Source organism: Coffea arabica, chromosome 9e, assembly GCF_036785885.1.
Source record: "Coffea arabica cultivar ET-39 chromosome 9e, Coffea Arabica ET-39 HiFi, whole genome shotgun sequence".
In the NCBI taxonomy this organism is placed as follows: Eukaryota; Viridiplantae; Streptophyta; class Magnoliopsida; order Gentianales; family Rubiaceae; genus Coffea; species Coffea arabica.
The window spans coordinates 29,001,644-29,145,822 of record NC_092327.1 but is presented as its reverse complement, the minus strand read 5'-3'; the positions used below and the strand labels follow the sequence as shown (position 1 = coordinate 29,145,822).

At 35.9% G+C, this 144,179-nt stretch overlaps 5 protein-coding genes, 1 long non-coding RNA gene, 1 other non-coding gene and 1 pseudogene across 9 annotated transcripts; 3 read left to right on the top strand and 5 right to left on the bottom strand.

The window, feature by feature from the left end:
- Window positions 1-12,413: 12,413 nt before the first annotated feature.
- LOC113709550 (7-deoxyloganetic acid glucosyltransferase-like) lies at window positions 12,414-14,424 on the bottom strand (annotated as a pseudogene).
- A 3,360-nt stretch (window positions 14,425-17,784) lies between these two features.
- LOC113709606 (7-deoxyloganetic acid glucosyltransferase) lies at window positions 17,785-20,302 on the bottom strand. The gene is made up of 2 exons (XM_027232405.2): window positions 19,655-20,302; window positions 17,785-18,956 (listed from the first exon to the last, which is right to left on the bottom strand). Exons 1-2 carry the CDS (start codon window positions 20,172-20,174, stop codon window positions 18,004-18,006), a joined length of 1,473 nt encoding a protein of 490 aa, XP_027088206.1. The 5' UTR covers window positions 20,175-20,302; the 3' UTR covers window positions 17,785-18,003.
- Window positions 20,303-49,460: 29,158 nt separating this feature from the next.
- On the bottom strand, window positions 49,461-51,149 carry LOC113709906 (protein FAR1-RELATED SEQUENCE 5-like). Its single transcript, XM_027232751.2, has 3 exons — window positions 50,769-51,149; window positions 50,616-50,705; window positions 49,461-50,522 (listed from the first exon to the last, which is right to left on the bottom strand). The coding sequence occupies exons 1-3, from the start codon at window positions 51,147-51,149 to the stop codon at window positions 49,461-49,463; spliced, it is 1,533 nt and encodes a 510-aa protein (XP_027088552.2).
- Window positions 51,150-72,979: 21,830 nt separating this feature from the next.
- LOC113710806 (small nucleolar RNA R71) lies at window positions 72,980-73,086 on the top strand. Its single transcript, XR_003452986.1, has one exon. It is a non-coding gene; the product is annotated as a small nucleolar RNA R71 (small nucleolar RNA).
- A 10,859-nt stretch (window positions 73,087-83,945) lies between these two features.
- LOC140014652 (uncharacterized) lies at window positions 83,946-84,515 on the top strand. The gene has a single exon (XM_072065733.1). The coding sequence runs from the start codon at window positions 83,946-83,948 to the stop codon at window positions 84,513-84,515; it is 570 nt and encodes a 189-aa protein (XP_071921834.1).
- Window positions 84,516-86,387: 1,872 nt separating this feature from the next.
- Window positions 86,388-89,032, bottom strand: LOC113710542 (uncharacterized). Of its 3 annotated transcripts, none has more exons than XR_011821305.1 (7): window positions 89,018-89,032; window positions 88,572-88,805; window positions 88,367-88,418; window positions 88,003-88,076; window positions 87,849-87,911; window positions 87,115-87,192; window positions 86,388-86,643 (listed from the first exon to the last, which is right to left on the bottom strand). It is a non-coding gene; the product is annotated as an uncharacterized lncRNA (long non-coding RNA). The 3 variants fall into 3 exon arrangements; XR_011821306.1 differs by having other exon boundaries at window positions 88,572-88,718; XR_003452908.2 differs by lacking the exons at window positions 88,367-88,418; window positions 88,572-88,805; window positions 89,018-89,032 and having other exon boundaries at window positions 88,003-88,085.
- Window positions 89,033-102,976: 13,944 nt separating this feature from the next.
- Window positions 102,977-111,246, bottom strand: LOC113709245 (U3 snoRNP-associated protein-like EMB2271). Its single transcript, XM_027231964.2, has 7 exons — window positions 110,471-111,246; window positions 109,572-109,914; window positions 108,773-108,997; window positions 106,200-106,422; window positions 105,811-105,986; window positions 104,477-104,542; window positions 102,977-103,427 (listed from the first exon to the last, which is right to left on the bottom strand). Exons 1-7 carry the CDS (start codon window positions 110,953-110,955, stop codon window positions 103,350-103,352), a joined length of 1,596 nt encoding a protein of 531 aa, XP_027087765.1. The 5' UTR covers window positions 110,956-111,246; the 3' UTR covers window positions 102,977-103,349.
- A 244-nt stretch (window positions 111,247-111,490) lies between these two features.
- On the top strand, window positions 111,491-114,789 carry LOC140014897 (uncharacterized). The gene is made up of 3 exons (XM_072066559.1): window positions 111,491-111,965; window positions 113,420-113,755; window positions 114,023-114,789. The coding sequence occupies exons 2-3, from the start codon at window positions 113,420-113,422 to the stop codon at window positions 114,632-114,634; spliced, it is 948 nt and encodes a 315-aa protein (XP_071922660.1). The 5' UTR covers window positions 111,491-111,965; the 3' UTR covers window positions 114,635-114,789.
- The last annotated feature ends 29,390 nt before the right edge of the window (window positions 114,790-144,179 follow it).

Genomic DNA, 144,179 nt, shown 5'->3' with positions numbered 1-144,179 from the left:
GAAGTTAGAGAGGTCTTAGTCCCACAGTCTGGAGGAAAGGAGGGTAGACATTTGAAAGTGTTAGCTTTGGTCGATCTATCTAAACCTCTTCTCAGAGGTACCGTGGTCAGGATTGCAGGAGCTGGAAAATGGATAGCTTTCAAATACGAAAGATGTCCGGATTTCTGCTATAATTGTGGGATTGTAGGACACAGTGAGAGGTCCTGCAAAGAAAAGCGATGTTTATGAGATAACAATGCTGAGAACCAGTACGGTCCTTGGTTGAGAGCAGGGAACACTAGGACTTCACCTCAGGAAAAAATTGGGAGGTCGACCGAGGGTAGTGACAAACGCTACTGGACCTTTAGGAATGGGGAGTTGGTCGAACAGGAAAAAAATAGGTTACAAAATCAGAAGAATCTTGTAGATGGTTTTAAGCTCTCTGGTAAACGAAGTGGTAGTAACCAGGAGCGGGAAATAGAAGGGGCTGATACTAGATCAGAGCTGGATGTAGGAACCTCAACTAGAGAGGAGGTAGATAAGACAGGGCCACATGTTAGGATGGAGAGACAAATGAATGTTGATAAAGAGGACCTTGTTATCACCACCTCTATCCAAATAGGGGAAGGAATCCAGACTTGTAGTGCAGCGGAAGAGATGGAGGAGGATGTAGAGGTGGCAGTGCACAACCAAAACCTGGAAGCTGAGCTTAGGGAGAAAGAGTCAGGGGTTTTAGTTCTTCATCAGGAATCCCTAGGAGATGAAAAGGCGGGAGGGGTGATAGACAGGCAATCCAGGAGATCTTTCAGAAAATTAAAGCCTCCGGCCAAAACTAGAAGACCATTACAAGTGTTAAATGGTAATGACTTTTCTCAGGTTAGAGCTGGAAAAAGGAAGATGTTGATTAGAGATGAACTGATGGAGGAAGCACAACAGGATGCAACTCAAAGGAAAAAAACAAAACCTATGTTGGAGCTATATTCTGAAGAGGCTAGGGGAGAGGAGGAGGGGTCCTTCCTTAATGGGACCTCCAGTTGCAAATGAGAGTTGTGGTGTGGAATTGTCAAGGGGTGGGGAGTCCCTAGACAGTTCCCAGTCTGAGGGAGGTTAACAACCTCTCCTCCCCAAGTCTGATTTTCTTAAGCGAGACTAAGAACAGGAAGAATGTGATAGATAGAATAGCTAGAAATCTAAGGTTGGATCATAATGTGACGGTGGAAGCTATGAATAGGGCAGGTGGAATGGCTTTGTTCTGGACTAAGGAAACACAAATTGTTGAGGTAAACACTGCAGCTTTCACGATAGAAGCCAAATTGGAAGATAATGACTCTCGGGCTACTTGGTGGTTTATTGGAGTTTATGCCAGTTGTGACCAGAGAATTATGAAGGAACAATGGAGAGTGTTAACTGATAGGAGCAGATTGTGGGGATCCAGATTCTTAATCACAGGTGACTTTAATGATATTTTGTCCAATGATGAAAAATGGGGGGGAGCATATAGGGAGGAGAGAAGTTTTAGGGACTTTAGAGAATTCATAGATTGTAATAGATTAGTGGATATAGGGTTTGATGGTCACCCTTGGACGTGGAGTAACCACTGGGATAACGAAGGTGAAGTCCGACAAAGGCTTGATAGATGTCTTGGTAGTGTGGAGTGGTTTCAAGAGTTTGAGAGGGCAAGGTGTCAACACATTGATACCCTAGCTTCTGATCACTCTATACTTTTACTTGATACTAATCCAGGGATTGGAAGGAAGAAGAAGAGGTTTTATTTTGATAAGAGATGTCTCCACAAAGAGGGAATTCAAAAAGTGGTGGAGCAGGCTTGGAACAAGGAGGAACAGGGTTCAAAAATGTTCAAAGTAACTAGGAAGATTAGAAATTGCAGAATCGAACTTTTGAAGTGGAAAAATAAAGTCCAATCTAACTCTAGGAGCAAAATTAATGATCTTAAGCAAGAACTGGAAAGAGTTAGGAACTCCGATTCAGATAAGAGAAACGGGGAGTTAAGGGAAATTAAGAAGCAGCTGGCCGAAGTTTATAAGGAGGAAGAAATTTTTTGGAGTCAAAAGGCTAGAATCAGTTGGCTGCGGGAAGGGGATAAAAATACTAAGTATTTTCACTCTTACGTCAAGGGGAGGAGAGTGAGTAATAATTTGAGCAAAATACAAAGAGAGTATGGGTCTTGGACTAACAATGAGGATGAGGTAGTGACTGAAATTGCTGACTATTTTAAGGAGTTGTTCACGAGTGGAGGGAGAGGTGAAATGACAGAAATTTTATCTGGTATCCCACACTCAATCACTCAGGAGATGAATGATAATCTGATCAAGGAAGTCCTCGAGGATGAAATCCATGAGGCACTGTTCTCTATGAATCCAGAAAAAGCACCAGGTCATGATGGAATGACTCCAATGTTTTTTCAGAAATTCTGGAGCTCCATTAAGAAAGATATCATACCAGCAGTCAAAGCTTTTTTTCACTCAGGTCACATGCTTAAATCTGTGAACCATACTGTCATATCTCTCATTCCCAAAACTCTGCATCCAATCAATTTGAAAAATTACAGTCCTATCAGTCTATGCAGTGTGATCTACAAAATCATATCCAAAATCTTGGCCAATAGATTGAAGACTGTTCTGGATACCTGCATAAGCAAAACTCAATCTGCTTTTATTCCTGATAGACAGATTTTGGATAATGTGATTATTGCTCATGAGTATATGCATTACCTAAAAAACAAAAGACAGGGAAAAGAAGGCTACATGGCAATCAAATTGGACATGGCAAAGGCCTACGATAGGGTGGAGTGGCACTTTCTGCTTGCTATGATGGAACAAATGAGATTCTGTGCTACGTGGATTAACTGGATCCATAGCTGCCTGAAGACAGTGAGTTACTCATTCAATTGTAACGGTGAAGTCAAAGGTTTCATGTCCCCCGAGAGGGGTATCAGGCAGGGGGACCCTTTGTCCCCTTACCTGTTTTTAATCTGTTCAGAAGGCTTTTCTAACCTGTTGAGAAGAGCAGAGGAAAGCAAAAGAATTGAAGGTCTAAAGATCAGCAGGCAAGGTCCAGTTCTTACTCACCACTTTTTTGCTGATGATTCTATCATCTTTTGTAAAGCAAATAAGGAAGTGGCCGGGGAGATTATGAAAGTCTTGAAAGTATATGAAAACTTCTCAGGGCAGTTGGTCAATTTGGACAAATCTGCAGTGTTCTTTAGCAAAAACATGATCAGCGAGAAGAAGGGAGAAATCTGTCAAGCTCTTGGAGGCATGATAGAGGCAACACAAGGCAAATATTTGGGGCTCCCAATGGTTGTCTCAAGAACTAAAGAACAGATTTTTGGCTTCGTGAGGGACAATATAAGGAAAAGATTCCAGAACTGGAAAAACAGATTTTTGAGCCCAGCAGGTAAAGAAGTATTGTTGAAGGCAGTCGCAATGCCTATGCCTACGTACGTTATGTCATGCTTTAAGCTGCCAAGAAGAGTGTGTAAAGATGTCTGTGCACTAATGGCCAAATTTTGGTGGGGAGAATCTAATGGCAAGAACAAAATACACTGGATTTCTTGGGGAAGAATGGCTTTGGAAAAAAAGGCAGGAGGTCTAGGATTCAAGGATCTTGAATCTTTCAATCAAGCTCTGCTAGGGAAGCAAGTATGGAGGTTAATTACTAGACCAAATCTGTTGGTGACCAAAGTGTTAAAAGCTAAATATTTTCCAAAGGAGTTCATCTTACATTGCAGTCCCACCAAAAATGCATCCTGGATTTGGCAAGGCTTAATGGGAGCAAGAAGCCTGCTCAATGAAGGACTGATTAGGAGGATAGGGAATGGGCGTAGTACAAGCATCTGGGAACATAAGTGGATTCCAGATACAACTACAGGTAGGCCGACTACAAGTCGAAGGAACATTTGTGGGCTGGAAAAGGTGGAAGAGCTCATAAGTCATCAAAGATGGAATAGGAATATCATCTTCAGAAATTTTAACAGACATGATGCGCACAAAATTCTAGCTATTCCCTTGAGTCTTTCAGAGAGAGAGGATAGCTTTTATTGGCAACCAAAGGCGGGAGGGCAATACACTGTCAACTCGGGCTACAATCTCCTGATGAAGCAAAACAGAAAAAGAAAAACGGGCAACCCTGATGGAGCTAGTTCCAGTTATGCAAAAGGTAGTCCTCAAGTTATTCAAATGTGGAACACTCTGTGGAGTTTAAATATTAAGCACAAGATCAAGTTCTTCATTTGGAAATGCATTCAAGGAGCTCTGCCAGTGAAGGAAGCTGTGAGGAGGAGAACGGGCCAGGGTGATCCTACTTGTACAATTTGTGGAACTTCACAGGAAACAGTAGAACACCTCCTGTTGACCAGTCCTCATTCGATGAACATTTGGAAGGCAGCTCCTATTCAGTGGGATGGGGCAAAGGATCAACAAGGGAATTTCAAGCGATGGTGGCTAAGGATTTCAGAAGCAAGGCATAGACCAGAGGGGTTGGAACATATTGGTTTAACTGCTAACATCCTGTGCCAGGTGTGGAAAGAAAGAAATAAGAGGGAATTCGAGAAGTCAGATATAGTTACACCTTTCAAAACAATAGCAAGAGCACACAAGGATTGGATGGAACAGCTGCAGGAAGAGGGCACGAAAGTTGGAAAGAGCACAGAAGAAACAGTCCCTGGACAAGATTTGCAAGATCAGAACTATACAAACGAGGGAGCTGTGATAATGGAGATAGAAACAACAAAGAAAAAAGGACAGCATAATGTTGGTATAGGAGTCACAGTTAAGGAATATGCAAGGAATAGAATGACAGGGTGGATAATGAATGAGATCAGTCTGGGAAACAAAGTCCTAGATGATGCACTAGCTCTGAAACTGGCCTTGTGCAAAGCTGTGCATCGAAACTGGAGCAAGGTTAAGCTGAAGTTTTGTAACAAGGAGCTGTGGCGACAAATCAAACAGTAAAGCCCTGCGAACATCAAGATGGCAACAGTACTGGAAGATATCTCTAAATTACAGAGGTTGTTTTGCATGTGCTCTTTTGACTTGTGTAGACAAGAACATATGTTAGTTAGCAAAAAACTAAGTGATGATGCTTTAGGCGTTATTGTTGATGAGGAAAGACTGTTTCCTCAGTGTTCTTAGAACACTTCTTGTATAGCTTCTCTCGAGCCGTTGCTCGTATATGTACTCTTTCTCATTAAAGCAATGAAAATATCCTATCGTTTCGGAAAAAAAAAAAAGAATAAGCATTTTAACTTAATAAAAAGTTTAATGGCTGAAATAAAAAAAAAACTCTAACTAGTATAGTGACAATATGTGACATTTGCCCTATTTATTAACATGGAGATCTCTTGGTGTCATGATTGATCGGACCTGGACAAGACATACAACTAGCTACGTTCCAAGATCCGGAAGTTTGCTGACGGATATTTGTCACAGTATTTGGTTATCTATTACTTCTTACATCATCCAAATCTGGCTTTTAAATCATCAATGAGAATAGATATACGACTCATTCGTGGAAAGGCATTAGGAGGAATCAGGACTGTCTATTTTGGCATATTGGCTATATACAATAGTATAGTATAGTTCTAGTGTAGCGACAATCAGAGGCAAATTTCTTGAAATAATTGGGATGTTTTCTTCTTTTAGGGAACAATTTTTAGTTTGTTTTTTTGGTGGTCGGCGGCCAATTTGATAATGTTTTTTTTTTGCACTCTAGTACCTGGACTAGAGTGCAAAAGATGACAACTTTTTTCTTTTATTTAGAGGGAATTGGACCGCCGCACATGGGATGATGAGCATCGAAGCAAACCATGCATCAAACTGCTGTTAATTGCTTAATCATGATTATTATCAAAATAGACAGTCGTTTGACAGGGATTTCGTTTGGTGTTTTTAATGATTTGACTAACATTTACCTAATTGTTGTAAAACTAATAAAATAAACTACTATTATAAGTATTGAAATATTGAAAAAAGAAGTAGATGAATAGAGAATAATATTCTTATTGTATTCAACTCATCCAAAGTACCTTCAAGAGGTGCCAAGATACCTCTATATATAGGTATTACAAAATTAAAGATACATCAATCCTATTAAACACTCATAACTACAAGAATATGAAGAACATTATGAAACGGTTCATCCATTACATGAATAGATTAATGAATTGTAACTTCTTTACATAATGTAGCAATGAATTAAGAATTAATCCTCTTGGGAATACAAAGGGACATCCACACTATTAGTTGTTTCATAACACTCTCCCTTGGATGTCCATTACACAAAGAATATGCCTCGTTAAAATCTTACTAGGAAAAAACCCATCGGGACAAGAACCCTAGTGAAGGAAAAAGAGTACACTATTCCTGTGTATTAATTTCTTCCCCTGATGCAAATATCATTTGAGATATTATAATCGTCGCATTTCAATATTCTTCACCAATTTCTCAAATGTTGCAGTTGGCAATGCCTTGGTAAATAAATCTGTCAAATTATTATCTGATCGGATTTGTTGCACATCAATTTCACCATTTTTTTGGCAACTCATGAGTAAAAAAAAAAATTTGGTGAAATATGTTTCGTCCTACCTCCTTTAATATATTCTCCTTTCAATTGGGCTATACAAGCTGCATTATTTTCATACAATATAGTTGGAGGATTTTCGTTTTCGGAGGATAGCCCAAAATTCTTCCGGATGTAATGGGTTATTGATCTTAACCAAACACATTCTCGACTAGCCTCATGAATTGCCATTATTTCAGCATAATTCGATGAAGTGGCGGCTAATGATTGTTTTGTAGATCGCCAAGATATGGCTGTACCTCCATATGTAAATAGATAACTAGTCTGAGATCTTGCTTTGTGCGGATCAGATAAATACCCAGCATCAGCATAACCAACCAATTCAGGTTTTGATTTATTTGTATAAAATAAACCAAGATCAATTATTCCTTGGAGATAGCGAACAATATGTTTAATACCATTCCAATGTCGTCTTGTGGGCGAGGAACTAAACCTTGTTAATAAATTTACTGCAAATGATATATCAAGTTTTGTACAATTAGCAAGATACATTAGTGCATCAATTGCACTGAGATATGGTACTTCAGGACCAAGTGTTTTTTCATTTTTCTCTCGTGGTCTAAAAGGATCCTTATTAGGATCTAGTGATTTGACGACCATTGGGGTATTTAATGTATGTGCTTTATTCATATAAAATCGCTTTAATACCTTCAGGGTATAAGCAGTTGGTGGATAAAAATTTCACCTTTTAAATGCTCAATTTGTAAACCAAGGCAGAATTTTGTCTTTCCAAAATTTTTGATCTCAAATTCTTTCAAATATTCAACACTATTTTGAATCTCTTCAGGAGTTCCAATCAAATTTAAATCATCAACACAAATTCTTTCAAATATTCAACACTATTTTGAATCTCTTCAGGAGTTCCAATCAAATTTAAATCATCAACATATACAACAATTATCACAAAATTTGACCCATTTTTCTTGATAAAAACACATGGACATATTGGATTATTGGTATAACCTTCTTTAGTTAGACATTCATTGGGGGGGTTATACCACATACGTCCAAATTGTTTGAACCCATACAAAGACCTTTGTAATTTAATAGAATAAATATCTTTAGAATTTGATTTGCATGCTTCAGGCATGTTGAATCCTTCGGGGATTCTCATATAAATATCATTTTCAAGATTTTCATATAAATATGCAGTAACGATGTCTATTAGACGCATATCTAGTTTTTCATGTACTACAAAACTCACAAGATATCTAAATGTGATAGCATCCATTACAGGTGAATACATTTCATTATAATCAAATCCAAGCCTTTGTGAAAATTCTTGGACTACAAGTCTTGCTTTATACCTTACAATTTCATTTTTCTCATTTCTTTTTCTTACAAATACCCATATAACCTATTGGCTTTACACCTTCAGGTGTTTGGACTATAGGTCCAAAAACTTTTCTTTTAGCAAGTGAGTCCAACTCAGATTGGATCGCATCTTTCCACTTTGACCAATCATTTCTATACCGACATTCATCAACAGATCTAGCTTCATGATCCTCATCTACGTCTATAATATCGAGTGCTACATTTCATTAGGCTCCAATTAAATTTTCTATGATTTCATTCTCTTCAGAAATTGGCTCTTCAGGAGCGACCTCTTCAAGAGATTGAATTTTGTCATAACATTTATTTAATCTCCGGAGATATTTGAAATCAATTTATACCTTATTTAGGTAGGCCGGTCTTAAATTTATTTGTAGCACTTGTGCATGTCCTTCAGGGATATCAATTTTAACCAGAGTATTTCCTGTAGAAATAGTTGATTTAATGACTCTTCTGGAGTCTATGAATATATCTGACAATTGATTTGCAACTTTCTACAAGTGAAGAGTTTCTTAAACTTCTAGTTCACATTATTTTGTATAAGGATCGAGGAAATCCAATTTTTCAAATGATATCCTTTCGATTGATCTTTTCCTCCCCCTAATGTCGGGAATCGTAGCTCATCAGAATAAATAAATCATTCAATAGATCACTCATTAATATTTTACGATATTTAATCGTAAAAGGTGATTCATACCCGACATAAATTTTAAATTTCTTTTGGAGCCATATATAATATAAAGGGAATATGTATAAATACTTATCGGCTCTCAAATATTCTCACTTTTGCCAAATTATATATCCATTGGGATCAGTAAACTTTTGGTTTATTACAGGTGATGATTATAAATCAAATGAGGATGAAGACAACTATATCGATAACCATTTCTTTCGAATGATTATTATGATATAATTAACCTTTATCTCACTTGATTTCTAAATATGATCTTTATTATTATCTCATTTAGTGTCTCAATTTGATATCCATTTCGATGGATATTCAAATTCAATAAATTCTTCGAGACATGGTAAAAGGTAGTGCTTTATTTATCATAAACTTTTCTCCTATAGGGAGAAATATAGTAGTGGCTCTTCTGGAGCTTTTAATCACTTAAGCACCACCACTGATTGTGTTTGTCTCTTTTGTTGGAAAATAGTATATATAGTAGCATTTATTAATGAGACACATATCATTGTCACCATAATTCTTATGGGACAAATATCATCACCATAATCCTTTGATCCCAAATATTTAACTTCCATTTCTTCTTCAGGAAGAAAAATCAATTACTATCATAAATTAATCAATCATCATACACTTTCAGGGCGTTTAAAGAAATTTGCCATATGAAAATGCTATTATAATTTTGATTTGTCAAATGTATTTCGGGACATTTATTTTTAGGATCCTTACTTTCTTGTCCTTATCATTATTATCCCACTTCAAGTGGTAACTTTTTCTCTTGTCATGGTAAAATACATATTTACCAAAATCATAGTCATGGAAGCAACCATAACTAGTAAATTGAAATTGAGTCGCATTCACTTCTGGGAATGGACTAGAACTAGCATGCAATAAGTACAAAATACTTCTTAAAATTTTTCTCAATATTGCTACTACAAGAGCATATTCAAGAAATATGTAGAGAATATTATTTTCAACTAAGAAATAATTCTAAGCATAGTAGAATTGTGTACTTGCAGCCATAAGTAAATTTATCATACCAGATTTTGAAATAAAGACCATCTTCTGGTGGCCAAATCTTTTCGTTAAAGAATGACCATCTTCAGGTGGTCAAATCTTTTTCTTTAAATATTTCAAAGGACAAGTGGATCCTCAAATATAATTGATTTTCTATAAAAACTCAATGCATCGGAATATAAGATTTATAACAAATAATTCTATAGATAAATAAGTAGAATTACAAGATGAAATATTACCTCAAAGATGTCAAAGAGTATATGTTTGTGTTTAGTAGTTACTCAACAGTAGGCACTTGTATTTTACGATCATTCAAATGTTAGCCATAAGAAATTGAAATAAGTTTATGAGTTAGAGATTTACCTCAATAGGTAGTCAAGAGTTGTTCGAGAAAATATCCAACAGTGATTTGACACTAGCAGAATTTTGACAAAGTCTCGTATTTCACATTTGTTAGAGATAACGTTTTCACTTTTTGCTTAAAAGTAGAGACTCGTACTGATAACGTGTTGTAAAACTAATAAAATAAACTACTATTATAAGTATTGAAATATTGGAAAAAAGAAGTAGATGAATAGAGAATAATATTCTTATTGTATTCAACTCATTCAAAGTACCCTTAAGAGGTGTCAAGATACCTCTATATATAGGTATTACAAAATTAAAGATACATCAATCCTATTAAATACTCATTACTACAAGAATATGAAAAACCTTATGAAACGGTTCATCCACTACATGAATAGATTTATGGATTGTAACTTCTTTACATAATGTAGCAATGAATCAAGAATTAATCCTCTTGGGAATACAAAGGAACATCCACACTTTTAGTTGTTTCATAACACTAATGAACACTAGTTAAGAGTGGAGTTAGGTATTAATTTTTTAAAAAAGTGTAATTAATTCAAAAGAGTATCACAATTCAGAGGATGCAATAAATATGAGTGTGTGTATTTAAATGATAACTTAAATGCACATTTAAGTATCCTAACGAATATCTCATGAACTTGAGTACGCTTTAGAAAAAAAATTGTATTTTTTGGAATAAAAGATTAGATGAAACAAGTCATCACGACAATAATATGGGTAACTAATTACAAAATTGAATAGATGACAACTCACGATTTTAGTATTCCAAAGCTATTCGTGCCTTAAAAAGCAAATAGTTTGACGTTCTTAGTAAGTTTAACAGTAAGCTCAATTATGCCAGAAAAGTGGATTCTTGCCAAAAAGAACTTGTGTATGAATTATGATGGTTTAATTCTGGGATTCATCCACTTAATTGAGGGTGGTTAATATTGTCAGTTTACTAACTTTTAAAAGTACTATCATTGACTTTTTTAATCATGTGAAAGTAATAAAGTACCTATATGAAGCAAATAGTGTGACGTTCTTAGTAAGTTTAACAGTAAGCTCAATTATGCCAGAAAAGTGGATTCTTGCCAAAAAGAACTTGTGTATGAATTATGATGGTTTAATATTGTCAGTTTACTAACTTTTAAAAGTACTATCATTGACTTTTTTAATCATGTGAAAGTAATAAAGTACCTATATGAAGCAAATAGTGTGACGTTCTTAGTAAGTTTAACAGTAAGCTCAATTATGCCAGAAAAGTGGATTCTTGCCAAAAAGAACTTGTGTATGAATTATGATGGTTTAATATTGTCAGTTTACTAACTTTTAAAAGTACTATCATTGACTTTTTTAATCATGTGAAAGTAATAAAGTACCTATATGAAGCAAATAGTGTGACGTTCTTAGTAAGTTTAACAGTAAGCTCAATTATGCCAGAAAAGTGGATTCTTGCCAAAAAGAACTTGTGTATGAATTATGATGGTTTAATTCTGGGATTCATCCACTTAATTGAGGGTGGTTAATATTGTCAGTTTACTAACTTTTAAAAGTACTATCATTGACTTTTTTAATCATGTGAAAGTAATAAAGTACCTATATGTTTCTAATTTTAAATAGGGTTAAAAACAAAAGTCTCCTATGGTATGCCTAATATACTAAAAAGCTCCCCGTGATTTCAAAACATACAAAACGACACCTTATGTTTTGAACTAAATTGTAAACTAACAGAATTCGTTAAATTTAACGAAATCCGGTAAACTTAACGCAAAATTTAATAGAATCCGATAAATTTAACGGTAAACTTAACGAAATCCGGTAAGTTTAACAGTCGAAACCATCATTTTCGTTAAATTCAATGAATTCTGTTAGCTTATAATTTAGTTCAAAACATGAGGTATCGTTTTGTATGTTTTGAAACCATGAAGGGCTTTTTTGTGTATTAGTTATATCACATGGGACTTTTTTGTTTTTAACCCTTTTAAATATAATAGCTCTATTGTCTATTAACGTGGGTGGGAAAGGACGCATAGGCTCATTTTATTATTTTTTTAACATGATTAAGAAAATAAAAAAAAAGTACGTATCATTTGAAAGCGCAAGAGTCGGAGTGCTAATATATACAAAAGATTAAATTTCTTTACTTGAAGTCTTAAACAGCCTAAAAAGTTGCATTATGGTATGTCTCCATCCATAGTTTGACTAAAGCAGTTCCTATGTTGAATTATCCTCAGGAAAGACGTTCTTCTAACAAAAACAGAAAAATCAAATTTAAAGAAAAAAAGAAAGAAAGAAAAGGCATCTGTCAAATAAAACAGGAAAAACAAGCAAACAAACAATTATGTATTGCTAATTATAAATTTTTTTATTGCATGCCCTTTGCTCCAATAATCAAATTAAAAAGCATCGGTACATGAATCACATAAATTTCATGCGAATAATTTGTTCATGTTAACCCTTAACCATGTCATCAATCAAACGAAGGAAGTTGCAAAAGGAGGAAGCCCCTTCTTCAATACTCTTTCTTGCCAATTTGGCCATTTCATCAGCTCTTTGCAAGAATTCATCCTTTCTTTTCACCATCAGATCCCTGATCATTTTCTCCACAATTTTTCTTTCACAAGTGTCCTTCACGTCCAACCCTAATTTCCATAACTCACCGACGAACCTACTACTTGGTTCTTGGTCTCCTAAATATGGCCAACAAATGGCTTTCCTTCCACTATACTTTCCAAAGTTGAATTCCATCCACTATGAGTCAAAAATCCACCAAAGTGGGTCAACACATCTTCTTGTGGGGCCTGTCCTACCATACAGCCTCTTTCCTTAGTGGCTTCCTCTAGGTCCATTTCAGCAGTTGAATGTGACTTAGAAGTCTCCTCTCCATCATCCCCTAGCCCCACCACGATTGAAGCCAAAATTCTACGAGTTTTTCTTTTGTGATTATAGTAATGCTCCCAAAGCTCACATAAAGCACTGATATTGGTGGCTGATTGTCAAACCACTTTATGCAGCTTCTGTCTTCTTCCCATAAGCTATTCGAGTTCGAGTTGTTTAAATTTGCTTCTTGAAGTCGGAGTCTAGTCTTTAAATGAGCATGAAACGGTCCAATTTGTGTACAAAGAGAGTATAGGCCCTTCTACATCTTCAAATGCATGTGTTGAGTATGAGTCATTTGGTTTGGGGTGTCTGTAGGGTTTCATTCAGCATAAAACTGAAACTGACCAACTTGAGCTGGTCAGGTCATTCACACGGAAGAAACTTGGTAGATCACGACTTCTAAGAAGTCCTTCCACGCCCTTAACATTTGCTATGGGTAAATCCATGTCATTTCCTGCAACAAAATTTAGCAGTTGACTAGAATAGAAATAAAAGACGAAACAAATGGAAAGCAAATTTTTACACGCCACCTAATTAATTATTTAGTACGAAATTGTAACATGTGCTTGTTGACAATATTAAACCAAGATAATTAAAATTTTATATTGATTAGGGTTTTAAGTATAATACATGTTGATGTCAAGTTTGTGTTGGGTTTAATTGTGAAAGTTGTGGGATTTAATTGCATAGATACTTAGAAAGTTGTCTACATGGAAGTGTAACTCACAGTAGAGTCCATCTAGGAATTAATTAGTCTAGTGCCCTATTTAATGGCCTTGTTCTTCTTCTCAATTGTGGATTGTAAGTTTGTTTCTTGGTTTATCAAAATTCAATATGATAGTTTTAGTTCCGTTGCGTGATCTTTTGTGTTAACCGTGCTTATGTGTTGGAATAGACACGCTCATGTAATCAATCTTTCAGAGTCGTGTAAATTAAGATCAGTCATTGGAATAGAGTAAGTTAAATACCTGAAAAGGGAAATTCACCTGCTTCAATCAATCGAGGGATGCAAAAGTAAGGCCAAAAAAGAGCCTGCACTAGCGTTCGAAAATAAATTAAGGGCAAGCCAATCTCTTCTGCAACATCAAGGGCCAAACTCAAGATACCATCTGCAATGATACCAGTGAACAAGGACCTGTTCTTCCCACTACCATCTACCGGATCTTTGGACAAGAATTCTTTCAAGAGTGTTTTTTCGCTATCGACTGAAGACCAGTATACATATCCATGATTTCCTGGGGTGTATGTACTTTGTTTTCATCATATGCTTCAGGATGATGATCCAAATGAAATACGTGATACTTTTAAAGCGTTGTACAACATTGGTGTGACGAAGGAGACGGTTGTGGATGTTAGACGAGACCAGGAAGGTGGCACTGATGCCAGCAAGGCGCAGAAGCTCGGCTAGCTTGAGCATGGAATTAATTCACATGAACTTGTGCGGGGAAAGGGAAGATGAGTACGTGAGGATGGAGCTGCTGCACCTGATCCATATAGGTAGTTTGATGAACCGCTTTTTGCAGCTAGCCTAGCACAAAACAATAGCTCTGAGAAGGGTGTTTGCTAGTTTTTTCCACTGGTAGTGATAGTTGCTAATCACCTGAAAGAGGAAATCATTGTATTAATTGTTGTGCTGTTGCCATATAAGTATGATATACTACTATACATTCATGGTACAAAAATTTGATTTATCTACCTTTTTTAAAACGAAAAAAACTTTGGCTTTAGGATGAGTCATTGTTTGAGAGCATCATATCCTATGTCCTGTTTTTAAATAGAGGTTTCGTTTGAATTGCATTTTCCAGAAGGGTTGTTAGAAAAATAATACTGTAGCAATTTTCAGAATATAATCTATGTGCCGTAAAGAACTAAGAAAGTGCTTTAAAAATATATCACACCTAAATTTCAAAAAGTTTTTCCAAAATTTTAGCAATCCAAACAGCATCTATAACTTTACCTTAGGCTTATCAAATCAATGTCCTCCTCTATTTTTACTTCCGAGGTATGCATATCTCTTTTACATAATTTATGCTATGGCTGAATATTGTTACGCCACGAGTTTTTATTTTCTCTGTAAACAAATTAAGATTAAATTAAACTTTAGCCCTCCTGGTTTGATTTATCATCACCTAATATCCTACGGTCTGAAAATGCCACTTAACTCCTATACAATTTTATGTAGTGTAGAAATTGACTGACATCATGAGTAGTAATACCTTTAGCTTTTGCTGCGTATTAAATCCAAACACTTTGCTCTTTTCATGAGATATATTGTTATTTGGTATTTATACTTTGTTTATATATTTGCAAATCTTGTTCTTCTTGTCGTTATCTGTGCAGTTTGTTACTCTGAATGTAGATCTCCTGATTTACTACTACTCACATTTTGTTCATATATCTATAATATCTTTTGGTTTTGATAATTCCATTTTTCATTTGTTGTACAAATTGTCAATTTATGCTTACACTTCTAATTAGTTCATTTTTCTGTATAAGGCAGCCATCATTGGTGGGTTTCTTCCAAGTTTTACTTTTCAAAAAACCACAAAGAGAGTTATGTTGCAATTTTTGAAACGATAGAAGGGTTAGGTAGCAATAACTGAAAGCAAAGGAAACTATTTGTAGTTTACCCATTAACGAATTAATCAAGACACCATATTTTTCACCCTTCTGTATTTTTTTTTTCATATGTTTGTGCCCCAACGAAGACATATTTACTAACATCGAGATAATTTTCTTCGACGGACAAGAATTGAAAAACAATCTTCTTGCATTAACTAAACAAGCATTTAAATCATCAATGACGTACAATTATAGATACATGAATCATTCATGGAGAAGGACTATGAGGAATCAGGCAAACTGGCTGCTAGCAATGGATTGGATGGGAACGGTCGATTTTGGCATATTGACTATAATAATATCATTATAGAGCATGACAAATTTTTTTTAAAAAAAATTAAAGAGCATGACAATTACACCTTTTTTTTTTTTTTTGTAAAATATCATAATTTTATTAAAATCTGCACTAATGGCAGAAATTACATCATCAAACATATACAAATATCAAAGAACAGATCTGAAAAAAGGATACTCCAGATCTGAAGAACAATAACAGTTATATTATAAAGTTCCTAATTTAAAAAATGAGATAAAATAATTGTAACTCCACAGACATCTCTGTATATGCTTCCAATCGTCAGATCTGCTGATTAACTTCTTCAAGTCTAGATATTATGATGAGATCTAACGAATAGATCCAAGAAATTCTAGATCTGGCAATTGAAATCTGAAGAAACTCAGATTTAATAAAAAAAAGTTAAAAAATTATCAAAGTGAAAAATGGTGACAGTTACACCTAGTCATATTATATTTCTTCGTTTGGTTGTGGTATTGGGCTTTATTCCCTATACCCTATGTCATGGATTTCAAACTCAGACTAGATTGGGCGGTTGAAATGATTGAATTGTCAACCAGTCATCTGTTTGGTCCGGTTAGGCACCCTAGCCGGGAGGATGGAACCAAAAAGAATCATTGACCCATTAGTTCAAGCGCTAAACTACAATGAATCGGGACAATTTGAGATCATCAGTTGTCTCTTTACTCTTGCTGTATTTGATGTCACAACTTTCAAATTTAGTCAAATTTCCACCATTAAATGATAATCTATATTAAATGGCAGCCAATTACCACTGCATATTATCTTCAATCGTCTCACAAAAAATATTTATACATTTATTACTCGTATACTTTCTTTTTATACTCTTTTTAACCCTTCAAGAAACAAAAGTTATTTATATAGTACATTTTACCAATGTCTCTAATTTTTGTTAAAAAAAATAGAGGTAGTCTTATATATACTGATAATGTATGTACTATCATGATTGAATGCATGATACATATGTAAAATTTGAATTTCAAAATTCAAATTCAAATTTTGTGGTCCATGTTCTTTTTGAATTGTTAGTATTTTCTTCTTTTTTGCTATTTTTTATTTTCATTTAATCATTTTTCATAGTTTAAATATTTAATTTATATTATTAGTATTTTTTTGAATAATTGTGACATCACAAGTCAATAACGACTGGTTTAACGATCGAATCACTAACCATTAACCTTTTTGAGTCAATGAACAGGTATGGATTTCAAAACGTTGCTATACGTGTAGAATACAATCTTTCATCATCAATAGAAATCCAATCTCTTGCCTAAAAACAATACAACAAAACACACTACCAAGAAGGCTCGTATTCAAATTTTCCTTTCCCATCTTCACTTTTTAAATCCCTCCCCTCACTTCTTAAATCCCTAAAAAATGGTGAAAAAAATCAATCACAAAAGTACACTAGTAAACTAAGATTGCGAAAGAAGGATTGGCCATTTTTTCAAAAACAAGTTTTTCAAATACAATCCTACAATAATACACAAATAAAATTAACTCAAAAAACATCTCATCCATACAATATACCAAATGTTTCAAAAAAATTTTATAGTAAAAATTTTTCATATACACTACTACAGTAAAATTTTTCAAAAACAGCTCCATAAAATTTTTCAAAAACAACTCCATAAACAGTTAATCCAAACGAAACAAATATAACCAGCAACATGTATACTTTTGTCTAGAGAAAAGACACTGTTTCGTCAAAGTTTCAACTACCATGCAAGAGAGAACAGTCGTTTCAGTGGAAGTAGCAATATTTGGTTTGCCTACTTTATTCAAAATGAACTATTTCTGAACTTTTTTATGGTGATAATTTCATAATTTGAGTTGCATAACGAATTATCAAAGGACTCCTTGCACCTTTTCCTCTCCCAGTTGTACCATGGTTCTGGTTTTATACACCAGTTGTTGTTCAACATAGAAATTATGAACCTAAACTTTCTTTACTTAAACAGCCTAAAGAGTTGCATTATGAAATGTCTCCATCCAAAGGTTCACAAAAAGTGGTTCCTATGTTGAATTATTCTCAGGAAAGATCATCTTCTAGCACATACATAAAAAAAAGGGCATCTGTCAAATAAAACAGGAAAAAGAAGTAAACAACAACTATGGATTGCTAGCCCTCAAATTTTCTATTGCATGCCCATCGCACAAATTTAAGAATGATGACAAAACCCCGATAGACAAATCTGATGGCAATGATTTGTTAATATTAGCCCTTAACTATGTAATCAATCAAACGAACCAAGTTGCAAAAGGAGGATCCACCTTCCTCAACACTCTTTCTTGCCATTTTGGCCATCTCATCAGCTCTATGCAAGAATTCATCCTTTCTTTCCACCATCAGATCCTTGATCGCCTTCTCCACAATTACTCTGTCACAAGTGTCCTTTATGTCCAACCCTATTTTCCAAACCTCTCCCACAAACCTACTATTTGGTTGTTGGTCAGCAAAATATGGCCAACAAATCATTGGCACTCCTTCCGCTATACTTTCCAAAGTTGAATTCCATCCACTATGTGTCAAAAATCCACCAATTGCAGGGTGGGCCAGCACCTCTTCTTGTGGGGCCCATCCTACCATACAGCCTCTTTCCTTAGTAGCTTCCTCCAGTTCCATTTCAGGAGTTGACTTAGTAGTCTTGAGTACATCATCTCCAGCCTCTGCTTTGATTGAGTCTGGACGGATGACCCACAAGAATTTTACCCCGCTATTCACTATACCATGCCAAAACTCAAGGAGTTTTTCTCTTGTGATTACAGTAATGCTCCCAAAGCTCACATAAAGCACCGATTTTGGTGGCTGATTGTCAAGCCATTTTATGCAGCTTTTATCTTCTTGCCACAAGCTATTCGAGTTTGAATTTGAGTTGTTTGAATTTGCTACCTGGAGTTGGAGCCTAGTCTTTAAATGTGCGTGGAGAGGTCCAATGGTGTATAAGTTCGGACAATAAGTTCGAACATGAGACAGTATAGACCCTTCTAAATCTTCAAATGTATTGAGGATGAGCCCTTTGGCTCGAGGTGTTTGTAGGGTCTCTCTCAACAAGAAACTAAAATCTGGGCTAGTTAGGTCACTAACACGGCAGAAACTGGGTAGATCACAACGCCTTAAAAATCCTTCCATGCCCTTTACATTTTCTATTCGTATATTCATGTCATCTCCTGCAAAAACATTTTCAATATTAACTAGATTTATAGTTGAAAAACGAATCAAACTATTTGATACTTAAATCGAGATCGACTTTATAAGAACTTATTCGAATTTGGTTCACTAGCTAATCAAATCAAGTTTGAACAGAAATTTATTGTTGATAAACTTTGAAACTCAGCTTGAGCTCAACCCGATTAGCATATAAGTAAAATTTATATGTAAAAAATTCAAACTACTCGAATTCGACTCAAGTTCGACTCACAAAAAGCTTGTTCAAGTTCAGCTCAAGAAATAAACAAATCAAACTTGAACAAAATTTCAAATTCATCAAAATAATTAAATAAGTTTGAATACTAAAGTGTTCAACTTGTTTAGGTTGGTTTACACCTCTAACTAGACTAGAAATAAAAGACAAAGTAATACAACTAAAAAGAAATCTTCAATTTTCTTATTTTTGCACCACCTAATTAATTGAGTACAAAATCTAGCATGTGCTTCTGTGTTAAATACGTGGACATGGCGTGCACCCAATAGTTTTAGGTGACGTCCATATAACTATTTATCTATACATTTTTATTTTCATAACATTTCCAAAAGTGTAAAACCATTCTCTATGAAAAAATATGACTTTAATTGTCTACACACACATAGAGAGTGTTCCTTGATTACTAGTTAAAGACTAATCTTTTGTGTAGACTAAGTTACATACCTGAAAAGGGTAATTCGCCTGCTTCAACCAATTGAGGGATGCAAAAGTAAGTCCAAAAGGCACCAGCACTAATCGTTCGAAAATAAATCAAGGGCAAGCCAATCTCTTCAGCAACATCAAGGGCCAAACTCAAGATCCCATCTGCTATGATACTTGAGAACCGGGGCCTATTCTTCCCGGTACCATGTGCTGGATCTTTGGACACGAATTCTCTCAAAAATGGCTTTACTACTGACTGCAGAGAACTAGACAATTCCATGATCTGCTGGGCTGTATGTATCTTGCTTTCATCATATGCATCGGGATAGTGATCCAAATTAAATCCGGGATACTTGCTAAACCGTGATACAACATCGGTGTGACGAAGGAGACGGTTGTGGATGTTGTAGGAGACTAGGAAGGTGATATTGATGCCGGCAAGGCATAGAAGCTCGGCTAGCTTGAGCATGGAATTCACATGCCCCTGCGCTTGGAAAGGGAAGATGAGTACATGAGGACGGAGCTGCTCCACTTGATCCATAGGTTGTTTGATGAACCTGCAGCTTTCTAGTTTCCTTCCACCAGTACTGGAAATGGCTAATCAACTGAATACGGAATTATTTATTGTGTTATCGTACTTTTGCCATATGCGGATAACAGATATAAAATAGTTGTTTTTAGAGTATCAACTTTGATTTGTCTACCTTATTTTAAGCCAATAATTTGGACATTGGGGTGAGTCATTCCTTGACTACGTCAGATTTTGTCTGTTTTTTTACTCTCAGATTGAGGTTTTGTGTGAATTGCAATTGATTTTTTAGAAAATATATGACATATATGAGATAAAAGAGAGTGATGTGCTGAAAGGAAAAGTTTTTACCACAAATAAGCAATGAAATCAGCATCTATAACTTCACCTTAGGCATATCAAATCAATGTCCTTTTCTATTCTAACTTGTGACACATCCATTTAATTTAAAGATTAATTATATATATATATATATATATATATATATATATATATATATATATATAGACAGTGATAGTGTATATGTAATTTGTTCCTTTGATTGTAGATCCGGTTATCTAGTACTCACACTTGGTTCATATACATGCAACATCTTATTATTTTAATACTTGCATTTTTCATTTAGTTATGGAGCTTGTCATTCCATATTTACAATTTGTTCACTTTGTTGTATAAAATGTAATTTGACAATTACAATTACTTCATTTCGTTGAACAATGTAACCATCATTCGAGGTGTGATTTACGTCCTTTTTTTAATTTGCATAAAATCATAAGAAGGTTATATTACAGTATTTGAATCAGGGAGATTATGTATAAGAAGTTTATTTATAATTTACACATTAATTGAATCAGTCAAGACAACCTATTTGTCACCCTTTCATATTTTTTTCAAATGGTCGTGCACAGTGGAGACATATTTAATAAAAAAAAATTTGCTGAAAAAATCACTAAACTATTTGAAATTCCTTATTTTGATCACTAAACTTTTTCTTTAGCTAATATAGTCATTCAACTAATAAAAATATATACTTTTATTTACGCAGCTAGTGTATAGCTTCACTTTTAATCAATCAACTAATAAAAACATATACTTTTCCTTCACAAAATGTATGTTCTATTTAGTTGAATGACGCTTTTGGTTAAACAAAAAGCTTAGTAGCCAAAAAAAAAAAAAAAAAACCTAAATCATTTAGTGACCACATATGACATTCGCTCTATTTACTAAGATTGAGACCTCTTGGTGTCATGCTTGTGCGGACCTGGACAAGAAATACAACTAGCTATCTTCCAAGATCTGAAAGTTTGCTGACGGATATTTGTTACGGTATTTGTCATCTAGAACTTCTTACATCCACAAATCAGGCTTTTAAATCATCAATGAGAATAGAAACACGACTCATTTGTGGAAAGCCATTTGGAGGAATCAGGACTGTCCATTTTGGCATATTCGGTATATAAAATAGTATAGTTCTTGAGTAGCGACAATTAGGCCTAGTCACATTTCTTTTCTTCTTTCAGTTGAATTATTGGGGTTATCCCCTTTACTATACGTGTCATCAATAGGAGTCTAAATTCTTGCCTAAAAGCGACACAATAAAACACAGAAGTACAATAATAAAACAAGATTCCCAAAAAAAAAAACTAAGATTGTTGAAAAAAAAATGCACTTTCTTTACACTAATAGATTAAGATTGTAAAAAAAGAAGTTAGCGACATATGTATATTTGTCTAGAGAAAAGGCACCGTTTCATTAAAGTTTCAACAGCCACGCAAGAGTGAACAATTGCGTCAAAGGAAGTAGCAGTTTTTGGTTTGCCTACTTTATTCAAAATCAAGCATTTTTGAACGCTGGAGTACGAGATTTGAGTCGTGGCCTGAAAATGACTTCCAAATTCTATTGTGCCGGCTTAAGAAAATAGGTTGAAAGATTCTTTATGAATTCATTTGAATAGTCAATGAATACTATGTAATTGTTGTGCTAAAAAAGAAAAAAAAAAGCCAAAATGCAATAGAATGATTTCATAAATTGGTTTGTGTAACCAAATGTCAAGGACTCTTTGCAAGATGCGTATACCTGCAAAAGACCTATTCCTCGTTCAGTTGTACCATCTGGTTTTAAACACGAATTCTTGTCCAATATCGAACGTTCAAAGTTCAGGTTTTAACTCATTTGGAGATTTTCTATCAGGTACGCTTTCATATGTGTCCTCACCCAAAACTAGCCATACCATAATTAGCTTAAAGAAAGAAGAAAATAAATGGTAACTTGATGTTGTGCTCCATTTAATTTGTTAAAAAGAAAATTTCCATAATGAGGGGAAACTAGGGTGAATTCTTAGTTTATGATGGAAAAAAAAAAAGAATTCTACAACGGGGGTGATTTTTGGAGCTTGTTCTACAAAAGGGGTTTTCGCATTCGTGGAATGCGAGCTCACTGACCTCGCATTTCGTGAATGCGAGCTCAGCTCAAGTGAGCTCAGCGACACCGAACTCCCACTAAGGAGCGCCATCGAATTAGTTATCGCAGCAGTCAATTTTGAAACGTAATTAATATTGCCACCTACTTTCTAGAATTCTGCGGGACGCTGCAGATGAACAGGCTGTTGTTTGAGATGTGAGTATTCCTTTTTCCAAGAATTGTAAGTAGACTAGAATGAGGAAAAGATCACGAACTCCCCAGTACAAATGGGCAATTTTCCATCTTCTGCTTTTGGAAAAATGCTAACAAAATGTTTAGGCAGATTTCTTGACTTTGTAGTTTCACGTGGGACAAAGACAAAAATTTTGTTGCACAGTAGTATTTATTAGCTTAGCATAATTTGCGTTATTGTGATTTATTTTGCAGTTTATTTGTAGGATTGTTTAGCTTCTCTGAGGTATAGAGAACTAGTTTTTTTTTTTTTAATAAGGTGTAGAGTCCTAGAGTTGTTGTAGGATTTTGTTTTCCGTTTGTAAATGCTTACTGCCTATTTCATTTCTTATTAATTAAATTTGAATTTTACAAAAAAAAAATTCATAATTGTGTTAATTTTCTAATATATATTACTTCATAATTGTTATAATTTATGGTTAAACCCCCTATTATTAACAATATACCCTTAAGCAATCCAAAGAAATTAATGTGCATACTATATATTTAGTATACCATATATTTGTAATACAAACATCTGCAGGCAACTTAAGGCAAGGAAGTAAAATACCAAAAAAAAAAAAAAAAAAATAGACGTGCATACATGATACAACTATGCCAAGTGTATATTAGAGCTCGCATTTGCGGAATGCGAGCTCAATAAGCAGAGCTCGCATTCCGCGAATGCGAGCTCTATTCTAACCTCGCATTCCGCGAATGCGAGTTCTATTCTAACCTCGCATTCGTAAAATGCGAGCTCAGTAGAGCTCGCATTCACGAATGCGAAGACTCCCGGACGGAATCCATTGCCAAAATCACCCCTTTTGTAGAATTTTTTTAAAATTTATCACAAAATTAGAAATTTCTCGGGGAAACTATGTCCCCCATTTAATTACTTGCTAAGTTTTAATTATCATACATTCATTACAAAAACTTCAAAAACTCAAATCTCCAAATGAATGTTAGTTTCATTACGAGCAACAGATATATGTTCTAACTCAACCTTCTTTAATCTTTTCTTTTTTCCCCTATTTCTACAGATCTTTGTATATACATTTACTATTTGTTTCACCTATTTGGAGGGGCCCAAGCTTGGCATCTACGAACAAAGGATTAACAGTGGTCCACTTCGTAGCTAATTGCTCTTTGGACTAGAGCAATAATGATTTCAAAGGCAAAGGTACCACTTCTACATGCTTTGGACTTGATTGCCAAGGATAACGAGTCACAAATTGGTTACATATATAATATTATTAATCAAGGCAAAAATACCATTAAGGAGTCTAAAATGCAGGTTCCTTCTCTACTGATTGGAAAGTTGCTAACTGTCGGACATCAAAATGTTGTAGTTGTCGCGGTAGTAATAACAATAACAATAACAGCAGTAACTATAGTATCAATTATATTTTACGTGCATGTTATGTGAATATTTTTTCCCAATAATATAAATTTCCAAGTAATGCGGAATAGGGGTGGAGACAGTTGAACACCCATTCTTTAAGTGTTCCTATTCATCATATAAAGTTTGCAGGCAAGTTCAAGCTTTGTGCTTCTAATTATATGGGAGATCTTATGTTTGGAGTGATGAATTAGTATGGTGGTAATATAATTCTAGCTCTTTTTATTATGGATTGTGTTTATTGGCATTATCCACTACTGTATATTATGTGTGGAAGGTCACAAATCATTTTACATTTTCGGTGGAGCTTATGGCTAGTGAAGGTGGTTCTTCAGAAGATCATGAATGATGTTAGATTTGCAGTTTTCTCATGGCACAAAGTGAAGAGGACGAAAAGAAGCTGGGAACTGAGCATTAGTTGGAACCAATGTTTTAAAACCCGGACCGTCAATTGAACCGGTGAAGTGAAAGGGTCGAGATTCAACCGGTCAGACGGCCGGTTCAACCTCGGTTCAATGAATTTTTTAAAAAATAATTTATATAAATATATATATATGCAAAAAATAAGACATGCAATAGACTAATTTAAAACTTTATGTGATGAAAAGTTTACTATTTTTGAATAACTTGGAATTTCAAAAATAAATTTTTTAAATTATAAGTTAAGACAAATAAATTTCATTTCAATTTCAATTATATCTACCAAAATAATCTTAAATCTAACCCAAAAATATCACAATATTTTGAAATTATACAAAATTCACATCTATGAGAATTTGACATTGTGAACTTAAATTTTAATTTACGTCTTTGGGATTTAGAGATTGCAATTTAAAAAAGAAAGTTTGGAGTTCGAAGGAAATCAAGAGAATCGAAAATAGAAATGCAAACTTGGTAAGAAACAAAAAATGAGATAAAAGTGAGTGGTTGTAGCATTAAATAATTTGGGTTAAAGAAAAATAATTCTTTTTTAACTTTTTTCAATTTAATGGATAAAAACAAAATTAAAAAGATGGAAGAAAACATCAATGAATTAAAACTAAAGAGGTTTGATTAAAAATGGAGTAACAAAAAAAAGAGGAGAGATAGAGAGAGAGTGTGTGTTGAAGATTAAAAAGAAAGAGTCATGAGAGAATGAGATTTTGTAAGAAAAATGGAAAAAAGAAATATGAATGTTTGTTTTATATATATAAGTCATCAAAAAAAAAACAAATAAGATATGATGGTGCAATGGTTACTATATTGGTCTTCTGTTACAAAGGTCTTGAGATCCGGTTTTCAAAACACTGGTTGGAACTTGGACCAGAATCCATTTAGCTTGATGTATTTTCTTGTTCCTTTCGATGGCAGTCGTTGGTTGATTACCTTGTGCTGTATTATGGGGTTTTAGCCTCTAGACTACGCTTTGATTGATCAATAGAGCTTTCATTTAAAAAGAAAAAACAATATGAATTTCCCTAAGTTGTATTTTCCTCCTTGAAAATTTGGTAGCGAGATACGTGCCTGCCAAGATATATTTATTTTGGTGTAAATCTAAAAAAAATAGTTACTTCTGTTATTCCTAGTTTGGACTTTGGAGTTTAACCTCATTCACACAAGCTTATCTTGATGCAATTAATGGATTTCCATACAATGTTATTATATTATGTTAGGTCTGGCCCCAAAAAATTAACGAAAGAAATTTTTATAACCCCAAATGACAAATAATAAAGCAAAAATAAATAAAACGGGAATACAGGAATTTACTTGGTTCAGTCAAATTGACCTACGTCCATTAGCGGAGGAGAAGTAATATTTTACTATAAAGAAGAGAGTATAAAAATGCCTTACGAAAGTGTTTATAAACCCAAAACACCTAATACTTAAAACACAAGAGAGCCCAAAATATTTTACCAAACAAAAGGTTTAATGACCGAAAAACCCAAATAACCCACTAAAACTCTCTTAGTTTGGTGCATTTATTCCCATCACAGGCCCACTATATTTATAGGCAACTAATGGAAAGGCTCTCTGACGGGTATTTTACATACGTGCAAGCTAAAAAATACCGAATTACACCCGTTCACTGCAAGTATACAGATCAACTAGTAGGTTAGGGTATATATCGGGTCGATCCCACAGGGAAGAGTGAACAATTACCGGTATTACTAAAGCTTCTCTATTATTTAGACTATCAATGAATTATAACAAATTTATCCTACTGAAATTATACAAAATAACAAATAAAAGCTCCTTAGGTTGTGGTATCCCTAACTACTCATGCAAGTGTTATATTTGGATCATTGAATACTATATCTAGGCTAATTATGGTGTAATTTCCTAATACATTTGAATCCTACTTTCGTAGTGAATCAATTATACTTATAACTAATCCATACCTATTCTCATGGTTATGAAATTAGCTACAAGTTCATTTCTTCAGTGAAATTACATGAAATGAATCACTAAAAACCACATAGGTGCACCTCTACTTTCGTGAGTGTACTCCCTATGTTTAGCACTTCTTGAACTAATGTTAAATCTCAATTTTCATTGTAGAAATAACACCTTAGATAATCACAATTAATGGTACCAGATTAATCATGATTTAAAGAGTCAAAGTGCTAAATAACTTGCTCAAATCATAGCAATCAATTAACCAAATAATAAATACTAACAATCATAGAAAGTTCAACCGAACCCAAGGTATAAACTTTAAAGACACATAAATTCCAGAACTTGTATATTAACTAAACTTAGAATCAAGTACAAAAAATAAAGATTTGGAAGGAATACAACCCTTGTCACATGAGCTTTCTTCCTTGCCTTCTTCATCCTCCATCTTCTTCTTTATCTAGCTAATAACAAGAATGGATGAACTATCTTACTCTATACTAAACTAAACTAATACTAAGAGAATGGAAAAGCTACATTTTTGCAGACTCCAAGCTTCTCCCGTATGTTCCTCAATGTCCTGCATATAAGCTGATGAAAAGTCCTTCCCTTACCAGTCAAAAATTTCTGCTATGATTCTCCAAATCTGAATTTGTTAAGGGAGTCAAAAATAATGGCTTTTGACTTGGAACCTTGGCTATATCTCTTCCTTATGTCTTCTGAAGCATGTGCAGCCTACGTTTTCTCTCCAACTCTAGCTGGAAAGTAGTGTGAAGATGAGAAAAATGGCTGAGCAAATTACAGAAATTCGGCTGCCAGACACGTTTTTACTTTTGACCTCACTTCAACTGCATTTGTCTCCATGATGAAGGCCGAACTGGCTTTTGTGCAAAACACAAAAGTTGTAGCCCTTTGAATTAGAGTTCCAATGCTTCAAGAATCATCTAATTTGGAGATCGGTGGACGGAGATATGGTCAAAATACCATAGACTGGTCAATTCTGGGCTTCAGCTTTCGACCAACCAGATAAGTTTCTGTGTTTCGACCTTTTGACCAAGAAAACGGCTGAATTGGACTTTGATGTCTTCATACCAAATGTAGATATATCTCTTAGCTTCAAAATGGTACCAAGATCACCTTGATCCGATTATTGTAGCTCCTGATATAGTCAAAATACGAAAATATGTCTGAGTTGTCAAAGCTGACTTTTCTTGATTTTTGTCCTCAAATTGCATTTCTTCCTTTTACACTTCATATTTTATTTTCCCCACTTTAATCCATCTTCAATCATCCAAATATCTTCTCAATGCACTTCATTTGATGATTGAATCATTAAACCTACAAAATATGAAGTTTTTCCCATAAAAATCCATCAAATGCAATATTTAGCCAATTTAACATAAAATGTAGATTTTTACCAAAACCTTAGTTATTTTAGTTATAAAACTAAATAATCAAACCAAAATTAACTAATAAAACACACTAAAAATACGTAAAATAAACCCTTGTCACTCTCTTATACAAAAGGCGATGTGGGACAAAGTCACTTTAACAAATCTCCACCTTGGCGTATCCCCAACATCGACAATGGCAAATCTGCTCTACCTTCTCCACATAAGCCCCAATGGGTCTAAATCACCAACAACGAACACCAATAAAGTCCAAACATTGCTTGAATTTATAAATTGGAAGAGGTTTCGTGAACATGTCAACAGAATACTCCTTGGTACTGGTTTTTTGAACAAGAACTTTTCCTTCACCAATAGTATCTCGAATGAAATGAAATTTCATATCATTGTGTTTCATCCTCTCATGATACATCTGGTCTTTAGTCAAATAAATGGTATTTTGACTATCACAGTAAATAGTAGTAAGATTGAACTCGTCAAACAAACCCTTCAACCACAAAAACTTCTTTAATTGCATCGGTCATGGCCATATATTCTGCTTTCGTAGTAGATAAAGTTACAACAGGTTATAAAGTAACTTTTCAACTAACTGCACAACCGCCAATACAGGATACGTAACCTGAAAGTGATCTTCTCCTGTCAAGATCTTCGGCATAGTCAGACTCTACAAAATCAACCAAAGTGTCATTATTTCTCCCAAACTCCAAACAACAGTTAGAAATCTCTCGCAAGTATCTGAGAATCCATTTCACAGCCTGCCTGACAGGTTATTGGGCCTATGCAATAACAATAATGATAATCCTAATTGCCAACAAAAGCAGTTTCGAGTCAATTCTAGTACTGGATGTGCAATGAGTTACTAGATTCACCCTGACTCTAAAGAGTTTGCTAAATCTGATATATCAGAATTTATTTACGAGAACTTGTTAATTTGTATATAGGGCAAGTAGGATCGAATCCACAGGGAGTAGGAGTAATTCTTTTCTACTAAAGTTCAAGTTATGGGAGGATTTTAGGGAAATTAACAATAAGCTATGCTAATCGAATATTGCAATTAACTAAAAATTAAATGGTAGACTGTAAAAACTCAAATAATATTGGATAGCTCTAGTCAAGAAGCGACTTCGGAAATGGTTCTCCTAATTGATCATCGATGCAAGAATAATTCCACATATAAACTGATAAACAAGTTATAATTGTCAAACGAGCGATGATAATCAATTTCTCCATAATTATCGATAGCTAAGGTACGACCATTAGCTATTGGCCTAATTGCGAAATAATCTTAGGTACGACCGCAGAATTAAATTTCACAATTGCTTTAAAATTTAGAGAAACCCTGTTCTAACCAAACAACACGCTATGAGGGTTACTTACAAATTAGCCCATATATTTTCCTGACATAACCCATTGATGACGGAGCACAAAGGATCAAGGGTGATCAAGTTGTACAAGTTCCAAGCGGTCCAATCACAAGAGCTCGTATAAGAAAACTAAGAGAGTCACTTCAAACTCTTGTGTGCACGATTCAAGCTCGAGTTGGAGATGATTTGAGGATCATAGAAGGCTTGGATAATGAAGATCCTACACTTTACACCTTGCTCCAAGTTGAAAAGTCGAATGACGATTAGTTGATTAGAGATTTAGTCATTTGGATAGTTTTGCTTAGTGTTGTTTAAGCAAGGTCATTTGTCCTTGCTAAATGGAGTCGTTTCTTTTAGTCTTTAATTCGGTCAGATTAGTCTTTAATTAAGCCAACTTTTATTTAGTAAGTTTGAGTCATAATCCGGCTAGAACTACACCAAGTGATAGCCGAATTGCTGGTCCTTAGTTAAGGGGTATTTTAGTCCAAATTGAATTAGGTTTTGGAGTCCATGTAAGGCTATAAATCGCCAAGTCTAGTTTGTTCATGAAGGTCAAATTTTTAATACAATTTTGCGTGAGTTATTTCACTTTCTCTTCTCCAAGAGAGCTCCTTTGAATACTTCAGAGTTTTTCTTAAGTTATTCAACTGAACTTGTCAATCAAGTACCTCCTTGATTATGGCGTTCCTCTACCTATAAATTTCGTTCATTAATTCGATTAGTTACGGGTTGAGATCGTATCAATTTGTTCGTAACTTGTAGGATTATTAGGATCAAATTTTTCGCTGCCAAACCTTCGGTGTTAGTTGTCTAGATCGCGCAAGTGAGTCACGGGTTTCGTCTTCCAAGGAGTTCATCTCACATCAGTTGGTAATCAGAGCCAATTGACAACCACCAGGTTATATCCTTTTTTTTTTCTTTTTGTTCGAGTCGTATCTTCTTATTCCCAAATCAGATTCGTGTATCCAAAACAAAAACAAAAAAAAAATGGAGTCGCTAGTTTATTATCTATTGTTCTTGGTTGTCCGCAAATTACTCTTGTTGTATGAAGTCTACTTTTGTTGTTGCGGTGTTTCTTGGTCTTTATTTGTGTCTTATTGTCATGTGTTTGAGTCTTGAAATTGTTGGAGTCAAAAAAAAAAAAAAGAAAGAATTTGGTCGCTATATTTATCCAAAGTTCCAACTAGGGTTTCTTGACAAAGGGTATTGGGAAATTTTTGTGTCTTGCACTAGAATAAGGCTGTTTACCTTTGTTCTTAGAAGTCTTGATAATATCTTGAATTTCTGAAAATTCCTGGGCGAAATCTTGAAGTAGTGGCTCGGTTCTTGAAGTTCTTGAATCCAAGATTGACCATATCTTGAACTTGATCAAAACCTAATTCTTGTTTCTTGAAGATTGGGGTTGATCTTACATAAAACCATAACCCAAAAACCTTGTTTCTTGAAGTGAGATCCGAATTAAAAAAAAAGAAAGAAATCCGGTTGCGTTACAAAAAAAAAAAGGAAGAAAGAATGCAAAAGAAAAAAAGAAAAGCAAGAAACCAGAAACAGACTCACAAGAAAAAGAAACCAACTTGAATTGGGAAACCAAATTGACTTGGGTTTGCCAAAACAAATCCTAGTTGCACTCAAACTGCCCAATTCGGATTGCTAACCTTTGTACCCGTGAGGAACCAAAAAATCAGCCACTAACTACCCCAAAACCACCCAAGAAACTTTGTTACAACTTCCCAAAATTACAGCCTAATGCAATCGGGTAGAGTTCCATCTAGGATTTCAAAATTTCCGCCATCCATTATTCTTGTTAGTTGCATTCTATAATCTGTCTAGCCATATAAATTTGTGTCTTTGGGTATTTTCCAAGTTATTTTCGTTTCTACAAGTCCCAAAAGGAGTCCAAATCAGTTTGGCTTCCATTAGTTGTTAGTTTCCTAATTTGAGTCACTAGTCAAAATCCAAAGTTTCCAAATTCTTGAGTCATCTTGTGTGAACTGAATCTGGTATTTTTCCAGCATACTTAGTGTCTTATTTTGAGTTATTATTCAGTTCATTTCCCCCTAAAATTCCAGCAACTGATACACACCATCTTGTGTGAACTTGGTAAAAGTTTGATTGAATTTCTTGGAGAAAATTCTGATTTCTTCAAAGGAAACAATCAAGTGATTTGAGAGGTGATTGGTGAGAGCATTAGAGTGTTTCTAAACACTTGAGTGATACACGAGGGCGAGAGGAAAACACGTAAGGAAGCGGGTGAGGCATTTTACTACTAACGTTTGTTGAGTTTTGCAGGTTTAAACCATGACTAATGAGAATGACCTTACCATAGCTCAATTGGCCCTTAAAATGGATGCTATGTGGAACAAAATACAAAGGAGGTTCAATCAAAAAGTTGAGTCCATTCATGAGAGGATTGATCACTTGGATTCATCTAAAGGTTCCTCTAAGAAATCAAGAAGACAACAATCCGTAAATGAATCTAGTGATTCGAATGCAGATACGGACATGGAGGAAATTGAAACAAGGAGGCCGAGTAGAAACACCAAGGCTATTGGTGACACAATCCAAGGAATCAAAATGAAAATTCCACCCTTTCAAGGGAGATCAGACCCGGACACTTATCTTGAATGGGAGAAACGGGTGGAGCTAGTGTTCGACTGCAACAACTACATGGATGAGCAAAAATTGAGGCTAGCTGTGGTAGAATTCACGGACTATGCCACAGTTTGGTGGGATCAAATGGTTACGAGCTCAAATGCCTCATGAAGAAGCGATTCGTACTAAGTCACTACCATAAAGACTTGTACCAAAAGGTTCAGACTTTATCACAAGGCAACCATTCAGTTGAGGACTACTACAAGGACATGAAAATCTCCATGCTTAGAGCTAACATTCGAGAAGATAGAGAAGCCACAATGGCCCGCTTTCTCAATAGTTTGAGGTCAGAGATTGCCGACCAACTTGAGTTGCAGTATTATGTTGAGTTGGACGACATGGTGGAGAAAACAATCAAGATTGAGCGAAGGCTCAAGAGGAGGGGTACAACCAGAAATTACACTTTAAATTTCCCTCCAAATCAACGAAATTTCCAGCCAAGAAGGGAGGAAAAAGCCGTGAACTCCACAGCCCTTCCAAAAGCCGAAGCATGAAGTGCCTTCAAGCTCTCGGCCAAGTGCTTCTAAATCTGATTCTAGGGGAGCTTCGAAACCAGCAATGGAAGCTCCAAAGCCTAGAAATCGAGACACTAAGTGTTGCCAATGTCAAGGAGTTGGACACATTGCAAGTCAATGTCCAAATCAAAGAGCTATGCTCTTATTGCCAAATGGAGAAATTATCACCGACGATGAGGAGGAAGAGTACAACGACATGCCTTCGTTGGTTCGAGGGACAGGACAAAATTGAAGAGATACCAATCAATGATAAAGTTGGTCTAGTAGCAAGACGAGCACTAGCTACTCAAGCTAGTTGAGATGAGTTTCAACAAGAAAATATCTTTTATTCAAGGTGCCATCTAAACAATAAAGTTTGCAGTTTGGTGATTGATTCGAGGAGTTGCACTAATGTTGCGAGTGCATTGATGGTGGAACGACTAAACTTGCCAACTAGTGAGCACACTCGACCCTACAAGTTTCAATGGTTAAATAACAGCGGTGAGGTAAGTATTTCTAAGCAAGTCTTAGTTACTTTTCGCATTGGTCGCTATGAGGACGATGTTGTATGTGTTGTAGTACCAATGCAAGCTGCACATATTCTTTTGGACCGTCCTTGACAATTTGATAAAAAAGTTACCTTTGATGGGTATTTAAATAAATACTCCTTCTTGCATAATGGTAAAAAGATCACACTTGCACCTCTTACACCACAACAAGTGCATGAGGATCAAGTTAACTTACAAAGAGAGTATGACATGCATGCTACTAATAAAAGACCAAACTCAAAGGGGCAACTTGGGGAAGTGTCCAAAACTAAATTAAAAGAAACTAAGGGGTCTAGTTCGTCCATTGAGTTAAGGAAAGAAAGGAAAAATAGCATGCTTGATAAGGCTAAAGATGTGAGAAAAGCTTTACATTCTAACCGGATTTTGCTTATATTGATTTGTAAAGAAACTTTACTTCACTAATGAACTTGATGCTTTCTTATCTAGTGTTGTCACTAACCTCTTGCAGGAGTATCAAGACGTGTTTCCTGATGATATACCTAATGGTTTGCCACCTTTAAGAGGGATTGACTATCAAATTGATTTCATCCCTGGGAATTTTTTGCCAAATAAGACGCCATATAGGACTAATCCTGAGGAAATCAAGGAACAACAAAGGCAAGTAAAGGAGCTACATGATAAAGGATGGATTCGAGAGAGCCTAAATCCTTGTGTCGTACCCGTCCTACTAGTGCCTAAGAAAGATGGAGAATGGAGAATGTGCACCGATTGTCGAGCAATTAATGCCATAACGGTAAAGTATCGCCATCCCATACCTCGTTTAGATGACATGTTTGATGAGTTGCATGGTGCTATTATTTTCACTAAGATTGATATGAAAAGTGGTTACCACCAAATTCGCATGAAAGATGGGAATGAATGGAAAACTGCTATGAAAACTAAACATGGACTATATGAGTGGTTGGTCATGCCTTTTGATTTGAATAATGCACCTAGAACTTTTATGAGGTTAATGAACCATGTTTTGAGCCCCATCGTTGGTAATTTTGTGGAAGTTTACTTTGATGATATCTTAATTTATAGCAAGAGTCTGGAAGAGCATGTGATGCATTTACAATCTGTCTTAGATGTGCTTCGAAGGGAAAGGCTCTACGCCAACCTTAAGAAGTGCACATTTTGCAGTAATCAACTTGTATTTTTAGGATATATTGTGAGTGAACAGGGTATACAAGTTAACCAAGTAAAAGTGAAGGCCATAAGTGAATGGCCAACACCTACTAATGTAAGTGAGGTGCAATGTTTTCATGGTTTGGCAAGCTTCTACAGACGCTTTGTCAAGGACTTTAGTACAATTGCAGTATTACTTATATCGATAGTTAAGAAAAATGCGCCTTTTCACTGGGGAGATGACTAAGCTAAGTCCTTCAAATTACTTAAACACAAGCTCACACATGCACATGTTCTAAATTTACCTAACTTCGATAAAACTTTTGAAGTAGAGTGTGATGCTTCTGGTGTAGGTATTGGGGTCGTTCTACTCCAAGAAGGTCGACCAGTTGCCTATTTTAGTGAAAAGTTGAATGGAGTTTCAATGAACTACTCAACTTATGACAAAGAGTTGATGGCTTTAGTTCGAGCTCTCCAAACATGGCAACACTACTTTCGATCTCGAGAGTTCATTTTATATACTGATCATGAGTCGTTCAAACACATCAAGTCCTAAACTAAGTTGAGCAAGCGGCATGTGAGGTGGATAGCTTTCGTTGATAGCTTTGCATTTGTGATCAAGTATAAATCAGATAAGACCACTGTAGTAGCTGATGCACTTTCTAGACGATATACACTTATCACTACACTAGATGCTAAGTTGTTAGGTTTTGAATTCCTTAAAGATCTTTATGCAACTGACCCCGATTTTGGGGAGATTTTTGCCTCTTTGCCACGACACACTCGTGAGTATTACTTCATATCACAGGGGTTCTTGTATTACAAGGATAAGTTGTGCATTCTGATGAGTTCCATGCGTAGGTTGTTGGTTCGTGAGGCACATGAATGAGGACTTATGGGTCACTTCGGCATTTCTAAGACATTAGCCGTCCTCCAAGAACACTTCTTTTGGTCACGGATCAAAAGGGATGTCGAACGAAATATAACAAGGTGCATCACTTGTCACCATGCAAAATCTAAGGTAAATTCTTATGGTCTTTACATTTTCTTACCCATCCCACATGAACCTTGGGTTGACTTGTCTATGGATTTCGTGCTTGGACTGCCTAGAACTAGAAAGAGTCATGATTAAATTTATGTTGTAGTTGACCATTTCTCTAAAATGGCACATTTTATTCCTTGTCATAAAACTGATGATGCTAAACATGTTGCTAACTTGTTTTTTAAAGAAGTAGTTCGTTTGCATGGAATGTCTCGTACTATTGTCTTTGATAGGGATGTAAAGTTCCTTAACTACTTTTGAAAAACCTTGTGGTGTAAACTAGGGACTAAATTGTTTTTCTCTACTTTTAGTCACCCACAAACGGACGGATAAACTGAAGTAATTAATATAACTTTATCTACTTTGTTGCGAGCAATAATGAAAATGAACATTAAAACTTGGGAAAATTGCTTGCCTCATGTTGAGTTCGCTTATAATTGCACTGTGCACACTACTACACAATATTCCGCTTTTGAAATTATTTATGGCTTTAACCCTCTTACTCCATTAGACTTATCTCTTTTACCTGATCATGAGAGAGTTGACTTAGACGGTAAGAAAAAGACGGACTTTGTGCGAAATTTATATGCTAATGTTCAAGTTAATATTGAAAAGCGAACTCTCCAATATATTCAGAGTGCAAACAAAGGACGTCACAAGTTGGTATTCGAACCGGATGATTGGGTTTGGATACACATGAGGAAGGAGCGTTTTCCAATCCAAATGCACAATAAACTCCTTCCAATAGGTAATGGTCCATTTCAAGTGGTGGAGCGAATTAACGACAATGCATACAAACTCGACCTCCCAGGTGAGTATGGAGTACATGCTACATTTAATATCGCTGATTTGAGCCCTTTTTATGCAGATGATGACCTTGATTTGGGGACAAATCGCCTTCAAGAGGAGGGGATTGATGACGGAGCACAAAGGATCAAGGGTGATCAGCTACGAGTGATCAAGTTGTACAAGTTTCAAGCGGTCCAATCACAAGAGCTCGTGCAAGAAAACTAAGAGAGTCACTTCAAACTCTTGTGTGCACGATTCAAGCTAGAGTTGGAGATGATTTGAGGATCATAGAAGGCTTGGATAATGAAGATCCTACACTTTACACCTTGCTCCAAGTTGAAGAGTCGAATGACGATTAGTTGATTAGAGAGTTAGTCATTTGGATAGTTTTGCTTAGTGTTGTTTAAGCAAGGGTTTTATTGTCATTTGTCCTTGCTAAATGGAGTCGTTTCTTTTAGTCTTTAATTCGGCCAGATTAGTCTTTAATTAAGCCAACTTTTATTTAGTAAGTTTGAGTCATAATCCGGCTAGAACTACACCAAGTGATAGCCGAATTGCTGGTCCTTAATTAAGGGGTATTTTAGTCCAAATTACATTAGGTTTTGGAGTCCATGTAAGGCTATAAATAGCCAAGTCTAGTTTGTTCATGATGGTCAGATTTTTAATACAATTTTGCGCGAGTTATTTCACCTTCTCTTCTCCAAGAGAGCTCCTTTGAATACTTGAGAGTTTTTCTTAAGTTATTCAACCGAACTTATCAATCAAGTACCTCCTCAATTGTGACGTTCCTCTACCTATAAATTTGGTTCATTAATTCGATTAGTTACGGGTTGAGATCGTATCAATATTATTCGTAACTCGTACGATTATTAGGGTCAAATTTTTCGCTGTCAAACCTTCGATGTTAGTTGTCTAGATCGCGCAAGTGAGTCACGGGTTTCGTCTTCCACGGAGTTCGTCTCACGTCAGTTGATATCAGAGTTTCGGCTCTTGATTCAGGTTAATATCCTTTTTCTTTTCTTATTTTTCCTGTTTGTTTTTCTACCAAAACCCTAGCCGCCTTTTTATTTTTTAAAAAAATTTATTCTTATTTTCTTGATTTTATCAGTTGAGTCTAACATACCCCGTTGATTGATCGAAACTGAAATTTCTTGGTGTGATTACGTTCTTGAAAACAAGTTTTTCAAGGGTTTAACTCCCAATTAAATTTCTTTTAAGTGAAGTCGTAACCTTGTATCGAGTCGTCAAAAGCAAAAAAAAAAAAAAAAATCGAAACTATTCACGTGGGGGTACTGTAGTGTACTATTCATGCTACTATAGCATTACTGTTCATCCGAGTTACTATTCATCCAAATTTTTTTAAAAAAAAATTCTGATTGTATTTTTTGTGTTTGTTTTTTAATTTTTGGTATCCATCTGTGGTTTAGTGATAGAAGAGTTCTTAGGGTTTCCAATTTCTAATTTATTTAGGATTGGTAAGTTCGTGACTTTCCTTTTCTCATTGTGCACAACTTTCCTTTGCTGTCCAATTCCTTGTATGTTTGGGAGTCCATCAAAACTATTATTTCCAATCCTTAATTGTGTAGGAAAAAAAATTTTAGTTTATTTCTATTACCAATTCCATCTCCTTTTACAATACGAAAAGTCCTCTATTATTGCTACACGTGTGTGTTTCTTTTGGGCAAATCTCGATTCGAAAACGAATCGCTTTCAAGAGGAGGGGAATGATACGAGCAGTGGGACTATCACTAGCTCGTGCCAAGATGCTTGAGAGCTTTTTCAATCCAATCCATGATGTTCAAAACTCTACTAGAATACATGAAGTCGTAGAAGGGATGGAGCGCTAGCTATTTGATTTTCATGTTTTTAGTTTCTTTTGTTTTGTTTGATTTTTTTGTTTAGTTGGTTAGTTAGTCATTATTATGAATAAATATGGCCAGTTATGTGAGCTATTTGAACCATTTAAAAGTAGTTAGGGAAATAAGTGACTAAATCCTGATCCAAATTGAATTAGTTTTAGTGACTAAATAAGTGACTAAATCCTTATCCAAATTGGATTAGTTTTAGTGGTTTAGTTTTTAGTTATAAATAGGTCTTTTCTATTTCATTGTAAGACAGTTGTGAGATGAATAAAAATTGAAAATTTTTCTCTTTCTTGTTCCATTGGGAACGTTCCTTAATACAAAGTGAGTCATGTCTCCTTTGTTCAGGTTTTGGCTTATCAATTCCAGATCACGTTGAATTGTGGCGCCATTCTACCAATACCTTTGGTTCGCTAATCCATTAGTTTGTGGGTTGAGATAATATCAAGATTATTCGCAATCTCGGGAATTAGAGGGGTCGTAAGGTTTTTCCATCTTTGTATCAATAACCTGGTCAAGATAGATCCTTCCGCTGCCTGATCGATCCGATTTCTTTTCGCATCAACCCCGATTATACCAGTTGCCATTAATTTAGAACAATCAAAGAATTGCGGATTAAATTATTCCAATTGGCTCTAAGTTATTGAATTAATCTAACATCTGGGTCCGAAACAATTGCATAATACAACAACCATAAGAAAATACAGTAGGAAATATACGAATACCAGAAAATAATAGGAAAACTAAAATTAGATAGATCTCACAATTTAAGTCGAACCAAATCCTCCGTTGTTCCTTGACTAGAAGTATAGACTTAGTTCATCTCCGTTGAGAAAAATTCACGGAAAATTGTAGAAACAATTGCCGCGTACATCGTCTCTCAATTGAGATGAATCAATTCGATGGAATAAGAATGATAATAATGAACAGAACTACAAAGTCAAAAAGATGACTAATGGTCTCTATTTGCTTCCCACATACGATGGAACCAATAACTCCTAAAAAACGAAAATGTCATTAGCCAAAAAGGAGTCAAGAATGACTCCTCTATTTCCTCCCTCCTTTTCTTTCCTATACGGCTACCAAGAGAAAATGAAAGGAAAGTGCCCTACTGCTACTAATCCGCCGTACTTTCATTATCAGATAATGAAACAATCTTCAATTTTATCTTCGATTGGTCTTGTGTCTCCTGTTACCACTCAAACTCTTCTGCTAATTACCGTCAAATTGGCTCCTTTTATGGTATTTTGTTCCACTCCTTGTAATAAATGTAAATTTTCAAAAGTGAGTAGAATCTGTCAATTAATGCATATTTGATAGAATAATGCGAGGGAATTAATTACAAAATATATAACAAAAATGCGTCATATCACTGCCAATGTACTTTTTCAAGACAAGACATATATTTACTAATCACATTGATTGCTTGTACAAATCTGGACGAGTACAAATCATTGCATACATAATATTGCCGACTACAGTGGACTAAGAAACCCGTGTCATATACTCTTCCTCTTCAACTGATTATAGTGACTGGGCAGCAGATAGTCGAAAATAACTAGTAAGAGGGATAGTCACAGGTTTAGCATCTTTCATGCCAAACTTTTCCAAGACTTTTTTAAGGTAATTTTCTTGAGTCAAGGATAACTTTTCAACTTCTCGGTCTCTCTTGATCTTCATGCTGAGAATTTTCTTAGCTGCTCCCAATTGTTTCATTTCAAATTCACTATTTAACTGCAATTTTAAAGTGTAAATTTTTGACAAATTCTTGACAGCAATGAGCATGTCATCAACGTAAAGTATCAAATAAATGAAACAACCATCATCTAACTTCTGAAAATAATCACAACTATCATACATATTTCTTGAATAACCATGACCCAATATAAATACTCCTTGAATAACCATAACCATGACCCAACTATCATACATACTCCTTAACAAATTCTTGACGGCAATGAGTATGTCATCAACATAAAGTATCAAATAAATGAAACAACCATCATTAACTTTCGAAAATAAACACAACTATCATACATATTTTTTGAATAACCATGACCTAATATAAAAGTATCAAATCTCTTATGCCACTATCTTGAAGACAGTTTCAATCCATATAAAGATCTCTTTAGAAAACAAACATGGTCTTCCTTGCCTTCAACTTCAAATTTCTGAGATTGTTCATATAAATTTTCTTTTCAAGTTCACCGTGCAAGAAAGATGTCTTAACATCAAGTTGCTCTAACTCCAAATTATTCATGGCAACTAAAGCAAGCAAAACACGAATAGAGTTATACTTAACAACGGATGAAAATATATCATTAAAATTAACATCTTGTACATGATTATAACCCTTTACAACCAACCGTGTTTTGTACCTTGTATTTTCGACCTTTGGAATAGCTTCTCTCTTCTTGAAGACCTATTTGCATTCAATAATTTTCTTATCTGAATGTGGCTTAACAAGAACCCAAGTTCTATTTTGATGGAGAGATTCAATTTCTTCATTCATTGCAATCAACCACTTAGCAGAGTCATCACAAGAAATTGTCTCTGAATAGATAGTAGGCTCACTAATTATATCAGTTTCTTCTGTAATAGACAAAGCATATGCAACCAAATTTACATATTTTTGTGGTAGTCGAATATTCCTCCTTTGTCTATCTTTGGCAATGAAACATTCTTACTCTTCTAAATTATTTCATCAGCAGATTCATATGGAACTACTAGCACTTATTGAATAGAAGGATCAAAACTACCAATCTCAAGCTCCACCTCCTTCTGCATACTATCATCTGCTTGACAAGAACTAGAAGACTCCTTCTTGAAAGATACATAGAGAATTCATCAAAAGTAACATTTCTACTAATTATAAATTTTAAAAATTTAGAATCAGAATACCATAATCTGTATCCTTTCACCCCAAAAGTACACCAAAAAAAATACACTTTTTAACTTGAGATTCTAATTTTTTATCATTTACATGCATATATGCTGAATACTCAAAAATTTTTAAATTAAAATAATTAACAAGAGTACCTGACCAAATTTTCTCAAAAGTTTTAAATCAAGAGTTGCAGAAGGAGTACGATTGATAATATAACAAGCCATAGAAATTGCCTCTACTCAAAAGTCCTTTGTCAACCCTGCATTAGAGATCATGTACCTTACTCTCTCCAAAAGTGTTTTGTTCATACGTTCGACCACATCATTTTGTTGAGGCGTCATTTTGACAGTGCGATGCCGAACAATTCCTTCATTCTTGCAAAATTCATCAAATTTTTTTCACAAAATTTTATGCCATTATCTGTTCTAAGCCGTTTGATCTATTTACCTGTCTGTTTCTCAATCAAAACATTTCATTCCTTGAAAGTGAGGTAAACATCATTCTTATGTTTAAAAAATAAACTCAAACTTTTCTTGAATAATCATCAATGAAAGTCAACATATACCTGACACCACCCTTAAATAGAACACGAGATGAACTCCATAAATCCAAATGAATATAATTAAAAGTACCTTTAATCTTATGGATTGCTGGAGGACTGAAGTTGACTCTTTTTTACTTTCCAAAAAAATAGTGTTCATAGAATACTCTGATCACAAAGAAGTCCCCTTTTGCTAGTATACCCAAGTCTTTCTCGCTCATATGTCCTCAACGCATATGCCACAATTTGATGATGTCAGAATCAGATAAAGATGATGATAACGAAACTATAGCTGAGTCTATGACAGTAGACCTCTGCAAAATATATAAACCTGCAAACTTTTATTACAACGAGAGCACCTTTAGAAACTTTCATAATGCCATTTTCAGCAGTGTATTTGCACCCAAGATCCTTCAAAATGTCCAAAGAGATAAGATTCTTGTTCAAATCAGGAACATATCTAACATTAATGAGCGTCCTCACAATACCATCATGTATTTTAATTCAAATTGTGTCGTTACCACCAACATCACAAATAATATTATTGTCCATCAAAACAATTTCACTATTACAAGATTCATAAGTGAAAAATAAATCTCTATTGGGACACGTGTGATAAGAGTAGCTCAAATCTAAAATTCATTCATTTTTAGATTATGTTCTGTCATCAGTCACAAGAAAATATTTCCTTCATTCTCATCAACTGCAACATCAGGTTTGGCAGTTTCAATATTTTTCTCACTAGATTTCTCCTTTTGCTCAATCTATTTTTTAATTTAAAATAATTTGCCCTAATATGCCCCATTTTGTGACAATAATTGCACTCCAAATTTTTATGTCTGGATTTAAATCTAGTTTTAGATTTACTACTGTCAAATTCTCTTTTTTCGGTTCTGTTCCTAACAACCAGACCTTCCGCCTAACTTCCACTAAATTCTCCAGTAATATCTCTGTCTATCTGCTCCTTCGATTTTAATGCAGATTTAATTTCTCGATATGAAATTATTTTTTTTCCATAAATTATAGTATCTATTCTCATCATCAATTTTTCAATCTATATTCTCCAAATTCATAACAATGGAATCAAATTTGTCCAGGTGTGAGAGTATAGATATATCTTCAGTCATGTGAAACATATACAGACTTTACTTTAAATAAAGTCAATTTTCAATTGTTTTCTTCATGTACTAGGTCTTAAACTTGTCCTACATGGCCTTTGCCAAAATTTCAGTGGCTACCTCCCGCAAAACCTTGTCAGAGAGATTTAAGATAATATTGGATCTTATCTTCTTATCCATCTCAGTAAAATTTGCATCTGTCACACCCTCTGACTTTTTCTCAATTTCCTGTATTGTTAAATCAACTCTGTCTTGAATCAAAATGACCTCCATCTTGAGCTGTCACATCCCGAAATTAACATTTCTGTCAAATTTCTTGACAACAATCTTTGTTATTGTCATTGTTACCACAAAATTCAAAGCCTCCGAAGAAGGTCTAATGCTAGTTTGTTAGGGCTGGCCCCCCGAAAATTGACAAAAGAATTTTTGACAACTCCAAATGACAAATAACAAAACAAAAATAAATAAAATAGGAACACAATAATTTACATGGTTCGATCAAATTGACCTACGTCCACGGGTAGAGGAGGAACAATATTTTACTATAAAGAAGAGAATACAAAAATACCTTAGAAAAGTAATTTTAGATCCAAAATACCTAATACTTAAAATACAAGAGAGCCCAAAATGTTTTACTAAACAAAAGGTTTAATGACCCAAATAACCCACTAAAACTCTCTTAATTTGGTACATTTATTCATATCACAGACCTACTATATTTATAGACAATTAAGGGAAAGTATCCCTTATATAAAAAGCGATGTAGGACAAAGCCACTTTAACATACTATGATGAAAAAAAATTAAGACCATGATATATTAACACTAAAGTACACAAGGTTGAGGATTCAGAAATTAAAGGTCCTGATTTTAAAACAAGAAGGTGATCTCAAGCCATTGAAATAATGGTAGGAGATTTGAAATAAATTGCCTTTTGTAATATTTGGATGGTGTATTATTATAAAAATATATTAATTGAAATTTTTTTCAATTACCTCACGTGAATACATGTAGATAATGTTTGTCAATATGCTTTCGTTGAAATAGTTAGATGCTCTTGATGGTATTAAAATTAAGGTTAATTACATTTATATCCCCTGAAGTTTGATCAAATTACTGTTTATTCCCTAAAGTTTGGCCAAACTCCAAGAAGGTCCCCCAAACTAAAAATTGTATAACAGATGCATCCCTCTCACTAATCAGTTGTCATTGACTGTTAATCTTTTAATGATGTCAACATGAATCTTAATGAAAACCCTAGATTGCCACCAAAAGAATAAACACCTTCTCATCTTTTCCTGCTCCTTCAAAAACCCAGCCTACATTTACCTCTATTCATATTTCATACTGAAAAAAAAAAAAAGAAAAAACCTCAATTGACATAGCTATGGCTGATCAACAACCGGCACTAAAATATCAATGCTCCCTACTAGATCAACCCACTCAACATCATTTTTTGAAGGAAAGAAACATGTCTTTAATGTAAAATTCACTATAAGTTTGATGAAAATTAGTTGCCTTCAGGTCGCCTCTTGCATCTGCATCATTTGCCAAATTTAACAGTTGCATCCTAATTTAACTCTGTTAAAGTAGGGAAAAAGCCCATTGAGAATATTATACACCAATGGTCAATTACAAATTTAACCCAAACCACTAAAAAAAATTGTTAAATGAAGCTCCAGATACCTACTGGTTCAATACAGATCATGTTAGCTTCTTTCTAAACGAAGTTAATCCATACTTCCCGTTGATCCCTTGTGTCAAGACCTTATAGATCTCTTGAACTTTATCAAAGCATAATACTATTGGTCAAGAATTTGGTTTATTGTGGGATTGTGCTTGTCTCTGACTTGGTCCATGTGGTTATGATGATTGAGGAGAAAGGATTGAGGGAAAGTACTGGTAGTGGAGAAGGAACAATTAACTCAAATATGGGGAAAACAGGTGGTTATGATGACTTGGTGGTGGATTTAGTGAAGCCTTTTACTTTTCCTCTGTTATTTTTCCTTTCTCGCTTGATTATTAGTTTCCGCCTTTCCTTTTGATTTCTTCCATTCTTCATTTATCATTTTTTGGCGTTCCTCCTTTCTTCAATTTCTTTCATTGTCCTTTTCTGCTTATATTTTATCAAATCTATATTACTTGTTTTTTTTCTCATATTTCTTTTCTAGGAGAAAACTAATATTTGTTTACTGTAACAAACTTTTTGCTTTATGCCTTATTATATTAAAAACCTAGGGGCCAGTGCCCGTGCATCGCGCGGATATTTGTTGCCTATAGCTAAAGAAAATTTTTCATTGGACAAATAATAGTATATTCTGGAAAGAAATAGTCATCAAATATAACAAAACTAATAATAATACATTCTAATTGCAGCACACACTTGTACACTTTATTTTATCAATACTTTTATATTTTTACCATTTTCATATGGCCCCTACAGATGTCAGTTGAAAATCGCCCAAGAGGAGACATAAGTTGTTTCAAACAAAAGAATACCCTCCAATGGCTAGTTGTTAATATGTCTTTGTGTTAATTGCACAATAAAAGCTATACTTCACTTAAATGTGTCTATAACACCATTTCAACAATTACACCAACACATAAATTTATATAAGTTGTACTTGATGCAAAAATAGTTATAAAATAATTTCATATTTTAGAAATACCTAGATGTGTTCATAAATCAAAACTTTAAATGTATAAAAAATGAGAGCATTTCGATAAATATACCTAAACACATGCTACTCTCAGTTGTACCAAAAGTTTTTAAAAAACTACATAATAGTCCACATTCCCAAAAATCCTATCCATGTGGTTGAAATTCAAATCCCCTTTAACCATAACTCATTTTTATATAGTATAAGGAAATCTTTTATTTTTAACTGTAAGTTTTCTATAACTATAAGTTTTCCCAAAGAGACATAAATCTATCATTATACTACTTTTGTTTTTAGGGCTTTGATGCCATGAGTGAGAAAGGAAGTGCTTGTAATATTACCGAACCACAGGGATTAGATGGTAGTTTAGTCAAACCTTAGCAACTTATCGGTAAGTCCTGTTCTAAGAGGTCTATCTATTGCCTCTTCCAAGTCCCCCACATATGGTATTTATCATTGAGCCAAATGCTAAGCCAAGGTAAGGGAATCGGTTTCAGAGTGACATATTATTTCTCCCATCTCGTTAAGGCCTATCATAACTTTGCCAATCTCATCAGTCATCTCAATGACTTTTTCAATGCTCAACCTGACGATCTTCTTGACGATCTTCACTAGAATCTCCACTCCTGTCATTCTTAACAAACTATCAGAGATATCCTTGCTTTAGCAAATTCTTGATCTTCTTTTAAGATAGTTACAATTTTCAGTCTTATGGCTAATATCGTGATGGTATGCACAGTAAAGTTTGGGGTTTTTCTTCTCTCTTTTCTCTTTATCCTCGGCATAGGACATCCTAAATTCTATTGATCCGTTATGTCCAAGATGTGAGAGTGGATAGTATTAAGGGGAGTCAAGTCCTTGCTAAATTGGGAGGTTTGGCTCTAGAAATTTGGTCAAAAATGCTTCAGTTGCACTGCCCAGGCCCGATTGAGGTGCCTGCCCCACTTCTTCCTTGGCGTACCCTGATTCTTCTATCCGTTGTAACTTGGTAGGTATGAACCTCTCTTTTGAGCCTATTGGAGTTTTCGGCTTGGATGAACTTATCTATTCACTTTTAAAACTCGTTTAATGACAAGAATTAGTTCTAATGGAATTTCATGTTAAAAGTTCCAGACCTGAGCCCATGAATGAAAGCTACCATGGTGACCTACTCATCTGGGTCAAAATTTTGGATGCTTTCTTTGAAAAAATGAGCTAGGCAAAATCTAAGCGATTCATTGGGCTACTACTTGATTTTCATAGAATATGTCACGGTCTTAGTGATCGATCAAAAAGAGACGAATTGATAGATGAACTTATTCACAAATTTGTAATTTCTGGTTCCAATTTCCAGAACCATTTTCAAGTGTTTCCTTGCAGAAATATAGGAAAGCTTGGTACATTATAAAAACGAAAACTCCATATAGCTGAAATGCTGAGAGAAAAGCATGGATATCATTCTTAGGATCTCTTTATCATCATAGTGGGGGAACTCAGTAGTTTGAAATTCAGCTCCTCATTGATATCAGGGGTAAAAGGGGAAGCCCTCATATAATCCCCATAGAGGAAAAATTCTCACCTAGAGGCTTCACTAGCTTCCTTCTTTTTGAATGGGTTTCTCATAAGGACCATTGAAACTGACGCCAATTTTGAGTACATTTTTTCCTTTTATTTGGTGGGTTATCCCTCTTCTTCTTTGGGTAACTATCATTCGACTTACCTTTAGAAGAGGACTATGTTAGAGAAGCCTTAGGCTTTTGTCAAAAGGGCTTGGCCTTTTCTTCCCCTTCATATATGCGATCTCTTCAAAAAGACTAAGGTTCCAGGCCACAAATTCGGCCACCTAGGCAATAGCATCTACACTGAGGCACTGAGGCTTCTCAAGGAGATAACTTGATGACCTTCTTAGAGGTTCATTGCTTGGTCTTTAAGGACTTGGGAGAGCTGATTACCTCAATATAATCAGGTTTTGGTCATCGAAGCAAGAGGCACTTAAACTTATCGATTTTCACAGACGACACTAATTGTGCGAGCAAGGAATGATTCTCCCAAGGACGTCATAAAAAATTCAAGATTGTGAAGGTATCCTTAGATGATTCTACAACATAACAATATCAAATAGTAGGAAGACACAGAGTAGGGCTTTCCCCTATTGTAAGTCCAGTACCTAAGCTAAAAGAGTATAGGAATGTATGATCTCAAGTAAAGTAGTCGAGGTTAGATTCGTTACCTATTATGTATGAGACTTGAATGTATTAATAGTGAAAAAATTATGGTGTGTCTTGATATTAGAATCATCCTGACAAGTAAGACCAGATATATAAGTTGGCGGATACGAGGCAGGAGCGGTCGTCAGGCCGACCGCTCCTGAACGGTCTCCTCACAATCAAAAACGTGAGGAGACAAATGAGCCAAGTCAGCAAGTCTTCAACAGGGCAAAGAACCACGCCGTTTGATTTAGTTCAAATTGAAAAAAATAGAAGAAGCGAGGAGACCGTAACGGACCGTCAGCACCGATCGTTAGCAAAGTCCCGCTCAAAATAAAAGGTTGAAAATTAAAAGACGCAATTACACTCCCTCGAAAATGGAGCAGTTGCCGAAATTCACATCTGCCAAAAAATAGGGCAAGATTTGAGAGGAGAAAATAACAGAGGAAATAAAGAGAATTGGTACAGTGCGTTGAACATTGCAAAAATCTGTGGAACTTCAGTCACCCCAAATGCATCGTCAAACACAAAAGTCTTTTGCTTTCCCTCCATACTAACTATAGCCAAATTTCAGTCACCCCAGAACACCAAAAAACGGAAGCAGAAAGAGAAAATAAGAAAGTGGCTGGAGGCAAAACAAGCAAGTGGCTACAGGCAAGAAAGTGGCTGGGGCAAACTAGGGAAAGGGGAAAGTAGGGAAAAATACATTTGTAACGAAGGAGCGATCCAACATGCAGAGTTGTCGCGGTTTGAAATCTAGAAGGGCTTGGCAAAAGTGAATCAAAATTGTGAAGTGGAACGTTGGGCATCTGGAGAAGAGAAAAAGTAGGAAACACCCAGGTAACAAAACAACAATGTTATGACATAACTTTCGAAACTTAACAATGTGGTGGAGTGATGTGAGTAGTTGTTATTTTTGAACAATGTCGTAAATGAATAGGTTAATTGATCTTTAATGATTTTGTTGGAACAGAATGTTTATTGGTACTGAGGGGTAAAAGGTATGTAATTTGGTGGCCAACATTGGGGAGGACAGGTGCAAAAAATTTAGTGCGCCAAGTATTTGCAAAATCGTGTGAATGGGGTATGGAATTGGTTGGGTAATAATATAATAGGGGTACTAGTTATTGCTTTGAACTTATTGTAGATTCTGTTGGCTAGCAATGGTTGGGGGCGGATTATAGTTTATTTGTTTGTGGTTTGTACATCCTATTGATTGTGACATACAAAGCGAAAAAAAGTGTTACAAAGATAGTTCCCTTAAGTATGTATCAGAGTATTGTATAAGAGACATTTGATATGAATAAATAGTGATGCAGGGTAAAATTGTTAAGCGGCGTGAATGTATATAACACTGAGATTGATAGATGCATTGTGGCCAAAAATGTTACAAGTTGTTTTAACTAGGCATGTTGGACAGCAGGTTGGATAACTGTTACATGCAGTGATTCAGAAGTTACAGTAACAAAACTGATGTGTAAAATTGCATGAACATATTGTGAACTTTCTAGTTATTGTTTGTTAGTTAACTCATATTTGTATAATCACAGGATAAAGAGAAGAAGAAGTCGATTGTTTGGAACTTGATAGGTAGGGCAGCAGACGACAAGCTGAACAAGGTATGAAAAATGATTTACTTGCGTTAAGTTTGACATACTGAATGTGAAAAAAGGGTTACAAGCTTTGCTCCGCTAGTGTGATTGGACATGAAGTTGGATAAGTGTAACACGCAGTGACTTAGCAATTATAATATAATAATTGCTCTATAAAATACTATATTACATAATTGTTCAATTGGTACCTCACAATTGATACATAACTCATATGTGTACAGTAGGACAAGAAATAGAAGAAGAGGTCAATTGCGTAAAAAATGATAAATGAGTGAGAGTAGATTGTAAGTGGAAGATGCCCAGCAGAATAATTAACTCACTATTAATTTTGGCAAACATAGTGTGGAACAAAAGTTACAAGTTTTTGAAAGTATTGTTACTGAGATTTGAAAGTGATGTATTATAGATGTTATTACTTTGTAATGCATTCAGAATAACTTGGGAAAGCATAATAGAACTGAAGTGCAGTTGTATAACTCTTAGTTCAGATGGCAGGAAAAAGATCGAGAACTTCAAGTGGCCAAGGTGGTAGAGATAAACCAACAGGAAAGTTTGGTGGCAAAGAACCCGAGGCTTCATCTAAATCACTTAATATGTAAGTGGCTAGTGTTTGTGTCTCGCAATTTGTATAGTACCCACGGTATCAAACACCTTCAACGCGTGCCCACATAAAATGCCTTCATTCTCGTATTTTTTGCAACTATAACGTACACTTAGATCATTCCGATTGAATACCACTATTCTTTCAGGTCCTCCATCATACCTCATGACCGCAAACTCCACAAACATCGTTGCATCTTGTTGTCTCAATATAACCATAGCTGTTGACTCGCCATATTCATTTTGAAATGTAACAAATATGGTTGGTGAATACGTCTCTGATGCATGCACAAGCATAGGTGTTTGCCTTAACCCTACCATGGGCAGCTTTTGCCTCATTTCATATTCTGCGATCAGTTCATTATATCTCTTTTCATCAACCACTCGATTGAAATGTCTAAAGAACTGCACAAGGTCATGATCCAGTTTCAAATGATTTTTAATTGCTGCATTTAGGCTTTCGCTAAGTTGGGGGCTTCGCATTCCTGCGGTCCATCTTTCTTTTATCATGCACCTTGCCCATTTATCACGAATTCTATATAACCCGGAGAGCCATTCATTATTTTCAAGATTGTGTTTCTTCACCATCGCCTCCCACACCCTATTGAATTGTTCCACTTCTTCAAACTCATACATGCAGGCACCAAACATGTATGGAAGATCACTATTTTTCTTGTAGTGATTGCCAAAATGTTTCATAAAATTACGTCTTATGTGAAACGTACATAGACCGTGAAATGTTTCAGGCATGACAACAGAAAGAACGGCTGTCATGGCGTGATCTTGGTCGGTTAGTATGGTACTTGGACGCTTTCCGCACATTGCTTCTAGAAATGTACCAAACACCCATTTGAAAGAATCTATCGTTTCATCATACATAAGGGCAGCACCGAATATCACAATTTGCCTATGCTGATTAAAACCCACAAATACTCCAAATGACCGGTATTCTTTATTTGTTTTGTAGGTTGTGTCAAATGTGACTACGTCTCCAAAAATGTTGTAGTCAATTAACATTCCTGCATCAGCCCAAAAGATATTCATTATCTGTTCTTCACAGTCCAGCTGTACGGCATGAAAAAAGAATGGATTCTCGAGTGTTTACTTTTGAAAATAATTCAACATGCTATCTGCTTCTCCATATTTCAAGCTCCTTACCCGTCTCGTTCGAAAATATCGTTTAAGATCATCTCGAGTATATCCCACATTACCCATCCCACCTACCTTCTTTCCCATAAGCTCATGGCTCTGTTTCAATGAAAGCCCAGCATCCTAGCTTATTTCAGCTTGGAATCCTTGAGCCACACTCACTTTTCTTTGTGATGGCATCATGTGCGCACATTGAGCAATGTGCAACTCATGATTATGCTCTAAGACAAGGTCATGCACACGGTATTTCATTGCCCATCTAAACAACACGATAACCATTTTAGCTCCACACCCTGTTTTCGTCGACGCTCGTGTCCTCTTTGGCATCACATCACCTTCATACTTGCGCTTCACACCTTCCTTGCAGCAACTATATCTCCTAGACGTGGTCACGCCGTCTTTGTTTTTATTCAAATAGTCTTTACGTACATTAAAACCCATTTTAAAGGCATACTTGTTGTAAAACTTGTACGCATCCTCTTCACTGTTGAACTCCATTCCTAACTCAGGGGTCCCATCTTCTGCCAATTTGCTGCAATTCATTACCTGTCAATTATGTATCAAACACCCTAATTTGCAACACTTCATGAATAATATATACATAAACGACAACATAAATGTATATTACTATTCATAATGTATTATGAATCACACATTACTCGTATACCAAATCCTATTATTACGCTTATCAATATGATTAATGATTCACATCACCTTGTTTTTACTCTAAGACAACGGCATTATTTATGTACAAATACAACTCCATGTACACTAACTTATATGGACTGTAATGTATTGGTCACACGATGTAAGTCTATTTTAATTGTACGTACATCCACGCTGGTGATTATATTTTGATTCTAGATTCTTTAGCTCACTGGGCCTTATGTCATTCATTAATGACAACCGCATAAGCCAACTCCACATTTTTTACTATTTCTACATTTTGAGGGCCAAACAAGTACTTTCTACTCATTGTAATATATTTCTTACATCATGTAATTTACTTACAACACAAGATTTATCCATTTATTATTCACATATATGTCTTTTCCTCTAGTTCACCTCATTCTGATATACGCCTCCATTTTATACACACTGCATGGTCAGGAGAGGGACAAACTAATATTGCTCCATGAGCATGGACCAACTACTACATGCACAATGATTCATATCAATTGTAATACGGTGGCTATAATATGTAACTAATTTACAACTTTGCTTCTAGAACCCATTTTAAATAGTCTTTGCGTACACTAAAACCCATTTTAAAGACATATTTATTGTAAAACTTGTACGCATCTTTTTCACTATTGAACTCCATTCCTAATTCAGGAGTCCCATTTTCTGTTAATTTGCTACAATCCATTACTTCTGCTCCTACCAATTATGTATCAAACACCATAATTTACAACAGTTCATGAATAATATGTACATAAACAACAATATAAGTGTATATTACCATTCATAATGTGTTATGTTACACACATTACTTGTATATCAAATCCTATTATTACTCCCAATCGATATGATTAATGTTGTACAAATACTCATATACCAATCCTATTATACTCTAAGACAACGGCATTATGTATGTACAATACAACTCCATGTACATTAGGTTATACGTACTGTATTGTGTTGGTCACATAATGTAAGTATATTTTAACTGTATGTTCATCCACTCGGGTGATTATATTTAGGTTCTAGGTAATTTGTTTCACTAGACCTTATGTCATTCGTCAATGACAACTGCCGAAGCCAACTCCGCATTTTTTACTATTTCTATATTTTGAGGGTCAAACAAGTATTTTCTACTCATTGTAATATATTTATTACATCATGTAATTTACTTACAATACCAAGTACACCCATTTATTATTCACATAGGTCGGTCTTTTCTTCTGCTTCACCTCATTCAACTCTGTACCTCTATTTTACACACACCACATGGTCAGGAGAGAGGGGCAAACTAAGATTGTGTCATGAGCATAGACCAACTGCTGGATGCACAATGATTCATATCAATTATAATACAGTGCCTATAACTTGTAACTAATTTACAACAGGATGTACATTCATTCACTTGTTAAATGTGACTTTATTTTTCTCATCTTTCCCTAATTTCGCTTTACTTGAATACATACTCCTGGGTCTTCCGATAACTACTATTTCATTATAATCCATCACTAAAAAGCTGAATGCTCACATACACACAGACACGGTACAACTTTACTATTCTTCTATCATCTTCATATGATGTCTTTAGTAAATCTAATTTCATCCTTCATTTAACAGATGTGCATTTGGATGACAAATGATTGGCCACAGTTAGTTACATGGTTCAGTCACGTTACCTTGGTATTGTAAATACGCTCTACGTTTTACCAAACTCAGAGAGCGCAGCTACTTCTGCTATTAAGTTGAAGGACAAAATCTGGTGTTTTATGAGATGCTGAATTTCCTCTGTTTGCTTCTACCTTGCCGCCTGCCTTGTAAGCATTTAAATGGATACAACATTTGCTGACCCAGTCTCCGAAGTCTCTTCTCAGTTTCTTGGTAACACTCTCGAACAGAAACTGAGAAAAGAGTTTTCTAAGAAAAGAAAACTGAGATAAGAGTTTTCTGTCAACTCCCTACCTTCAGACGGAGCATGCCAAGACTCTTCCCTCAATTTTGTTTTCTGCGGCTAATTCAAAATTTCAACTTGCTTTTCAAAATTTCAATTCTACCGTTTGCTCCGTCTGATTCTGTTTGGAAGTCAAAATTTTTTAATTTCGAACGGCGTCATTTTTACCCTTTCTTAAGCCTTCCTGACGTGGATCATTTTTCTCCTCATGTTTTTGCCTGTGAAAGGACCGTTCAGGAGCGGTCGGCCTGATGACCACTCCTGCCCCTAATCCATAAGTTGGCTATAAGGCTATCAGAAAGACCTACTTTGATGACGTTAGGTAGCACAGGTCATGACGGGGTTTTTACTATCAATGCAAGTTTAATTCCGATTTTACACCCGTTGGACTGCAAGTATACAGGTCGCAATTGTAGTACAAGATGTGTATCGGGTCGATCCCACGAGGAGCAATTTAAACAATTACTAAGCCCTTGTTCTCTCTATTATTTAGACTTACAATTAATTTGAGCAGAGAAAGTCTAATGCTGTAATCTACAACTCTGATATACAAATCTAGTTTAACAAATGCTGAATGCAAATAGAGAAATTTCACTTAAGGAAGATTCTAGGGATGTAGATTCCACTTATGGCATAAACTACACAAATGAATGGATTTACTTCTTGCTATTATTCTTGCTTAACCAGAGATTTATTTCCAAGATTACCAAGTCTCATTTTCATGATGAAATGGCTTAGAGCAATATAGATTTTCCTATTTTCATGGTGAAATACTACTACTACTCCGTTTTATTTCATGAAATGCTCAATAATCCACCTAAGTGTATCTCTATTTTCATGAACATACAACTCAAGCTCTACTCATGTGTTTCAATTGTTATTACCAATTCTCATTGAATAATAACACTATAAACATGCTATTGGTGATCAATGAATAACAAGTAAGAACAGCTACACAAGTAGACAAGTTAATACAAGATATAACAAGTGTAAATCACATTCAATTAGTATTATTTAGCCATAAGTTTCATCTACTCCCTAGATGAAGGAGTTTAGCTACTCATGAATGATTTAACAATCAAACTCACAAGTTTATTAATGCAAAATATCATAAAATACAAGTATAAGAAAGATAAAAGAAAGCTTAGCCAATTGAAGGTGAAACTCTCCAATTCCTGCTATGTTCTTGCACAATATGATTACAAGTGAAATTCCAAATGCTTCTCTAAGAACTCTTAACTAGAGAGAAAACTTGTTGCAAGAAAGAAAACTAGCTACGTATGGTAATGCCAGGCTTCTCCCCTGTGTTTCTGCATAAAAGGTGGTAGAAATTCCATTCCTCTCACTTCATAATTTCCTCCACTCAGATTTTGTAAAAAGAAGTCAAAGATATGATGTTTCCTTTTGTCCACACTCATTTGGTCTTCTCTTTTATTGCAGAAGCATGTGCCACCGATTTGTGTCCCTCAAAATAGCTGAAAAAGTTTAAAGAAAAACGGCTGTGCCACTTGCTGAGGAGAGAGACAGATCCGAGCCACGGATCCGAGGGCTGAAAAATGGATCCGAGCTCTGATTAGAGGATCCGAGGACTTCCCATGATGGATCCGAGGTCGGATCGTCCTGACCTCGGATACACTCCGCCAGAAGTACAGACGAGGGGTCGGATCCCTCTTGTACACACGGATCCGAGCTCGGATCCGTGTTGAGCAATTTTCCAGTTTTTCACTTCTTCCCTTTTTTCTACATTTTTGCTCCCAATTTCTTGTGTACTTTGTCCTCTGGATGACCCTGACATTTCTTTCAACTTGTGCATGAATTTCATACATCAATTACCTTCACAATTTCACAAAATTAACGCATTAATCCACTCATTTATCAATTTCTTAACCCTTAAACAATATTTAAGCAATTATCACCAAAAGAGTTCAAATATGGCTTTAATCTTCTCAAAACATACCAAAAATTCATGCCAAATTCGTACAAAATGAACGTTAAATATTCACTTATCAAATTCCCCCACACTTGAATCATTGCTTGTCCTCAAGCACTTTTACACAAAACTTACTTCAATGATTCAATAGATAAAGCAATATACGTACTTTTGTCAAATTTAATTCCTAGAAAATCTAGAAACCAATCATTATGCCATTTCTCAAATTACACTAAATACTCATAATATTCAATTAAAGAAAAATAATTATGCCCTAATTTTAACAAATTCAACTCAATCTCTCATTCTATCCTAATTCTACAAATAAGTAAATCACATAGTCAATTCTATGGCCTTCCTCATTCCAACACTCCACAATTTAGAGGGATTTATTCTCATTTCATTTTATTTAAATAGTGAAAACGTCTTTTTACGCGAAAATCAACACTTTTAGGTGAAAATTCCCGGTTACTCGACATTTCACTTATTTAAATTGCTAAGCCTACTCTTAATTCCAATACCTTTTTACGCGAATGTCGACATTTGTAAATGCCAACCCCCGGTTACTCAGTATGTGAATCATTGGAGTAAAATAATAATATTTTTCTTCATTCATTTTTTTTTAAATAATCCGTTTCTTTTTCCCTCTAAATATAAATAAAGGAAGAATTTGGCCTTTTCTTTGACTATATCAATCACTTACTTATAAAATTAAGTAAAAATGATAAATATCATTAATCTTGCAAAAATCTAAGCATAATTTTTCTTATTTAACCAAATATACTTTCTAAAATGTAAAAATCTTACTTGCATAATAATTCATTCCAAGCCAAATAAGAATTAAACTTTTCCAAAATACACATAGCATTTTATCCAATGGAAGAATTAAACACTTAAAATTTTAACATTTTGGCCATTTAATTGGAAGAATTGCAATGAAATATTGGAAATTATTTTAGAAAAATTTTGACAGAGTTTCCCCATAAAAATAGATGAAACTCCCTGCCAACAACCTCAATTTCACAAAAATTATCCTCATGACAATATCTCCAAATATAATTCCAACATTTTTAAGCTATAAACAACTAAAATCATGCATTTCAAGACACAATCGCCCATAAGATAAAGTAATCCCTCCCCCACACTTAAAATCTACAATGTCCTCATTGTAGAGGAAGGTAAAAGAACTGAAACTTCCCTCAAATAGGTGGTGATGCCATTTTGAAGCCCTTAATCATCACGATCATCCATTTTCTGTCCAAAATGAGACAACAAGGGTACCAAATACCATAAGTAGCACAAGATGATTCAACTAAAAGAAAAATCTACAAGTGTGTCTTAACAAAAGAAAAGAAAAATAAATAAAGACATAAAAGATCAAATCCGCTAAGTAGCGTCATGGCTGCTCGGAACGAGGGTCTACTGCCTCCTCGGCTCCATGAGGACCCTGTGAGGTACCAATATGGCCCTCCTCCTGATGAGGTGTCGGAGTAGGGGACCGTCGGATATGGAAATGATCCTCGATCGCTCGAAGGCGGCGATCATGTCAGTCGAGGCGCTCAGTCATCATCTGCTCCGTCTGGTCAATGCGCTCGACGACTCGCGTCTCCATACAGCAAATAGCATTGAGAAGCTCTTGCCACTTGGAGCGCGGTTGAGGAGGTGGTCGCGGAATCGGAGGAGGAAGAGTCTGCTGTGCCTCCGTCTCTTGAGTTTCCGCTTGTGGTTCAGTGTGAGGCAGAGGCTGAGTGGAAATCGATGCTTCTCCTGTGTCCCGGACCAAAGCAGCTCCAAAATCCGTAGAAATATCCAAGGATTTGAGTATAGAAGTGTTTACCTCCTCGGCCGACCTAGTTACCACCGATCTCTCGGTTCCAAGAGGAACCTTGAGCTTCTCAAAAACGAGGGATAGCAGTCGGGGAAATCCGAAGCAAGTCTCGCCGGCCCTCATGCGAGCTGTGGTCCGCATATAACTGATGATAATGCTGGGTAGAGGAATACCAGTCAACTGCCTACCCAATCCATGTATCATCTTATCCAAAAAATAGAGATCGCTATTTCGGATCTCCCGTTTACCACTCTTTTTCGGCACCACATTGAAGGCAAAAAGATAGAAGATCAGGTGGTAACGATGCTCAAAGGAGTCGGCATATACTGTGAGTTTTTTCGAAGTTCCTCGCTCACGATACTGACCCTTTAGACGCTCCACGGCTTCTCCCACTTGCCAAGGGTCTCGAGCTTTGAATTCCTTGGTCAGTTTGACATCTTCGCCTTCGTCAATTAGTTGAACGAAGCGTCGCAGTGCCTCTCGATTGAGAACCACTTTCCTGCCTCGAACCCACGAGACGATGAGGTTGCCACTGTGGCTCTGCTTGTTCTCCACATTGGCGTAGAACTCCCGGACCAAGTTGGGGTAATAGTACTTGGGCAACTGAAGGATGTTCTCCCATCCAAGTCGCTTGAATGCTGTCGAAATGTGGTAGTGCGCATCCACCTCCGGTGCCAAGTGTTTCTCAATGATGATCTCCTTGGCCAGGCCAGCTTCATACCACTGTTAGTTTTCGAGCGATGTAAATCGTGTGGTATCGTAGTCTGGCGGTGGCTCATCACGGCTAGTGGATGCGGTTTTCCGCCGAGACCGAGGTGGTGGCTCAGGCGAAGGAGATTCTTCCTCAGGCGACTCTTCATGCAAAGAAGGTGTATGTTCTTCACTTGACGATGGTGTAGGAGTACGAATACGAGCCCTCCTTGTACGAGCCATAGCACCTATAAACAAGATGAGTATTTATTAGAAACGATAGAAACTCTCTCATACATGTTCAATAGGAATTTAAGAAAATTTCGGCAGAGTTTCCCCTTGAAAAAGGGCTAAACTCCCTGCCAAAATGTACCCAAAATTAAACAAATAAACTTCCTAACAATTCTCAAATCCAATTCCCACACTTAGAAAGGATATTAGCAGTGAAGAAATCATTTCATGCATATTAAGTGCAAACAATTTTAAATTATATCCATTTGCAAGAATGAACACTCAAACACTTGAGAATATCTCCAATCCAATTCATAACACTCGTTAACACTTAAGTTAACTACACATGAGTCCCAATTCATCCAAATACAAATTATTTCAAGTAAAAGTGGTTCAATGTGCTTAACTTGATCGGGAACACACACTTTTACCCAATGGCTATTTCTCTAGTGATAGCATATCATTTTCAATTGGTATAACAGTGATTTATACCTCTCGGAACAAGTTCATATATTCAATGAAAGCAAAATTCAAGAGTATAAATCACTAAAATGCTCAAGCCCAAAAATTGAGAAAAATTCTTAAAAATATCACCAAATCCACAGTTTTCTCAAAAATAAGCATGAAGATAGTTGTAACAATCTATTTAAGCACAATGTAGCACAATTGTATCAAGAAATTCCAACAAATATGCATTTATCATAATATTCCCAAAAACTAGAAATATGTAGAATAAGAAATTATGAAATGTCAAAGAAATTCGTAAATTGTTACCTCAAATGTGTAGGTTGATGGTGGAGGATGAAAATGATGCAAAAATGATGAAGAAACAAGCCCACAATCACTCCGAAATGGAAGAAATACAGTGCTGCCCTATTTCTAGTTTTGAAGATCAAAACCCCTCAAATTGATGTTTTTTCAATGAAATAGTTTAGGGTTTATGATCACCAGAGGTTAGGGAAGGTTCTTATTGTGAAAAATTGGAAATTTTATGGATGAAATGGAAGATTGGAGGAAAGGGGATAGGGTTTCGGAGAGAGAGAGAAAAGAAATCTGGAAAATGAGGAACCGAGGCCTCGTTTCCCTTCTTATCGCGAAAGGATCCGAGGTCGGATCAGTTCTGGAAGGCCTCGGATCCGACAGGGCCCGGATCAGTCTCAACAGAAACACAGACGAGCCCTCGGATCTATTGATCCGAGGTCGGATCTGTCTGGGTTTTTTCGGATCCGGCCTCGGATCCATATTTCTCTGCACTTACTGCAGAACCTGCAATTTTTTTAACTTTTTCTCCCTTTTCCGGCCAATTCCAAAACACACATTGGACAAACTTTTTATCAATTCTAACCTCCCACGCACATGCAATCTACCTTAAACACAATATCCATCCTCTCAAAACACAACAAACACATATACATTGAAAATCGAGGGGTGAGGTTCTTCGATCATTTTTGCATTTTTACATCAAAATGGCATTTTTTTGAGCATTAAATACACATCAAATGAATTCATGAACCTTTATAACCATGATATCACCAAAACTCACTTGAAATGCACAATGTATGTATAGGCATAGAAATTTTAAGCACTTCAAACACAATTTGGTAAGAAAAACTCCCTGCCAACATGTTCTTCAAGTGCATCTCCAAGATGGATGATAAAACTCCCGTATCTCCTACAAACAAGTGAAATACATCTAATTAGTCAATTAAATTACACCAAAATGTAAAGTCTACGATGCTTTGGATGTGGCAAACAAGATTGAAATAATATAAACGAATTTAGTCATTGTTTTGTTCCGATCAAAGATACTGTCTTTTAAGTATGTCTAGTTTGTCATTCTTGGTACTTTGAAATGTTTATCTAACCTCCTTCAAATACAAGTGTTTTTGTCTATCCAAGAATCAGGTTCAAATATGTCATGAAATGCAAGACAACCAAAATGAGAAGCAAAAACAGGACAATCAGGTCGGACGGCCGAAAGGAAACTGTCGGACGTCCGGAAGGATCGGACGCACACCTCGGACGCATATCAACCAGATCGGACGTCCGAAAAATTCCAAGATAACTTGCTAACTCTCGGCCTACGATCGGACGCTGTGCTGTCGGACGACAAAAATCTCATCGGACGTCCGAACTTCAACTTGGCGGTTTTCGGACGTTTGGTTCGGACGATGATTTGATCGTCGGACGTCCGAAAGCCCCAACGGCTAGCTGACCCTTCATCTGCCTTCTATCCGTTGGAAGCTTTAATGAAGCCCATTTTTGTTCCCCTTTAAAAGCAAACTGTTCTGAACGAAGGAAGGACTTTTGCACACTTTGTTTACAAGATCTCAAGAGATATTTTAGCTAGAAAATAGTCTCCAAAGCAAGATTTGTTTTAAAGTGGTGTGAATTTCTGGTGAGCATTTCTTTTGTGACTGAAAGGATCTTTAGTGTAGCTTTGTTGAGGGTTTTTCTGAGTGATTGTAAAACTTCTTAGCTTGACTAAGTGAGGCTTAGGGCAAGGAAGAAGTGCTCCCTCCATTGTACATCTAGTTGATCTTCTTTCATCTAAGAGAAGTTGCTCTTCCTAGTGTGTGGTCTTCAAGTTTGAGGATAGCTTGGTAGACACTTGGTTTGATTCCCTAATTTACTTTTCTGTTTAATAAAATTCTCATTGCTTGTCTATACTTGTGTTTCTGATCAATATTGCTCTTGTCTTCTAATCTACTTGGTTGATCATTACTAGAAAAGAAGGTAAATTTTTATTAAAGAAAAAGTGCATAAATTTGGTTAAGATTTTAATCAACCCAATTCACCCCCCCTCTTGGTTGTCTTTGGGACTTACAATTGGTATCAGAGCTTGGTCTCCTTGAGATTAAGCTCTAACGGCTTGGAGTAAAGATGACAACCAGTCATGCTATGTTTGTTGAGGGGCAATCTGTTACTAGGCCTCCCATGTTCAGTGGCTCCAACTATGTTAGCTGGAAAGAACGGATGATTATCTTTTTGCAATCTATTGATATTGAACTGTGGTTTATTGTGAGTGAAGGACCGCATGAAGCTAACTTTCTTGATGCAGATACAGGGCTGCTTCGGCCAAAAATGAGAGCTGAAATGAATGCTCAAGATAGGACTAACCTCACATTGAATGCCAAGGCCATGAATGTTCTTTATAGTGCCTTAGATTCAAATGAATCAATTAGAGTGAAAGGCTGTAAATCAGCCAAAGAAATGTGGGATAAGTTAAGAGAAATCCATGAGGGTGGTGACAATGTGAGAGAACAGAGAAAGGCCATCTTGGTCACAAAGTATGAATCATTTAAGATTGAACCTCTTGAGGATATTGACAAAATGTTTTGCAGGTTCACTGACTTGATCAAAGATCTCGAGGTGTTGGGCAAAGAGTACACCTTGGGAGAGAAGAACAGAAAAATTCTCAATGCATTGGGCAAAGAATGGGAAAATAAAGTGACTGCAATAGAGGAGGCTAAGGATTTAAGTTCTGTGCCTATTGAATCTATCATTAACTCACTAACCTCTTATGAGTTAAAACTGAAATCTAAAGTGCAGGAGGAAGAGGATGCTAGAGCAAAAAGAAATATTGCTCTAAAGACTACTCAAAGTGAAGATGATCCAGCTCACTTGGATGATGAAGATTCGGATGGTGATGATAATGATCTTGCTCTCATCACAAGAGGTTTCAAAAGAATCTTGAATAAAAGGAAGTTCAGAAAGGGAGGACCTAGCAATCAATTCCAAAATTATTCATCAAATGCAAGGAACAAAGGAAAACAAGAATTCAACAAGAAGCAAGTGGACAAATGCTATGAATGTGGACAGCCTGGACACTATGCAAACGAATGCCCCATGAAGAAAATGAAAGATGGAAAAGCTGATCGAAAGCCAAGATTCAACAACTTCCAGATTACTTGGAATGAATGCAACTCTGAAGGGGAAGTTGAAGAAGAGGAAGAATCAGCTCAAATGGCCTTCATGGCTATTGGAGATAATGAGGTAACTTCCATACACTCTCAATCTGAAAGTGATGATGAAGAAGATGATGATCTTGAATCCTTTGTTGAAAAACTGCATAATGCTTTGAAGGAATCTTATGATAAGAACAAGCAGCTAAAACAGAAAATTGCTTTTCTCATTCATGAAAATGCATGTCTCCTTCAACAAAATAAACAACTAAAGACTGACAATGAATGTCTTGTAAGAGCCGGATTTGATGTTCAGAATGAGCTTGATAGAAAGACAAATATTTGTAAAATGCTGAAGGAAAGACATGGTGATTTAAAAAAGAGAATGGACAACTTGGATGAGACTTTGAAAGCAAGAAAGCAGGAGTTTATCAAAAGGAACATGTCACCTACACATCCTACTATTTTTCAAAGAACATTTGCACACAACAAAAATGCACATGGTTTCACAACATATAGAAAAGGTGGATTGAGATATGTCAAACCAGTACATGTTAAGGACTCTTCCATTATGTGTGGTTTTTGTTGTCAAAGAGGGCATTTGAAAGGTGATTGCTATGTGAAAAGAAATCTGAACAAAGGGATGAAATGCATGTGGTTAGTTAGATACAATGCTAACTATTGCGGACCCAAAAATTAAAAAGGGTACCAAACACTTTCTATTTTCAGGAAAAAGGATCAAACAAGTCCAAATGGTTTATTGATAGCGGCTGCTCAAGGCATATGACCGGTGATCCCTCCTTGTTCATAAAGCTAAAATCAAAATCAAGTGGAAAGGTGACATTCGGTGATGATGTGAAAGCTAAGACAATTGGTATAGGAGATGTTGGTAAGGATGGTGAAACTTTTGTCCATAATGTGCTCTTAGTTGATAACTTAAGTTATAACTTGCTTAGTGTTAGTCAATTATGTGATAAAGACTTGAATGTGTTATTCAAAAAACATGAATGCATTGTGCTTGATTCCAAATATAATATTGTGTTCAAAGGTAAGAGGTTCAACGACATATATATTGTGGTTCTTGATAAAATTGATTCATCTAGCTTGAAATGTCTTAAAGCTTCAAATGAAGATCCTTGGTTGTGGCATAGAAGACTTTGTCATTTTAACATGGATTTACTAAAGGAAATTTCGAAAAAGGAGTTGGTTAGAGGCTTGCCAAAAATCAGTTTTGATAAGGACAAAATATGTGATGCATGTCAATTTGGGAAGCAAACAAAAAATTCCTTTAAACCTAAGATGTGTGTATCTACTTCTAAACCTTTGGAACTCTTGCATCTTGATTTATTTGGTCCCACTCAAATTACTAGCTTGGGTGGTAAAAGATATTGTTTTGTAATTGTTGATGATTATTCTAGATACACTTGGGTGCTATTTCTTGCTCATAAAGATGATGCCTTCAAGAATTTTACTTCATTGTTTGCTAAAGTGCAAAATCTGCTTGGCTTAAAAATTGTTAGGATTAGAAGTGATAATGGAACGGAATTCAAATATTGTGGTTTTCCAGATTTCTGTGATCATAATGGCATTACACATGAGTTTTCAATTGCAAGAACTCCACAACAAAATGGTGTTGTAGAAAGGAAAAACAGGACACTACAAGAGGCTGCTAGAACTATGTTAAGTGAATGTAGTTTGCCTAAATACCTTTGGGCTGAAGCGGTAAACACTGCATGTTATGTGATGAATAGAATACTTTTGAGACCTATTTTAAAGAAAACTCCTTATGAGCTGATTTTTGATAAGAAACCTACGGTTGGTTATTTCAAAGTATTTGGTTGTAAATGCTTTATTTTGAATCTAAAGGAACATCTTGGTAAGTTTGATAAAAAATCTGATGAAGGAATATTTTTGGGGTATTGTGAGAATAAAAGAGGATATAGAGTTTTTAATAGAAGGACTCTTGTGATTGAAGAAGCTATACATATAACATTTGATGAAACAAATGATGATAATTCCAAAAGTTCGTGTGAGGATGATGATGTAGGTGTTCGAGAAGGAATGGAAAAGCTATCAATTGGAAATGAAGGAAGCTCTAAACCAGCAGCAACTGAAATGGAAAATGAAGTTCATAATGATCAAGAAGAAGAAGATGAAGACAAAAATGATGATCCACTCAAAGATCTTCCCAAGGCTTGGAAATTCAGCCAAAATCATCCAAAAGAGCTTATAATTGGTGATCCATCCGAGAAGGTAAACACTCGTTCCTCATCTAGAAAATTGATTGACAATTTTGCTTTAGTTTCTCTCTTTGAACCCAAAAATATCAATGATGCTTTAAAGGATGAAAACTGGATTTTGGCAATGCAAGAAGAACTTAATCAATTTGAGAGAAATGAAGTTTGGACACTTGTTAATAGACCTCAAAATCAACCTATCATTGGTACAAAGTGGATTTTTAGAAATAAGTTGGATGATAAAGGTGTTGTTGTAAGAAATAAAGCCAGATTAGTTGCCAAAGGATATGCACAAGAAGAAGGAATTGATTTTGATGAAACATTTGCTCCCGTAGCAAGATTAGAATCTATTAGAATGCTTCTTGCTTTTGCATGCTTTAAAGGCTTCAAATTGTTTCAAATGGATGTTAAAAGTGCCTTTTTAAATGGTTTTATTGATCAAGAAGTATATGTGGATCAACCCCCCGGTTTTGAAAATACAAAATTTCCAAGTCATGTGTTTAAACTATCTAAAGCTTTATATGGTCTAAAACAGGCTCCAAGAGCTTGGTATGAAAGACTAAGTGGTTTTTTGATTGAAAATGGTTTCAAAAGGGGTGTTGTGGACACCACACTTTTTACTAAGCAAGTGTTGAATGACCTTCTTATTGTGCAAATATATGTTGATGATATTATTTTTGGTGCTACTAATGAGTATCTATGCAAGGAGTTTTCCACCACTATGCAAAATGAATTTGAAATGAGTATGATGGGAGAATTAAATTTCTTCCTTGGACTTCAAATACATCAAGCGCTTGAGGGAATTTTTATAAATCAAGCAAAATATACCAAGGAATTGCTGAAAAGGTTTGGCATGGAGGACTCAAAGCAAGTTGGAACTCCAATGTGCACTTCTACAAAGCTTGACAAAGATGAAGAAGGTAATCATGTGGATGAAAAGCATTATAGAGGTATGATCGGAAGCCTACTCTATTTAACCGCAAGTAGACCTGATATTATGTTTGCTGTTTGCTTGTGTGCTAGATTTCAATCTTGTCCAAAAGAATCACATTTGAATGCTGTAAAAAGGATTTTTAGGTATTTGAAAGGTACATTAGACTATGGTCTTTGGTATGCTAGATCTAATGAGTTTGCACTATATGGTTATTCGGATGCTGATTTTGGAGGTTGTCGTGTGGATAGAAAGAGTACTAGTGGAACTTGTCATTTTCTTGGAAATTGTTTAGTCTCTTGGTTTAGCAAAAAGCAAAATGCAATATCTTTGTCTACAACCGAAGCGGAATATATTGCCGCTAGTGCATGTTGTGCTCAACTTTTATGGATGAAGCACACTTTGAATGATTTTGGATTGTTGTATGACTGCATGCCTGTATTCTGTGATAATACTAGTGCTATAAATTTGACCAAAAATCCTATTCATCATTCTAGGACAAAGCACATAGATATAAAGCATCACTTTATTCGTGATCTTGTTCAAAAAGGTGAAATATGTGTAAATTATGTTTGTTCTAAAGATCAATTTGCTGATATTTTTACCAAAGCTCTGCCATTAGATCAGTTCATTCATCTAAGATCAAAATTAGGAATAATCGAAAAATCATCCTAAAATTTCTCAAAGTCTTCGGACGTCCGAAAGAAGATGAACGGACGTCCGATGATGTTCTTCAGCCATTTTCCAGAATTGCGCCTGTTCGGACGCAACTGTCGGACGCACAACTTCGTTCGGCCGTCCGACAGTGCAACGGCTCATTTTTTAAAACAACTTTCTTCCTCATTTGCTTCAGACTCTTCCCATTTTATTTCCTCTCGGACGAAAACCCTCTTGTCTCTCACTCTCAAATTCATATCGTTCTGAAGCCCCCATTCCCAAATTGACTCAACCAAAACAGTTCCTGATCAATTGCGAGTCATTATTCCTGATCATTTCACAGAATCATCTATCACTTCGCACATTCCCAAATTTTCTTCAAAACCCTATCTTTTCATAACCGCTCTGTCAAATCTTCTACAAGGCTTTTTTGTTCCAAAATTTTTGTGCGATTCACTTTCCTACTACTGTGTGTATCATTTGCATCTATCATTCCATACATTTCGCACAATGGTGAATCTAAGGGGAGGAAAAGTTACTGCCGGACGCAAGCATCCACTCAGGGATGAGGATGAGAGTCTTCCCACTGTCAAACGGACATCCAAACGCTTCAAAAGAGGAGCTATCAAGGGTCAAATGTCACGGCCTACACCACAACCCTCCTCTCAGCCTGAATCTGGACAGGGGACATCTTCTCAACCGCCTCCAAAATCAGCCCCTCCTCCTACATTCTTTGATGATGCTGCGAAAGACAAATACTCCTGGATATCCCAGAAGGGTGTCATCCCTCAAAGAACTGTAAACCCCTCTGAATTTCGCTCCATAGGTTTAGAATCCATTCTGAGTCTATTTGCTTTCCAGAAATGGTCACATCTTATTTCTATGCCAAATGTCTACTATCATGATATGTTGCATCAATTTTTTGCCAATCTAAGGAAAGGTTCTGACCAAACTGAAATATTTTCCAGGGTTAATGGGGTAGACTTAATCTTTGACTCTGAAATTGTGAACTCCATTTTAAATACTACCATTGAACGTTTATGCAAAGATAAGATTGCTAATTTCTTTTCCTATGAAGAGCTCCCGACTGCGGCAAATCATTTTGATGGGACAAAAATGTTAACCTATTTCAAAAGAAGTTTTTCCTCACCTGCTGATGCTAAATTGAATGATCTGGCCCCTGTGAATTTAATTGCTTTTTCTATCATTTCAAACCTGCTTGTGCCTACTGATGGCCATAGAACTGATGCAAACAAAATGGAGTTGTACCTTTTTTATTATTTTCAAAAAAAAAAAATTCGTATTGATTTTGGTTTTGTCATGTGCAAGTTTTTACTTCGCTATGCCACTGATTCTCGCAGAAAATTATCTTATGAAAAGTTTCTTCAAAAGATTTTTGAGTTTTACAAAGTCCCTATTCTAGGTGTTTGTCCTAAAGAAGCATCTTCTTATGCCTTTACAAAAGGGTATTTTGAAAGGAAAAATCTTGTTTTTAAAGATAATCTGTGGGCTTATAAGGGTGCATCATCTAGTGAACTTAGGTCTAAGGCTGCACATGATCCTTCATCTATTCCACTCACTCCCATTCATCCTAGGAAATCTGCCTCTAAGGCATCTTCCTCTTCCAGTGATGAAGTAATTGAGCTCATTCGTGAACTCAAACAGCATGTTCTTCTTCTAGAACATGGTCTAATGCTCACTATGTCCTCTGAGCAACAAACTGCCTTCCTAGACAAAAAGAACCTCCTGTTTCCCCCCCTGTTGTTGAGGAAGTTTCCCATGACAAAGAGTCACACCCCACTGATCCAAGTTCATCAATTCCGGATCCTGGTTCTTCAACCCCTGTGACTCCTCATAGCACCTCTACATCAGATAAAGGCAAGGCACCAGTTGAAGAGGCTGCTGAAGATGATGAAGAAACTGAAGAGGAGGATCTTGATCAATATCAGCTCTCTCGGAGGACACCTGGATCCACTTAGTTCATCATTTAGGACATTTGCATTTTGTTTGTCTCTTTTATGTTTTTGTGGTATTCAACAATGAATATGTAATGTAATGGATATTTTAAGTTTCGTTTTGGATGTTTAAGTACTGTTTTGATGGATGTCTGAATATTTTGATGAATGATTGTCTATTCTGCTTATGTGAATGTAATGAATTTGTGGATTGTCTATTCTGATTGATGGTCTAAGTTTTGATGTGTGAACTTGTCTAAATTTGTGAATTTGTGGATGTGTTGATGTGATTGGTTGCCCGTTTGTGATGACAAAAAGGGGGAGATGGTATCAAATGATTGGATTGAGTGATGATTGATAATTGGTGATGTTGGCATGATTGATGATTGGTGATGTTAGGATATGTTGGATTGATTGTTTAAATTTGGATTGGCTGATATGCTTAATTGTTTAACTCGGATGGGCAGCCTTGTGAGGGGGAGTTTTTCAAAATTTTCAAATTTTGTGATTCACTAAGACAGGGGGAGTTCTTGTCTATTTTGAAAGGGGGAGTTTTCATTGCAATCATAAAATTTCATTTCAAACTTTTGTTTTGTCATCATCAAAAAGGGGGAGAATGTTATTCTTGGTTTTTATGATCACAAAAGTTCGTTTATACTGACCAAGATTGATCAGGCCTGATGGAACAAGGAAAGCATATGTTTGATTGACTCCAGTCTACGATGCTTTGGATGTGGCAAACAAGATTGAAATAATATAAACGAATTTAGTCATTATTTTGTTCCGATCAAAGATACTGTCTTTTAAGTATGTCTAGTTTGTCATTCTTGGTACTTTGAAATGTTTATCTAACCTCCTTCAAATACAAGCGTTTTTGTCTATCCAAGAATCAGGTTCAAATATGTCATGAAATGCAAGACAACCAAAATGAGAAGCAAAAACAGGACAATCAGGTCGGACGGCCGAAAGGAAACTGTCGGACGTCCGGAAGGATCGGACGCACACCTCGGACGCATATCAACCAGATCGGACGTCCGAAAAATTCCAAGATAACTTGCTAACTCTCGGCCTACGATCGGACGCTGTGCTGTCGGACGACAAAAATCTTATCGGACGTCCGAACTTCAACTTGGCGGTTTTCGGACGTTTGGTTCGGACGATGATTTGATCGTCGGACGTCCGAAAGCCCCAACGGCTAGCTAACCCTTCATCTGCCTTCTATCCGTTAGAAGCTTTAATGAAGCCCATTTTTGTTCCCCTTTAAAAGCAAACTGTTCTGAACGAAGGAAGGACTTTTGCACACTTTGTTTACAAGATCTCAAGAGATATTTTAGCTAGAAAATAGTCTCCAAAGCAAGATTTGTTTTAAAGTGGTGTGAATTTCTGGTGAGCATTTCTTTTGTGACTGAAAGGATCTTTAGTGTAGCTTTGTTGAGGGTTTTTTCTGAGTGATTGTAAAACTTCTTAGCTTGACTAAGTGAGGCTTAGGGCAAGGAAGAAGTGCTCCCTCCATTGTACATCTAGTTGATCTTCTTTCATCTAAGAGAAGTTGCTCTTCCTAGTGTGTGGTCTTCAAGTTTGAGGATAGCTTGGTAGACACTTGGTTTGATTCCCTAATTTACTTTTCTGTTTAATAAAATTCTCATTGCTTGTCTATACTTGTGTTTCTGATCAATATTGCTCTTGTCTTCTAATCTACTTGGTTGATCATTACTAGAAAAGAAGGTAAATTTTTATTAAAGAAAAAGTGCATAAATTTGGTTAAGATTTTAATCAACCCAATTCACCCCCCCCTCTTGGTTGTCTTTGGGACTTACACATACCATCGGCACAATGTCTGTATAGCAATGGTTCCTCCCAAAAGTAACTTTTGGCGTCATGTAAGAATTTCTTCTTTTGATGATAATTAAACCCCTTTTGAATCTCTCCACTGACCAAGTAGTTAGCAAAATCTGCATACCATGGAGAATTTCTAAGTGCTAGGACAAACTCATCCGGAAAATTCTCTTGAATTGGAACCTGATCTTTGATTGGGATATATTCCAAACGTGATAAATGATCTGCAACTAAATTCTCCAATCCCTTTTTGTCTTTTATCTCCACATCAAATTCCTGCAATAAAAGAATCCACCGAATTAGTCTAGGTTTTGCATCCTTCTTATGCAGCAAATATTTAAGAGCTGAATGGTCCGTATATATAATAACTTTAGATCCTACTAAATAGGATCTAAATTTGTCCAAAGCAAATATCACTGCCAATAGCTCTTTTTCTGTCGTTGCATAATTGAGTTGTGCCTCATTTAGCAACTTGCTAGCATAGTAAATGACGTGCAATCATCCTTCTTTCTTTTGTCCCAAAACTGCTCCAACCGCATAATCACTTGCATCACACATCAATTCAAATGGTAGTGACCAATCGGGTGAAGTTATAATTGGGGCCGAAATCAATTCCTTTTTCAACCTTTCAAATGCAATCAAACAATTGTCATTAAATTGAAAATGAGTATCTTTACATAATAAATCACATAATGGCTTTACTATTTTAGAAAAATCTTTAATAAAACGTCTATAAAAGCCAGCATGTCCTAAAAAACTCCTTATCCCCTTGACATTGCTTGGGGGTGGCAATTTTTCGATAACTTCTATTTTGGCTTTATCCACCTCAATTCCCTTGGAGGAAATCTTGTGCCCTAAGACAATTCCTTCTTTTACCATAAAATGGCATTTCTCCCAATTCAATACAAGATTTGTTTCCTCGCATCTCTGCAAAATCAATTCCAAATTATGAAGACAATGGTCAAAAGATGAACCATACACAGAAAAATCATCCATAAATATCTCCATAATTTTCTCAATATAATCAGAAAAAATAGCCATCATGCATCGTTGAAAAGTTGCAGGAGCATTGCATAAACCAAATGGCATTCTTCTAAAAGCAAAAGTGCCATAAGGACATGTAAATGTGGTCTTCTCTTGATCCTCTGGAGCTATAGTTATTTGATTATATCCTGAAAAACCATCAAGAAAACAGTAAAATTCATATCCAGCTATTCGCTCCAATAATTGATCAAGAAATGGTAGGGAAAAATGATCTTTTCTTGTTACCGTATTTAACTTACGATAATCAATACACACTCTCCACCCTACCACAAGTCTAGATGGAATCAATTCATCATTTTTACCCACGATTGTAGTTATTCCACCTTTCTTTGGTACCACATGAATTGGACTAATCCAAACACTATCAGAGATAGGAAAGACTATACCTGCATCAAGCCACTTAAGAATTTCATTTCTTACCACCTCTTTCATGTTTGGATTGAGTCTTCTTTGTGTTTCCACCACTGGTTTGCAATTGTCCTCCAATAAAATGCGATGCATGCATATAGAAGGACTTATACCTTTAATGTCTGAAATTGTCCATCCAATTGCCTTCTTACGCTTCCTTAGAACTCTTAGCAACTTTGTACACTGCTCATCATCAAGATCAGCACTAACAATTACAGGTAAAGTACTATTTTCTCCAAGAAATTCATACCTTAGATGAGTTGGAAGTGGCTTAAGTTCTAACCTTGGAGGTTCAATTTCTGAAGGTTGTGAAAACCCTTTTCCTTGGCCAAGACTTTCATACAAATTACCCCTTTTATAAGGTGCTTGAAAATCCAAGTACTTGGTCAATTCTTCAATTTCTTCACAAACATCTTCTTGCTTACCTAAACTCATTAAACAATGCTCAAGAGGATCTAAGTCAAGGTTGACTTGACTCATCTCTTGGGTTAGTTTATCAATTGTGCCAATAGAATAAGCATGATCGGTAAAAGAAGGGTATTTTTCCATTTCATTCAAATTAAATTCTACTTCTTCTTCACCTACTTGAAACTTAAGCTTGCCATTTTTTACATCAATAATAGTACCTGCAGTAGTTAAAAATGGTCTACCTAGAATAATTGGCATAGATATATCTTCTTCCATATCTAATACCACAAAATCCACTGGAATGATAAATTTTTGAACTTTTATCAATACATTCTCCAACACTCCCAATGGATATCTAATAGACCGATCCGCTAATTGCAAAGTAATATTTGTGCGTTTAAACTCATGCAAACCCAATTGTCTAGCCACCGTTAAAGGTATTAATGATACACTAGCACCAAGATCACACAATGCTTTAGAAAAATCAACGTTACCTATGGTGCAAGGTATAGAAAAACTCCCTGGATCCTTCAACTTCGGTGGTAGCTTATTTTGAATAATTGCACTACATTCCTCCGTTAATGCTATTGTTTCGCAGTCTTCCAACTTTCTTTTTCTAGTCATGATTTCCTTGAGAAATTTCGCATAAGACGGAATCTGTAAAATAGCATCGGCAAAAGGAATGTTAATGTGCAATTTTTTGAAAAGTTTAACAAATTTTTCAAAATCTTTATCAAACTTATTTTGCTTTAATCTTTGTGGAAATGGAACCGCATGGGGTATTGGAATGGTAGCGGAAGATGATTGTTGATTTTCTCTTGATTCCTCCCGGCTATTTTCTTCCACTATCGCCTCTTGGTTCCTCTGCTTTTCTTCTTGTTTTTCATTCTCATCTTTCTCAACTTCCATCACTGGAGGATCTTCTAATTGCTTACCACTACGAAGAGTAATGGCTTTCACATGCTCCTTAGGATTGACCTCTGTTTTGCTAGGTAATTCGCCTTGATTTCGATTATTCAACGAACTAGCAATTTGACCAATTTGGACCTCTACATTCCTGTACATTGTAGTGAGTTGGTCCAACCTTCCTTCTACTCGCTCAAATCTGTCTGAAGTAGCTTTTGCGAGCTTTTCCACTGCCATCTCCGAACCAGGTTTAATTTCAGCTTGTTGTTGCCTTGATTGAAATCCCGGTGGATTGGTTGGCCTTGGTTGATTTCCTTGATCCTTCCATCCAAAGTTTGGATGATTTCTCCACCCCGGATTGTAAGTATTCGAGTAGGGGTTATTTTGAGCATTACGATTGTAATTATTGACGAATTGTACCTGCTCAGAATCAACACACTCATTAGTATCATGTTCACCTCCACATATAGAACAACATGTTACATGTGCATTAGATGAACTTGTACCAACTCCACCTTGTCTACTTAGCAACTTCATCACATTATTCATTTGAGCACTCAGCATATTGAGAGTGTCCATTTCTATCATACCTGCGTGACGTCTTGTATTACCTCTCTCATTGGCCCATTGGTAGTTATTTGCTGCCATTTCTTCTATCAAATTATGAGCCTCTTGGGGTGATTTACCCATTAAAGCTCCACCTGCAGCTGCATCGATCATAGTTTTAGTAGAAAAAGCTAAACCATTATAGAAGGTTTGTATGATTAACCATTCCGGCAGTCCATGATGTGGACATTTCCGAAGCAAATCTCTAAACCTTTCCCATGCCTCATATAATGATTCTCCCTCCAATTGACTAAAACTAGTGATATCCATTCTAAGCTTAGCAGTCTTTCCTGGTGGAAAATACTTATTTAAGAATGCTCTTGATAAATCATCCCATCCGGTGAAAGTATTAGGAGCATGAGAGTATAGCCAAAGTTTGGCCTTATCTCTCAATGAAAATGGGAACAATCTTAGCCTTATAGCATCATCACTAACTCCATTCATTTTAATTGTATCACAAATTTCCAAGAATGTAGCTAAGTGTGTATTAGGATCTTCTACTGCATTACCTCCAAATTGAGATTGTTGAACCATTTGGATAAGTGATGGTTTAATCTCAAAGTTGTTAGCATTTACCGCAGGCCTTGCTATGCTCGTTTGAGATCCTTGTGTTCCCGGTAGAGCATAATCTCGTAGAACTCGCCTATTTGCTTCATTTTCAGCCATTTCTTCTTCAAATGGTAGTTCTATCAAAATTTCCTCTATCGGTTGCCAAATTTCTTGTTCCTCTTGCTGTTGTGTGTGCCTCCTTTGTCTACGTAGTGTCCTCTCAATTTCTGGATCGAAAGGTGCAACTTCTCGAGACGCCCGGTGCATACACTACAAACAAAAATAAAAGAAATTTTGCAGTTTTAATTCAACAACTTGAATAAAAACAATGAAAATATCTAAATTAATAGAGATGATTAGGCTCTAATATTGCCGCTCCCCGGCAACGGCGCCAAAAACTTGACGGGGTTTTTACTATCAATGCAAGTTTAATTCCGATTTTACACCTGTTGGACTGCAAGTATACAGGTCGCAATTGTAGTACAAGATGTGTATCGGGTCGATCCCACGAGGAGCAATTTAAACAATTACTAAGCCCTTGTTCTCTCTATTATTTAGACTTACAATTAATTTGAGCAGAGAAAGTCTAATGCTGTAATCTACAACTCTGATATACAAATCTAGTTTAACAAATGCTGAATGTAAATAGAGAAATTTCACTTAAGGAAGATTGTAGGGATGTAGATTCCACTTATGGCATAAACTACACAAATGAATGGATTTACTTCTTGCTATTATTCTTGCTTAACCAGAGATTTATTTCCAAGATTACCAAGTCTCATTTTCATGATGAAATGGCTTAGAGCAATATAGATTTTCCTATTTTCATGGTGAAATACTACTACTACTCCGTTTTATTTCATGAAATGCTCAATAATCCACCTAAGTGTATCTCTATTTTCATGAACATACAACTCAAGCTCTACTCATGTGTTTCAATTGTTATTACCAATTCTCATTGAATAATAACACTATAAACATGCTATTGGTGATCAATGAATAACAAGTAAGAACAGCTACACAAGTAGACAAGTTAATACAAGATATAACAAGTGTAAATCACATTCAATTAGTATTATTTAGCCATAAGTTTCATCTACTCCCTAGATGAAGGAGTTTAGCTACTCATGAATGATTTAACAATCAAACTCACAAGTTTATTAATGCAAAATATCATAAAATACAAGTATAAGAAAGATAAAAGAAAGCTTAGCCAATTGAAGGTGAAGCTCTCCAATTCCTGCTATGTTCTTGCACAATATGATTACAAGTGAAATTCCAAATGCTTCTCTAAGAACTCTTAACTAGAGAGAAAACTTGTTGCAAGAAGGAAAACTAGCTACGTATGGTAATGCCAGGCTTCTCCCCTGTGTTTCTGCATAAAAAGTGGTAGAAATTCCATTCCTTTCACTTCATAATTTCCTCCACTCAGATTTTGTAAAAAGAAGTCAAAGATATGATGTTTCCTTTTGTCCACACTCATTTGGTCTTCTCTTTTATTGCAGAAGCATGTGCCACCGATTTCTGTCCCTCAAAATAGCTGGAAAAGTTTAAAGAAAAACGGCTGTGCCACTTGCTGAGGAGAGAGACAGATCCGAGCCACGGATCCGAGGGCTGAAAAATGGATCCGAGCTCTGATTAGAGGATCCGAGGACTTCCCATGATGGATCCGAGGTCGGATCGTCCTGACCTCGGATACACTCCGCCAGAAGTACAGACGAGGGGTCGGATCCCTCTTGTACACACGGATCCGAGCTCGGATCCGTGTTGAGCAATTTTCCAGTTTTTCACTTCTTCCCTTTTTCTACATTTTTGCTCCCAATTTCTTGTGTACTTTGTCCTCTGGATGACCCTGACATTTCTTTCAACTTGTGCATGAATTTCATACATCAATTACCTTCACAATTTCACAAAATTAACGCATTAAACCACTCATTTATCAATTTCTTAACCCTTAAACAATATTTAAGCAATTATCACCAAAAGAGTTCAAATATGGCTTTAATCTTCTCAAAACATACCAAAAATTCATGCCAAATTAGTACAAAATGTACGTTAAATATTCACTTATCAGGTCACATCAATCATATCATGTCAGACTAAGCAATGGACTGAACTTCCCGAGCTAGTAGTATAGTTTTCTCGGCTACCTTTCCTATATTGAGGTGGTTACTTCGAGTCTCACATTAGTTATTAGGCTCCTTTATAATAGTTTGAACGATCTTCTGTTCTATCAAAAAAGGCTTTGTGGATTTAGAAGTGCAACCCTAAAACTTTGTAATCTTTTTCATGTAGTAATACTCTACACCACCTTGCTTGTTAAAGTAACAAGTCCTATGACTATCCGAATTGGAAGCAGAAGCAGAAAGGTATGATGACCTTAGAACACTAAGCAACAGGTCAAAGAGCCAAAGCATTATCTTCCAAGTCTACACCGATGCTCAAGTTAGTTATGAGCAATTCATGATTTTTAAAGAGAGAAAGTCTAGAGTGTTCAATTACCACTAATAGTTAGACATTGTAGGCCATTTAGAGTAGGAGGATCGATAATGATCCCAACACTATTCATGCACAGATAAGTAATAACCATCTAGAAAGGTTCACATATCAAATTTCATTAATAATGCAAACATTCAAGATGTAAGGTCTAGAAAATGTTACACGATTACGATTCAACTAACATGTATGGACCCATATGAACAGTAATTGAATATAATACCCCTGTTATAAAGATGAATAAGTAGTTAGTGATAAGTTATGAATTATTAAAAAAACTCCTACACTGTTTAGGAACAGTTGCATTATCCTCTCACATTCATGCGTAGACTCTATTCATCATGCATATCTATAATATCTATTGCCAGTTAGGATGCACATGATACGTGGTTAGCTCGGCTTAGCCTAGCTCATGGTACACCACACTTGTGCACTTAGGTCATTTAACTGAATCACAGGCAACAAGATTTCACTCTTTTTTTTGTGGGTTTTCAAGAGATTTGACAAATTTTCTTGAAGCATCATTAACACAAAATAATATAGGTGAATAGTAAATCTTTAGTTGCCCTTAACTTACATAACTCTAATGATAGTTTCGACTATATCATCTTTGATAGCTATAGATTTAAGATTTTCAACAGCAAATGCACGTGAAAGGTAATATTCATTGAAAAGAAACATTTCCTTACGTTTTGAGAACATCAGAAGGCCAACTTTCCTTGAAAACCTATATTTGCCCATTGAATTAGCCAAAGTACATGGTTTCAGCCTCCTTTATTTGTTTCCATCATTAAATTGACAAAACTAAGAACACATGTGTTGTATGAGAAAAAATCAAATGGCACATTTAGCTTGACAAACTTTTCCTTTCCTCTCTTTCTCTCTCTCCCTTTTTTAATCTTCTTCTCACCATAAGCATTAGAGTTGCACCACCACCAAAACATATCTAATCTTTCCAAAGAAGAAAAATATAGACCCATAAGGAAAGAGAATGTTCTTTGATCGCATAAAGAAGAGGGAAGCTTTTTGACCTTTGTGGTAGGAAAAGTGGCGAATGAGAAGGAGGAGGAGAAAGAGGAAGGGACTGGTAACAGTGATGAAAAGAATGACAAAGACGAAAACTCTTGTTGGATTTGGGGGAAAGAGCACCTACTACTAGTTATGATGGCGAATGAGGTTCTTATGGTGGCGGTGAAAGTAGGAGGCAAGGAGTTCTTAACCTGGAAGAAGAGTTGAGGAGAATTTGGGAAGAAAAGCAATTGGAGGAGCAACTAGAGGAATCCATTGCTGGAGTTTTGTTGACAATGAGACAGTGCCTCGTGATGGTGGTAGGGGAGATTTTGAGAGTTCACTAGATGGTTATGATGGTTGTGGTGGTGAAAAAGTAAATTCCACTTTATCCTCTCAAACTATATTCAAAATTTCACTTCAGTGCCTAAATTTTAAAATAGGACATTTAAATTCTTAAATTATAAAAATCATCCCAATTAGGTAAAATCATTGATGGAATCCAGAAAATCGTCAATATTTTGGTTGAATGGGAAACACACACCGATTAACAAGAGCATCAAGGGAACATATGATTTTACATTAACACGGGGTATAAGCTTTCCTATCCAAACCCATGGTTAAATTTCATAATTTCACTGTTCTCTCAAAAATCAAGCAGGCAAGAAGTATCAAGACAGAAGTTTCATTCTATTCCCAAAAAAAAAAAAAGTTTCATTATCTTTGGAAGAATACAAAATTTTTTCAAAAAAAATGCACTAATTCAATATCAACAATGGAGCTAAATCAATGTCTCAACCCAAACTATACAAATCCAGTTTTCCAACTCCCAAACACATGAGCAGATCTACAAATAAATCACAAGTGAAATCCCATAAAAAAATTTTCAGAATTTACAATTCCATTGAATCAAAAAATTTCAAAGTTGAATCTGCAACTTTGTGGAACCAAAATTTTTGAAGATTTTATACCGCCAATTCTTCACAAAAATGCTTCTCATGCATCTCTATCTTCATTCAAACCTGAATGCCAACTTCTTCATTTTCTTCATTCTCACTAACATAAGCTGGAAAAGAAAAACACATAAATGTAGATAGCATGTTTAATGGAGATAGCATATTCCCTTTAGATTTCAAAGCAAAACCAAAACCAATTTGCAGATGATGATACAACTAAATATGCTACAATGACCTTCTGAATTCTAAAGTTAAAAACACTACATATTGTTTATTATTGTAAAACAATGACATTAGAAAATATCAAATCTATAAATAATTTGCAAGCCCTGAAAGTGATTAAACATCTTCAAATATTTGAAATAGAAAAAAAATTGTGAGGCTTCGTTTGATAAACAGGATTGAATGATTCAACAAAACAATAAACTAACTAGAAGAGACTAAAAGCAAAAAACGTAAATCAAAGAACAATCAACTAAGGATGCAAACAGATTTTTGAGAAATGAGAAGTTTGAACATTGAGGGATAAAGAGGGGCTTCAGATGTAAAGAATATTAGGATTGAATTCCTCCACAAGCTGCGCTTTGTTTTTGTCTTTCTTTTTCAATTTTTGAACAAAATAAATTAATCGCACATGGTAAGGAAAGCTATTGAACCCAATTGAAGGTTGATCAAAATATGGACCTCTACACCTTTGAAACGGGCCCCCAACTATCATCCTCAACGCCTCCAAAAGATCTTCGAGGCCTTTCTCCACCCAAGACCCCTCCCCATTCTTTCCGGCAAGTAGATAGGCTGAGCATCTTCTCTTGATTTAGCCCATGTTGACTTGAGGTGAAGCCATAAACATGCTACATCAAGAACTCTTTTAAGCTTATCTTGTAAGAACTCTTATAAGCTTATTCATCTACTTGGATGCGCTGCAAACGGCATCTTTTACAGACAGAGAACTTTGGAAGTCTCCATCGCCAGTGGGTGATGCGGCTTTACTTCCTTCCTAGTCTCTTTTTTTTTCATAGAATTGCAAATTTTAAACAATGAAATACCCTTTTGTTTATGTATTTCTTGGATATTAGGAATGAAATTACATTTATGTCCTTATCGTTTTAGTTTCTAACACTTACATAACCGCATTAACTATGCGTGTTTCCTGCACCCCTAGGACACTAATGGTTTTCTAGATTCCGTCAATAATTTTACCTAATTGGAACGATTTTTATGGTTTAGGCATGTAAGCATCCCATTTTAAAGTTTAGGAATTGAAGTGAGATGTCAGGAATAGTTTGAGGGGATAGTGTGGAATTTGCACCTTTTAGAAATTTTAAAGTGACCCATTAAGAAAATTTTTGTTGGATTCTAATTGTAAATATAATAGCTTTATGTCCATTGGCTTGTGAGGGAAATGATGCATAGGGCGTCATTTTTATATTTTACAAATTAAGAAAATAAAAAAAATGCCATTTTGACTTTTTTTTTGCTCCTACATATAGAGGAAATATCATGCAAAATGGTAAGAATCCTAAAGAAGTAGAAAATATGCATGAAATGTAGTAATTTGTCACATAAACAGGATCTAGCGCGTAAACGATTTCTAAGGGTCTAACGTTGGACTAGTCCATGTCTATAAATTCTCACTAGCATTGGACTAGTAAGAAATCGGAACAAAGAGACACAACTAGCGTTGGACTAATGTGGTAACATCATACCTTTATTATAACTAAACAAATCATATAAAACATAGTAAAAGCAAGTAAACACATAATATCACATAAAACACATAGCACATAAGCATGATATTTAAATGCAAAGGCCCTAAGAAAGTGAGTAAACACATAAGCACACAATCATGCAAAACACACAAACAAATAAAAGCAAATAGAGACCTAACTATTACATTTGGGGGCCCTAACTACAATCTATGGGGGGAAAGAATAAAATAATAAAATAACAACTTAACTATTACATATTCTATCTAAATACATGTCTTGAACCCCCTAACTATTACAAATTTGGCATTTAAATGCCTCTCAAATAATCAAAAATTAAATTAAAATAAATATATAAAATTAAAAACAAATAAAGTGCATAAATGAAGTAAAATAAAATAGAATAAAATAATATTCGAAAAACATGCAATTACACACATAAAATTACATAGGAGCACATAAAGAGATTTTAAATAATAATAAAAAGAAAATACCTCCCCATGAAGTAGTAGTTAATTGGGATTAGATTTAACCTATTTAAAGCTCCAAAAATCAACAAAGTAGTCAATGTACCAATTTAACTTACAAATAAAAGCAATAATATGTAAAGAAATGGAAATAAATCATGAAATTAAACAATTAAATCATTTAAATGAAAGTAGACAACCCATGCTTAAGAAATTAAAACAAGCAAGGACCTAAATGAAACAATTATAAAAGTTTTAAGGGTTAAATTATTATTATGGCTAAGATTAGAAGTCAAAAATAAAGCTTTGAAAATTAATGGAGTTCTACTAATTATCTCCTAAAATCAGAAAATAAACTTACTTAAAACATGGTTATATCATGAGAAGATGATTGAATTTCAAAAAGGATAGAATTGATTGATTTTCCCTATTTTTGGGCCATATCATAATTAAGCATAAATTCAGGGGTCAAAATGAAATTTTAAAAACGTTTCATGCATCTGTTTCGAAGAAGCTTTCTTCTTCGCTGGTTTCTTTCTGCAATTTTTCTTATTCAGCTAGAATATGCTCATGCGTCAAACGAAGCCTACTGATTCATCAACCAAACCCAAATGTTATAACCTCAAACCAACGTTGTTAACATCACCCAAAACACAATCGCCTATTCCCAGCAGATTCAATGATGCAACTGGATATGAAAAATGCAGCAAAGATGGAAAGAAAGAAACTTTGAATACCAATCAAACAACAAACAAACCACAAACTTCAAGCAAACCAAGAGCTCATGCAACCAAACAACGCATCTATCAACATTGCTGCAACAAGCCAAGAAGTTGTTGCAGCAAAGTTTCATGCTTAGTTTTCCTTTTAAGAACCTTGATGGACTCGACTATCATAAGGGATCTAAGAGAAAGATCAGGACATCACATTCACGAAAAAGAAAAACATCAACATCGGTCACAACAATGAGTACCCGAACTATAAAGCAAGAAATCACAAGCAAACCCACCAAATCTTGAAACACAAATGAAGATTAATGGAAGTTTACCATGAATAAAGGACACAGTTGGATTACTTCTATCCTAGCAAGTGTTTTCGAACATGAAATAATCTCCAGAGAACGTGAAAAATGGTGAGGAACTCCTCCGACCCGCAACCCAGAAAATTGTAAGGAATGACAAGACGCTGTTTTGAGCCCCGATTTGGATACCTTCTTGATGTTATTTCAAAACATTCTCTAAACAAAAGTTGGACCTCTGCTGAAGTAGATGTCCTATATCTCTTAAAACATCCAATAAGAAGCCGATTAAGTGGAGAAATTTGCCTCCCAAAATGACGGAAAATCAGCCTGAACCCCAAAAATTTCTGCAAAAATTCTCTCTCCCCTCTGCTCTTTCTTTTATCTTCCTTTTCCTTTCGTTTCTTTTTGCTATTTTCCCTTTTCATCCCCTAGATGTTCCACAGATTCTCCCATTCTGGTTTCTTCCTTTTCCTTCCCCTTTTTCTCCCTTTTCCCTTTCCTTCTCTTTTCTTCTTACCCGAAGCTCTCTCTGGTTTTTTTTTTCTCTCAGTCTCTCTCTTTCTCCTTTTCTTTTCTCCTCCGCAGGCTCTCCCCGCAGTTTCTCTTGTTTCCTCCTTTCTTGTTTTCTCTCCTGCCCCTTCTCTCAATCTCTCTCTCTCTCGATTTTTTTTCCTTTTTCCTCTTGCGTTCTTCCTCAGCCGAAACCCTTTTCCTTCCCCTTTTTTTTCAGCCCCCCAAAGCTCCTTTTCTTGTTTCTTTTTTTGTTTTCCAGTTTTTTCCTCCAACTTCCACATGTCCTTACCACCTATCCTTTGAATGTTGTGATGTGCAAAATGCCAAAATCACATAGCTCATTTGCATGCATTCCACCTAGCTATCTTGCATGCATTCCACATATTTTATTTATTTTTTGTTTTTTCTTTTTATTTTGTTTTTCAAAACAAATTTAGGGTAACCAAAATGTTAAATTTCTAATTGAAATTGTCTTGCAAATTTTCATTTATTTTGAAGAAATTAAATTTGAAAAGATTGAAAACAAATTTTTGTAAGACTTTTCTTTTTTTTTTTTGAAAATTATTTAAAAGAAAATGAACCTTAATCCAATAAAACTAGCTAATTATCATTTTACGAATTTTAATTATAAAATTAAATTAAATTCAATTAAAATTAAAATGAAATTAAATAGAATTGAAATTTTAGTGTCTACAGCAAGCTCAAAGACGCTTTCGACCCCAATTAATTTCTTTGATAGAAAATGTGGTAAATAAGTTGATTGAAATTGGGTTCATACGAAAAGTGAAGTACCCAACATGGATCTCGAGTATCGTTCCTGTGAAAAAGAAGAATGGACAAATACGAGTGTGTGTAGATTTTCGAGATTTGAATGAAACTTGTCCAAAAAATGATTTTTCACTCCCCATCACACAATTGACAGTAGATGCTACAACGAAACACGAAGCACTATCTTTCCTCGATGGATTCTCTGGTTACAACCACACGCATGATAGCTAAAGATGAGAAACTCACTGTTTTTCGCACTCCTAAAGGAATTTATTATTATAAAGTAATACCGTTTGGATTGAAAAATGCCAGAACAATATACCAAAGGGCAGTGCAAAGAATTTTCGATGATATGCTTTATCGAAATGTAGAGTGCTACGTTGACGACCTTGTGTTGAAATCAAAAAAGCGAGAAGATCACATCCAAGACCTTCGAAAAATTTTTTAACACCTTCGAAGATATCAACTGAAAATGAATCCTTTAAAGTGCGAATTTGGAGTCGCTTCTGGTTAGTTTCTCGGTTTCATCATTCATCAGCGAAAAATAGAAGTTAATCGATCTAAAATTAATGCCATTGTGAATATGCCTGAACCACTAAATATCCATAAATTGAAGAGTTTTCAAGAAAAATTGGCTTATATTCGGAGGTTTATCTCTAATTTGGCCGGATGGTGCCAATCCTTTAGTCGATTGATAAAAAGAAGGAGTACCCAGAAATGCTTTCGCAAGTATTAAGGCTTATCTCATGAGTCTTCCTGTGTTAGCTGCGCCAGTTCCCAGAAAGCCATTAATCCTTTACATTTTCGCTCAAGAACGATCGGTTGGAGCCTTATTTGCTCAAGAAAATGATGAATGCAAGGAGAATGCACTGTATTACTTGAGTCGCATGATGACATTAAATGAGTTGAATTATTCACCTATTAAGAAGTTGTGTTTGGCTTATATTTGTCATTCAAATATTAAAACATTATTTTCAAGCACACATTATCCAACTCATATCCAAAACTAACCCCATTAAATATGTCATGACACAACCAGTGCTACTAACCGTCTTGTAAGAAGGTGTCTTTAATTTTAACGACTTGAAATTATTTATGTACCTGTAAAGGCTGTCAAAGGACAAATATTAGCAAACTTTCTAGCTAATCATCCCATACCTGCCGAATGACAGTTGACTGATGAACTCCCCGATGAATAAGTATTTAAGGTCGAATCTCTGTGGTTGATGTATTTCGACGGGGCTGCTCACCGTGATGGAGCTGATGCGAGAGTCATCTTTTATATGCCTCAGGTAGAATATTGTCGTACTTCTTCAATTTAATGCAGCGATGCTCAAACAATGTGGCCGAATATCAAGCGTTAATTCTTGATTTTGAGATGGTTGTAGACATGAAACAATTGCATCTTAGGATCTACGGTTATTTCAAGTTGATGGTAAACCAACTTTTTGATATTTATAATGTTAAACTTGAATTAATCTCATATTATCATTATGCGAGACAACTCATGGGATATTTAGGCAATGTCACCATAGTGCATATCCCTAGAAAATTCAACCAACAAGTTGGCTCTTTGGCAAGATTAGTGTCCATGCTCACTTTACCTTCTCATCGAAATCAAATCTCAATATGTCAAAATTGGATCATATCCCTAATGTTCGATGAACAAGATAATGGTGGGGGAGAAAATGCTTATCATATATACGTCCATGAGATTGAAAAGGAGGATTGGCGTCATCTCATCATTGATTACCTTAATCATGAAAAATTATCAGAAGATCCCAAGAAAAGGGTTGACATATGCAGTCGAGCGCCACGTTTCATTTATTATAAAGGGACGCTTTATCAAAAATCATTTGATGGAGTGTTTCTACGATGTCTTGGAGAAGATGAGACCATGCAAGCAATGGAGGAAGCTCAATCTGAGATATGTGGTGCTCATCAATTTGGTCCAAAATTATATTTTTGTATTAAGAGAATGAGATACTACTGGCTAACGATGGTGAAGGACTGCATCGATTTCGCTAGAAGATGTCAAACTTGTCAATTTCACGGCAATTTCATCCATCAACCTCCTGAACCATTGCACCCAACTGTGGGTTCTTGGCCATTTGATGTTTGGGATTTGGATATAGTTGGATCGCTTCCAAAATCTTCTGTGGATACATTTTTATTTTGGCAACAACAGACTACTTCTCAAAATGGGTTGAAGCAATTCCTCTAAAAGAGATCAAGAAAGAGAATGTAGTAGATTTCATTCATTTGCACATTATTTACCGGTATAGAGTCCCAAGTTATATCATCACCGATAATGGTAAGTTTTTTTGTAATATATCAATGAATAAATTTTATGAAAAGTTTCTCTTCAAACAATACAATTCTTCCATGTACTACGCTGCTGCAAATTTAAAAGTACTTTTCTCTTAGAAAAAAAATAATAAGAGATAAGGGATGAAAAGTATTTTATTATTCATAAAAAGTTTCATTACATGAAAAAAATGATTAAAAAAAATTTTAATGAAAATGATGAAAAGTCTAAATGTCAAACTTATAATCAACTACAATTATTTTACATGTTTCGAGTGCGGATTTCATGTTTTCAAGTTCCTTCGCTGCATCATCAGTTAAGACGCTGGCATTCTCGATAGAAGAGAACTCATCATGCGTTTGGGTCATCTCAATCTGGATCTCCATAAAAGTTTCATACTTTTGATCGATAGTCGAGTTGATTTACGTACCTTGTCTCTCCAAATCAATAAGTTCCTGTTGAAGAACTTTCTTCCTATCTTCGATAGATTGCAACTTTTCTTCAAGATTCTACATATAACAAGTTAGTTCTTCTTCCTTTGTCTTAACTCTCCCGAATTGTGCAGTCACTTTAGAAAGAAGTTCTGTATGTGTCTCTTTACTCATCTTTTTTCAAGATGAAGATGCCAAAATATCGTATGTCTCTGTCTTGGCAAACAATTCTATCAAAGAGTCTTTTAAAAAAAGATCATTGGTAGAATCTGTCCTTGTGATTTCTATAATAATTTTCTTTGCGCACTCTTATAAAGAAGAGATTTGCTCAATAGGAGTGTCAAGAATCTGCCTGCGAAAATCCATCCACAAACTCTACAAGTATTTCCTTCGATGCGTTTGGATCAATTTTTGCCCATGAAATTCTGAAATCAATGCTACCTTAGGCCTCTTTCGGATCTCGTGCGAACTAGTCAGCCCCTTCTTATGCATTGATGAGACACATCCACTGGTGACAAATTGTTTTAGAATGCTGGCGACAACTTCGTCACCTTTATTGTTTGAAATTGCATCATCTGCTTCAAATTCAATCGGTGAATTGTTGCCAACATCTTCTTGGTGGAATTCAAGAAAAAAGGGCTAAAAAAAGTTTTAAAAAAATAAAATTTATAAGAGATAATATAAGCTTAATTATCTTAAGTGGTGACATTCTAACCAACGATAATGTAAAGGAAATCTCCTCTAAATCAGAAGACGTCCTCTTCTTTGATCGATTCCAATAGCGGTCTTGATTGCTACTACCACTTGCTAATGAATGGATTCCTTCTTGGATAGATCCCGTGTACTGAATTTGAGTTTCATCCTTTTCAATATTCTTGATAGAATCGGGATAATTCAACATTTCAATCTCGGCATTTTCTCCCATGAAAGTCATGGACAAAGATTTTGAAATTGTTGATGGCATCACTACAACAAAAATGGCCTTTAACGGCATTTAAAAGTGTCAGTATAGATAATCTAACCTGACATTTTATCTATCCTCACACCTAGGGCGAGTGTTGTCCCTTCCAATGTGGGGATAGACTCATACTATTCGACATGTCAGGAAAACTATGCTGTTATAACATCCCATCTGCCAACAAAAATCCCTTTTCTTGATAATTGAAAGTGTCAGGATAGGTATAGTACAACATTAGAATATCGAATTCTATGCTGACACTTTTAACTGCCAGGAGTTTTTTTTTTCTTTTTTTTTTTATATAGAAGCAACCTGCAGGTAGTGCTCCCTGCTATACATTCCGTCAATCAGAAACCCAAAGGACTTGTAAAATTATCCCAAAGAACAGAATGCATATAGTAATCTAAAAGCAAAAGTCAATACTCAAATATAATTTGTTAAACTAAAAGTCAGTAACAAGTACTAACATAACAAATCCCTAACAAATACAAACTTGAAAGATTCTCATGTGCACAAACTTAAAAGATTCTCTTGTGCACAAACTAAAATATTCTCATCCCTAGCAAGTAGAAAGAACTTGCAGTAGCTTCCAAACTTTCCAATGAAATGAGAGCCTTCAGTCATAACCTGATATCTTTTGTGAGCCATCATTATTCTGCAAAGAAAGACCAGAAATAAAAAAATAAATTAAAGATATCAGCACCTAGCAATTACGTTCTAATGTAAAGTAACGATACCAAACAGGATTCATTTCATTTGAAATAAAGTTGATTGCTGAATAGCCAAATTTTGGTACCAAGCAGGTTTGCAAAACTTAACTGGCAAAAGCAAAGGTGATAACGCAAGTTATATTTTCTTGTATATCAAAAGGTTTTGGAATAACACACTGATCCAGTTGCCATCATTGCACTGAAATTTCTACTTGCTATCACCAAACATACTACTAAAGCAGCAAACATACTAAATAAAGAAGAAGAATGACCAAAAAGATAGATGTTATGATTGAAATTACCCCCCTTTAGAAGACTAGAATTTATGAATCTAGATGTAATTTTATCCTTTGGCTTAGCAATGAATTCGAACGTTTGACATAACAATCTGGGGAGAAAATGTGAAAAAGCAATACCTCTTCTTTGAAGTTTAGATCATAAGTCTTGTCTTTACCATAAAACTCAGAAGCAGCCACATCCATCCCAATCACAACCTGCAGCAATTTCAAACTCTTCAAACTGATTTCAATACAGACTTGTTGAAATAAACCATACCACATACAAGCACCCATCAAATAAGTTCAATTAGGATGTTCAAGAAAGCAATGGCTGGACCAGTGCCAGAAGTACCATTAATTTTTTAGGCAAATATCTCACTTCCATTCTCACTCACCACTTCCCTTTATTCCCCAATGTATTTAGCCAAAGAGGGGAAAATACCAAAAAACAAAAAAAAAATCTTCAATTGAGTGTACAGATGAGTTTAATTGACGAGCTTATGTAGCTTAAAAAATTGGATAATATGAAAACTAGCAATAAATGAAGTCCACTAACCTCTAACCGAAAGGCACGTTCCTCATTGTTTCCCTTCTCTGTGCAACATCTTAATTGCAGCCACAGTGCCATCACTCAAAATCCCTCTATACACTACCCCATACCTTCCATTTCCTATCACATTTGCTGCACTAAATTTGTTTGTTGCAATCTCAAGCTCTGTGTAAGTAAAAACTTGTACACCCCTAAGCTTGGATGCAGCCTGCTTCCATACAAACATCCGCCTTTGACATCTGCTCCATTTTCACCAGCAAAACATATACCCATAGCATTCAAGAACAGTGTAACCAGTATAAACATCCATTCCAATACTTACTTTACCAGTGTAACCAGCTTTAGCAATAGCTGTTTTAAGCAATTCAAGACCTTCCTTGTTCTCCTGAAATGTCAAAGTCACAAAGTTGTAAAATATATGACAACCGAATTGAACAATGAACAGGAAGCATATTAGCAAAATGCCATGAACTAACCTGGATATTAGAGCAATGTCACCCTCATCACCAACATTTGTTGCATCTTGGCCATACTTCTTCTTAATTACAGACTGAAGAAAGAGATCAGCAATAAACTAGCATATGTCAAAGCAACAGAAACACATCAAATGCGCTCACAGATATGAAAGAGGATAAAGCATCTTAATTACAATAATTCTATTAGTTTATATATTATTGAGTAAATTAATATCAGTACCAAAGGAAAGAAGGTTGACATTTTATCGAACAGGTTATGGACAACAAATCCAATATAAAGGGTAGTGGTCACTTATGTGGGAGAAGCCGGGGTACAGGGCAGGGGGCAAGAGGAGCTTTTTTGGCATAAGACGAGGGCTGATACCTTTGCTTTCCAGCAATGCCTCGACACTAGCAATCATTTCTGGTACCTTGCTCTGTGCAAAAGGTTATTCTTATGAGAAGCAAATCATGTATAGGGAATTACTCGAGCAATATTATATGCCAAATTCACTTCCTATTTTCATATATGGGACAACGAACTTTCTTATTCTTGACTCGTGATGTGATTAACATAGAAGAAGGCTTACCTTTAGGCTCTCTGCAAGGAATGAGTGGTTAGCCAGTTTGTGTACTTTTGCCCATTTTTTCCCCTCATTTGTTATAAGCGGCTCACCTATTAATTTGATAATTTCTTTGCAATGCCTTCCATATCCATTTTCTGGTAAGCGCCTTCTCTGTTGGTTAGTAATTCTTTGATTAGCTCTGCATCTATTATAATTAATTGGGCTTGTGAACCATGCCAACTAATATATAGTTCTTACCTGTCAGCCGAAACAGAAAATCATGAAAACAAGATTGAGAATGAAGCAACTTTTAGAAGAAAAATCAGTATCGAACTTGAACTAGCATACCACAGAATCTTATTGCAGCTTACAGGAGTTAATTATTTTCACATCAGTTGGTTTACAGAGCAGGAGCAGGAAATCAGAAAATTGTACAATTTAGGGCAAAAAGTAACCATGCAATTACATACCTTCAATAGGGAAGCAAAGGTAGTTTGATTGCGGAGAGATTCAGCAAAAAAAACTTTGTGGGGAAAGGAAAATTTTGGCAGAGAGCTTTGAGAGATAGTTTGCCGAGAGAGATGAGAAGAGCCAAAATTTTCCTGGCCGGCAAAATGAAATTTTGAGATTTCACTAAGTGTTTTGGCAAAGGAATCTTCCGCCAAAATCAAACGACATCGTTTTATGTTTAAATTTTTTTGGTGTATCTCACATTTTCTCAAGTGTCATGATAGGGAATCTAAAGACACATTATTATTTTTATATCAGATAAAATAAAAAAAAATTAAAGTATATATTATTGATTTGATAACAAATGTCATGATAGAAGTGCTATAATGATACAAACCAACAAGTGTCCTTATACACGTGTCAAGAAAAGCCATTTTTGTTGTAGTGCATCTTCTTTATTGAAGTCGCTAATTTCGTCTCTTTGGTGGCCGATTGAGAATCCTTTGAAGACTTATGTTTCGTGCTAATGCTTTTCAAGCAAGTGTTTGTAATTTTGCCCTTCGACAAGGTAGATATCGTAGGATCTATTCCAGTCTCTATAACTCCATTATGATACATTGATTCACTGACAGAGGTAATCTTGCCCTTCTTTGATGATTACTGAAGGATCTTAACGGTGAATTTAAAGGAAGTTGAAGAGACGCTATTTGACTGTGTTGACCACCAGACATCGTAGTCTTTTGTGATCAATGGATGCTTCCTATGCATAGGTATAGTCATCCGAGATTGCGTCTACGTGCGAATTGAAAAATCCCATAATTGAATAGTCTCACCCAAAGTATAAGTGTGAGTGATTTCATTCAAATTATTTGGAATATCCTGATAGAAGCCGAACTGTCTACTAAATCTACAAGGATTATATTTTTCAATAATAAAAATATTGTCCTTACGTAGAGTTAAATGGCACGAGCATTGACTGATAAATTAACTCATAAGCCTTGATGATAAGGACCCGTTGTCGGCCAACACCTTTTCTTCATTCTCAGTCCAACACAATTTGGAAAGCGTCAAAGAATTCACTTCTTTGAAGATTTCATCAGTTTCTGATTTACCATAAAATATTGTCATTTTCTCTCTCACCACTAAATCTTGTCATGCGCGCGTGGTGATTGCTCCCTTAAGTATTCACATAATATACGTCAAATTATTGACCATTCCAAACATAGATGTAATGGATTGAAAAAACTACCCCACATTCTCCAAGATTAGGGACATAGAAGATCTCCATCAATCCATGATATATGCTCGCAAGGACGGGAATTGCAAGAAAATTTTTTTTCCCGATGACTATTAAGCATGCAACCTTGAAGACACTTGGACGAATGCGATCGACTTTCTTACTTGGCAAAAAAAAAACTTGCAAATCCAACACATTATGCTATGAATGTTGCAATATAGGTTTCCTTTCTCAAGAACCCTGAAATATCCAATGTGGCAAAAGGGATGTTGAAGTCTTTTGTATCAGCAAGGTCATGAGGTTCTACGCTTCCAGAAGGGTTGTAGGTTAGTTTTGGTTTAGATATGATTTTGCTTCTATTCGCCCTGCTCAGAGGATCCCTATATCTAGCCTCTCCTTTGAACTAGAAACCGATCCAGTTTTTCATCCATACCCCTTGGTCATTCGCCCAAAGGTGGTAGTAAGCGGAAAAGAGATGCCTGCAACTCTCAGGGAGAAGTGGCTTCCCTTCTTTGTCACAAGTGAGAAGTTCCTGTGCTGAAGGGACAACTTCATCAAAGAATGCGCCATCAATTGAAGGCCACCAAATCGATAAAGGTCCCAAAATGTAATGGACAACTCCCCAATAGACGTATAGAGTGTATTTGTGGAGAGACCAATATTTGAAGAAAGCTCACAAGATATTTTCACAATGGTCGTAGGAGAATCTCGACGCGCAGACGGCTTCAAACATGCAGGCACGTGTGAGCACCTCTTTATGCCTTCCAAGGATGTCCTCGACCCATTCTCAATAGTGAGAAGTGAAGCACGTCTTGCCAAAGAAGGACAAAGGAATCTTCCAGGTAGTTTTGTCAATATTGAACCCCACAAACGGAAGTGTGAATTTGGTTATTTCTGAATTTTCATTGTGAAGCGATGAATTTAACACAACCACTTCCTCTTCCTTTGATGCGGTGGAGAAAGTCGATGGTGCTACAACTTCTTTAGTCCACTTGTTGGTCCAATCTTCAAGATGAAAGCATCCTTCAAAGGGTATAAAAGGCTCAACAAAGGTGCCGATTGCTGGCTTATTCACATATAATGACAAACTTTTCAATTGAAACCCTCCTCGTTTATCCATCAATGAGATATGTGGTAGTGGCGTGGTATAATCCTTAATTTGCATGGTTGATGAAATTTTGTAAAAAAAAAATTCAGGTGCTGAAAAGAAATTCTTACAAAATTTTGATAATCAAATTACCTAAGTGACAGTCTTTTGTCAAAGATCCTGAATTCGATACCCAAACTCGTCGATTGCTTTTTGCAAGAGGGCTAGCCTATAATGATTGAAGTCAAGAGCATTAACGAATAATATTTATTTGATGGGAAATAAGTGAGCCAAATATGACATTGAAGATTGGACTTGAATTGGAATCACGTTACAAGACTATATTATCCTATAAGTTCAAGATGCAACAGGCTCAGCATGCAAACCTAAAGTATTAGTCACATTAGATGCGACAAAATGCATGCAAACTCCAAGTATTAGTCACACTCAGAGTAGCAAAGTGAATTAAAATAAGCACGCAAGCCATTAATATAAGAACATGTGAATATCTATGAACAAGGGTTGAGATAATTACTTTCAAATTGTAGTGATAGCAGCAGCTAAATTTTCCAATGGCTCACGTCTGATGGCATAGCAATTTAAAGATGACACGATGGGAGCAATTTGCAAAGAACGAGCAGCAGCAGCTTGATGATATCAGCGCAAAGAAAAAAACAAAGAGAGAGAGTTGGCTCTTGTTTTGATTGTGAGTAAATTGATGCCTCGGTCTTGAGTATTTATAATAGATATGCGCCGCACATTCAAGAAGAATTCAAGTTGAAGAATATTCTAATTTGAATCGAAATAGATTTCTTTTCCCGCGGAGATTTAGTTAACAGGCCCGGGGGTTTGGTCTTCTTTTGCAATTGGAAGTTGACCTCTTACAGATATAAGTCATCGAAATATTTCCTAAGTTCCCAGGAATTGAGTTTGATTGAATTCGCAAAGGAAAAGAATTCTTGTGCGCATGATACATTGGCAAATGGAAAGCTACACGTGGGACGGTGGATGTAAAGTTTCAGTATGAAGTAATTTGATCTTGGGAATTGAAAGTACTGATACATTCAATCACCATTCCATACTATTAATTAAAGGCCTATGCAAGTCCACCCCCGGACTTTGGTTGGAAATCAATATTGTCTTGATCTTATGACATTCAAATTAAGTTGAAGGAAAAAAAAATGTCGAAACTTGTTCGTTCAAATACTCCATCAATTTCTTTTAGTATTCACAAACAAGTTTCAAGGGGGCATTTTGTACACAATGAAATTTTAATTAATTCTAAAAATTACCATTTGTCTATAAATTTTTTATGTGACTTATTTTTATCCAATTGGATATCGCCCCGTGTCAGGTGCCCTTGGAAGTTTAGCTATGCGATATCCAATCCTGTCTCTACACATGTCAAGATCAGTTGTTGCCACAAATTAAAATCGCCGGGATATCTCTGCCAATCAAATTATGCCGTGTCACATGTCTATATGACTTGGCAAAATTATGGATAAATATCTAAATAATTATTTTTTTATTAAAGAAATAATATTTAGGGTCATTTAATCCTTGTAAATGTCTTATTTACTGCAATAGCTTGTCCAATCAAATGGCGCCACATCATATATTCCTACAAACTTGGCCAATCAAGGAACTATTTATTGATATTATCTCTTTATTAATAAATACAAAATGAAGAGATAATATTTAAATTGACACAGTTCTAATATGACTGCATGTCTTGCAAGACAAGTAGAGCGGCATACATGTTTTGACCCTCTACCTCATACTATGGTTATAAATAGGGGGGTCTCTCTACCAAGTCAGGGCAGATCAAGGAGACACATCTCATACGCTCAAGTCTTTTGAAGCTCCAAGCTACAAAGGCTGGCATCTTCAAGTTCTTCAAGTCTTCCATATATTAAAACTTGAATTTTCAAGTATCTTCTAAGTTCTTCAAATCTTCCTTATCAAGATTTGAAGGAATCAGTGGTGCATCCAAGAACAAGCTGCGAAGCCCTTGACTTAGCGTTTGAAGAGAAGAATCGAAGGAAACTCTCTACAAGTTTGAGAAAATCCCGGAGATTGTACTCATCTATTTTCTTAAATTTATATATCGCATATTTGTCGTGTATTTTTCTTGTCGTTTTGCAGACTTGAAATTTTGTCGCGTACAGTTACAATATCAGGAATTAACTGAGATTATCAAGAAAGCATGGGAGGAACCACAAACAGGATCAAAAAAGTTCATGCTAGGAAGAAAGATAAAGGCTTGTAGGTTGGCTTTGAAAAACTGGAGTAAAAATCTGAAAAGCAATGCTTATAAGGACATTGGCAGAATCAAACAGGAAATTCAACAACTGAAAAATAAATTCAAAGAGGGGATGCATCATAAGCTAAACTATCTGAATGATCAATTGAAAGAGGCATACAATAGAGAGGAAAGATTCTGGGAGCAGAGAAAGCAAGGGCAAGCTGGTTAAAAGAAGGGGACAATAATACAAAATTTTTCTATTCCTGTGTAAATATTAGGAGAAGGAAAAACAAGATTTCAAAGCTCCAGAGGATGGATGACAGTTGGTGGAAAATGAGAAACAAATTGGGAAGTAGGTGGCTGACTATTACAGAGAGTTGTTCACAACCAGCAATCCAACAGAGTATGGGGAGATCTTAGGAGGAATTTCAAGGACAATAACTAACCAAATGAATAGGACCCTAATCAGGAAAGTTACAGAAGTTGAAATCAGAAAGGCCCTTTTCTTCATGTATCCTCACAAGGCCCCTGGGCCGAATGGTATGCCCCCTTTATTTTTTCAAAAATTTCGAATATAGTTAAAAGAGAGGTGATTCACATGGTTAGGCAGTTTTTCAATCAAAACTTCTTGCCTAAAGCTACAAATGAAACTTTGATCACCCTTATTCCAAAAAATGATGCTCCCATTAATCTCAATCGGTTTAGACCTATTAGTTTATGTAATGTGGTCTACAAAATCATTGCAAAAATTCTCATCAATAGGATGAAACCTCTCCTCTCAAATTGTATCAATCCTACCCAATCTGCTTTTATCCCTGGTAGGCAAATCATAGATAACATCATTCTGGCTCATGAAAGCATCCATTATCTAAATAATAAGAGAAGAGGTAAAGATGGCTATATGGCCGCGAAATTAGACATGTCAAAAGCCTATGATAGAGTAAAGTGGAACTTTATTGCTGCGGTGATGGCTAAAATGGGTTTTTGCCCTATTTGGATTAAATGGATTGTCACTTGTATCAATTTTGTTTCCTTTTCTTTCAATATCAATGGTGATAAAAAAAAAAAAAAAAAAGGCTATGTTGTAGAGGTATTAGACAAGGGGACATTCTATCCCCTTATCTTTTTATTATTTGCGCTGAAGGCCTCTCTAGTCTCTTTAACTAGGCCCTGGCAAGTCTTTCCCATCTTTTGTTTGCTGATGATTCCTTGATTTTCTGTAAAGCAAATGTAGGTGAGATTAAGGAAATAAGGAGGATCCTGAAAGTCTATGAAACCGCATCAGGATAGCAAATCAACTTGGAGAAATCAACGGCCCTCTTCAACAAGAACGCAGACAGACAGAACTCAGAAGCCATCATGAGAGAACTGGAGGGAATCAAAGTAGTTGCTCAAGGTAAATACTTGGGACTTCCTCTTGTGATAGGACGATCAAAAAATCAGGTCATGAGCTTCATTAGCGAGAGTTTCAAAAAGAAAATCCAAGGTTGGAAAGGAAAATTGCTGAGTCAAGCAGGAAAAGAAGTTCTACTGAAGTCAGTGGTAATGGCCATGCTAGCCTATGCTATGTCAGTGTTCAAACCGCCAAAGGGCTTGTGCAAAGAGTTAAATTCCATCATGGCTAACTATTGGTGGGGTAGCAAAAGAAACAAGAGGAAAATCCATTGGATGAGCTGGAACAAGTTGACAGAAACCAAAGCAAAGGGAGGATTAAGGTTTAGGGATCTAAAGGATTTCAACATGGCGTTACTAGCAAAGCAAGTTTGGAAATTCATCACAAAACCAAACTTGCTTGTTAGCAAGAGCATGAAGGCAAAATATTTTCCAAATACTTCTGTTTTACAGGCTACAAAGGCAGCAGAGGATTCATGGATTTGGCAAAGTATCCATAGCTCTATAGCCCTCATAGAAGAAGGAAGTAGAAAGAATGTGGGATATGGGGGAACAATCAATATCTGGGAGGATAGGTGGGTCACAAACTTGCTAGGAGGTAAAATTCAATTAGCCAAACCTACCAACTGTGACATCATTAGGGTGAAGCAGCTGATCAAAGGACAACAGTGTGATCCAGGAATCAACAACGAGCTATTCTCTGAAGAGGAGAGCGTAGCCATTCAAAGCATCCCTTTAAGCCTTTATGGTGGAAGAGACAGAATGGGATGGAATTCCACAGGGTCAGGGATTTACATAATCAAAACAGGCTACTCTCTTTTAAAGGAAATGGCAAAAACCCATAAGTCAAGGAAGTCTGAATATGGCGGACAAAGTACAGAACTTAGCAAAGGATGATTTGGAAAAGACTTTGGGGACTCAATTTGATACATAAGATTAAACACTTCATCTGGAAGTGTCTCAATCAGTCCCTTCCAACAAATGAAGAAATTGCCACACAAACGGGGAAGGGGTGCAACGTTTGCAGAAGATGTGGAGAAGAAACAGAAACAATTGAACACTTATTCTTTTTCTACAGAAATGTCCAAGATAGTTGGAAACCATTCCCAATTCAGTGGGATGGATGTCTAGACTACCGGTGGAATTTTGGAAGATGGTAGAACCAACTACAAGAGGCTGCACAAAGGAACTAGGGTTCGGAACATATTGCCCTGACAGCAAACTTCCTATGGCACACATGGAAGACCAGAAATGAAGTCTGTTTCAATTCTAAGTTTCAAGAAAGCCACCATATAGTCACCAAAGCCCAATAAGAGTGGCTTGAATATGAAGAGGTAGTGAAAGAAGAAAGGAGCCCAACTTTGGACCCAAGCAACACAAGTTTATCCAGTATACCCACTGTGGAAACCCCAAGAGCAATGTGTTTGTCCACCAGTGGAACTGTTGATACAGTGAGAAAAAGGGCAGGACTAGGCATAGTAGTCAGCGATATATAACAGTAGGAAGCTAACAGCGACAAGGGCGATTCCTTTGATTTTCAGTAGGGATAGGATCTTAACAGAAGCTTTAGCAATTCGTGCAGGACTACTATTTGCAATGGAGAAACAGTGGGCTTCTTTAGAGATCCAATCTGAGTGTAAAGCCTTGACAGATAGACTTAATGACGAGGCTGAAGAAGAATCCCAGCTCGCAATAATCATTAGAGATATAAAGCAACTTCAAGCATCCTTTTCGAAGTGTAAATTCTCTTTAGTTAGTCAGCAGAAAGATAGAGTTAGTTTTAAACTCGCAAAATTTGCAACCAAACTGATACTTGATGTTAAATGGGAAAGAACCTTCCCCTTGTGGCTCAAACGAGCATCATAGTTCTAATGGAGCAGTTGCTCCCTTTTGTATACTGTTGTAAAGGCATTAATTATTTAATAGAAAAGTAAGCGACATTTTGGCAAAAAAAAAAACCTAAACTCTCAGAAGTATTTCTCGTGATTATAGTAATGCTCCCAAAGCTCACATGAAGCACTGATTTTAGTGCCTGATTGTCAAGCCGCTTTATGCAGCTTTTATTTTCTTCCCACAAGCTATTCGAATTTGAGTTTGAGTTGTTTGAGTTTGCTCCCAAGAATTGGAGCTAGTCTTTAAATGTGCATGGAGCAGTCCAACGGTGTATAAGTTCGGAGAGTGAGTTTAAACATGAGATAGTATTAGACCCTTCTAGATCTTCAAATGTATTGAGCATGAGACCTTTGGCTCGGGTATTTGTGGAATTCTTTAAACAGCAAATTAAAATTTGGACTAGTTAGGTCACCAACACGGTAGCAATTAGGTCAATCACCAGGCCTTAAAAATCCTTTCATGTCCTTTACATTTTCTATTGGCATATTCGTGTCATCTCCTACAAAAAAATTTTCAATATTTGCAATTTTCGTACATGATTGGAAAAATGGAAGCGAGCATTTTATTTCTCTTTTCAATTTTCAACTCACTGGAGTTTTATTATGTCATATGCATTTATGTTGGTTTTAAAAAGAAATTTGTATGTTATGCCTATAAATTTCTAGTGGATCTACAAAACGTGATGAATGCAACGAATAAAAATGGAAAATTTCAGCAGAGTTTTGGAGACATTAGATATTTAGCCCATTGCAAAAGAGGAAGTCTGATAAAGGATTTTGTAGCTTTTTAGCGCAATCTCAACTTGTTGAATACTCCCAGAGCATCCATGTCAAAAACAGTAAACTTGAAAGTGAAGTGTTTGACTGCGGTTGACTTAAGTAGTTACAGTCGGTAGCTTTATGCTACATGCTCTATCTCGAGATTATTATCCCAAACTTAGTATTAACCATTATTGAAAGTACGAGAAATGTTATTGTTAACTTGTTATTATGATTTCACTTATATTCTTAAGATTAATTTTTATACATTGTTAGTATAGGGATTTTTTAACAAGCATATTGCCATATTGTTACTATTCAAATTTTAAATTCAATTTTTGCTCATGTATCATATATCTATACTTGATTGGGTAGAAAATCTTTATACAGAATTACAGATAGTGTATATGACATTAATCATATATTCTTTTGCTACATAATATTTAACATTTTCTGCTAGTTGAATAATATTGAGTGAGTATTTTGATTATCATTCCAATCTTGAAAATCTTCATTAGAACATTTATTTTGTCATATCCTTGGCTAGAGATAAAGTTACAATAATGCTGCAAGTTTCGAGTCAACAAAAGCATTTTGAGTCACTATACATATCAAGGGACATATTGAAAGTTACCTCGTTAGGAGTCTACTGGCAAATCTACCTTTTTTATCCATGCGTTGAATTTTTTTTTTTTTTTTTTGGCATTGAAAAGTGATGTGCATGCAGACAGCTTGATAATTCTTATGGAATAGTGGTTTAAAGAAATGAACTTTAGAGTTTATGAGAAGAAGCACTATATTATATCCCCATCAATATGTTTCTTTTTCAATTAAAGGATTTGATTCCGAATTTTTTTTTAATCCTCTACTAGTTTCAAAGATTTTGGCAGGTTTATCATCTTAAGGATACATAATATTATGAGTAAATCTTATATATATTGACAGTGTATACACTGTCACCGTTAGATCTATGTCATATGTACAAAAGTTGAATTTTAAATTCAAATTTTGGATATTTATCATTCATCCAACGTTGACAGTGTATACACTATCAGTGAAGAAAAGATTAATCATAATATTGTTAGTATTGACAACTTACTTGAAACTTTAGTTTTTCATTACTCGAGTAACTGCAATTCGGAAGATTTTAGCAGTTATGAAATATCTCAAAATTATTGCTCTAAAGTAATTAGAACTAGTGGTTAAGGTACAATCAATGTGCAAGCTACTAATAAAAAATATATTAAAATTGCTTGCTATTATTTTTTCTGTTGAAAATAGTAATTTAAAATAGTTAAACTGTTATAGTATTTAAAAAAAAAAAAGTGGTTGTTTTTTGTCAGGGAAGTGCTAGTTAATGCAAAAGATATTAAGTGATTGTAAGAAGGTGAGTAGTTAAAATGATATAATTCTCTTTAGAAATAAAAGTAAATTCGGCAATATATTAAATGATACAATTTGTTTATACCAAACCCCTCCCTTCTCCCTTTATATTTAGTAAAATAGTACATGATAACAGTTATGTTCTAAAGCACCATAGTTTGGATAGTTTAACTTGTTTCCCTTTGTTACAAGAGTCGCACACAATTTTGTGAAATTAAGTAGTATAAAAATCATCGAGCATATTCATCATTTTTTTAGTCTTCACAGTTTACAATTGGACTATATTCCTCAAATCTTTTGCTGCAGATAGAGTTCAAAGAAGTCTTGCAAGTACTATACTCCACCTCAAATAGTTTGAATTATGACACATATACGTGGATGTAGGAATAAAGGTTTCCGTTATTCTTTGCCCATTGACACGTTTTTCTAACTTGCATGGTCGTTCTCTTTATTGTGCCAAGATTAAAAAAAAAAGTTTTGTAAGCTATTAATTAATTTGGTAAGAAACATGAATATTTCAATGTATTTATTAAAGATCTTCGCGCAAAGTTTGGGATCAAAGCCTTTTACAATCACCAATCTCAATTGTATAGTGCAGTGTAGACAGTAATATAACACATGTGAACACTAATACAGCAAATGTCGACATTAAGATAATAACATGTAACAATAGAATAAATTTTGACACTTCTTCAAAATTATATTTCCAAATCAATCTCATCTACCCAATTTCAAATTGAATGCATCCCTAACATTAACTGCACCAAACAACCAGCCTACAATTGTATGAGTCTCCAATCTTAAAATTTGAATCTCGTCTTAGAACAGAGAATAAATTTGAATTCCATAAGGAGCAACCTGAAAATTAATCTTAGTATGAGGCATTTAAATTTTATCGAGTTAATTTTATTTACCTCCCTTGAGGTTTGTCCATATTACCAAATAAACCTTATGGTTAAATCAAATAACATTCAACTCCTTTGACTGCCCAAACGTTTATCAATAAGTCCCTTGCCGTTATCAACCGTTAATAATTATAGTGACATCAGCAAAGAAAAAGTTATGGAGCCCCATAATGCCCTTATCTTCCCGGTAACATATGGCCTTTTTTTCCACCCAACTTTTTATTTTACCCATGAAATCTTCTTCCATTCTTTCTCAACCAATCCTTATCAATCCTACCCTCACAATACCGTATTCTCCATTACCACCTTTATCAACATCCACCAGAAAATTCTAAACTTCAACTCCATATTTTCCCAACCAAGCCAATAAGAAATCCCTTTGCAAGGCAATCTGCCCAAATTGTTCTCTCCTCTTAATTCTTGCAAGATAGATCAAGATTGTAGAAAGGAAAAAGTGCATTTGTTTGCTCGCTTTTTGATAAGAATTCGGCAAGTAGTGAATGGGTGAAAATAGCAATCAGATTAGAGGCCAAAAGAACATGATGGTGGTACTAAAAATACCTACCAATGCTAGCTGTCAATGCTGCTACAACTGCAGTCATCTACTCTTTGCTCCACGAAATGCCGCATAGAAGTGATCTTTGGGTTTAGGAAGATGGCTTTTGTGAAATTATAGTTTTCTTAAGTTTTTGTGAGTTTGGAGAATTGGAGCGACGTGGTTTCTTCATATGGGATTTCTAGTAATTCCACATATACTACAAGTATCTAGGTAGCATGTTCTATTGTTCCCTGAGTTATTTGATGATGAAGATTGCATTCTTTTTTCTTTTTTTTCCCTTAATCTAGAGTTGGAATCATAGGGTCTGGACTATGGATCCTTGCATTGAAGTTGAATTTTGGATGCAGTTCCCATGATGTCCCTAAATCTTTAACTTTCCGTCATGTGAATTTTTGACATCGTTGATGTACAACCAAGTGATGATATCTTATCATTTTTGGAAGAGATTTAGGTGAAATTGCCACCAGAGCTAGGCAAACAGATTTTTGTTCGTTTTTTTTATCCCCAAATTAAGAACATCTTAAGTGGCAATTTCGACTTTTCACTAAATTCGTCAAGCTCAATTAACAGAAGTTACCATGAAGGGGGTATTGGTTATTTGGCCAAACCATAAGGTTTATTTAGTAATATGGATAAACCTCAAGGGAGGTAAATGTAATTAACCCAAAATTTATCCTAATCTCCGAGATCCTATTAATGGAGGTTTATCACGAGATTATTGCTTACTCCTTGTTGGCAAATTATTGTAACCATAGGATTTAACTTGTTATCTATAGCTACGTGTTGAAGTTTCGTACAAGTAGGTTAGAGTATAAGCTAGCATTTTTGGTTGTTCCTTCAACCTTGAAAATCTTCATTGGATTTTCTAATTGTGCCTCATGCTTGGTTATTCCACCTTAAAAAAAAAAAAAAATTTGAGTTATCCCATATAACGTTGGATGTAATGAAATATATATTATTCATTATTTGCATAAAGACAAGCTCTCCTAATATAGGAGATAATTATGTATAGTTGTACCATCCATGATCAACAAGTTTTCATGTTTTTGGAGAAATGTGAAAGAACAATTTAGCCATATATGATTTCTTGACGTATGAAGTTAAACAGGTTTTGCTCAATGCATTAGAGCTTCAATTGGAAATGGTCATGTTGCTCCTCTTTTCTATGTTCATGTTGAAGTTGTATACGTTGCCTTGCCTCTATTTTTAGTGGATTAATGAAGTTCTAAGGTAGCAGTGAATTGAAGTGGGTAGTTTTGAGTTTTTGAGAGCCTTTGAATACAATGCAATGGAATAAGCAATGTTTTCATGAATCTCTATGCGGATAGTTCAAAACTTGCACAGAAAAAACTTCTTAAAGCTTTCAAAAACAAAAAACAAAAAAAAAAACATTTTTGTACCTTTTCAAAGAGATTCAGCAGTTGGACCCCAATTATGCCCTAGGACTTCAAATGGATACATACAATGTAAAAATGTTTTTTCATGCTATAAGAGAGTATAAAGAACCATTTTATGAATGAGATACTGAAATTATACACAGAAGCTAGATTGCCTAGATCAGCATTCACATGTTAGCAATGGCATTCACCTATTGATAAGTCCCATATATCACACAAAATCTTTATGACTTTGAATATGAAAGGACTAAAAGTCCTTTCACAATAGAGAAAAATAGAAAGCATAAACAAACACTACCAGTTAGAAATGCACTGAAACAGAGTCGCTGGATCATATTGCCAAATTGCTATTTAATAAATCTTTTAGGTAATTTATAAAGGGATGAAATTTGTGGTAGCACAAATGGCATGAAGTGTTTCATTATTTATCCTGAGGAGATAAATATAATGTCTAACTTCATACACATTATGTGCAATTTATGATACTTGGATTATCAGCATTAACATAATTGATTTCTTTGCTCAAACCAGACATTCAGTTCCTGAGTCTTTACTATAGATGCAAGACAGTACAAAATTCCAAATGAGAGAACTATTATCCTCAAAAAGTACTCAAAAGGATTACTAGATGTCAGTCAATATATATTTACAAGAATTAAAAAATATCATTGACTAGAAAACAATAAGCTGTTTACAAGAAGTGCTTTTTTTTTCTATAAGATTATAACGAGTATATCCATATAAACAACTAATTTTGCAGATCAGGTGAATATAACGAAAAAGAAGTATCCATATTTGCCTGATGCTGACAAATAGCTACACATCCAAAAAGTTTTAGTACCCTACAAGGAGAAATTTGTTTCACTTTTTTGCCAAAAAAAAAAAAGGAATCTCGAGTGAACAATCATATAGTCAGACAAACTCCAACTTTCCTTGGAAGCGAGTTCATCTTGTTCTTCACCTGCTGAGTACTGACAGTCACATATGTGCCTTGTGTACTGATAGCAGGGAAAAACAGACATGGTATGCACAAAAAGAAAGAATCAAGCAAACATGGTAACCCATCAAGCGTTCCGGCATAAGCAAATATCTTCAATCTAATTAGGCACAAACACAATAGGCATTGATCAAGGAAAATGGCAGATATATTTCAAACATAATAGTGAGGAATGCTTCGTCAAAGTCAGTAGTTATACAAACTCATTCTTGCTATGCATCATGGCCATATCCAACTTTAGCCGATCATTCATCTCGGGTGTCACACCAATTTAGGATCAGCAATGATGTTGCTGCAAATTTCCTTTTTCCTCGACAAGAAGAATCATGAAGAAGAAACAAATTTCCTTTCATTTTTTTGGGAAATAAAAGTCAAAATTGATTGCTGCTACAAAAATGCTCATTCATATCATGAATGTTAAAACATGGACATGTCCACACATCGTATTCTTCCTCTATGTTAGTCAAAATTAAGAATAATATAACGTGCCTTGCTTTTCTCATGAGAGTTTCAAAGAATGCACAGCCACACCATTCCGAGCTACAGGAATACGATCCCATCTTCCCAAGCGGGGCTCCTACACAATACAAATGCTTCCATGTTATACTGATGGTGCTTTTACCATTCAGCAAGTAAATACTAAAATGAGGCCATGACAATAGTGAACAAATATTTCCAAGTGAAACTAAGTTAGTTCCCAATCACTTTGGTCACAACAAATATCATCTAAACTCAAATAAGAATAAAGCATCTATTTCATGCACAAAGTAAGTGTTAGGTTCATGAGTAAAGGGTTAGTCCCACATTGGTCCAAGAGATAGAGAAAGAGCGGTTAATATGTAAGTAAGGGCCCGAGACCTAATAGCTTAAGCTTTTGGGTCAAAGTTGGGTTCCTGACTTACATATTGGGCTCTTCGGTGGGGTCTCTCGAGGTGTTTCTCCCTAACAGTAAGCAGAAGCTTATTGAAACAGTTGAGAAAGAAACCATGAGTGCCAAGATCCCAAGTCAATCTTCTGATTTTACAGTGTTCTGGAACTAATGATACTGCATTATCCCAACCCCTTTTATGTTCATAAATAACCTCTTCAGGCTTCAAGCATAATTCTGATTTTTTATCTTTTTTCTCATAGAACTCTTTAACACTAATGGGATTTTTATTGTCATTCTTATGGAACTTCTTCTGTCTGACTATGATCATGGTCATCCTCCAAATGAAACGGATCCCTAGCTTATAACTTGTATTTGTGCATACGCAGATAGAGAAACATGATATATTATACATCATAACAACCGTTGTAGAACAAAAATCCAACTCTCCAATCTTCTTGATTCAAGGTCATTCAGGCTCAATCATCTGCAGATGAGGACATAACCTATCTATTCAGTAGAGAGAGAAACAAAACAATTCACCAACAAATTTTGATCATTGATCAGGCTTTGGCCTTTTCCACCTACCACAATAATGTGTTTGCCTTAAACTCATAAGAGGAAGCCAAGCACGTTCTATATTAGATTAGCAATCAAATTACTTCAAACAGACATTTGTACAGCATGAAGACTATTTCATAAATGATAAGGAAATTTGAATCCGAAACTATTGAGAGTGAAACAAGGAAAAAACGTACCTGTCCAACACCAGCAACCAGGAAGCGCCCAGATTTGGCAAAAGCTAGAGAATTTACAAATCCAACCTACAACAGCACATAGCTTTAGAAAACTAAAGCAGGAGACCTTGATATTACTCATCGCACAAGAAGTAAAAGTTTTGCAGTAAATCACTAAAAAATTTGTCATATCAAAGCAATATGTTTAATCAGAGAAAACAAGGCAGGAAACACATCATGAAGCACTAAATCCTGAGATTCCCCACGCATAAATTAACTAATCAACTATGGTTAAGTCATCTAATAGACAAGCCTTTTGGATCGGAATATCAAAGACCAGTTGATAACATATCTCACAAAAGCTGGAATGTTTATTTTGAATTCAGAGACAGATAAGGATTATTTGTCAAGACAAGCTCGGCAGATGCTTTGGGAGTTCAGGGATGTAAAAAGCAGAGGTTGGACAATTCAGGGATATCCAGCCAAGCAAAAAGCAGTTATCTAACCGCCACTGATAATCTTTTGAGTTAAATCATTTTTGGAAAAAGGGAAAAAATGTTCTTTAAGGCCAGGAGCATTGGACACACACTAGGAGCATTGGACACTAATCAATAAGCAAGCGCATTGGACACCATCAATAGGCAATAACTGCATTAGTGTTTTTGCATATAAACACTTCGCAACTGTAATATGCATAAAGGTAGATTGGCTCACGCGAGAAACTACCTATTTCGGTTGAAAATCAGGATGGGAGGCCACATCTTTTTGGGGAAAACTGAAGCACAGGATGACCAAAACAATAAGTTATCAAACTCCACCAAAGTCTCAGAAATCCTGTTATAGACCTTTGTCTCATTTGCTCCAGGTCTTACTAACTATATGGTTTACTCCTGGAGAAACCTGTTTGGAGAACTCAAAATGTTTTTGTCTTGAAAACTTTGAAAAATACCTACACAGGGCACTTTTCAAGAACATTATAGAGCCTCACCATCCTGAAAAAATATAAATTAAGAACAAACAAGACCAACAACTTTTAGGTTGAGAAAGGCTAGAATCCACTAATTTTAGTCAAATGAGAACGACCACCCCCTGAGATAAACTAACACATAGCAGAATGAAAAGTCAAACTACTTTGCTCCATATGAGGGAAAAGGGCATCGTCGACTAATGTAACCACAGAATATGTAATTAAATAGGTACTCTAACCTTAGAATTAAATAGATAACACTACTCTACAAAATCAGCCAGATATAGAGTCTAGAACAGAAAAAATTCTAACTACACAAAACCGGAAGAGCAGCAGCAATTGCTATGGGAACAAGATAGAAAAGACATCTGTAAAATGCAAAGCTTACTAGAGGGAGCTGAAACAAAGGACTGATTCCTTTGGATTCACTTTGAATCGCCCAAAGATGAACTGAACCATTTCCAGCTCCTGATGCAGCTAGATCACTGCTTCTACATACACATATCGAACTTATCCAAGAACGTGCTAGAGGAGAAAGATTCTGTGGGCTTTGATCACCATTTTCTGAGGATAAAGCGAAGAAAATGGATCAAATTAAGGCTCATATTTCTCAGCACACATGATAAAGAAGCTAATAACAATTCCTTCAAGTTACCACATGTAATTACTGCTACCAGAATGAAGGCAAAAAGAGTTACTACTAAGACCAACTTAAGATAATGACACAAGAAAAAGAAAAGGTACATGTGAATTGCAAGAGAAGGATTGCAAGTATACCTATGTGGCCATTTGGTAGTCCACCATTTTCCTGTTCAAACTGGCTCGATGAAACCAAGGCATGAGCATTTTTTACAATATGGACAGGCTTCTTTCTTAATACGTTCCAATGTTCAATACTACCATCATCAGAGCCTGACAAGAATTCTTGATTGCTTATAAAACAACAGCACTCTAGGGATGAGGCAGGAGCTCGAAATATCAACTGTCTTTCCTCAGGAACCTATTTTGCATAGTACAAGAAAGCTTATTGTAAGGTCAAGGAAAATTACCATGATTTTAAAGCCAAAGAAGACAGCTTATTGTAAGGTCAAGGAAAATTACCATGAAGGGTTCAATCATAGCCAGAGTAATGTATTTTAAAGCCAAACTTCTTGCTGGATTATACTTGGAAAGAATATCCCACTAGTAGTAGTTATAATTCACAATTACGCTTGAAAAGAATTTGGGGATGATGAACAGAATTAAAGATGCGAGCAGTGAAAAAGAAAAAAGTATTACAAGATTATTGACAAAAATGGCACATATCAGATAGACCTCTTGAGATTTAAAAGCCAAAACAAGAAAATAGAGTAGTGTTAAATTGCCAGCATATAGCATTCATTCCAGACAGAAGAGCAAGAGACCTAGAAGCACAAAATTGGATAAAACTTCTCTACAAGAACTCTGTCCTGTCTCATGGGAATCAAACTTGAAAACAATTCATGCAAGAGACCTAAAAGCGCAAAATTGAATAAAACTTCTCTACTAGAACTTTATCCAATCTCATGGGAAATGGCCAAAGAGACTTCTGGAGAAAGGTCCAGGGCACCCCATGGTGATAGCAAACTTGATAACAATTCAAGCTACAATTCAGCTGAAGAAATAAGCGCTTCCAAAACAGGTTTAAGCACTTCCAAACAGGTTTAATTCCTTTCTTCTATTATACTCCTGGACAAGTGGAGTTGATATGGAGCACAGTAGGGGAGCCACAAAGATAAGAAAAACGAGAATATACAGCTCTGAAGATCAGGTTTAAGCAATTTCATTCACTAAATTGTGCTCCTGTAAATAAAGCCTAATGTAGAGAGGTTTTATAACTCTCTCCTTGTCATTCCGAAAAGACCAAATAATAATAATAATAATAATAATCAGATACAAATACAGAACCACAAACTCAGAGACCTTTTTACTTCAGCTTGTTTGTTATGATGAAACAAACCAAAACATTGAAAAAAAATCAAAATCTAATGAGTATGGTACAACAAAATCGGCCACCTACAAGTTGTTTGTCATGCAATTCTTTTCAAATTGAATTTCAATGCAACTGCTCTTACAAGTTACCGTATCTTTGAACATGTTCCACTTGCAATCATACTAATATCATAATGCAAAACATCATGGAATTCATATGCATGTAGTGCAGCATAACCTCCTCTATGATCAGAGTAGAACTCTCTCCTTTACAGGTCCAAATTTCTTTCTCTCAATAAAGTTCGTCCATAGAGATCTTAGTTCTAGCACCAGAAAGGCAATCACAGATAAGGGGAAAAAAATCTCATTGACAGCAGAAAGAGAAGTTAACTAACTAGCTCATGCTAGTACACTATCAAAGATCTTGTTAGCTGCTTTATCAATTTTTTACCACCCCATGACAATGAAGAAGAAAGATTAAACCAATAGTAGTAGTCTTGATATATCATCTGAGTTATTTGCATATTGCACCTTTCGCCATTTAAACAACTTCGTTCTATGTCCTAGTTACAACGAATCCCTGTCATATGCCCCTCTGATTGGTGAAACTGAATCAGATTTTTGGTATCAATTTTGAAGTCTAAAATCAGTTATTTAAATCTAGCAGGAAGAAATTTGTCCAATTTAGCAATATCTTCACACATAGGGAAATACCTATGATTGAAGAGTAACTAAAATAACAGAATCAGTCAATTCCCAACTAAAATTTCTAACTCTTTCTCTCCCCAATTTTTACACTTACAAATGCAGAAGTTCATCCACCTCCATGCTATAAAGGGCGTTCACCTATACAAGAGGCACCTCAAAGAAATTCTCAACGAACAAGGAAAAAAAATGCTGAAATATACAAAGTAATTGCTTTCTCCCCTTTGTACTCATGGGATGCTCTTTATGGGGCATGAAGGTTTCCAAAGAGAGGAAAGAAGTAACCCCCGGGACTTTGTGTGTGTGATTGCATCAAAAGTTTGGACACAACAGCAAGGGAGAAGATGTAAGAAAAAAAGAAACTAAGATGCACAGCCTAGCTCCATAAAAGCCCACCCACTGACAAGAAGCAAGAAAACACTCCTATGTCATGAATTATTAAAGAAAACCACATTTCCAAACCAAGATCGCGTTATTACACCAATTCAACAAATAAAAGTTTCTGTTGCTACAACGCCCATCTACAAATTAAAATTTTAAAAATTTTAAAAAGAAGAAAAAAAAAATCTCCATCTATAAGCATATCGTCTTAGTTTCCAATTATTTTGAAAATTCTTAGAACAAAAACTAGTTGCTACAGTTCAAGTCGAAAACTAACACTAGTTCATTTAGAATTGTAGCTGATCAGTTAATACCTTCCAAAGATGCATGGTACGATCACGCCCAACCGTCAGGACTCGTTCAACTCTTAGGCAGTCAATTGTTACAACTTCACTCTGGTGACCAAATAATGTGCTTATATAAGCTCTATCTTCCACATTCCAGATTTTGACAGCCCGATCAAATGAACCAGAAAATAGTTCTGAAGTTCCTTTCCTGAATGTCAAGCATGATACTGGCCCTTTGTGGCCGGGAAAGGCCTGAAAGCCATATTAACAGAAAGTTTAAGATGTAATGAAGTGTACACAAACATTGCAGCACTGTTAGTTACCATCAGAGGGAAGGAATATAGGATGGTAAGCCCAGAAAGATTAAGTGTTATCGTTAACTGCATATTTTCAAGCAGAAAACGGGATAATGATAATAAAGTCATCTGTAGGCAAAGTGAAACACTACATAAAATAAAATGAAAATAATATTAAACTGAATTTAACATAAATAAATTAACAACATCTGCTACCATACAGAATTACATGAACTTATGTGCTTTTCTAAAGATACTTACTACAAAGGACAGGTAAAATGATACCAATGACAAATTCTAGACATCCTTCTCCAAATGAAATAAAATCAATATGCTTCAAGGTGGGTGATAAAATTTTCACTATGCATACTTCTGTAGTATCAGCAATCCAAAACTCAATATAATCAGAAAAATTCAAGTTCACCAAAGAGATATCTTTCTAATCTCATTCTTTTCTCTGCTTATAAGCCAGATATTTTCTAAGCTCAAGCTAAATTTGACCTACGTAACTCCTGGATTTCTTGTAATACCTGAAGATGCTGCCGAGTTCGAATGTCCCACAAATGAACATGACGATCCAATCCTCCACTTGCCAAGTATCGACCATCAGAACTGACAGCTAATGCCAAAACATGTTTGCTATGCTTTGTTGCCTGACCTTGTGGGTCCTTTGCACCATGAGCCTTGAGTACTTCATCAGTTGGCCAAGTGTACTTTTCAGTCTTTCCACTATCTACATCCCAGTGCAGAATACTACCATCCTTGGAAGCTGAGAATCCCCTCAAGTCATCCTCAGACAAAGCAACAGCAGTAACAGACTGCCGGTGCTTTACCAAGACTCGAAATCCATCACTTGTTTCTGGTTTTTGCACCCTAGATAATCAATCAATACAGTTATCTTCAGATTTGCTCCTTTCTATATATATAAAAGCAACTTCCAGAACTTAAAAAGCACATGAAAGATCAAGGAATCCTTTCAAGAATGAAAAATCCTCTTCAAGAAATCACCGTGACAATACAGTTGAATTTAAAAGCAAGGTTCCATGCACTTATTTTTTTAATCAAACTAAAAAAGAATAACTAGTGATAATTGTATCACTAACAGGACAAATCTTGCCTCCTGTTTTGTCATATTCCTTTTGAATAGCCAGAATAGCACATATGTTTATTGAAACCAAATTAAGAACATAAGGCATAGCTTTAAAATATGTGACTCGCCACCAAGTTTCCACAGTCCATACATCGTTTGCTGCAACAACTCAATTGCTTGATCAATCATATTTAACACCACTAATGCGGCAAAAATTAAAACCTTTTACAATATACAAGCTTCAAAACTACAAGCACTTCAAATAACAGATTCCCCAAATAATCCCATTTCTCCATGAACCAAAATAAAAATGCAATAGAACGATAATTAATGCAATACCTTGAAGCAATGGCTCTTCGGAGACGGCCACTCTCCTCCAACTGCTGCTGCTGCAAAATCTTCAGGACCCGCGAATCCCTTTGGCCTTCTCTCTCAACTCTTCTTTTCTCATCATCCCCACTCCCTTCTTCTTCTTCTTCCTGCTCTTCTTTTTCTGCTTCAGTCATAAGCTTCAACAAATCCTTGGACAGTCTCAACTTCATCTCCCCCGCCGTCTCCTCTTCTTCTTCTTCATCTTCTTCTCCTTCTCCCCCTTTCCTTCCAGACCCAAATCCTCCTCCTTCATCACCATCATCCTCCTCATCCTCGCCGCTGCTGCTCTCTATATCTTCATCATCGTCTTCTTCCATTTTCCGCCGCTGCTTCGACCCTTTCTCCTCTGCATCAAAAAATGGGTCTTGATTGATTGAAATCCTTTTGTTTTTACTGTTAAAAGTCCGACCCTTTTGAGCTGAAGGTCTCTTTTTCATTTCCCTGTTCTTCATTCTTCAATCTATCGCTTCAGCCTTTCCAAGGAAAAAAAAAACCTCAAAATCTCTTCAGATTATTGGGATTAAAAGAAAAAAAAAAAGCTTTATCCCTTTTCTGTCTCACACACTAACACACACTGAAGAGGTTTTAAGGTTTTTAGACCCTTTAGGGTTTAAGAGCTGCTGCAGGGACTGTACTTATACGGCACCGTTTTGAGAAGGGGTGGTGATTCTACTGGAAGCCGAACGACTAGATGCTGTGGCGTAGTAAAGGCGAAAAGAAAATTGCAAGCAAAATAACAGTTGGACTAAGAGTTGAGGCCTTAAGTTTGAGTTTGGATTTGGGCTTGGGAATTTCTAAGGCTTGTGATGTGCACATTGGATGACAGTGGATACGTTTGGACTGCATAATTTGTTTTGCTTAATTTAGTGTGCAAATTTTAATTTGAAATCTTTGTTTGGACACGTAATTTTTTGCAAATGTTTTCCACAAGGGGATGCTAAGTTATACCACCAAACTAACAGAAAAAAGGGGTCTTGGAGTCAGGGTTCACGTGGTGCAAGGACCCACCATGTTTTATTCAATTCTCACCCAACACCTTTACTACCTCCGTACATTTTGCTAAAATGTATCCGTTGTAAGAAAGGGGTAGTGGAAAAAGAGAACAGTCCAGAGAGCATTGAGGATTGCAGGAGCTTCCGTTTTTGCTTCAGAGATAAACTCCAGCCACCTCTCTGCAATTTCTATACCCCTTTTTTCAAGAAAAAGGTTTCATCCAAAATGACATCCGCTATCCGTGCTTTCTTTCCCCTGTTGACGTCAATTACAGTACCGCGCTTGGCACCAGTCGAGGCACAAATAGAGATCCATATCTGGGGTAATTAATTTTGCAAGTTCGTAGCTGAATACCAGCTTTACTTTCCGGGTTATCAAGGGTAAAGAGCTTGAGCTTTCGAACTGGAGCTTGTGAGAAGGAAATTGAAAGTTGTCATCTGAAACAATTTGCAACGAATTTGAGAACCAGGTCAAGTGCGGTTCTTTTTTTTATATAAGTTTTTTCACACATTTCCCCAATTTATGAGTCAGCCCTAATTTGAATAGGAACGATTGAATCATAAACTTTACGCATTCTGAAATTGCAATGTTGCTGCCGGCGTAATATACTTCAGAGTTGGGCGTAATTGCCGCGTACAGGCACCTATAGACACGATATTTGTGAGTTAGGATGAAATTCGATGTTTATTTTAAATCGTGTTAAGGCATGATTAGGACTGGCCTAAAAGTTAATAATGCCTGCTGAAACTTAATTGGACTGATTGGTAGAGTAATCTTGACTGTCGGAGCTCTTTTATTTTTTTAGGTCTGTTTTGCATCGAAAGGCCATAAACGGAATTTGTATGTTGCTGAAGTATAGCTGCTATTTCAAAAAGATAACCGTATTTCTGAGGTTTAGAAATATGATGAAGTAGGCATAACTTGTTTACATGTTGAAGTTTATAAATATGTAAGTATGCTGAAATAGGATTCAAACCTGTTATTTCCCTCTCCGGTGAAGTATAAACACATGCCTGCTCTTGTTTGAAAAAGATGTACAAGTCTAAGTCCATTAACTAATATACACGTCTAAGTCCATTAACTTATTATAAGTCTATGTTGTAATGCTATTGTAGCGTTGCTTTTTGAAGAACTGGGTAAAAAATGAAAAACAAGTGAATGCTGGCTGTTTTTACAGATAAAGACCATAGGCAAGTTCCCCAAATGGTCGTCCATCTCCCTCCCCCATCCAGTAACGAAGATTGAGAATAGAAGATAACTTGGAACCAAAGCGTTTTTTAAACTACTTCATTCAAGTGGATTTTACTCATGAGCTGCATCCTATTAACACACCCTTACGTGGAGTAAATGTCCAACAAGAGCAGGCTATCATTGTCCGGTCCAGCAACCCCCGCTCGTGCATCCGAGACTTCTTTTGTCCACTTATTCACAGCCTCAAACGACTACATCGAGTCCTTAGTTAACTACTTCAAGGTAAGGCCATCCTAAAATATAATACACTGTCCAAAAACAAGACTTGCGCTATGGATTTTCATGCTGCTGCCCTGCTTAGCCACCTTCATACATCCAATTAATTAACATTCTTCGGTGTACTTGTTGAACTTGGCTAATCAATTATTGAATGTGTGCCTGTTTACTCCATTCAATTTTTATGCTAGCACCTGTAAATCACTTGATTGTTTGAGGTACAGCTTGGGTTCAAACAAATAAGTATTTCTAGAAATAAGGACAATACTTATTGGAGTTCTTCCACATATTGAGTCAGCCCTAAGGTTGCCACTGCTGCATTGGAATTGGAAATTAGTAGCAAAGTTTTGAGTCACAAAGATATATTTATCTAAAATCTGTAATTGTTTGACAGTTTAATATTCGTTTGCCAGTACTACAAACTGATATACACTTCCTTTGGTCTTTAATCTCTAGATGCCTCGTGACCATACCACCGCAAAAGCTCACTGGGATGAAAACATGGAGATACACTTCTGTATGACATACGTTGAGTGGAAAAAAAGTGGGGAGTGGAATCCAAACATCTCCACCGAGGCAAACTGGATGAAACTGGCTGCCCATCTTAATTCCAGTTGGGGAAAGCAGTATATGTGGACTGTCTACCATTCGAAGTACACACGTTTGAGGAGGATTTGGTGTGCATTTGCCAAATTAAAAGGTCTGCGACTCTCGGCCGAAACTGGAATTGGGTGGAACGAGAATAGGAGATGCTTTATGGCCGATGAATCTCAGTGGAGGAATCTGCAAATGGTAATCTACCATCCAAATCAAGTTAAAATTTTGGCAACAGAATTTCATGTTTACAATTTTTTCCTTTGATGCTTAATTCGTAACTGCCGGGCTGAGTTGTGACTTGTGACCTTACCGGCAATGGAATAATTTTAAGACTTGATTAGTTCTTGGCTACTATGGTAGAATATGATGAATAAGTACTCGTGTGCTAACAAATAGGTGTATTTTGGCTTTATTAAATGATTTCTATTTGAGACTTAAAGGATAATTTTTTTTATTGGACAGGAGAATAAAGACTATAACCAGTTCAGATACTTCCAATGCGTCGACAAATATACGATACTATCCGAGGTCTTTGAAGGAGAAACTGCAACTGGAAGCCAAGCAACTTCCTCCTTTGCATCTCCATCTTCGCGTGTGCCTCGACAAATGCCGGCTACTCATTTGGGAGGGCAATCAAGTTCGCATTTTGAAGATGAATTGCTCACCGGTGACCCAGATATCACATGCTACGATACAGCTCCTAATGTTGGAAGAAAGAGAGGATCGGCCAGCGTAGGGGCTACAAACTCGGGTTTGGGATCTCGCCAGAGCAAGTCGAGCAAAAGTTCTGATAATCCATTCGTTGAGTGTGCCAACTCCCTCAACAACCTAGCCTCAGCAAAACTGCAAATTAAGGATCGTCGCTCCAATGACTTTGAGAAATATGATGTCACAATGGCAACTCAGGTTATCGAGTCGTTCGAAGGCCTGTCCAAAGGAAGGAGAGTCACGGCTCTTTTACAACTCCAAGATGACAAATGGCGTAAAACTTTTCTGACTATGTCACGCGATCTTCAGGAGTACTGGATTAACAAACTGCAGGTTCCTGATGAGAAGAGGCCAGATGAAGATTAGTTGGCAGTTTCAAAAATGATTAGTTGGCAGTTTCAAAAAAGATTAGTTGATTAATTGCTACTTTAATTTCCAAAGTACTTTGAATGAATTACTTGCGGATTGTGGTGCACGGGCCGAATTTCTATTGTTATATTGTATTAGTGGTGCAACATGGTGCTTGGCTGTTGTTATATTATAGAGGTCGTTGGATAATGGCGAATTTCTGTTGTTATACCTATATGATAGGAATGATCTTCGGCACTTGCTTGTGCTCGGGTTGCCATGTTATATTATGAACTGAACTTATATTAGTGCATGGACAACATGAGGTCAAGGTAACAAATAAGATGTATACACCACGGAAACTAACTACTTCAAATGGCAAACACCAATTGCTTGCAGCCATGGTTGTACTTATTAAAAGTTCTTTTTGAAAAGGGTTAACAACAAAAAAGCCCCCTGTGGTATAGCTATCATGCAAAAAAGTCCCCTGTGGTTTCATATCATACGCATCGATACCCCATGGTTTGAATTATTGTGAAAAGTCGACGAAAATCGTTAAAACAGAAAGAGTTGAGTGAAAAGACAAAATTACCCTTTTGATATAAGCGACAATTGCAAAATAAATCCGTTGTTGAATAAAAGACCAGCTCTTTATGCCTTTCGTCCATTATACTCACAGAATACCCAAGGTACCTTAAATAGAAATTTATTTATCGGATAAAATAAATTTAAACCCATTGTTGAATAAAAGACCAGCTCTTTATGACTTTCGTCCATTATACTCACAGAGTACCCATTTTCTTTAAATACTAATTTATTTTTCGGATAACATAAAAATAAACCCGTTGTTGAATAAAAGAGCCCCACTTTTCAACAAAGAAAAGAAAAGAAAAGAAAATGCACATCTTTGTAATTTTTAGAAATACTAATTTCTATAGTTGCGACAACAAAAAAAATTACAGAAATTTCTCATATAGTTGCGACATCTTTGTTTTTTTCTGTAATTTTTTTTGTTGTCGCAACTATAGAAATTAGTATTTCTTAAAATTACAAAGATGTGCATTTTCTTTTCTTTTCCTTTCTTTGTTGAAAAGTGGGGCTCTTTTATTCAATAACGGGTTTATTTTTATGTTATCCAAAAAATAAATTAGTATTTAAAGAAAATGGGTACTCTGTGAGTATAATGGACAAAAGTCATAAAGAGCTGGTCTTTTATTCAACAATGGGTTTAAATTTATTTTATCCGATAAATAAATTTCTATTTAAGGCACCTTGGGTATTCTGTGAGTATAATGGACGAAAGGCATAAAGAGCTGGTCTTTTATTCAACAACGGATTTATTTTGCAATTGTCGCTTATATCAAAATGGTAATTTTGTCTTTTCACTCAGCTCTGTCTGTTTTAACGATTTCCGTCGACTTTTCACAATAATTCAAACCATGGAGTATCGATGCGTATGATATGAAACCACAGGGGACTTTTTTGCATGACAGCTATACCACAGGGGACTTTTTTGTTGTTAACCCTTTTGAAAACCAACAGCCTTTTTTATAAATTGTATGCTTATATTTTAATTTCCTGACAAGTAACTTTATCAAATGACCCTTTTATTGTCCATTGAAAACATAAGTACCCAAAATACCATTTTGGTGGGAAAGATTACTACTTACGTATACAAATTTTAACTTTATATCTAAAAGTCTAATTGGTAAATTTTCACTTCAAATCTTGACAAGAATGAAATCGGAGAATCATCGGTAAATTTTCATATGAAATTGGTCCAATAAAAGCAACAAAGTTGTCAAGGCCGTCCGAAATTGAAAACCACACATTAGTAAAAGTTATATTGAACTAACAAATTTCAAACAAACTTCAAATTACTTACTTTTGAATGCTACTAAACTTTTCTTCCCAAATGCATCATTCGTTCAAATAGGAATGATACACACGGGTCCAGCAAATACGAGCTTTTTTTCCAAAGTGCCAAGTATTTGTCCTATAGTACTGCAAATGGAACACCGAATGAGCAGCTTGCTGTCCTCGCAAAAATGTATCCTAATATTATATTAAGAAATTGGTCAAGTACTCTGTCTAGGAGGTATCATTGGTCAAGAAATTGGTCAAGAAATTTTCCTACTATGTAATCTCATATAAGATTTTTAGTGTGGCTACTAGCGTGTGTGGGGACTGCACGGGCTGATATGAAGGGACTTCACGTACCCAGATACTTCCACATGAGTTTTGCTTTCTCACATGCATTTTTGCAGACTACACATCTTCACGGATGTCCTAGTTGGACAGGCGAACTGACACAGCTTCAAATAATTATGGCCTCAATTCTCACCACCGAATGCTTTTATAAGCATGCACTGGCAATATATACCAATCGCTCCTACCCATCAAATTCAAAATTTCTAGAGAATTGCTTCCCACATCCTATAACCTGCTTTTACTTTTCCCTCATTTTATATAGTACTCCCTTTTACGTGCATAACTTCAACATGTATGGAGGTGCAACCAGTTCGTCCTCAGACGAAGACGATATTCTATTTGCCGCCAGTGCGGCCCTGTTGTTCGGTCCAGATGCAGAACCATTCGGAGGTCCTATTCAGAAGGTTCCATGCAGGACATCAGCTTTAACTGGTAGACAATGGGTTGAAGAGATGATGTCAGGGCACCACACCCGAATTATGGACGCAACAAGGTTAACCGTTGATTCATTTATGAGATTGTGTAATATATTGGCCGACTGTGGATTTATTCCCCAGCATCATCAAAAAAGGGTGACGATAGAGGAGGCACTGGCGATGACTTTAGTTATGATGAGTCACAATATGCGGATGCGCATGATTGCGGACCGATTCAACCACTCGCTTGAGACAGTGCATCGGAATATTCACGAAGTTATCAAGGGTCTATGTACATTTGCGCAATTCATCATCACTCCAAGGCGGCAGGATGAAGTCCATCCAAAAATTATGAATGATCCCAGATTTTATCCATGGTTTGAGGTATGCTTGGCTAAACCTAATCCTGTAACTGATTCATCTTGTAAACTTCTAATTGGTTGGTTTGAGGTGGAATGTATCTGTGTAGCCTAAATTACACCTGAGTCTTTGTTTGCTGACTCGTGCTATTGTTGTTTACAGGCATTAGTGCCACTTTTAGTCTTTAGCTAATTAAAAATGCTAGACTAATTCACTAATTGCGTGTATGCGCATTACTTATATCTTGTGTGTATGAGTTGACTTATATTGAACTTATCCATATAACATCAAGTAAAATAAAAAAAATTGGTATTAATGGAATTGTTATATGAACTTGTTAAAGAAAAAAAATCAAAACAAGATTATTTTAGGATGAAATTAAAAATCCAAGTAACACCTATATAATTTAAATGATTTTCTACTAACGTACCAATTAACATCACAATTATTCTATATATATATATATATGAAACCTTAATTCATATTTATATTAGTTTGTATAGTAATTGGTAATAACAGGATTTGTAGAGCAAATGAGAATAATAGAAGTGGCAGATCCAAACTAGAAGCTATAAACCCGGTCCATGCCCATTATTCGCAAATCTCCCCTTCTTGGAATGGGCTTCTATGACATCATGAAATAGGCAAATACAAAAGCTTGCGGCAATGAAGCAAAGATGTATAAAAGAAACATCGCAGGCCTCAAAATTGATGAAGTAATCACCTGGTCCTGAAGTGATTAATGAACTATTTCATCAGTTGCTTCGGATGAGCAATTAATGGGGGTTTTATTGTAGTGATTTCATCATTACAATTTTTTAATTAATTAATATATGGGGGTTTTAATTAAACCCGATGATGAAATATATTGAGGGTTTTAATTTATTGTTGTATACATCTGTTTAATTGAAACCTCCACTAATCAACAAGATGAAATACTTCGCTCATTAAGTAATATATTTTAATATTATTGTAATCATAGTTTGTCATCTTGTTTGCTCATTAATTAACCTGTTTACCTAATATTTTTTTTAAGCAAATTTAGTTTGTGGGAAAAAACTAATAATACACTAATTTTGTGGGTAATTGCCTTAATTCATTAAATTCGTCAAAATTTTCACCTTAACTTTTTTGTTTTTTTGTAAAGGACGCAGTTGGGGCCATTGACGGGACACATATACCCGCTTCTGTTTCGAGTGGACAGCAGGTCGCATACACAAATGGACACGGAGTGCAATCACAAAATGTGTTGGCTGTATGTGATCATGATATGAGATTCGTATACGTGTATGCAGGTTGGGAGGGAAGTGCCCATGATGCTCGTGTTTTAGATGGGGCTCTAACGGGCCCAAATCATTTCCCAATGCCCCCCCCAGGTATGCGAGTTAAACCATTGTTCTTTCTATTTAGCATTAATTTTACACTACTAATGGCTATCATTTTTGACAATACGTTTGGTATAGGCAAATACTACTTGGTTGATTCCGCGTACCGAAACCTACCCGGTTTCTTACCACCCTATAGAGGACGCCAAGCGGATGTTAGTGATCGTAGAAGGGGGAGATTTGCCACGGCCAAGGAACTTTTAATTACAGACATTCTATGCTCTGCAATGTCATTGAGCGAACATTTGGTATTCTTAAAAGGAGATTTGCTATCTTGCGGGGCGCCATACCCCACTACATGATGACTACTCAGATAAACGTTGTTATTGTCTGCTGTGCTGTGCATAATTTCATTAGAGATCAACAACCGAATGACTATTACTTTGCCAATCCCGATATAGGAGATCTAGACACAAATGGTGCAATTCCTCCCTATCTGGAGATACATCCACTACATTCCCCTCCCGAAGTGATTAACCAATGGATCGGTATGAGAGATGCAATGGCCAATCATATGTTCAATACCTATAGAAATACACGCCAGCGTTAATTCAATTATGGGTGAATTTATATTAATCTTTTTTTAGCTGCTAAGTTAAAAAAAACCTCTTTTTAGTAGCGTCAGTTTATGCTACCTTTGGAGAAAGGGGTATGTTGTGCCTGACTATTATGAACATTTAATATCGTTTGATTCCCATAATCCTGTCGTTTGAGTTATTTTTCACTTACTTATATAGCTGTAACCTCCTGTAAGCACTCGGCAGGTATACCTTCAAACCTGTATTTTCATCATGCAAACGGAGGCACAAAGAAGAAAACATGTGCATGCTTGTTTACTACTACCACCGCGTTGCTTTATTATTCGTTCTATGTTCTGTGCGTAAATTAGGATTTTAAATCGAAATCCTAACTAATTTTCAAAGTGAAGGCCCCACTCGTTTGACCAGGTAAGCAAATTGGGGGAATGAAGTACTTCAGCCTCGAATGGGTCTCGCATGTGTCCATCAAAATAAATGCATGTCATTTCACAATAAATGAGTCCCTTATGTTCCAATAAACTAAATCATGCAAGTAAAAAATCTGAGGTAAATTATATAAATTTGGCCAATCCAAACGTATCCAGTGTTTGCCCTGCCCTGTATTGTCTTTTCTTTCTTCGACAAATATACTAGTTCGACCCAATAAAGAATTTGTAATTAATTCTAAAAAGATTTTATACACACACGTGTATGTACTAGTGCTAGAGGTACACCTATATATGTGCAATTTAAGAATAAATTAATTTTTATGAAATTTTTATTAATGAATTGATAGTTATCTTGATAATTAAATATTTTTTATAATAAAAAGTTTGGATATTTAAACCTATTGGCAGTTGCAATGAAAATTATATTAGTTATATATAATTGGATAGTTAGGATAAAATTTAGTTTTTGTGAGGATAAAAATGGAAGTTTAAAAAATCACAAAAGACATTTGTAGACAAAGAAAATTTATTTAATTTATTTAATCAAGATTTATTTAAATAAAATCGATCTTGATTAAATTAAATTAAATTATAGAAATTCATCATGTTTTGGACTAGCAAATTGGGCCAATATTAAATGAGCTATTAAATCAAATTAAATTTGTAATGCCCATTCAAAGTGAAGTGAATTAATTAATTTATTAGTTCACAAGGGACTATTTAGATTGGCCCATTGTTTAAGTCCAAGTTAAATGGGTTTCTTGAATTACAAGTTACCCAAAATGCAGGAAGATTCTGGAGAGTTTTCTTGAAGACTTAGCCTATATATTTTGGTTATAAATAAAGGTCTTCACTCAAGACAAAAATATAGAAAAATTTCTAACTTTCGGAAAAACTCTGTCAAATTCTCTTAAGAGTTTTCTTCCTCAAATCCAAGTCCAAATCAAGTCAAACAAATCCTCCTGCTATCGGTGCTGAAGACTTGAAGTTCAAAGTGTTTGACGCCACCATCAAATCAATCGTTTTCTACGTCGAAATTGTAGGAAACCCTCTTTCGATCGGAGAATAAGCTTTTTGGGCCCTTCGATTAAACTTATTCGAAAAAAAGAATCAGGGAATTAAATTCTTCGATTCTGGAACTTTCAGAGATTGTAACATACTTATTATTTAATTCAATACATTTGATATTTGTGCAAGTTTTCTTTTCTTTTATTTTAGGCAACGAAATTTGTGCATACAAATTTCTGGCACGCCTGGTGGAACCATCTCTGCCTCTCATCTCTTTTCTTCCAACAACTTACCAGTTTCAAAATTCGATGGAGTTCAAGAAGATGAACTTTTCTCTTGAAGGCTTAGTTGCTGATACTCCAACAACTCAAGAGACGCAGTATACTGCAGCACCTCTGACGAGCAGCAAGGCCAAGAAGTTAGTAGAGAAGGCTAAGGCGAACGTTGTGATTGAAGAAACAAATCTCGAGATGTTTTTCAACAAGAAAGGAGCCCATGATAAATTCATTGATAGCTCAAGTGATTTGACTGCCTCTGTGGTAATGCCTGTCATGATGGCCAACACCACCACTGTGAAAGATCAAATTTCGAATCTAGCCAAAATTGTCGAAGGGCTAGTAGTGTATGTGCAAGGTCAAGATGCCAAGATAGTCAAATTAATGGCTATGGTGGAAAATATAGGCAAAAATAGACTTAGTATGTCCAAATAAAAATCCAAAGTGCAAGACGAAGGTGACTCATAATCAAGGGAGAAGGAGAAAGAGGATGCGAAGTCACAAGTCACGAAGGAATTTTCAATCTCCCCTGATGGCACCATTCATATTGATAATTTGAAAGAGTTTATCGAATGCACAATCAAGGACAAGATAGGTGGAAGTACCAAGTCATATATTTGTTACACCAAACCTTACACCGCTAGAGTGGAAAGTTTGAAGATGCCTGTGGGATATCAACCTCCAAAATTTCAACAATTTGATGGCAAGAACAACCCTAAGCAACATATTGCACACTTCGTGGAAACTTGTAACAATGTGGGCACTGATTGTGACTTGCTCGTTAAACAGTTTGTTCGTTCATTGAAGGGAAATGCCTTTGATTGGTATACAGATCTGGAATCTGGAACCATTGATAGTTGGGAGCAGTTAGAGCATGAATTTCTCAGTTGCTTCTATAGCACAAAGAGAACTATCAGCATGACTGAACTCTATAATACATGTCAATAGAAGAATGAACCTGTCATTGATTTTATCGACCGCTGGAGGAATCTACATTTAAATTGCAAAGATCGAATTTTTGAATCTTCCGCGATTGAGATGTGCATTCAAGGCATGCACTGGGGACTCAGATACATCTTGTAAGGTGTGCAACTAGAAACATTTGATGAATTATCTACAAAAGCCCATAAGTTGGAGATTAATCTTGATGAACAAGAACCGCCAGTTCCTGACCCTCACAAGGCCAAAGAGAGACAAGACATGAGGAAAGGGGGCAAGCCACCGATCAAAAGTGAAAAGAAGGAGGCTATGGCTACAAGTATAACACCTTTTAAGGTTGTTCCCAAAACTGCCAGAAGAGAAGACAGGAAGATCAATGAGTATCAAGAGTAAGGAAAGAGGAAATCGACTCTCAAGGAGATGCAAGACAAGGAGTACCATTTCCTCGATTCTGATGTCCCTGGTATGTTTGACAATCTGTTAAGTATAAACTTGATCACGCTTCCTGAGATGAAGCGACTTGATGAGGTCAGGAATACTGAAAATCCAAATTATTGTAAGTATCACCAACTGGTTGGGCATTCCATTCAGAAATGCTTTGTTTTCAAAGACAAAATAATGGAGTTGGCAAGACAAGGAAAAATTCTCCTTGGAGAAGACAGGGCAAGTGTAAATCAAACGTCCATTGATTCCCTGCAGTCCATGGAGGATAAAAGAGTCATGGTACCTGTATTGCCAATAATTCAATTTGAATCACTTGACCCTATAGAAACCAAACAAAAAGGTGCCCCTTTAACTCTTCAGAAACATGCATATGAAGATGAAAAGGCATTACAGCCTGATGTGGATGATGAAGGATGGACTCTAGTCATACGAAGAAGGAGAAGAAAATCTTGTCCATCTAGTAAGGCGAATAAGGTCTTAACAAGAAGTATGGTGATCTGGAAGGGGAAAGAGAATGATGTAAAAAAAAATAATGACTGTCATAATTTTCAAGGAGGTCGAGTCTTCAAACAAAAATTGCGAACACCTGTCACTTTAAAGGAATTCATGCCAAAAGAATTCTTTAATATAGATGTAGTTACAAGTCACACAACGCGAGCAGATCATATTGAAGAACAAAAGGATAATACTCGCGAATCTCCCTGTGAGATAGTCCGTGCACCAACCGGCAACGAAGAGATAAATGTCATAAGTATCAATTTCACTAGTGAAGACTTGTTACTTGGGTCAACACCACATAACTGTCCTTTGCTTATGACTGGTTATGCAAGGGAGCAAAAAGTGAATAGAATTTTGATAGATGGAGGTTCTGCAGTCAATATTCTTCCTTTAAAAACTCTGAAAGACCTTGGCATCCCTGTTGATGAACTCTCCAGTAGCTAACTGATGATTCAAGGCTTCAATCAAGGAGGGCAAAGAGCTCTTGGATTGCTAAAATTGGAGTTAGTCATTGATGACATGTCGTCCAGAGCACTGTTGTACGTAATAGATGCTAAAACAACATACAATGTACTGTTGGGAAGGTCCTGGATTCATGAAAATGGAGTTATACCTTCAACTCTTCATCAATATTTCAAGTACTGTCGAAATGGGGTGGCAAGAAGTGTGAAAGCCGATGATAATCCTTTCACTGAAGCGGAAGCGTATATCGCTGATGCCAAATTTTACATCAAAAGACACAATGTGAAGGATAAGTCTGAACAACCTCTATCTGTGGTTGAAATCCAGAACCTCGAATCTTCAAGTGGAAAAGGGGAGAAATCGATAATTTCGAAATTAAAAGAGGAAGTTCATGAAAAAATTGATGTTTCATTATCAAACAATGAATCAGTTGTCTTTCGCTGCCCTCCAAGTCAAGAATGGAACAGGGACAATCACTTGCAATTCATCATGAAACCCTAGAAGGTTTGACTTTTCCGGTAGCTCATCTTCATACAAAGAAGGCGTCATCTCCTTCACTTAAAAGGTCTAACCTTTTAATCAAAGAATCTGAAGTCGAACAAGACACCATACCAAAGTCAAGAACCAAAGAATATTTTGATCCTATTGCTTATAAGTTTCTTGCTAAGGTTGGATACGATTTCAAAGAATCTGCGGTGTTAAATATTCCATCCTCTCAATCTACTAGTAACATGATTCATGGGTTGAATCCTACCCAAAAATGTTAAAGGAAAAATGATATGCCGTTGAAAATCTCAAATTTGATTTTTGCTATTCCTCTCCTACACAAATCCGCATCAAGATCAATCGAGCTAGTAGCTAATATATTGCTGTGGAGGATGAGTCTTCTCAAATAACCGGTAAATTTTAAACTTTTCATGAAAAGGAGAATAAAGCTCCATGGATATCTATTTTTAAGAGGTTAGAACCACAAAAAAGACAAAAGCCTCAAAACTCTCATAAGAGTAAAGGAAAAATGGCAAAGTCATTGCAAAATCTGGAAGAACCTTCTGATTGTCCTCATAAATTTGATAGCATCATTCCCTCGAGAATGAGAAGATGCACAGACCTTGTAATAAAGTGTTGGACTGAGTTGAAAGTCAGGGAGCATACCGTGGTGTATACAAGACCAAAAGAGAATGATGAAGAGAGTGTTACTTCATGCAATCATACAACTATAATTGGCGGTGACTCTCCTAAAGAAGAAGAAAATGTTGAAGACGCTCCACCTGAATTGAAAGAATATGTCAAGACTAGGGGTGGCAATCGGGTCCAAATCAGGTTGGCGGGTCGGGTCCTGACCCGACTCGCCAGAAAATCTGTTGAACTGAACCAGACCCGTCAACTTGTGACTGGTCAGGTATACTGATCCGAACCCGAAAATTTCGGGTTGGCGGGTCGACTCGAATTGACCCGAAACTTAATTTTAATTTATTAATTTATCACTGTAATTTCTAATAAAATCAATTTCTCACAAAACTAATTACATAATCAAGTAATAAAAATTTAAATAAATAATTCCAAACCAAATCTAAAATAAATTAAACACCGTAAAAGTGTTTTATTCCAAACAAAATATAAAATAAATTAAAACAGTATAAAAGTAAAAAATAATATAATATATTATTTGTCCAAATATAATAATTTCAACTTCACACAAATTAAATAAATTCATTTAGGATTAAGTAATTAATGCCTTTGAAAAAAAATAACTTAGTTTAGTTAGATAAAATTATTTTTATGTTTATTAAATTATTTTTAATTCGTAAACGGGTCATATCAGGTCATCACGGGTTGATCTAAAATCGACCTATTTTTTTTTCGGGTTCATCAGGTTCAACCCGATTCTGACCCGAACTCCCGAAATTTCAATCCAAACCCATTAATTTCGTGTTAGATTCGTGCAGTGTTTTCACGTCGTGTCGAAAATTGCCACCCCTAGTCAAGACCACTGTAGATGATCTAAAGGAGATTAATCTTGGTACTTCAGAGGACCCACGTCCAATATATATAAGTGCTTTATTGAGTTCTGACGAAGAGAAGGTATATATCGACCTCTTGCAAGAGTATCGAGATGTTTTTGCCTGGACTTATAAAGAACGGGTATAGATCCAAAAGTAGCCGTCCACCATTTAGCTGTCAAAAAAGGAGTTCAACCTGTAAAACAAGTACAACGACGGTTTAAACCGGATTTGGTTCCCTTGATCGAAGCTGAGGTTAATAAACTCATTGAAGCGGGGTTTATTCGTGAAATTAAATATCTTACATGGATTTCGAGTATTGTACCTGTACGTAAGAAAAATGGGCAGATCCGTATTTACGTTGATTTTCGAAATCTTAATAATGTCTGTCCCAAAAATGATTTTTCTTTACCTATCGCTGAACTCATGATTGATGTAACTGTTGGACATGAGATTTTGTCAATTATGGTGGCTCTTCGGGTTACAATCAAATTCAATGGCACCTGAGGATGAAGAGCTCACTGTATTTCGCACTCCTAAGGGTATTTATTGTTATAAAGTAATGCCTTTTGGTCTTAAGAATGTCGAAACTACCTATCAAAGAGCAATGTAAAATATCTTTGACGACACGCTTCATGAAAATGTCGAATGCTACGAGGATGATTTGGTTGTCAAATCAAAAGAAAGAGGTAATCATTTGCGGGATTTGAGACAAGTTTTTGATCGGTTGAGAAGACATCAACTCAAAATGAATCCCCTCAAATGCGCATTTGGAGTCACATATAAGAAATTTCTTGGTTTTGTGGTTCGTCACCAAGGTATTGAAATTGACAAAACCAAAATTGATGCCATATTGAGAATGCCTGAATCTCGTGATATTCATGAATTAAAAAACCTTCAAGGACGATTAGCGTATCTGGGGAGATTCATTTCAAATTTGGTAGAAAGGTAGTAACCATTTAGTCGCCTTATGAAGAAAGGTGTGCCGTTTCAGTAGGATGAGACATGCTGTAATGCGTTCAATAGCATTAAATATTATCTTATGAAAGCACCTGTGTTGGCTGCACCTATTCATGGAAAGCCATTAATTCTTTATATTGCTACCCAAGAACTGTCAGTAGAGGTATTACTTGCTCAAAAAAATAATGAAAGAAAAGAGGTTGTTCTTTATTATTTATGCAGAATGATGACCCCCAACGAACTAAACTATTCGCCGATTGAAAAGTTGTGTTTAGCTCTTATTTTTGCAATATAAAAGTTAAAACACTACTTTTAAGCACATAATGTAAGGCTCATTTTCAGGGCGAATCCCATAAAATATGTGATGAGCAGACCAGTACCATCCGACCGTCTAGTTAGATGGTATCTTCAGCTACAATAATTTGAAATTGTTTATGTGCCTCAAAAGGCTGTGAAATGACAAGTTCTGACAGATTTTTTCGCTGATCACCCGATACCTGCGGAATGAGAGTTAAGTGATGACCTATCAGATGAGAATGTACTCCTTATTGAGATTCGCCCATCATGAAAAATGTATTTTGATGGTGCTGCTCATCGTCATGGAAGTGATGACCTACCAGATGATGATGTACTCCTTATTGAGAGTCGCCTACCATGAAAAATGTATTTTGATGGTGCTGCTCATCGTCATGGAGGTGGAACGGGTATTGTATTCATAACTCCTGATGTAGAGATATTGCTATTCTCTTTTACTCTAAACCAACATTATTCAAACAATGTCGCTGAGTACCAAGCTCTTATACTCGGATTTGAAATAGCTGTCGACATGGAGCAATTAAAACTTCAAATCTATGGTGACTCTTAATTAGTGGTTACCAACTCTTGGGATGTTATGAAGTCAAAAAGTCTGAGTTAATTTCATATCACAAATATGCAATGTGACTTATGAGGCATTTGGAGGTGCAAGTATTAAACATGTTCTTAGAAGAGAAAATAAACAAGCTGACACATTAGCTGTGCTAATCTCTTTACTTACCATTCCGAATCATGAGATACAAGTTCGTATATGCCAAAAGTGGGTAGTTCCATCACTAGTTGATGATAAAGATATTGAAGGAGGTGACACTCATGTAGTCTCAACTTATGAAATTGACAAAGAAAATTGGAGACAACACCTCGTTGATTATTTCAAGTATAAAAAATTACCTGAGAAGCAACATAGGAGAACTGACATCCGTCGTCGTGTCCCTCGTTTTATCTTGTACAAAGATACTCTGTACCGAAAATCATTTGAAGGTGTACTATTGCGCTGTCTGAGCGAAGACGAGACATATCGGGTAATGCACGAGGCACATTCTGGAATATGTGAAACTCTTCAATCTGGTCTCAAGTTGCATTTTCGGATTAAAAGAATGGGCTACTATTGACTTATTATGGTCAAAGATTGCATAGAATATGTTTAAAGATGTCAAACTTGTCAATTTCATACAAATTACATTCATTAACCACCTGAGCCGTTACACCCGACCGTTGTTTCTTGGCCTTTTGATGCTTGGGGTCTTGATGTTGTGGGGCCATTACCAAAGTCTCCGGTCAACATTTATATATATTGGCTACGATCGACTATTTTTCTAAATGGGTTGAAGCAATACCGCTCAAACAAGTTAGAAAGGAAGATATGGTGAATTTTATTTGTGTGAATATTATTTATCGTTATGGAGTTCCCTGGTACATTATCACTTATAATGAAAAATCCTTCTCCAATAGCTTGATGGATAAATTGTGTGAAAAATTTAATTTCAAACAACACAAGTCCTCCATGTATAATGCCACCGCCAATGGTCTTGCAAAGGCATTTAACAAAAATTTATGTAAATTGTTGAAGAAAGTGGTGGCTAAATCAAAGAAGGATTGGCACGAAAGAATAGGCGAAACTCTTTGGACTTATCGCACCACATATCGAACTCCAACGCAAGCCACAACAAATTGGAAGAAATTTCTTCTTCGAGAATTGCTATTCAAGAAGGGCTCACGGAGGAAGAAAATATTCATCTGCGCCTTGAAAAATTGGAAGATTTAGATGAAAAGAGATTGGAGGCCCAACAAAATCTCGAATGCTATAAATCCCGTCTTTCTAGAGCTTTTAATAAAAAAGTGCGGCACCGCTCCTTTCAAACCGGGCACATGGTACTTGCCGTTCAAAAGTCAATAGTTATGACTCATCGTATTAAAGACAAATTTGTCTCCAAATGGGATAGGCCATATATTGTTCAAGAAGTCTACACGAATGGTGCATATAAACTGGTGGACAAAGATGGCGTAAAAGTTAGTCCTATAAATGAAAAATTCATGAAGTTATACATGACATAAAAAAAATGAAATACTCCATGATACATGAGTCTAAACTGCAGGTTGCTCCAACCCGCATGAGCTAAAACTGTGGATAACAACCACGAATAGTGTAGCATGTGGTTAAACTGCTGAAACACTCCACCAAATCTAAAGTAGTAAACAAATAGATGCTCCAGACCCCAATGAGCTAAAACTGTGGATAACAACCACCAATAGTGTAGCATATGGTTAAACTGCTGAAACACTCTACCAAATCTAAGGTGGTAAACAAATGGATACTCCTGACCTGCAAGAGATTAAACAGGAAACGGTAGGAACTATGTGTGATTTGATTGCCTTTTGGGATACGTAGGCAGTTTAGAGGGTAACTTCTAATTTCTGTTACAACCCTATAAAACTAAAGTCTTTGCCTACATAATTCTTTTGTGCAAAAAAGAAAAAAAAAACTTTTCTCTCTAAGACAGTTCAAATTATTTTGCAGCATGCACTTGAAAGTGTGTTGTTCAGATTATCAAAATTATTTGGACATTTATCTTTTCAAGTGTGATCAAAATCAGGCAACTGAATTGTTTATATTGCAGTTGATAGCCTAAAATGGTGGCTATTGAAAGAATAAGAAAAAAATAAGAACGTCTATAAGAATGTGATAAAGAAAAGATCAAGTTTCATTACGAAATGTTTGTGCTCATAGCTACACACCTTTAGTGATTAACAAAAGATGAAATTTGAAACAAAATAAAAGATTGCAACTACTGCTAGAATTCAAATGACGACAGCTCCTTTCGGTTGCTTTCAAGTAATGCTTGCATCTTGTCCAAGGTTTGGCTCTTCTCAACAAGTAAGGGCGGAGAATTCTTAATCTTTCAAACTTTTTCGTAAGTCGACCATCACGCCTTGCACTCGAGTAAGCTCATCTTACTCTTCTCGTAACAGTGAAAGTGTCTCCTTCCTGTGAGTATCTAAGAACTCAAGTTACTTCCTCAACTCTATTTCCTCGCGATCAATCTCCTTAAGTTTCAACATGTGCGTTGAGATCTTTTCCGCATGTTATTTCTCCTTACACTGAGCATCTCTAACGTGTTGGGTAGCTGTAGAAAGTAACTCATTATATGACTCAGCTGAAATTTTATTTGAGAGAGAAGATTTCGGTGTAACGTAACGAGCTGCATTTGCAAAGAAAGCCTTTAAAAGGCCTTGCAAATTTGAGATATCGGTGGCATTGAAACTTTGCATTTCCTCCATGATTTCATTTGCTTTCATTTCAAGAGCAGGCATGCGCTCCAGGGCTGTTTGAAATATCATGACCCTCAAATTATTCCACAGCATTTGAATGTAGTCTCGGTGACATGTTGAGATCATACTTTGGGGCAAAATTCAGACACTTGAGGTGTCCTTGGCCACGATGGTGGATCGAAAACTGTGAGTTTCTTTTTGGCAGATGGAGTCATATGTTTCGCCTTCTGTGGCGTGATTTGCTGGATCGCAATTTCTTTCTCTACTGCCTTTTTGGAATTCTCACTAGCACCCTTTTGTTGGGTAGAACTGAGTACTTGTTTGGTCAAAAGTTCAAATACAGTAGGTCCTTCAACTGATGCTTGGCTTGATTCTCCATCATCAATAAAGATCAAATCTTGATCATCCAACTGTAGGGAAAACATTATGAGACAAATCATGAATATGAAATTAACAAGCAAATTTCAAATGCTAAATTAAAGAAGGCACGCAGGGTCCTTACAATATTGGCACGGCTTATACCAGGCACAGATATATCCGAAATATCTTTAAAGAGTTCTTTAGGATCTAAACCAATATCATTCAAAGGGAAAGTCATTACCTTGGACTTCTTGCACTTCCAATGTTGGTCCGTGCTAGTGGATTGCTCATCCTTCTCATCAAAAGGCTCGCTCCTCTTCTTCTCATGTGAATTGCAAGAATCATGATCAATAGCCTTCACAATTTTTGAAGGAAGATGAAATGAAATACCCTTCGAAAATTGTTCATTAGGAGTAAGGTTCTCAGGGGTAGCAATCTTGTTGCTTGAACTCTTCAAAGTTTCATTCTTGCTTCTCACAGCCTTTTGTTTCATCTCAAGATTATTGCCAACCTTGGAAGGATTGTTCAGGTTTGCAAGTTCCTTTTCTTTTGATTTCTTCTGCTCTCCATTTGATTAGACACTCTTAATCAAAGCATCACGTCCTTTGAGGAGATGATCATCATGCACCATAGACCATCATGTTTGAAAGCCTGAAGATGTATGCTTGCTAGCATTCAAGGGATAGTTAGGATAAAGCACCTTCGATTCTGTTTTATTGCGGATAGCAGTGCGCCAAAGTATTAGACTCAAGTCGTAATTTGTGGAACGAACATCTGCTCGAAATTCCTATGGGGGTACTTGATAAAATCCGAATTATCGCGCGAATCTATAGGGGCTATATGGCTCAACAAGAAAGTCTCCATCAGCATGCAAAACTAAGTAATTTGAGTAGGCGCTTACAAAATAACTTAGTTCTGGATTCGCTAACTTGTCATTATCAACAAAAAAGTTCATTTTGATTCTTAACAAGAGAAGTCGTCCCTCAAGTTGTTTTGTCTCCCCGATGAATGAGGTCGCGAGCGCTGCTTTCATCAAAGTACCGTACACCACCCTCTCCAGAATAATTGGTCATTGTTGGTCCAGGCATGGTATTTGGAGTTAAATAATGGGTAGAGAAATAACTCGCTAGCCAAGCATATACGTAGTGCACCAAAAAAGTCGCACGTGCACGCCCTGGGGTAGATGAATTTGAAATTTTATTGAGTCCGCGGTAGATATTCAGCAAGACAGGAACAGCAAGGCAAGTCTTACGACCGGCTGCCATCATACTAACCATTTTGAAAGTAGATGGTCTAATGTAATAGAGATCCTCCCCTGATAAAGTAAATACGCAGAGCCAACAAGATATAAATGTTGTAAGATAGGTCTCTTCTCGCAAGTGAGATTTAACTCCGATGGTATCAAATACGCCTTTGTCTTGACTTGAAAACTTCCGGGGTTGTCCAATTTCTCCATCCAAATTTTGGGTCACTTGAGAACGAGAGGCCATCTTTATCCTTCGTTGTTTTGGTTTTGAATATCTCGTTTTACCTTTAAACCAAAACATAATCCATTGGTTAGCAGAAATTTCAGTTTTGTTGGATTCTCCATATTGAAGGTGCTGCAAGGCCGCGAACAAATACTCACAACTTTGTGGAATATGCCTTAATTTCTTTTCATTAACTCCAGTTAGCTCCTCTGCGCATGGGATTACCTCTTCATAGATATCCCCGATGATTGGAAGTCCTCCTAACTTGTGCAAATCCCAAAGTGAGAGAAACAATTCTCCGACAGATGTATGCAAGGTATTAGTGTCAGGGCACCACCCCTCGTAGAATGCCCTAAATATATAGGGATTCCTATCGTATGTGAAAAGCGAAGCATATAAGGCATCAAACAAATAATTTTCACGGAACACTTGTTTACTCCTACCGAGGATATCCTTCAACCACTTCCAATAATTCTCGATGTAACTAAATGTACCATTAAGTCTCAAGAGAGGGCCCCAGTGTACCTCTCCGTCTACGATCCGCCTGCCAAGGATTTGAAAGGGAATTGTCCTTGACTCCTTATTATGAATAAGGGATCTCAAGGAGTGAACTTTCGTGCCTTCATCTTGAGGAAATTCGAGTGACCAATCCTTTAATTCTGGGTACTGGTGAGAAGGTCACTTACCAGAGTAAGTTCCTTGTAAAGGGGGATGCACCAATAATTGCATTCCTTTGTCACCAGAGTCATCATGGCTGTCAGCGATAAGGAGATACTTTTCGTCCGAAGATATGACTTCCTTAAAGATCGCCATTGTATCAAGATCAAACTGCAACGAAAGCAAGAAAAAGAAAATTTGGTTAAAATAGCATGATTGAAACTAGTAAAGGGACTTCTCGAGTTTTGGTGAGTTCTCATTGAGATGGGTAATCGCACTTCCTTCTTTGTACTCCTCAAGTCACAATAGACTTTCGTGAGAGTTTGCGGTTGCGCCTTCTTCAAATTTGGGCTACGCCATCTTCTTTGTACTCCTTAAGCCACAATAGGCTTTCGTGGGAGTTTGCGGTTGCGCCTTCTTCAAATATTGGTCGCACCTCCTTTGTGTACTCCTCAAGCCATAATATTGCTTTCGTGGGAGTTTGCGGTTGCGCCTTCTTCAAATCTTGGTCGCATCTTTTTCATGTACTCCTCAAGCCATAATAGGCTCTCGTAGGAGTTTACGGTTACACCTTTTTCAAATTAAATGTCCACCATATATGTTTGTGACGAGGGATCTTCCCTTCATATTGTGAAAAAAAAAATTGGCATTGACAAGAAATAAAAGCCATGGAATAGGTGAATTACCTAAGTACTCCAAGTGATAAAATTCTTAATGGTGAAATCACGGCCACGATTGAGTCGAAGATGCAGCTTTGTGTGCAAACTAAAAAAAAAAAGGGAGAGTGTATCAGTTTGCCTTGAATAATAGGTGCCAACACAAGGTGCAACTAAAAAAAAAGAAGAAAAAAAACTTTTTTTTCTCTTCTCTTTTGGTGATTGTTGTTTTGTAAAAGAGAAACTTAAAAAAAAAATAAAGGCGGTACGGGCCATTCAAATATGGGAGTCACATGTTCTTGTATATTGATAATGCATGTTTTGCTAACTACAATTTTGCCTAGTTAGCACCATCATGTAGTCACATTCAAGGAATTCCAGTGGAAGTTTTACAATTAAATGTGAAGGAAAGTGGATGAAGATATTTCATATGCAAATAGTTTTGGGACTGGGACTAGTGACTAATCGATGTTAGCCAATTGTTATGTGCACTAAGTTTTGTTGGTGATACCTGGCAAGTGATTAGGATGCATGGAACAAAATGCCTTTTTCAACAATTTGCAGATATCGACAAAGTCCAAATTGGAGAATTTCAATCCCATAAACATAATAATCACAGGAAATTCTCACCAATTCGTAGTAAAAGTAAGAAAATTTCATTCCAAGTTAAGCAAGGGAAACTCATGAATTGACTCAGTCAAGAAAAAAATTTGAATTACCTGAAGATTACAGAGCTTTGGTGATGCGTTCTTCAGCAAATTGCTAGCCTTTTTACAACTAAGATCAGAATAAGTCAGGCCGTAAATGTCCTATTTAAATAAAGATTGTAAGAAGGTGAAGAGGAAGTCAGGTGATTTTCTTTGAAAAGTTGCAAATTTGGGTGGTTTGAAACCAATTAGGAAATTGTCAAAGTCTGTACCTGTCATGGTGGCCCCGATGCAATTCCAGAATGCGTGAAATTGGTAGCCATTAGTTCTAAATGAGCTAATTTTGACAATGGCTATATTAAGTCAAGACTTGGGCCCGCAATGACCTTAGTGGTGGAATTTGTGATGTTTTGTTCCCAAGTAGTATCGGATGGGTTGCAAGACAAAAAGAAAGCATCCCATGTGACCTCTAGTAACTTGCAATGGTCTTTATTGACAATTTATTATGGAAGAATTTGGTAACATCTTCAGCTAAGGTTCGAAACTTCTAATTATGCACATGGACATTGGCTTTGGAAATATTAGTATTTGGTAACCAATATGTATTGCTTGTTTTGAAGTCAACCACAAGTCAAAAGGGAAGTGGTCTTATGATTCTTAAAATGTTGAAGCCATGGGAATCATGATTCCATGCCCAAATCAACTTGGTTCAGTTGCGGAGGTTGACTATAACAATGTCATGAATTTGGAAGCTGCTAACTTTGAGTAACTTCCAATTACTTGAGAGGCAAATTGGAAATCACTAACTCAATTTAGTATATGCTGCATATAGTTTGAGTACGGAGGTGTGAAGATATTTCCTAAACTTAGCACTGCGTTTCCGTTCTCTAATGTGAAAGTGTCATGGTGAATATCGAATGGAAACTTTCCACCGAATGATTTGGTGACCATGTTTGATTGTTGAAGATGTTTAAGCGGTACCGCGGTCGTAGAAAATTTTCCAAGTGTAGGATTGAAACCAAGTTGCAATAGAGGCAGTGATACCCAATTGGATGTTTCCATTTCTTGCTTCAACATACTGCCGGTTACCATAGGCATTTGAGTGATTTTGGAAAATGGAGCATTACTTATTTTTTTTTTGGTATCATTTCCGAAGTCGTTCAGCAACTTTTGGTTTCCAATGTCTGTGGTCAGTATCTTAGGACATTTGGAATTCCAAATATCAACGAGGTAGCCATTTGGATAATGGAATTGATTTTGGCAATTGCCAAGCCACTGAGGTTCGAGACTAATTACAGTAGAAGCAACAATTGCATTGTGATAACATGGGGAATAATCCTGTGCATTGCACTTCGCCGTAGACCGCATGTGATACGTGAATGGTGTAGACTTCTTACGATCTTGGATCGCACGTATTAATCCAGGCTCTAATTGCTCGCCACCAAATTGGCAAAGGGATTGGCTTTTCTTTAAAAAAAAAAAAGAAAAAAATCAGGTACTTCAAGTCTCAATTACAATCCTTGGCAAGCAAGTCCCAATTGAGTCTTAAAGTGGGGGCATTTGTAGACAAAGAAAATTTATTTAATTTATTTAGTCAAGATTTATTTAAATTAAATCGATCTTGATTAAATTAAATTAAATTATATAAGTCCATCATGTTTTGGACTAGCAAAATTGGGCCAATATTAAATAGGCTATTAAATCAAATTAAATTTGTAATGCCCATTCAAAGTGAAGTGAATTAATTAATTTATTAGTTCACAAGGGACTATTTAGATTGGCCCATTGTTTAAGCCCAAGTTAAATGGGTTTCTTGAGTTACAAGTTACCCAAAATGCCGGAAGATTCTGGAGAATTTTCTTGAAGACTTAACCTACATATTTTGATTATAAAAAAAGGTCTTCCCTCAAGACAAAAATATACTCCCTCTATCCCATTGTTAATGTCATATTTCCACTTTTTGCTTGTCCCAAAATTTGAGTCACTTTGAAAAAATCAAACCACTTTTAAAATTATTTTCTAGTTATACCCTTCTATTGAAAAGTCAAGATTGCACTAACCAATTCTGATGGACCCAGCCATAACACATCATCGGAAGTTATACCCTTCTGATTGTCTTTGCCTTTTAGTCAAAGTGACTTAATGGCAAGTGGTTCCCAACAGTTTGTTGTTTTACTCCACAAACAGCAAAGGGTACGATTGGAAGAGTCAGATAAGTGTGTTCCCATAATGCTACTGTACATAAAAAGTGTGTTTCCCAAAAAGCGTCCCAAATTTTGGGACGGAGGGAGTAGAAAAATCCCTAACTTTCGGAGAAACTCTGTCAGATTCTCTCAAGGGCTTTCTTCCTCAAATCCAAGTCCAAATCAAGTCAAACAAATCCTCCTGCTATCGGTGTTGAAGACTTGAATTCCAAGTGTTTGACGCCACCATCAAATCAATCATTTTCTACGCCGAAATTGTAGGAAACCCTCTTTCGATCGGAGAATAAACTTTTTGGACCCTTCGATTAAACTCATTCGAAGAAAAGAATCAAGGGATTAAATTCTTCGATTTTGGAACTTTCAGAGATTGTAACCTACTTATTATTTAATTCAATACATTTGATATTTATGCAAGTTTTCTTGTCTTTTATTTTAGGCAACGAAATTTGTGCATACAATGTTTACCCCAACCCCTTCCTCTCCCTTTTATATATAGTGTAAACAAGGGTACATTTGCAAACATAAAAAATTAACATCAAATTAAGTACCTACACGAACTTTATTATTGTAAAAATATATGGGATTAATTTTAGTGTATACACTGTCAATATTAGATTAACGATAACTATATAAATTTTAAATTTTAAATTCAACTTTTTACATATATGTCATAAATCCAACGGTAATAATGTATACATTATTACTGTATATAAGATTTATTCGTGTGTGCGTGTATTTGTAAAATCAAAATGAGGGATGGCACAATGCTTCATTTCATGGGACTTTTTTGGGACTCGAAAAATGACAAACAAACCGTGTAAAGGAAAAAGAGCTTTGGTTTTACTTTAGCATGGCAAATCTCCAATGATACTTCTCCATTATCATGTAGGACTAGGACTAGGAGGTATAACCGCGGCGTTGCACGGTGGAACAGCCAGCATGTATGCCTATTTAGGAGTCGTTGAGTAGGCATTACATGGATAGTGATAATGTCACTGGAATAAATATCTAGTGGATCCCTTGTGTGTATTTTATTTATTGAGATTTATATACCTTGTAATTTAATCTTTAATATATTTTAAGAATGTTTAGAAGAAAATTTAAAAATAGCTTTCAATCCAAAAGCACAATTGTAAGATAGAGCTTATTACATAGACAATATAGATTAAGAGGATAAGGTAAGCACGTAACTGAACTAAAAATTAATATCAAAAGAAAAAATAATATAAAAGGTAATAAAAAAATGTAGCTGAGTGTAAAATCCAAGCTCATGATAGAGCAAACAAAGAAGAAAAAGGTGAAGCTCAACAAAAGGTTAAATCAAGTGAAGCTATTTAGAAATACGAAACCAGTGATCGGTACATCACATTGGCCAAGAACAATTGCATCGATAATTTGGACTTTAGTAACATAATACTTGAATTCTGAATGTGTTATGCTAGGGGTACACAATCTCTATTCCATTGGCTCCGAAGATCAGTACAGCAAATGATTTTCTTACTTCTTACAGAAAAATATTACTCAAATCTGAAAGTTAGGTGCTCTGATAGGTAAATGGAGAAGGTAATAAGGAAATATACCAAATGGTGATAAATATCCAGAAGCCACATGATACAAAACCCATTAGTACTATCAATGCAGAATATCTCAGCTGTGTTAACTGAAGCATGGGTTTGAAGCAAAAACATCACAATGCAACTCTAGGCATACACATAAGCCCATGAATGCATAAGTTTTACATCTGTCCGAGTTTGTCTAATCTCGACATAATCCAAAACATTTCCTACTACATCAATGCAGCTTCAAGGAATACCATGGATAAAGAAAGATCAGACAAGTCTTTGTTTTTTTTTTGGCACTACCACAATTATCTGCTTCTGTAGATTCCTTTTCTATCTCTCCAACATCTCTAAACCTTGCTTTGAGGCGAACTTGTATTCGTGAACAAGATTGTTATCCCTCCGAAATTAAAAAGCGTGCCATGTTAATAATTGGATAACTGAAGATTCAAGGGGGACAGAAATGATTAATGTAAAAAAATGATGTTGCCATTCTGTTTGAGCATTCTGTTCTTCAGCTTGGACAAGTTCATTGTTGGCGCTAATGCAGAAATCTTTGTTGCCAGAAGACGTTGCCATGCTTTCTTCAAAGTAATAAGCAACCATGTAACGGTTATTTCCACTACCATCTCTAGTATTTCCGGATTTTAGCTGGACAATGAACTTTTCAAGCTCTTTATGCACCTTTTCAAGTGGCAATTGTTCATTCTATAAGTAAAATTGACAGACGTAGGATATACATATAACATTACTCTCATCCTAATCAAGTTTTATATTTATAAGCTCCTAAATACCCCACACGCGATTTATCGCAAGTATACGAATCGTGAGCGAGTATAGGGTATTAAGGGTGATCCCACAAGGAAAATTGCAATTACCGGCACTACTAAAACTTCTCTATTATTTAGACTAATGAATGAAGTTTAGTAGAGAAATTATATTGCTATTAACTACAACTCTGATCTACAAATCTAACTTAGCAAATGCTAAATATAAATGGAGAAATTTCACTCCAGAATGAATCTAGAGATGTAGATTCCATTTATGGAATAAACAACACAAATGAACAGATTTACCTCTTGTTATTATTCTTGTTTAACAAGGAATTCATTTCCAATTTTACATAGTCTCATTTTCATGATGAAATGGCCTAGAGTAGTTCAGTTTTCCCTATTTTAATGGTGAAATACTAGTTCTACTCTGTTTTTCTTCATGAAATGCTAAATAATCCACTTAAGTGTATCTCTATTTTCATGAACATACAACTTTAGTTCCACTTATGTGTTTCCATTGTTACTACCAATTCTCATTGAACAATAACAACCATAAACATGCTATTGGTGATCAATCAATAACAAGTAATCACAACTGCACAAATAGACAAGTTAATACAAGATATAACAAGTGTAAATCACATTCAATTCATATCATTTAGCCATAAGTTTCATCTACTCCCTAAATTAAGAAGTTTAGCTACTCATGAATGATATAACAATTAAATTCACAAGTTTATTAATACAAAACATCATAAAGTACAAGTACAAGAAAGATAAAGGAAAGCTTAGCCAATTGATAGTGAAACCCTCAAATTTCTGTTATGTTCTTGTACAAGATGATTTCAAGTGAAAATTCCAAGTTCTTCTTCCATAACTCCTATGCTAGAGAGAAAGTTGTTACAAGAAGAAAAACTAGCCACTTCCGGTTCTCTTTTTTTTTTTTAGCTTCTCCCTTGTGTTTCTGCATAAAAGGTGGTAGAAAGGCACTTTTTTTCTTCTTCATGATTTCAACCACTCAGATTTTGTAAAAGAGTCAAAAGATATGTTGTTTTGACTTGTCAATAACTTATTTTGTCTTCCCTTTTGTTGCAGAAGCATGTGCCACCGAATTCTCTCTCCCAAGATAGCTGAAAAGTTGTGTGAAAGGTGAGAAAAATGGTTGTACCATTTACAGATCCGAGTCTCAGATCCGAGGGGTGGAGAACGATCCGAGCTCGGATCAAGGCTGATCCGAGACCTTTCTCTTATGGATCCGAGCTTGAATTGTTTGACCTCGGATGCACTGCTCTAAAAATACAGACGAGGGCTCGGATCTCTATTTGTTCACACGGATCCGAACTCGGATCCTGTGCTGGTTCATTTTCAATTTTTTACTTCTTTTCCTTTTTCTTCATTTTTGCTCCTAGTATCCTTTTACTTTATCCTCCAGATGATCCTTACATTTTTCGCTATCTCGTGCATGAATTTCATATATTAATATCCTTTACATTTTTACAAAATTAACAGTTAATCCACTCATTTATCAAATTTTGAACACTTAAATAATATTTAATCAGTTATCACCAAAAAAGTTCAAATATGGCTTTAATCTTCTCAAAACATACCAAAAGTTCATGCCAAACTTGTACAAAATATATGTTAAATATTCACTTATCAAATTCCCCCACACTTGAATCATTGCTTGTTCCCAAGAAATTCACACAAAACTTACTACAATGACTCAAGAGATAAAACAATATACGTACTTTTGTCAAATTTAATTTCTCAAAAATCTAGAAACCAATCATTATGTCATTTCTCAAGTTACACTAAATACTCATAATATCAAATTAAAGAAGGATAATTATGCCTTAATTTCAACAAATTCAACTTAATTTCTCATTCTAACCTAATTTCATTAATAAGTAATTCATATAGTCAATTTATGGCCATTCTCATCATATAACCATCAAAGTTTTCATAACTAAGAGGGACTTATTTATACTTCATTTTATTTAAATAATGACAATGTCTTTTTACGCGAAAATCGACACTTTTAGGTGAAAACTTCCGATTATTCAACATTTCACTTATTCAAATTGCTAAGCATACTCTTAATTTCAATACCTTTTTACACGAATGTCAACATTTGTAAATGCCAACCCCCGGTTACTCAGCATATGAATCATTGGACTAGAATAATATATATATTTTTTATTTTTTATTTTTTATTATTTTTTTAAAAGGAAAGCTTCCCTTTAAGTATAATTGCAGGATGAATTTGGCCTTGTTTTGACTATATCAATCACCTACTTATAAAATTAAGTAAAAATAAAAAATGTCATTAAACATGTAAAATTCTAAGCATAATTTTTCTTATTTAACTTAATATACTTTCTAAAATGTAAAAAAAATTCCTAATTGCATAATAGCTAATTCCAAGCCAAATGAGGACTAAACCTTCCCAAAATACATATAACATTTTATCCACTAGAAGAATTAGACACTTAAAATTGAACATTTTGGCCATTATTTGAATGAAATATTGCAATGAAATATTGAAAAATATTTTAGAAAAATTTTGACAGAGTTTCCTCGTATAAATGGACAAAACTCCCTGCCAACAATCTCAAGTTCAAGAAAATTATTCTTATAACAATATTTTCAAATATGATTCCAACATTTCTAAGCCATAAACAACTTAAATCATGCATTTCAAGACACAATCACCCATAAGATAAAGTAATCCCTCCCCCACACTTAAATTGCACAATGTTCTCATTGTAGAGAAAGGTAAAAGAAACTAATACTCCTCTCAAAAGAAGTGGTGATGCAATTTGAAGCCACTAATCCTCACGAACATCCAAATTCTGTTCAAGATGAAACAAGGGATACGAAGAAACATAAGTAGCACAAGATGAGTCAAATAAAAAATAAAAAAAAAATCAAAGGTTAACTCAACATAATAAAAGAAAAACGAAGAAACAAAAGATTTCAAAAGTCCAATTGGCACTAGATCTTCATAGCTGCTAAGAAGTAGGATCCATGGTCTCCTCAGCTCCCTGGGGACCATGAGATGTGCCAAAATGTCCCTCTTCAGGGTTAAGAGTAGGAGTAGGTGACCGGCGGATGTTAAAATGATCTTTCATCGCCCGAAAACGGCGATCATGCCTGTCTAATCGCTCCGTAATCCGTCGTTCCGTCTGATCAATGCGCTCCATGACACGTGTCTCCATATAGTAGATGGCATTGAGGATCTCTTGCCAATTGGATCGCGACGGAGGGGGTGGTCGTGGAATGGGAGGAGGGAGAGTCTGTTGCGCCTCCATTTCTTGAAGTACTGGTTCCTGTTGAGTGTGAGGTGGGGGCTGAGCAGAGGTTGATGCTTCTCCAATATTCCACACCAAAGAAGTTCCAAAATCAGTAGGGATATCCAAGAATTTGAGTATTGAGGCATTGACCTCCTCGGTAGCCCTAGTGACAATCACTCACTCGGCTCCAAGAGGACCCTTGAACTTCTCAAAAATAAGGGAGAGCAGGAGAGGGAACCCAAAACAAGTTTCGCTGGCTCTCATGCGAGCTATGGTTCACATGTAACTGATGATGATGTTGGGCAGAGAAATTCCAGTCAACTGCCTACCCACGCCATGCATCATTTTATCCAAGAAATATAAAGCACTGTTTCGGAGCTCCCTTTTTCCACTCCTTTTCAGTACTACACTAAAGGCGAAGATATAGAACATCAGGTGGTATCTATACTCGAAGGAGTCGGTATATACAGTGAGCTTTTTCGAACTGCCTCGCTAACGGTACTAACCCTTAAGACGCGCCACAGCTTCCCCCACTTCCCATGGATCACGTGCTTTGAATTCCTTGGTCAGCTTCACGTCCACACCCTCATTCTTGAGCTTGATATGCCGTGCAATTGTTTCCCTATTGATGGCCACCCTCTAGTCTCGGACCCAGGAGACGATGAGGCTGCCACTGTGGCTATGTTTGTCTTCAACATTGGCATAGAACTCTCGGATCAAGTTGGGGTAGTAATGCCGCGGCAATCCAAATGTGTTCTTCCATCCAAGTTGCTTGAATTCCGTGAAAATAATGTAATGATCGTCCACCTCCGGTACCAAGTGCTTCTCAATGATGATCTCCTTGTCTAGGCCTGCTTCGTACCACTGTTAATTCTCGAGCGACGTGAATCAAGTGGTATCATAATCCGGAGGTGGCTCGTCACGGCTAATAGATGCTGTCTTACGCCTAGAGCGAGGCGGCGACTCAGGTGAGGGAGATTCCTTAATTGGTGACTCCTCGGGTGACGGAATTCGTTCCTCGCTCGAAGAAGGTGTAGGAGTACGAATACGAGACCTTCTTGTGCGAGCCATAGTCCTTATACACAAACAAGATGAATAATCATTAGAAACAATATAAACTTGCTCACACATGTTAAATAGGAATTTAAGAAAATTTCGACAGAATTTTCCCTTGAAAAATAGCTAAACTACTTGCCAAAATGTACCCAAAAAACAATCAAAGTTTCTATTTAAACCACTTCAAATACAAATGCACATGTATAATATCAATTTCAATCCACACTCTCAACAGATGGCTTGAATATTCCACTTTCTATAATTGAACATCATATTTCAGTTAGAATCTTATTAAAAAGTCCAATCTCTTGAGAATTGATGCATATTTCAACAATAGAATATAATCTCAAAATAAAAAGGATTTTTAAAAGATCAAATTCATCACTTCAAGAGTGTATGGTCCAATTATTTCTTGATTTTTTTTTTAAGGATTACATACCAATTGGTTATACACATTATCACAAAAGTACCAACTAATGAGTTTCAATTCTTCTTAATGAGTGCCAATTATCCCGAAGAACAAGGGATGTTCAAGCAAAAGATTTAACATGCTTAAACTTAAAATTTGAGAAAAATATACAAAAAAATCACTAAAATAACAATTTTCACAATTTTAAACATGCAAGTAGTTCACATAGAGGAGTGATTTAATTCATTAAAGAGTTCATGTGCATTAACCTAAAATTTGAGAAGAAATATCTACAAAATAATACCAAATCCACAATTCTTTCAAAACTAAGTATGAAATAGTTGTAACAATCCATTTAAGCACAATGTAACACAATTGTATCAAGAAATTTTAACATATAAGCAATTACCAAAGTATGCCCAAAAACTAGAAAAATGTAAAATTAAAAATTATGAAATCTCAAAGAAAATTGCAAATTGTTACCTCAAATGTATAGGATGATGCTAGAGGATGGCAATGATGCAAAAATGAGGAAGAAAACAATCCTAATTCAACCTCAAATTGAAGAATTTCAGTTCGGCCGAAAATTCTTTTAGAAGATTAAAATTCTTCTTTGATGTTGTTTTGATGCGAAACAAGTTGGGTTAATGATCATAAAAGGTTTGGGGATGTTTTTATGGTGAAAAATTGAAAAATTAATGGAGAAAATGGAAGATTGGATGAGAGGGGTTAGGGTGTCAGTGAAAAGAGGAAAAAGAAACTGAAAAAATGCAGATCTGTAGCCTCGGTTCTGCTCTTATCGCGAACCGATACGAGCTTGAATCGGTTCGATCAGGGCTCGGATCCGTCCCTCCAGATGATCAGACGAGCCCTCGGATCCAACTGGATTTTGTTGGATTCGAGCTCGAATCCCCTATTTTCACGTATGATCCACAACTGATCCGAGATCGGATCCGTCTGGGTTTTGTCG

Coding starts and splice junctions, on each gene's coding strand:
- LOC113709606 (XM_027232405.2), bottom strand. CDS start 20,174: ATGGATCAAGTGGAGCAGCTCCGTCCTCATGTACTCATCTTCCCTTTC. Junction 18,957..19,654: donor AGGCGAATTACCCTTTTCAG/GTATGTAACTTA, acceptor ATGTTTTTGCAG/GAGATGACATGAATATACGA.
- LOC113709906 (XM_027232751.2), bottom strand. CDS start 51,149: ATGAATTGCAGCAAATTGGCAGAAGATGGGACCCCTGAGTTAGGAATG. Junction 50,706..50,768: donor TGATGCCATCACAAAGAAAA/GTGAGTGTGGCT, acceptor TCATTGAAACAG/AGCCATGAGCTTATGGGAAA. Junction 50,523..50,615: donor GATATTTTCGAACGAGACGG/GTAAGGAGCTTG, acceptor CATGCCGTACAG/CTGGACTGTGAAGAACAGAT.
- LOC140014652 (XM_072065733.1), top strand. CDS start 83,946: ATGTTCGATGAACAAGATAATGGTGGGGGAGAAAATGCTTATCATATA.
- LOC113709245 (XM_027231964.2), bottom strand. CDS start 110,955: ATGAAGAACAGGGAAATGAAAAAGAGACCTTCAGCTCAAAAGGGTCGG. Junction 105,987..106,199: donor ACTACCAAATGGCCACATAG/GTATACTTGCAA, acceptor CTTTATCCTCAG/AAAATGGTGATCAAAGCCCA. Junction 104,543..105,810: donor CTTTGTTTCAGCTCCCTCTA/GTAAGCTTTGCA, acceptor GTGCTGTTGTAG/GTTGGATTTGTAAATTCTCT.
- LOC140014897 (XM_072066559.1), top strand. CDS start 113,420: ATGCCTCGTGACCATACCACCGCAAAAGCTCACTGGGATGAAAACATG. Junction 113,756..114,022: donor AGTGGAGGAATCTGCAAATG/GTAATCTACCAT, acceptor TTTATTGGACAG/GAGAATAAAGACTATAACCA.